Source organism: Salvelinus alpinus, chromosome 30 (assembly GCF_045679555.1).
Source record: "Salvelinus alpinus chromosome 30, SLU_Salpinus.1, whole genome shotgun sequence".
NCBI lineage: Eukaryota > Metazoa > Chordata > Actinopteri > Salmoniformes > Salmonidae > Salvelinus > Salvelinus alpinus.
The window spans coordinates 43,856,757-43,963,144 of record NC_092115.1 but is presented as its reverse complement, the minus strand read 5'-3'; the positions used below and the strand labels follow the sequence as shown (position 1 = coordinate 43,963,144).

At 42.4% G+C, this 106,388-nt stretch overlaps 4 protein-coding genes across 12 annotated transcripts; 1 reads left to right on the top strand and 3 right to left on the bottom strand.

Moving 5' to 3' along the window:
- Positions 1-15,434: 15,434 nt before the first annotated feature.
- On the bottom strand, positions 15,435-45,138 carry LOC139559809 (G-protein-signaling modulator 2-like). 5 transcript variants are annotated; one of them, XM_071376171.1, is made up of 14 exons: positions 44,940-45,138; positions 44,061-44,099; positions 41,264-41,572; positions 29,622-29,843; positions 25,957-26,092; positions 25,689-25,828; positions 24,333-24,456; positions 23,768-23,883; positions 23,190-23,454; positions 22,852-23,064; positions 22,436-22,615; positions 16,944-17,103; positions 16,660-16,868; positions 15,435-16,506 (listed from the first exon to the last, which is right to left on the bottom strand). In XM_071376171.1, exons 3-14 carry the CDS (start codon positions 41,326-41,328, stop codon positions 16,336-16,338), a joined length of 2,001 nt encoding a protein of 666 aa, XP_071232272.1. In that variant the 5' UTR covers positions 41,329-41,572; positions 44,061-44,099; positions 44,940-45,138; the 3' UTR covers positions 15,435-16,335. The 5 variants fall into 5 exon arrangements, with proteins under 5 accessions (XP_071232272.1, XP_071232274.1, XP_071232275.1 ...); XM_071376173.1 differs by having other exon boundaries at positions 16,660-16,865; XM_071376174.1 differs by lacking the exon at positions 41,264-41,572.
- A 1,471-nt stretch (positions 45,139-46,609) lies between these two features.
- LOC139560039 (uro-adherence factor A-like) lies at positions 46,610-62,201 on the top strand. The gene is made up of 17 exons (XM_071376531.1): positions 46,610-46,977; positions 47,187-48,550; positions 48,640-48,714; positions 49,285-49,479; positions 49,572-49,631; positions 49,808-49,941; positions 50,291-50,474; positions 51,120-51,307; positions 52,167-52,346; positions 52,664-52,796; positions 52,929-53,023; positions 53,118-53,217; positions 53,316-53,431; positions 53,815-54,068; positions 57,055-57,172; positions 57,358-57,520; positions 57,827-62,201. The coding sequence occupies exons 1-17, from the start codon at positions 46,758-46,760 to the stop codon at positions 57,995-57,997; spliced, it is 3,750 nt and encodes a 1,249-aa protein (XP_071232632.1). The 5' UTR covers positions 46,610-46,757; the 3' UTR covers positions 57,998-62,201.
- Positions 62,202-64,481: 2,280 nt separating this feature from the next.
- Positions 64,482-82,648, bottom strand: LOC139560652 (pre-mRNA-splicing factor 38B-like). Of its 5 annotated transcripts, none has more exons than XM_071377631.1 (6): positions 82,106-82,648; positions 81,399-81,467; positions 70,906-71,057; positions 68,676-68,736; positions 65,792-66,024; positions 64,482-65,683 (listed from the first exon to the last, which is right to left on the bottom strand). In XM_071377631.1, the coding sequence occupies exons 1-6, from the start codon at positions 82,328-82,330 to the stop codon at positions 64,897-64,899; spliced, it is 1,527 nt and encodes a 508-aa protein (XP_071233732.1). In that variant the 5' UTR covers positions 82,331-82,648; the 3' UTR covers positions 64,482-64,896. The 5 variants fall into 5 exon arrangements, with proteins under 5 accessions (XP_071233732.1, XP_071233733.1, XP_071233735.1 ...); XM_071377632.1 differs by having other exon boundaries at positions 82,252-82,617; XM_071377634.1 differs by having other exon boundaries at positions 68,662-68,736; positions 82,106-82,616.
- Positions 82,649-89,817: 7,169 nt separating this feature from the next.
- LOC139559593 (EEIG family member 2-like) lies at positions 89,818-106,171 on the bottom strand. Its single transcript, XM_071375718.1, has 11 exons — positions 105,760-106,171; positions 102,156-102,276; positions 101,868-101,897; positions 99,073-99,189; positions 98,368-98,414; positions 96,001-96,113; positions 95,759-95,854; positions 95,320-95,563; positions 95,065-95,201; positions 93,447-93,510; positions 89,818-93,207 (listed from the first exon to the last, which is right to left on the bottom strand). Exons 1-11 carry the CDS (start codon positions 105,903-105,905, stop codon positions 93,165-93,167), a joined length of 1,158 nt encoding a protein of 385 aa, XP_071231819.1. The 5' UTR covers positions 105,906-106,171; the 3' UTR covers positions 89,818-93,164.
- Between the last annotated feature and the right edge of the window lie 217 nt (positions 106,172-106,388).

The following is a 106,388-nucleotide window of genomic DNA, read 5'->3' as shown; positions in this document are numbered from 1 at the left end:
GGTAGGCAATTAAGGTCACAGTTATGAAAACGTAGGACATTAAAGGAGCCTTTCTACTGACTGAAAAACACCAAAAGAAAGATGCCCAGCTTCCCTGCTCATCTGCGAGAACGTGCCTTAGGCATTCTGCAAGGATGCATGAGGACTTCTGAGGACTGCAGATGTGGCCAGGGCAATAAATTGCAATGTCCGTACTGCGATACGCCTAAGACAGCGCTACAGGGAGACAGGATGGACAGTTGATCGTCCTCGCAGTGGCAGACCACGTGTAACAACACCTGCACAGGATCGGTACATCCGAACATCACACCTGCGGGACAGGTACAGGATGGTAACAGCTGCCCGAGTTATACCAGGAACACACAATCCCTCCATCAGTGCTCAGACTGTCCGCAATAGGCTGAGAGAGGCTAGACTGAGGGCTTGTAGGCCTGTTGTAAGGCAGGTCCTCACCAGACGTCAATGGCAACAATGTTGCCTATGGGCACAAACCCACCGTTGCTGGACCAGACAGGACTGGAAAAAAGTGCTTTCCACTGATTTTGTCTCACCAGGGGTGATGGTCGGATTTGCGTTTATCGTCGAAAGAATGAGCGTTACACCGAGGCCTGTACTCTGGAGCGGGATCGAGGTGGAGGGTCCGTCATGGTCTGGGGCGGTGTGTCACAGCATCATCGGACTGAGCTTGTTGTCATGTCAGGCAATCTCAACACTGTGTGTTCCAGGGAAGACCTCCTCATCCCATTGTGCATGTCTGGGACGTGTTGTATCGGAGGGGAGGGCTAGGGCCATTCCCCCCAGAAATGTCCGGGAACTTGCAGGTGCCTTGGTGGAAGTGTGGGGTAACATCTCACAGCAAGAACTGGCAAATCTGGGACAGCCCATGAGGAGGAGATGCACTGCAGTACTTAGTATCTGATGTGGCCACCAGCTGCATTGACTGTTACTTTTGATTTTGACCCCCTCCCCCTGTTTGTTCAGGGACACATTATTCAATTTCTGTTAGTCACATGTCTGTGGAACTTGTTCAGTTTGTCTCATTTGTTGAATCTTGTTATGTTCATACAAATATGTACACGTTAAGTTTGCTGAAAATAAACGCAGTTGACAGTGAGAGGACGTTCATTTTTTTGCTGAGTTTAAAAATATGCAATGGCATATTGATGCAAATAAAGCCTTTAAGTCTGGGAAATCTCCAGGGCTGGATGGTATACCAGTTGAGGTATACCAAACCTTTTGTGATGTACTCAGAGGACCGTTATTAGCATGTTTTAACCACTCCTATGAAAATGGTAGATTATAAAATACTCAACAAGAAGGTCTGATTTCATTATTACTGAAACAGGACCCAAGGGGTAAATAAAGATCCAGACCTTTAAAAAAAATTGAGGCCTCTTTACACTTCAGTGGTATGATGCAAAAATACTAGAAAATGCATAGCGCAAAGAATTGAAAAGGTATTGTCGGATATTATTCATCCTAATCGTTTTTTTTTTTTTTACATGGAAGATACATTGGAGGTAATATAAGACAAGTACTGGAACCAATAGAACACTATGGGAAATCAGGCCTGGTAGTCATAGCTGACTTTGAAAAGGCTTTTGATAAAGTATGATTAGAATTTATATATAAATCAAATATGTATTTATATAGCCCTTCTTACATCAGCTGATATCTCAAAGTGCTGTACAGAAACCCAGCCTAAAACCCCAAACAGCAAGCAATGCAGGTGTAGAAGCACAGTGGCCAGGAAAAACTCCCTAGAAAGGCCAAAACCTAGGAAGAAACCTAGAGAGGAACCAGGCTATGAGGGGTGGTCAGTCCTCTTCTGGCTGTGCCGGGTGGAGATTATAACAGAACATGGCCAAGATGTTCAAATGTTAATAAATGACCAGCATGGTCAAATAATAATAATCACAGTAGTTGTCGAGGGTGCAGCAAGTCAGCACCTCAGGAGTAACTGTCAGTTGGCTTTTCATAACGGGATCATTAAGAGTATCTCTACCGCTTCTGTGGTCTCTAGAGAGTTGAAAACAGCAGGTCTGGGACAGGTAGCACGTCCGGTGAACATAAATGTCTGGAATGTTTCAATTTTGGAGAATAGCTTATATAATGTGTTATGTGTAGTAACCCTTGGTGTAAAATATTAAATAATGGCTACTTCTCAGAAAGTATTAAACTGTCAAGAGGAGTAAAACAAAGTTGTCCACTATCGGCATATCTATTTATTATGGCCTTCGAAATGTTAGCTATTAAAATCAGATCCAACAATAATATCAAGGGGCTAGAAATCTAGGACTTAAAAACAAAGGTGTCATTGTACACTGATGATTCATGTTTTCTTTTAAATCTACAATTTGGATCCATAGAGGATCTAGATACTTTTTCTATCCTCTCTTGATTAAAACCAAATAAAGTGTACTATATTATGTATTGGGTCACAAAAAAATAAAACTTTTACATTACCATGTAGTTTACCAATAAAATGGTCTGACGGTGATGTGGACATACTCGATATATACAGTTGAAGTAGGAAGTGTACATACAACCTCAGGAGGTGTAGTAGTAACATAAGACAGCTGAACATTAAAGTAGCGAGCCACATGTTCACGTTGATCATGAGACTGTGGTAATGGAGATATACTAGGGGACGTTCTGGCCCTCTTGTTTTCTCCATTGTGCTGACGGACTGATCAGACACATGGGCACTTGAAACAGTTGGACACACTGGACTTGTGGTTTGCACATTCCACTGGAGGCACACATACCAGAGAGGCGCTTAAAGGCAATTGGACACTAGACATATGGTCTGACCATTCTATTACAAACATACATGTCAGACAGAGAGGCGCTTAAAGGCAATTGGACACTAGACATATGGTCTGACCATTCTATTATAAACATACATGTCAGACAGAGAGGCGCTTAAGAGAATTGGACACACTAAGATAGGGGGTCCAGCCACCATTATAAACGAATTGAAAGCAGATGGCGTTATAGGGCGTGAACAAGTAGGAAGCTTGAACTAAAGGATGATGGTGGGGAATGACTTCAGAAAGTATGTTTATTTGCATATGGGGTGGACTCATATGCTATTTGGGTATAAAGAGCGAACCAGTGCTCTGGGAGGGGGTGTGTTCCGCGGGGTGTGTTCCGCGGGGACATGCCAGTTGGCTGTACAGTTGTAATAAAGAGCATGTTTGAATTTACAAGTTCTGATAAGCGTTGTATTTGAAATGATTTTCCACGACATATTTGGCGAGCTAGCCAGGAGGGACAGGGACTGAGGAATGGCGTTCAGGGCTGGAGATAGTTTCTTTGGACAATCTGGCAAACAAGTTTGGCCGCCCAACTAGACGGTAAGCAAGTTCTTACAATAGTTGAAATGTTTGTGTAAGATTGCTTCAGAGATACTGTCTCAGCGAGAGGAGCGCCACGTAAGTCTCTCTTTCAAATTTCCTAAAACGAAACCAGTAAATACAAAAGAACTTTTAAATTCAATGAATTTGCATGTATGTGTAATTTGGGGAATTGTATTAAATATAAATGTATGCGCATGTATAGAGACTGAGTGAATAGGTGCTGTGAACTTTGCTTGTGTTAGATGTAGAGTGGGCATGCATGCGCTCGTTCAGATCAGACCGTTCGAATGTGTAGCTTAAATGATGCGATTGTTTGCGCATCTGGCTGAGATGGTTGGCTATAATGTGGGACAGCCCATACGGTCAAAACAGAAAATGTAGGTAGAAAATCCTGTGATACCTCTTCAATAAAATTAGTAGAAGGAATGCTTGGACAGGTTACTTATGAATAACGGCTCTAGAGATAACAGAGAACTGCATAAATAAGTAGTTAGGAAGCCACCGCTCTTTAAAAAAAGGAACATTTTTGAAGAGGTCTGCTTGGGGTGGGATATTCACGTCGCGGCAGAAGGGTCTGTTGGTGAATATTTAGTAGTTAAATAAATATTTCATGGTTACCGCTTTGAAAGAAGGGCTGAACGGGTGAAATATTTAGAAGGCAGGAAGAACGTTAGCCCGATTGTGCGGCGTTCAACTGCAAAAGTAGCTTATACGGTCAAAGCATAAATCAGTAGGTTGTAGGAAAACGTTAGCCCGATTGTGCGGCGTTCAACTGCAAAAGTAGCTTATACGGTCAAAGCATAAATCAGTAGGTTGTAGGAAAACGTTGGCCCGATTGTGCGGCGTTCAACTGCAAAAGTAACTTATACGGTCAAAACATAAATCAGTAGTTAAATAAATATTCATAGTTTCCGCTCTGAAAGGAGGACTGTATGGGTGAAGTAGTAGGTGCAGGAAAAACGTTGGCCCGATTGTGCGGCGTTCAAATGCAAAAGAAATCCTGCGAATAAAAAACCGCTCTGTCTAGCTAACAGGGTTTTGTAATTCAGTAGGTCACGCCACAATACTACTCTAATAATAGAAGAAAAGATCAGTATTGGGGGGGTGAATAGGATATGAAGACAAGCTGATCCGATTAGACAGTAGTCTCGTCATATTGTAGAAATCTTAGCAGTCTAGGCTTATGTAGGAGGAAGTGAATTAAGTCAATAAAGAAAGACTAAGTTGTTTTGAGGTAAAAACAAAGGGATTGAATGAACGGATGAAACATAAAAGTATGAATGAAAATGTTGTAAAGAATGAGTAGATCTGTGTAAAAAAAATAATAAAAGGAACATTGGGAAGGAAAGACAAGTTGTGTGTGTGTGTTTAGGCAGAGCGTCCAGAAGAGGAGTGCGCAGTCTTCCTGTGATAGAGTAGAACGTGGAGGAAGGGTGCCTCTAAATACTAAGATAGAGGGAACGAAATTAAGAAACATCGAAGTAAAAATAAGTTGTAATCAAGGATAAAAACACTGATGTGATAAAGTAATAAGCGATCATAGTAGAATTACTAAAAACGGTGTCAAAACAAATAATAAATAAAAATACTTAAAAAGGCGTTAACCGAATAGTATAAATACGGATAGAAAAGTGTGAAACAAAACAGAAAGTAGGAGCGCCAATAAATTGAAATTATACTATAAAGTTAAAAATGAATCTAGGTTGGTTAAGATAAATAGTGGAATCCAGGACACATTAAGAATTCCCGTACGGTGAAACAAAGAAAGAGGAAAAAACAGGCCGTCAGACACTCTGTGTCTACAGAAGCTACGGTCTAAAAAATAGCCTGAAGGGTAGACAGCGGTGCAAAATCGAGTGGCCAGGATAAAAAGGAGAACAGGGGAGGCTTGACTCACTAGTAAATTGACCATAGGATCAAACAATAAGAATATAGAGAAGAGGTAAGAAAGTAGAGACAAAATAAATAAATAAAGGTAAAAGTAAGACGTTAGATAGTGATTTTAATGGAGCGGGCAGTGGTCCCGTGTGGCTCAGTTGGTAGAGCATGGCGCTTGCAACGCCAGGGTTGAGTGTTCAATTCCCACGGGGGGACCAGGGTTCAATTCCCACAGGGGGACCAGGATGAATATGTATGAACTTTCCATTTTGTAGATCGCTCTGGATGGGAGCGTCTGCTAAATGACTTAAATGTAAAGTAAATATAATCTTAAAAATTGATTAGAACTGTAATAATAGAACGAATAAAATGAATAAATAATGATATCTGTAAAGGGAAAAACACAGTGATATTTGAAGTATTGTACTAGAATAAGACATTAAGTCATCTGTAGTATTCAGAAATAATGTCTGTACTATATAGAGGAGGCTTTGATAAGAGAAATTAAGTGATGTGACAAATGAATTATTAATTGGAAAGTAGATTAGCTCTACCTTGAAAAAATAGTAAGTAAAAGGTGTATAACAGAAGTGGAGTATTTAGGAAAAATAAATAAATAAATAGTGGCATGAAAACAAAAATGATTGTTTCTCCCTAGCATAGAGGGATTTTTAAAAAGCCATGGAGTCACTGAAAGACGCGCACATTAGTTCTACCGAATTCGGATTGAATATGAAAAAACTGGATAATGGGGGACGCCATTACCCGGTAACATTCTATCATCAGAAAATACATTACTATAAAAGACAAATGTGGTTCCACTCGTCCTCGCAGACGTGCGGGTGATTAGTGGAACTATTGACAATATCTAAAAACGAATAAGAAAATAGTTCCTGTTTTGAATATGGATATAGCGGAATATGGGGAAAATTAGTGTAAGGTGACACTAGAACTTAGTGCGGTAGCAGGAAATGCCGATATACGAGAGTTTATTTCCTTGTCAAAATAACAAACAACTAATCGGTTTGAGGTTAGTGTGAATGGAATTTTTACTTGGCGGTGTATTGTCTCTGAGCGAACAATGAGTGGTTCATAGAGATTACAGTTTATATGTGGTCAAGAAGAAGTATTAGATCACGTTTGACTTGACATATAGTAGAGTACAGATGGAATTTTAATTGTTAGACATTCTATACCGTCATTCTCTGAAAACTGTTAAGACGTTTATGGAATAAAAAACTATTTGCAGATTAAAAGCTGACGTTGTGAAATTAACGATATGTATACTTTCTTTTCCAGATAAAAAAAAAAAAAAAGGGTTTAATCTTCTCTGGTCAAAATATCATTGGAGACTGTATTACTGTGGAAAGCAGTTAATTAAAGTCAGCTGCTATAACTATATCTGGATAAGGCTACAACATTGGAGTTCTGGATAAGTGAGTCCAGTCCCTGTGTGCTATTGGCTATGGTTTACTAGTAAGTGCACCATGTACTGGGAATGAATATACATTAGTAGATTTATTGGAAGGGCTTTTTCCACTTCAGTTTCAATTTGGGTATGCAGAATGATGGAATTGTTTTTTGAAAAATGTATTTAAGTTGTTCCTAAAGAAAGGGGAGTGGAAACATTTTAATGGTGTCAAAATGCCCTGATTCCTAAGAATTTCCTGTGAAAGACTGATCACCTTTTACTAGAAATTGTTGGAACAGGTGGGATTTAATTTTTAAATGATTAAAAGACACAAGACTCTATTCAAAATGTATAATTACTTTGAAAATCTATTATGTCCCTGGGAAAATTATGAAGAGTTGTAGCCTTAAATTGAATAAGTTATTCAGATAGGTTTATTTTTGTTTTTTGCTATAACATGTGTTCATAGGTAAAATTATCAATTCCTTGGGGTTATGGTCTTTGGGTAATTACACAAATGTGCTTTGTTCATTCTGCATATAAAAAGTGATGTAAGTTACTCCAAAGGGTTTGTTGGAGTGTGGGTTTCTGTGAGGGTTTTGTTGATAAATACATCATCTGTAATTCATCTGAGAGATCACCAGTAGAATAAGGGAGTTGTCATAAAAGGTGATGTCAGAATGCTTTAAGGCATGGGGGAGGATATCACCACAAGTGGGTGTGGAGCTCATACCCACCCTAATCGACTGAATAGTGTGGGACTACTGTGTCTGTTGACCTGTGAACTGTATCAAATAATAGACATGTTGAAATGATATGGGCCAGGGTGAATTATGAATTAAAGGAATTGGGGTATTGAACTTTTATTACCAGGCCACTCATGAGAGACAAACTGAGACAAAAGGGCTATTGGGAAAATAGATAATACTGGTAATAAAAGTGTTTAGTATAAATGTTAATTATTAAAGGGATGATGTGTATTGAATTGATCAGGTCAAATTTGAGTTAAAGTAAACACTAAGGATTGTTATCCTGAATATTGGGTTGGAAAATGTATAAAAGAAAAAAATAACTGTTTAGTTATTTAGATTTAGCACTGTTTAAATTTCATAGGCCTAGGGCCGCTCTGGAATCTACTCCTGGGACAAGGAGGTTGACAAAACTTCCAGAATATTTGATTAAAGGTTTTTTGTTTCTTTTGTTTTATAATATCATTGGACTTGTAATGATAAATTGTATTGTTTGATTGAATATACAGGTAGTCTGTTGTGTGATGATACCCATGAATGAAGAAGAAAGAGTCCAATAATAACATGGGCATAGAATGACATGGATGGACGTTTTCTCCAGGTTTAATTACATTACAAATAGTGGTAATTTATTACAAATGTGTAATTATTATTATTTATTTATTTATTTTTATTTTTATTTTTTCTCTTTTTCTCGTTTGGTCAATTTATTTTTGTTTTGAGGAACATGAGGTTGTGTATATGTTCCTGAGGAGGGACTGATACTGATATAAATGATATATAAATTGACTTAAGGATGTTTTAAGTATGTATCAAACAATGGCAGTTATGGGTTAGGGGACTCATAAAAGAAGGTAATGGTAGTGAAGGGGTGTTATTTCTAGAAACTATGTATAAAAATAGAGATAATTCACAGAAAAGGAAAGACAGCTGGCTGTGTAAAATATAGGGACAATTCTAAAAGTAAATAGAACAATTCACATATCTAAAGATATGGTAAAAAGAATAAGTGGTGGCATTTTGAACATTAGAGCAAAAGTTTAAGAAACTTATGACTTAGTTTTGTTAGGATTGGATATTAATCCAACTAGAAGACGCTTGAATGATTATATATTATTTTACAGCAGTTGCTGTAGGGACAATCATTTGACTATCATTATGAATATTTCTGTGGCAGGAGCCCAGGTATTTGAGGCAGAATGGTTACATAGGGCTGTTATTAAAAATTAAGATTTAGTGATCTTGCTATAAGAAGGAAGTCTGTTGTCAGGGAATAACCCATGTGTTAGTGTGTATGTCCTCAGGAAAAAACAGCCAGAAATGGAAGGGCTTGGGCTGCATTCTGGAGATTGAGTGTACATCGAGATACACCAGGCTGGTGGTATACTTCTTACAACACTGCAGTGGTAAAATTCTTCATGTTTCTCTTTGGTGGGTGCATAAGTCTCACGAGAAGTGAGGTCCAGCTGAATAATGGGTGAGCTTGAAAACACCATGACAGAGGACGTGGAATCAGAGAGAGAGAGAGAGAGAGATTAGATTCCACTATAGACATACTGGGTTGAGTTTGGGGGTTATTTGTTTCATTTTTTAATACATCATGTGAAAAAGAATAGATGATAGGATATTATACTCTAAACAAACATGTTAAAGGGATTGATATGAAAGCATAAACAGTGTTGAATTAATTCAAGAAGAGATAATGTTAATTGTAGGTTATGCACATAATTATCAGTTAAAATGGAGCAGATGGGAAACTAAGTAAAAATTGACATGATTTGGGAACACCTCTCAGAACCTGGGGCCGAAAGGGGAAGACTGGGTGGAAGCATGAGGAAGCTTTTTAGGGCTTTTATTTTTGTGGAGTCCAGCAGAAAAGTATCCTGGAGGCATAGAGTCAGGTAAAGAGAGAGTGGGAATTGTCATGGTCTCAGATTTCAGTTTGCATGAATATATTTATGCATAACACATAACATTGTCAATGCTGTTATGTTTTGTCTGTTGTTTTCCAAGTCTTATGTTTAGGAAAACAGAAGGAGAGGGGTTCGCCAGCTTCAGCTGGAATGTCAGTTTGTTGTGTGATGAGTGATGGAAGTAAGAGGATGTATGGTGTAATCATAGAACAGAGGCCATAAGTCTCTAAGTATGAATGCCTCACAGAAAGAAGGCAGAAACCTGAACCAGGACGAGAGGTTCCGCGTCTGATGATCCAAGGGGACCAGAAGGACCTCTTCCAGTGATACCAGGAGATCTAGTCCACGTTCGAGTGTTCCGGAGGAAGTGGGATCAACCAAGAAGAGAAGGACCCTATGAGGTGGCCAAAGCAACAAGAACGGCCGTCAAAGTGAAAGGAAGCCAGACGTGGTACCATCTGAACCACTGCAGCTGAGTCCCAACAGAGAGAAGGATACAACCACATAGAGATGAGGACACAGAGGATGCTGATTCACCAGGAGGGAGCCCGGAGGGAGCAGGAGCAGCGGAAACGATTGAGACGCCAGGGAGGAGCCAAGAAAACAGCAAATGAAGTGAAAGCCAAAATACGACAAGTGCACTGACTAATGCACCCATAAGAGGAGGAGAGGCCTCACAAGGAACAGAATGAGAAGATCTTTTCCCTAAAAATTGAAACCATCCAGATGGAAGTTAAGTCCGGCCTGAGGAGGGAGCCTCAGGTGAAGAAAGAGGAGGAAAAGTCCCGCAAGCTGAAGAAAATGGGGATTTCCCCACAATTGACTTTCAAACTTTTGAATGGTCTCCTTTACAGACAATTGATGTTGGAACAACAAAAGAATAATGACTGACATAACAGAAGTAACAGTGAATGCTAGTATAGAAACAACAGACTAATGCACAATCAAGATGTATGGTGGAAGCTGGAAGAGTAGAAAGGTGGAAAAAACAAATTGTTGAATGTATTGCCTAATGAATGGATTGGTCTTTGTGTCTTAGTAAGAGCAATTCAACAGGTTACCATTATTAAATCACCCCACGATGACTATGTTAATCCTAGAGTTAAAAGGGAGTATGAGGAAGACCCTGAGGTATGCCTTGATGCAATTGGCCAGCCTAGAGGTGTACCTCGAGAGTTCAAGGCAAGAGATGAAGTTAAATCAGGATTTGAATCTATGTTTTTGTGGATAACACCAAATAAAAATTTAGAGTGGATTAATTATATATATTATAACCAACAGATGTTCATTAACTATACTGATTCGGCTCCAACGGCGTTGGGGGAACAGGTACAGGCTACCAGTAAAATGACTTGGCGAAATAGACAGGCTCTCCATTGGCTCTTAGCGGAGAAGGGTGGAGTTTGTGTCATGTTTGGGGATGACTGTTGCACCTTTATTCCCAATATTGCTATGGACAAACTCAAAGGATTATGAGCAGAAGTAAAGGCTAATACTGGTTTAGACTCCCTTGTATGGGATTGGTTAGTCCTAGCGTTAGGAAAGTGGGGAGCCATGTTTGCTAGGATGGCCATCGTGTTGGAAGGAGGGTTATTGACTCTGGGTATTGTAGTTTGTTGTGTTATACCCCTGGTAAAGTTAATTGTGGTTCAGACAACAGTTAAACAGATGTCTGTAATGAGAGATGACTCTCCTGTGGTGATTAATTTTGTACCGGGAAGCCCAGGCAATTATACCAATAAGTATGGAAAGCCTTGCAATGCGGTTGGAGGACCTCTTGACTGCCCCTTTGGTAATCCTAACTGTCTCTATGAAGTGATTGGGGGGTTGGTCATGCGTGTCACGATTTTCGTAAGGATGATTTCCATGTATATGTTCAATTACCCAGTTCAGATATATGTTTACTTATACATGTCCACAAAAAGTGTCATTTGCGTCACTATTGCAAGTGGTGTACAAAAATTCATGAGGATGGTCATAACCATCACCCAGAACCTTTTTTCTGTGCCAAGTGTTAAAGAGGAGATTGTCTTATTTGTAAGGATGAGGACTGTGCTCCTAGATAATGGGGTTTTAGCATTTTTATTTGGCCTGATGCTTTGTGTTCTTTGTATGCTTCTTTGAATTTTTTGATATATATCGATGAACATATATATATTTTATTTTCCTTTCAATTAGTTTTGCCTTCTGAAATTAGGATCATTTTACAAACACATGTTAGGTAACAGAGGGTATTCCGGTTACAAGTGTCTATGGACCATGTCTTTAATCATTTCACAAAGGTTGGTAGGTGTCTGCAAGGGAGGATATTGTTGAAATGTTTGGTCTAGTTAGGTTTTCTTTAATGTTTCTGATTGGATCTTTTACTCTTATGAATATTGGAGATGTTTGGTCTAGTTGGTTTATATGTTTCACTTTGTTTTTATTTTTTGTATTTTCTTGTTTATCATAGGTCTTTTCATTTACTATCCCATAGTCTTATTTGTATCATTTATGTGGCTTAATAGCCCCAGAGGAGGGATTGTAGTAGTAACATAAGACAGCTGAACATTAAAGTAGCGAGCCACATGTTCACGTTGATCATGAGACTGTGGTAATGGAGATATACTAGGGGACGTTCTGGCCCTCTTGTTTTCTCCATTGTGCTGACGGACTGATCAGACACATGGGCACTTGAAACAGTTGGACACACTGGACTTGTGGTTTGCACATTCCACTGGAGGCACACATACCAGAGAGGCGCTTAAAGGCAATTGGACACTAGACATATGGTCTGACCATTCTATTACAAACATACATGTCAGACAGAGAGGCGCTTAAAGGCAATTGGACACTAGACATATGGTCTGACCATTCTATTATAAACATACATGTCAGACAGAGAGGCGCTTAAGAGAATTGGACACACTAAGATAGGGGGTCCAGCCACCATTATAAACTAATTGAAAGCAGATGGCGTTATAGGGCGTGAACAAGTAGGAAGCTTGAACTAAAGGATGATGGTGGGGAATGACTTCAGAAAGTATGTTTATTTGCATATGGGGTGGACTCATATGCTATTTGGGTATAAAGAGCGAACCAGTGCTCTGGGAGGGGGTGTGTTCCGCGGGGTGTGTTCCGCGGGGACATGCCAGTTGGCTGTACAGTTGTAATAAAGAGCATGTTTGAATTTACAAGTTCTGATAAGCGTTGTATTTGAAATGATTTTCCACGACAGAGGCTGAAGAAATTCGGCTTGTCACCAAAAGCACTCACAAACTTCTACAGATGCACAATCGAGAGCATCCTGTCGGGCTGTATCACCGCCTGGTACGGCAACTGCTCCGCCCACAACCGTAAGGCTCTCCAGAGGGTAGTGAGGTCTGCACAACGCATCACCGGGGGCAAACTACCTGCCCTCCAGGACACCTACACCACCCGATGTCACAGGAAGGCCATAAAGATCATCAAGGACAACAACCACCCGAGCCACTGCCTGTTCACCCCGCTATCATCCAGAAGGCGAGGTCAGTACAGGTGCATCAAAGCAGGGACCGAGAGACTGAAAAACAGCTTCTATCTCAAGGCCATCAGACAGTTAAACAGCCACCACTAACATTTAGTGGCCGCTGCCAACATACTGACTCAACTCCAGCCACTTTAATAATGGGAATTGATGGAAATTATGTAAAAATGTATCACTAGCCACTTTAAACAATGCCACTTAATATAATGTTTACATACCCTACATTACTCATCTCATATGTATATGTATATACTGTACTGTATATCATCCACTGCATCTTGCCATCTTTATATAACACATGTATCACTAGCCACTTTAAACTATGCCACTTTATGTTTACATACCCTACATTACTCATCTCATATGTATAGACTGTACACTATACCATCTACTGCATCTTGCCTATGCCGTTCTGTACCATCACTCATTCATATATCGTTATGTACATATTCTTTATCCCTTTACACTTGTGTGTATAAGGTAGTAGTTGTGGAATTGTTAGGTTAGATTACTTGTTGGTTATTACTGCATTGTCGGAACTAGAAGCACAAGCATTTCGCTACACTCGCATTAACATCTGCTAACCATGTGTATGTGACAAATAAAATTTGATTTGATTTGATTTGACTTGGGTTGGAGTCATTAAGACTGCCTTTAAACAGGTTGGAAAATTCCAGAAAATGTCATGGCTTTAGAATAATGGACCACACAGCTGTCATACCGCTCAGGAAGGAGATGCGTTCTGTCTCCTAGAGATGAACGTACTTTGGTGCGAAAAGTGCAAATCAATCCCAGAACAACAGCAAAGGACCATGTGAAGATGCTGGAGGAAGCAGGTACAAAGTATCTATATCCACAGTAAAACGAGTACTATATTGACATAACCTGAAAGGCCGCTCAGCAAGGAAAAAGCCACTGCTCCAAAACCGCCATAAAAAAGCCAGACTATGGTTTGCAACTGCAAATAGGGACAAAGATCGTACTTTTTGGTGAAATGTCCTCTGGTCTAATGAAACAAAAATAGAACTGTTTGGCCATAATGACCATCATAATGTTTGGAGGAAAAAAGGGAACGCTTGCAAGCCGGAGTACACCATCCCAACCGTGGCAGCATCATGTTGTGGGGGTGCTTTGCTGCAGGAGGGACTGATGCACTTCACAAAATAGGCCAGCATCCCATAGTCGCCTCTTCACTGTTGATGTTGAGACTGGTGTTAAGTAATAAAAAAAATCTGAAACATGGGTCAAATTTATTGCCACCATTTTCAATACTCCAGCACTCTCCCCTTGCGAGGATAACAACACGGGGACTTTTTATAAAATGCTTTGTGTTGGAGAACACAGTGGGAGGTTGCTTGGGCCATTCCTCCATACAGATTCTTACCAGATCCTTGATATCCTTCGTTTTGTCTTATGAACTGCTCTCTACATTTCAAACAGTTATTCAATGGGGTTCATGTCAAGACTGAGATGGCAATTTGCAAAATGTTGATTTTGTGTTAAATTAACAATTTCTTTGTGGATTTTGATTAGCGCTTGGGGTTATTGTCTTGCTGGAAGATCCACTTGCGGTCCTGGGGCCTCATTTATAAAAATGTTCTTAGATTTATACTTGAACTTAGTCGTAAGATCATTTTCGACAGTGTTCTTACATTCGATTCATAAAAGATACCGAGCATAAATAAAATCTTGCTTACGCAGGTTCTAAGACGCCCATTTGTAATTTACGCACTTGTGATCTATAAATCTCAAATGAACTTCAAATTGACGGCACCTGAACGTGCCTTACAATCAGCGATTTCCCCTTATAGAATGCTAGCACAGATGAGGGTTTAGTCAGGAATATCCATGAATAATCATGTGCAAAAGTCATTCCGGTCTCAAACTCTCTCCCTTCTAAAAGCACGGTTTTCAATGTCTTCCAATAAGATCAGCCATGGTTACTTTTTTATAATTTGACACTATTTATAGAACATCGCATCCTGTTTTTAATTCAAAACACCTTGCATCTGGCAATTCATTCCTCACACCCTTAATTGATAATTGCTAACAAATGCAAAGTTTACCAGACTTGGATGCATTTGCATCCCAAACTGAAATAGCCCTACATAACCAACCGGAAAATCACTATGCGTAAAGATAAGATAATTTCCACTTCAAAGTAAGGTTTTATAAATAACTCCTAATGTGGTTTTCTGCATAAGTCATACTTCAGATCAAAATTGATCGTAAATCCGCTTTATAAACGAGGCCCCTAGTACTTGGTAAAGTTCATGATGCTGTTGACCTATTTTGCTTCCAGCGTGGCCAAGAAGCTCTATGTTCATGTCATCTGACCATAGCAAAGCCTGGAGTTTGTTAAACAGCATCTCGTATGGACTAATACGTTTTATTGTCTCACTTAGGCCCATCACTCCATGAGGAGCATAGCCCATCACCAACACCTCACCAGCGAACTCAACTTTGGGCAGTCATTAATTCCAGGAGTAGCCGATCCTTCTGTGCTTTGGTGTGCCATCTCCATGTGTCAAGCTGCACTGAATATAAAGAAAGCACTCTGGCTTCTTGCTGTTTTGCAGATGACAACAGTGGGGGGAAAAAAAACACACACAATACTCTTTGATAACACATTTTAAAATAAAACAAAGACATGATTTCTATACTAAATAAACAAGTGTTCATTCTTTTGATCATTAAAATATATATATATAAAGTACAAAAGAGCATCAGGGACAAAACACACCCATGGGTGAATTCATTATTATCAAAGATGGTTAAGGCTGAAAGAATTTTAAAAAAACATATTTTTTAATTCCTTACCTAAAGGTGAGGTATCCCCACCCTCCATAACCACAACTCCTAACATAGACAATTCAAAAACATGGAAAGATAGTGCTGTACCTGTCTTTGAGTCTAGTCTACATCAGAAAAATATGGTGCAAAAATCAAACCAACCACTTCAAGCCACAAGGGGAAGTAAAACGGCAGTACGTAAGCGCTTAATAAAACAAAATCTTTACAAAAAAAAAAAAAAGTACAATAAATACATGACTGCAGTTTTGTATCTAAAGATACATTTTCAGGTTGTAGTGAGTACATAATCATACAAAATAATTCCCTGGACCTACTCGTTTGATATGTTAGCTCATGTTCGTCTGTAGTTTTACAGGTCCAGTACATTTCCAGATAGAGTACAAGGTAAAATTGAGAACAGTTGATTTCATCATCTATAGTTTTTGAATGTTGCATTGTTCCCTATAGGCTACTACATTAATGCTGGCAGTGCTTTCAACTGGGAAATGAGGCTTCTGAATCCTAACAACAACCATTATTGGTCTATGTTATGGAGAGAAAACACCATTGAAAAGTTCTGGTCTATGTAAAATAGCCCCATCCACTGTTGAGTACAGTATCAACGTCCTCATCTCCACAAGTGGACGAAGATTCCACACTGTTTTCCTCCAGAAGCCCCGTCTCCTGGGTTTTCACCCGTCGGGATACTCTCCATGGGCGAGGCTCAGTTGGAGCAGGGCCTCGCTGCGGAGCCTGCTGCGGAGGGCAGGGTGACACGCTGCTCGTCCATGCGTTTGGCCTGGGACCTCGTGATGAGGCTGAAGAAGTCCTCGTCTGGGACGGTGGGGCCACGGGCCGGGGGAGGGGCGCAGCGCTGGTCATCCAGACGAGAACCCTGAGGGGAAGGAGAGAATAGGAGGTAAAAAGTGGCTGAAAAGGAAGACTTTTACCCCCTTTCAATATAAAGCACTGAGCACAACATTTTTGCTACACTGTGCTCTACTGAACACCACCCAAGTGAAAAGTTGAGTCTATTTAAACCTCACACCTGGCATTTGACGAGCATGTCGAAGAAGTCGTCGTCAGGCTCCGTGTTGCCTGCGTTAGCCATCAGGTGGCTGAGGACAGCCTGGCTGCTGTGCCTGTTGAGCCGAAGGCCGGGCAAACTACCCCCAGCACCTCCACCTTCCTCTAACCGGCGACCCTGGGCACCAGACCCAGAGCCCAGGCCTGCTACTGCTGCCTTCTCATACACTGCTGGAGGAGAGGGAGAGAGGTCAGAACGAGAGATCAAGGCGATCACAGAGAAATGATGAGTGTGTGTCTACTCACATTTCCTCATGGCTCTGGGTGGAGAGTCAGAGGAGCTGGTACTGACTGACAGACGGCTCTTCTCTTGTATGGAACAGCGCTGGTCGTCCATCCGGTTACTCTGGAAACGACTCAGCAGGTCAAAGAAGCCCTCGTCCCCGAGCATGTCTGGACTGACCCTCTGAGTGAGTGAGAGACATATTTGAAATCAGTGGAGGCTCCTCAGAGGAGGAAGGGGAGAACCATCCTACTCTGTGAATTTCATAAAAATGTAAATAGAGAAACAATAAAAAAAAAATATATATATATATAAAACTACAAAATATATTCACACCACCAAAAAATTATAAATATAATAACTAATACATAAATCGATTAAACACTGAATATATTGAAGGTCTACAATAGCCGCAACAGCACCCTCTTGGGTAATACCATTGTGTAGCCGGAGAACAGCTATTTTGCGTCCTCTAGCTACATAGACTTCAATACAAAACCTAGGAGGCTCATGGTTCTCACCCCCTTCCATAGACCTTAGTCATTCTGACGACTTACGGAGGACGTCCTCCAACCTATCAGAGCTCTTGCAGCATGAAGTGACATGTTGTCCATTCAATCAAAGGATCAGAGAATGAATCTAGTACTGAAAGGATAAGCTACAGCTAAAATTGAGAAGCAGCAGAAAGAGCAAGCGACAGTTGAAGTCGGAAGTTACACCTTAGCCAAATACATTGTTTTTCACAATTCCTGACATTTAATCCTAGTAAAAACTCCCTGTCTTAGGTCAGTTAGGATCACCACTTTATTTTAAGAATGTGAAATGTCAGAATAGAGAGAATGATTTATTTAAGCTTTTATTTCTTTCATCACATTCCCAGTGGGTCAGAAGTTTACATACTACCAAATACTAATTGAGTGTATTGCCTTTAAATTGTTTAACTTGGGTCAAGCGTCTTGGGTAGCCTTCTACAAGCTTTCCACAATAAGTTAGGTGAATTTTGGCCCATTCCTCCTGACAGAGCTGGTGTAACTGAGTCCGGTTTGTAGGCCTCCTTGCTCGCACACGCTTTTTCAGTTCTGCCCACACATTTTCTATAGGATTGAGGTCAGGGCTTTGTGATGGCCACTCCAATACCTTGACTTTGTTGTCCTTAAGCCATTTTACCACAACTTTGGAAGTATGCTTGGGGTCATTGTCCATTTGGAAGACCCACTTGCGACCGAGACAGAACGCGTCTCCTTCCTGAGCGGTATGCCGGCTGCGTGGTCCCATGGTGTTTATACTTGCGTACTATTGTTTATACAGATGAACGTGGTACCTTCAGGCATTTGGAAATTGCTCCCAAGGATGAACCAGACTTGTGAAGGTCTACAATTTTTTTTCTGAGGTCTTGGCTGATTTATTTTGATTCTACCATGATGTCAAGCAAGAGTTTGAAGGTAGGCCTTGAAATACATCCACAGGTAAACCTCCAATTGACTCAAATTATGTCAATTATCAGAAGCTTCTAAAACCATGACATCACTTTATGGAATTTTCCAAGCTGTTTAAAGCACTGTCAAACACTTCAGCGAGCAGGCCTTTCTAATTGACCTGGCCGGGGTATCCTGGAAGGATATTGATCTCATCCCGTCAGTAGAGGATGCCTGGTTATTTTTTAAATAAGCATGCCCCATTCAAGAAATGTAGAACCAGGAACAGATATGGCCCTTGGTTCTCTCCAGACCTGACTGCCCTTAACCAACACAAAAGCATCCTATGGCATTTTGTGATATGCAACTTTTAAGGGAAGCTAGAAACCAATATACACAGGCAGTTAGAAAAGCCAAGGCTAGCTTTTTCAAGCAGAAATTTGCTTCCTGCAACACAAACTTAAAAAAGTTCTGGGATACTGTAAAGTCCATGGAGAATAAGAACACCTCCTCCCAGCTGCCCACTGCACTGAAGATAGGAAACACTGTCACCACCAATAAATCCACTATGATTGAGAATTTCAATAAGCATTTTTCTACAGCTGGCCATGCTTTCCACCTGGCTACCCCTACCCTGATCAACAGCACTGCAACCCCTACAGCTACTCGCCCAAGCCTTCCCCATTTCTCCTTCTCCCAAATCCAGATAGCCGATGTTCTGAAAGAGCTGCAAAATCTGGACCCCTACAAAACAGCCGGGCTAGATAATCTGGACTCTTTCTTTCTAAAATTAACTGCTGAAATTGTTGCCACCCCTATTACTAGCCTGTTCAACCTCTTTCGTGTCGTCTGAGATTCCCAAAGATTGGAAAGCAGCTGTGGTCATCCACCTCTTCAAAGGGGGGGACACTCTTGACCCAAACTGCTACAGACCTATATCTATCCTACCCTGCCTTTCTAAGGTCTTTGAAAGCCAAGTCAACAAACAGATTACCGACCACTTCGAATCCCACCATACCTTCTCCGCTATGCAATCTGGTTTCAGAGCTGGTCATGGGTGCACCTCAGCCACACTCAAGGTCCTAAACGATATCTTAACCGCCATCGATAAGAAACAATACTGTGCAGCCGTATTCATTGACCTGGCCAAGGCTTTCGACTCTGTCAATCACCACATCATCATCGGCAGACTCGATAGCCTTGGTTTCTCAAATGATTTCCTCGCCTGGTTCACCAACTACTTCTCTGATAGAGTTCAGTGTGTCAAATCGGAGGGTCGGTTGTCCGGGCCTCTGGCCGTCTATGGGGGTGCCACAGGGTTCAATTCTTGGACCGACTCTCTTCTCTGTGTACATCAATGATGTCACTCTTGCTGCTGGTGAGTCTCTGATCCACCTCTACGCAGACGACACCATTCTGTATACTTCTGGCCCTTCTTTGGACACTGTTAACAACCCTCCAGGCGAGCTTCAATGCCATTCAACTCTCCTTCCGTGGCCTCCAATTGCTCTTAAATACAAGTAAAACTAAATGCATGCTCTTCAACCGATCGCTGCCTGCACCTGCCCGCCTGTCCAACATCACGACTCTGGACGGCTCTGACTTGTGGACAACTACAAATACCTAGGTGTCTGGTTAGACTGTAAACTCTCCTTCCAGACTCACATCAAACATCTCCAATCCAAAATTAAATCTAGAATTGGCTTCCTATTCCGCAACAAAGCATCCTTCACTCATGCTGCCAAACATACCCTTGTAAAACTGACCATCCTACCAATCCTCGACTTCGGCGATGTCTTTTACAAAATAGCCTCCAATACCCTACTCAATAAATTGGATGCAGTCTATCACAGTGCCATCCGTTTTGTCACCAAAGCCCCATATACTACCCACCACTGCGACCTGTACGCTCTTGTTGGCTGGCCCTCGCTTCATACTTGTCGCCAAACCCACTGGCTCCAGGTCATCTACAAGACCCTGCTAGGTAAAGTCCCCCCTTATCTCAGCTCGCTGGTCACCATAGCAGCATGCGCTCCAGCAGGTATATCTCTGGTCACCCCCAAAACCAATTCTTCCTTTGGCCGCCTCTCCTTCCAGTTCTCTGCTGCCAATGACTGGAACGAACTACAAAAATCTCTGAAACTGGAAACACTTATCTCCCTCACTAGCTTTAAGCACCAGCTGTCAGAACAGCTCACAGATTACTGCACATAGCCCATCTATAATTCAGCCCAAACTACTACCTCTTTCCCTACTGTATTTATTTATTTAGCTCCTTTGCACCCCATTATTTATCTCTACTTTGCACATTCTTCCACTGCAAATCAACCATTCCAGTGTTTTACTTGCTATATTTTATTTACTTCTCCACCATGGCCTTTTTTTGCCTTCACCTCCCTTCTCACCTCATTTGCTCACATTGTATATAGACTTATGTTTCTACTGTATGTTTGTTTTACTCCATGTGTAACTCTGTGTTGTTGTATGTGTCGAACTGCTTTGCTTTATCTTGGCCAGGTCGCAGTTGTAAATGAGAACTTGTTCTCAACTTGCCTACCTGGTTAAATAAAGGTGAAATAAAAAAGTCAACTTAGTGTATGTAAACTTCTGACCCACTGGAATTGTGATACAGTGAATTATAAGTGAAATAATCTGTCTGTAAACAATTTTTGGAAAAATTACTTGTCATGCACAAAGTACATGTCCTAAACGACTTGCTAAAACTATAGTTTGTTAACAAGAAATTTGTGGAGTGGTGGAAAAACGAGTTAATGACTCCAACCTAAGTGGATGTAAACTTCTGACTTCAACTGTATATTTCATTGTATTATTTTTTTCTTAGTTTACCTTTCACTTACTTAGCTAATTAGCCTACTCAATAACCTGACTTAAACAAACAGAGAAATTATATTTATGTTGGATAGCCTTAGCCAGCTAGCTAACACAGCAACTCTTCCAAGTCAACGTAAGCTTTCGATTTTATACATTTATTGCCACCAGGGTCCCCCAGTGTAACTACTAAACTGTACACATGGATTGGATTGTGGGTTCAAGAATGTGTTAGTTCTAGTTTGTTGACCATTAATAATGGTGACAACAATGTAGGCTGTGTAGCTGTTAGCGGTTATGGTATGAAGATTTGGCTGGGAGAGGTTATTGCGCCTGGTCACAGACCAGTGGAGGCTGCTGAGGGGAGGACGGCTCGTGATAAAGGCTGGAGCGGAGTAACTGGAATGGTCTCAAACACATGGAAACCATGTGTCTGATATATTTGATACCATTTCACTCATTCCGTTCCAGCCTTTATCACGAGCCCGTCCTCCCCAATTAAGGTGACGCCAACCTCCTGTGTCACAGACATATTTTGTGTTTTACACTGAAGTCCACAAGCGAAGGGAAAAGGTGAGAGGAGAGCGTGTAGATGCGAGAAGGAATTATACAATGAGCACAGTGTTGATGCTGTATGAGGCTGCTATGGAAATTAACTGTGTGCGCGCGGGTGATCAGGGGTGTATTCATTCCACCGAGTCTGTCGCAAAATGTTTCCTCAACAGAAGAACACGGAACTAAATGAGGAGAGACCTACCTCAATTTGTCCAATGGAAACTCTTGTTTTTGGACTAATGATTACACCCCAGATCAGCTAGATGCAGGCAAGAGTGTGCAAGGCAGTATTGAATGTGCCAATGTCGTCACCTTGATTACTCCAATTTGTCTCTCGACCTGTGCACCTACGTTATAAACTTTCAACTGTAGGCTAGGTTGTAGCAACCTCATGATGGGTATAGGGAAAATTTGAGCATCGTGTAGTAGACTAAACCCATTGCTGTTACATTGAGCTGGGTGAAAGGAATATGAATGAGTCGTCCAATATGCTGTAATAGAAATATGGCGCATAAAAAAAAAAAGTGTCCTCCCTGATCTTAAAACGGCATCAACCACCACCGATGTCGATACTTTATTCCAATCCACAACGAGATAAGTACAAGAGGTCACGTCAATCTCACGCTCTCCCTCATGGGCACGCATGCATACAGACACACAAACCCATAGAAAAGCACACGCTAGGTGGATCCCTAAAACGCAGGTTTCCCTCTTACCTTCTGTGGTCCCTGTGCAGGGTTCTGGGGGGTGTTACTGGTGTCCTGCAGGACTTTACTGGAGCTCCCAGCCCTGGTCTTCTTCCCCCGCAGACGGCTGATGAAGAACAGCTTGGAGGAGCTCTTAGCCAGGGTGGGTTTAGACTGCTTGGTCAGGATGTCACTGGTCCACTTCTGAGCCTGGAGACAAGAGGGAGAGGACACCCACGTCAAAAAACAGACTTTATACAAATCACATCAAACTCCGGTGTCAAAATACACAAACAGTTAAAAGAGTTGTTATAAAGACAAAACATTTTAAAAAGGTGCCATGTGTAATTCATTTCACTCACTTCAGGTTAATAGTGCACTTCGAATTGCCACTAGGCCTAGGGAAGAGAAAGTCTCAGATTGCACATTTGAACCCAGTAACTTACATTGATCTTGTCGGGGGTGAGTTTCATGAGCTCCAGGTTTTCCATGCTGTTTCTCCGTCCCATCCGGGGCCCGGCTCCATGCAGGTTGTGGTCCATGTCCTTGATGGGGTTCTCAGACAGGGTGGAGTTGTTGGTGCTGTAGCTCAGCCCCAGCACCATCTGCAGGTCTGACACGTTCATACGGGCCGTCAGTTCCCCGCTCCGGTCACCAGTCTGTAACACACACACACGTGGGATTGGCCATGCTGCATTTTCAGATCAACTCCTCTTTCTTTGATCAGGCTCTTGAAGGCTGTGTCCTGAACTGTATATCTATAGGGGATAAGGGAGGTGGGTACCTCTTTGGAGATCTCCAGGTGTTTCTCAGCAAAGTGCATGGCCTGGTCATGGTTCCCCAGGGCGGTGTGAGCGTTCCCTAAACTCCAGCACGCCCGGCCCTCACCAATCCGGTCATTGAGGTCCTGTGCTATGATCAGGTGTTTGAGGTGGTAGTCTATGGCCCTCTCATAGTCCTGGAGGAGTGTGTAGGTGTTGCCCAGACTGTAACAGGCCTGAGCCTCTACAGCCCGGTCCTTCAGCTGTCTGGCCAGCTGCAGAGTCCTCCTGACAACCACAACACAACCACATTAGATCACTGGCTCTCATTCATAGTGACACACAAAGGCTACTCTGGTCCTGAAATTAAGTTTAGTATATCAATTCACACAAACACTTAGCGGTTTGCTAGCCCTCTTGACATAGTCCTTTGAGGCATAGCAGCTGACATTTCTCTCCTGAAAATCCTACGGCCTCTTAACTGTGTTAAACCCTCCAGGGTCCAGACAGAAGAGTTGTTTTAACAGCTGGACTCCAGACGGAGGGAGTGAACTTCATTAAGAGAAGATGAATGGCTGGGCTGGGGGGGGGTTTGGCTCACTTGTAATGCTCAGCTGCCACTTCAAATTCACCCAGGAATATATACGCATTCCCCAGGTTGCAGTAGGCCCTTCTCTCTGCTGAGCGGTCGCCAAACTCCTTGGCAATCTGGAGGCGCTGAGAAAGGAAAACAAATGGATGAACACACACGGACACCGGACCAGAAATGCACCCACCAACTTCAACACCTTGGTATCGGAACAGCCAGCCAGTGACTCTAGTCTGCCACTATGTGGTGTTTACCTATTGTCTTTCTGTGGACTGTACTGAGCCGTACAGGACATAATTAACTACATAGAACCATTGAAAAAGGAAATCTCTGACAAAAGACTTAACTGGATATAAATCAAACTTGCCTTTTGAAATGTTTATGCAGTTGCTTGTGTACAAGCTATTATTAATCATCCAGTGAAGTGAGTTTAACTGGTATTTCTACTATAGTACACAAAACCACTATTCCATTTGGTCATAGGATAAAAATTGTGTGTTTCATATGCTACAGCAGTGCAGTTTATTGAATCGAGCACCAAATGTCACACTATAAACTTTGATAAGATTTTCATTACCTGTTCATGTGATGCCACTGCATTCTGGAAGTTTCCTAACAGGTAGTGTGTGTTGCCAAGGTTACCATATGTTCGGCCCTGGGCGGCCGGGTCTGCAAGCTCCTTCACTATGAATAAGTTTGCTCTGAATATAGACAAACCATTGAATGAATGGACAACAAAGTCAAGATTTTGGAGTGGCCATCACAAAGCCCTGACCTCAATCCTATAGAAAATTTGTGGGCAGAACTGAAAAAGAGTGTGCGAGCAAGGAGGCCTACAAACCTGACTCAGTTACACCAGCTCTGTCAGGCAGAATGGGCCAAAATTCACCCAACTAATTGTGGGAAGAAATAAGCAATACCCGAAACGTTTGACCTAAGTTAAACAATTTAAAGGCAATGCTACCAAATACTAATTGAGTGTATGTAAACTTCTGACCCACTGGGAATGTGATGAAAGAAATAAAATATAAATAAAACCAGTCAAAAGTTTAAACACACTTACTCATTCAACGGTTTCTTAATTTGTACTATTTTCTACATTGTAGAATAATAGTGAAGACATAAAAACTATGAAATAACAAATATGGAATCATGTAGTGACCAAAAAAGTAAATATTTGAGATTCAAAGCAGCCACACTTTGCCTTGATGACAGCTTTGCACACTTGGAATTCTCTCAAAAAGCTTCATGAGGTAGTCACATGGAATGCATTTCAATTAACAGGTGTGCCTTGTTAATTTTTTGAATTTCTTTCCTTCTTAATGCATTTGAACTAATCAGTTGTGAATAGGTAGGGTTGGTATACAGAAGATAGGGCTACCTGGTAAAAGACCAAGTACCTATTATGGCAAGAACAGCTCAAATAAGCAAAGAGAAATGACAGTCCATCATTACTTTAAGACAAGAAGGTCAGTCAATCTGGCAAATTTCAAGAAGTTTTAAAGTTTCTTCTACATAATCACCTGACCTCAACCCAATTGAGATGGTTTGGGATGAGTTGGACCACAGAGTGAAGGAAAAGCAGCCAACAAGTGTTCAGCATATGTGGGAACTCCTTCAAGACTGTTGGAAAAGCATTCCTCATGAAGCTGTCATCAAGGCAAAGGGAGGCTACTTTAAAGAATATAAAATCTATTTATTTGTTTAACACTTTTTTTGGTTACCACATGATTCCATATGTGTTATTTCATAATTTCGACATCTTCACTATTTTTCTACAACGTAGAAAATAATAAATATAAAGAAAAACCTGAGTGAGTAGGTGTCCAAACTTTTGACTGATACTGGATGTACATTTACTCTATGGTATCTGATTTACAAGGTGCAAAACTTACCGAACACACATGAATGCAATGCTTGCACACAAACTTACTCGTAATATTCCGCTGCTTTTCTAAGTGCAGTAGTGACCTCCTCGGGGAACTCTCCTGGCTCCGCCCCGCTCCAGCAGATGCTCTTTCCTTTTGCATGATACACGTTCCCAAAGTTATACAGCGCCCTCGCCTGTCCCACCTAACAGAGACCAAAAAAAGCAGGGCCAATGTCAACTCCACAACAGGGAAAAAAGCATTTAAACACCAGAATAAACTGCAAATTAGTTTCAGGAGGCCTAATAACCATCATTCATGAATCAATCTCACCTTGTCGTTCATGTCCATGGCAATATCTAAGTGCCTCTGACAGCAGACCACAGCCTCATCAAACCTACCCAACACCTTCAATGTGTTGCCTAGGTTACCACTGGATTTAGCCTCTCCCATCTGGTCCCCGACGGTCCTGAGAATGGGACCATAAAACATAATAAAATGGGATTGAATGCTCACCTGACTTAAACGACAAAATGCTTAAGACCAGACAAAATGTTTTGTCCGGGTACATCGAGTAGCCAGCCAGGCCTCCCCGGGTCGAGAGGGTAATTTTCAGAACAAGCTCCATTTTGGTGGCCTCTGAAATATTCTAGTGCCTTGATTCCATCCGAAACACTGAGCACAATTATTGTTATTGTTGAAGACTTTAGAGTTTAACTCCCAGATTGGTAAATTAGTTTTGTGGTATTGCGTAGAAAGACATGACTTTAAAATATAAATTACTGAAAATGTATGAATTCAGTGTATCGTTAGGCCTAGATCATGTCCAAAAGCGCTATCTGATCAGGACTATTTTCTAAGAGTAGAACATTAAATCTGCCTTCAAGATTAAAGTCTAATTTACAGTTTGACTGCAAAATACGAATTGGCACAATGTTTGTTCTTCAAATTATGTATTTTATTAAAACAGAAAAATGCACACATGATCTTGAACAATAAATTAAAAAGGGTTATATCAGTCTTAACTATGATATATTTCTGATTTGACAAATGTATTTAAATGAATCATTATCATATCTGGACCAGAATGAGTCTCTCTCTCCAACACATATTGTTTCTGCAGTGAGGATTCACCATCTTCATCGTATATTTCAGAATTCATCTACAGATCATCAGCAAAAAGCCTACCAATATGCAAACTAGGGAGCCAAATGAACAGCTCTCACCAATGCGATTCGGTATGCTACACTGACGAGTCACTCACTGAAGCGTCACTGTCTGGCAAGTCACGACGTGGGCTTCGATATCCTAAGGAAATACAAGCGAGATCTATGGTTTACTTGTCCCGGTACGATACCATGGACCTATAACTACGGTGTATGATTTATGAATGGCAAAGGGAAATAGGAGATTAACTTTATTCAGTTAATTTGACACCTTTCAATAACTAATCAACACATGCTGTTTGGTTGTCAATCAAAGCACCGTAAATAGCCTATGCGCCTTGGCTCTGTGGCTGGCTATAGGCAATAATTAGGCTAAGTGGGTTTCGACTCATTGTTACCACTTACATTACATGGGATGTGCAGATTCACAGAGACGATTGAAGGAGCATCATGTGCCCTCCCTCCGCCGTGTAATTTTTTTTGATTGCAACCAACCACAGCGCACATCACACGGGAGACAGCATACTGTCAAACCAGCAGTGTTTTGTTGTCATCGCGCGCCATGTGACTGACATGCGCCTGTCCTATCAATAGATTGCATATTGATCATTCTAGCGGAGGAGGGCTAGACTGACTATTGGGACTACTAAATTGAAACTTTTAAACAAAAAGTAGCCGTTAGATTTTTCAAGTGGTCAAAATACACTGCTCAACAAAATAAGGGAACACTTAAACACAATGTAACTCCAAGTCAATCACACTTCCGTGAAATCAAACTGTCCACTTAGGAAGCAACACTGATTGACAATAAATTTCACATGCTGTTGTGCAAATGGAATAGACAAAAGGTGGAAAATAGGCAATTAGCAAGACACCTCCAATAAAGGAGTGGTTCTGCAGGTGGTGACCACAGACCACTTCTCAGTTCCTATGCTTCCTGGCTGATGTTTTGGTCACTTTTGAATGCTGACTGTGCTTTCACTCTAGTGGTAGCATGAGACGGAGTATACAACCCACACAAGTGGCTCAGGTAGTGCAGCTCATCCAGGATGGCACATCAATGCGAGCTGTGGCAAGAAGGTTTGCTGTGTCTGTCAGCGTAGTGTCCAGAGCATGGAGGCGCTACCAGGAGACAGGCCAGTACATCAGGAGACGCGGAGGAGGCCGTAGGAGGGCAACAACCCAGCAGCAGGACCGCTACCTCCGCCTTTGTACAAGGAGGAGCAGGTGGAGCACTGCCAGAGCCCTGCAAAATGACCTCCAGCAGGCCACAAATGTGCATGTGTCTGCTCAAACGGTCAGAAACAGACTCCATGAGGGTGGTATGAGGGCCCGACGTCCACAGGTGGGGGTTGTGCTTACAGCCCAACACCGTGCAGGACGTTTGGCATTTGCCAGAGAACACCAAGATTGGCAAATTCGCCACTGGCGCCCTGTGCTCGTCACAGATGAAAGCAGGTTCACACTGAGCACATGAGCACATGTGACAGTCTGGAGACGCCGTGGAGAACGTTCTGCTGCCTGCAACATCCTCCAGCATGACCGGTTTGGCGGTGGGTCAGTCATGGTGTGGGGTGGCATTTCTTTGGGGGGCCGCACAGCCCTCCATGTGCTCGCCAGAGGTAGCCTGACTGCCATTAGGTACCGAGATGAGATCCTCAGAACCCTTGTGAGACCATATGCTGGTGCGGTTGGCTCTGGGTTCCTCCTAATGCAAGACAATGCTAGACCTCATGTGGCTGGAGTGTGTCAGCAGTTCCTGCAAGAGGAAGGCATTGATGCTATGGACTGGCCCGCCCGTTCCCCAGACCTGAATCCAATTGAGCACATCTGGGACATCAGGTCTCTCTCCATCCACCAACGCCACGTTGCACCAGACTGTCCAGGAGTTGGCGGATGCTTTAGTCCAGGTCTGGGAGGAGATCCCTCAGGAGACCATCCGCCACCTCATCAGGAGCATGCCCAGGCGTTGTAGGGAGGTCGTGGAGGCCACACACACTACTGAGCCTCATTTTGACTTGTTTTAAGGACATTACATCAAAGTTGGATCAGCCTGTAGTGTGGTTTTCCACTTTAAATTGAGTGTGACTCCAAATCCAGACCTCCATGGGTTGATAAATTTGATTTCCATTGATCATTTTTGTGTGATTTTGTTGTCAGCACATTCAACTATGTAAAGAAAAATGTATTTAATAAGAATATTTCATTCATTCAGATCTAGGATGTGTTATTTTAGTGTTCCCTTTATTTATTTGAGCAGTGTATATTTTGGTGGGACAAAGAGGAAGTAGCAATCAAACATTGATACATAAACAGCTGCTAGTTGACTACAGTTACCGTCAGCAGTAAAGTAGTCTATATCTAAGATGTTTATCTAAGCGTTTCGCAAAAATAGTGGTCGTATTCATAAATATGACAGCCAGCGCATAGGGAAAACACCACAGACATAGGAGTTGTGTGGTGAGGTCATGCTGATAAGCGGGGACAACGGTCCTACTGTGAGAAACATTATGATTACGAGCCCTGGGTCATAGGTGTGTGTTCCTTCCTACCTGGTCATAGGTGTGTGCTCCTTCCTACCTGGTCATAGGTGTGTGTTCCTTCCTACCTGGTCATAGGTGTGTGTTCCTTCCTACCTGGTCATAGGTGTGTGTTCCTTCCTACCTGGTCATAGGTGTGTGTTCCTTCCTACCTGGTCATAGGTGTGTGTTCCTTCCTACCTGGTCATAGGTGTGTGTTCCTTCCTACCTGGTCATAGGTGTGTGTTCCTTCCTACCTGGTCATAGGTGTGTGCTCCTTCCTACCTGGTCATAGGTGTGTGCTCCTTCCTACCTGGTCAAGGTGAGGTCGTGGTGATGGAACTCCAATGCCTTGGCGTAGTCGTGCAGATGGAAGTATGCATTGCCCAGCTGGCTGTAAATGGCACTCAGCACCTGCAGGTCCTCTGTGCCAACCTGGATGGCTGTCTCGAAGAAGGACACCCCAGTGTGGTAGTCGCCCACTTTACAGAGCCGCTCCCCCTCCAGGGCCAGCTCCAGGCAGGATGCATCCATCCTACAAGAGGCAGCAGAAGCGGTTTAGGTAGAAGATAGGAACAGAGGTCTCCTCTTTGTTGATCCAAGATGCTCAGTAGGCACACACAGGAGAAAATGTTCTGGTCCAAAACAACCTCTTGCCCCTTCCACTAACACTCGATACAAGTGTATTTAGTCTTAACATTCCAAAGTGGCCACTAGAAACCAAAAGTTAGATGGGTTTTCCCCGTCTGAAAACCCAGGACTAGTATCCTTCGCACTCCATCAGACTGAATGTGGAGTTTGTTTGGCTACTTCCTTCCACCTCCTGAGAAAAACAGCCTTGGTTTATCAGGGTGTGTTTGTTATGGTAGGACTTATTTCCTATCTACGTGGTCTCTACAGCACAATACACAGATCTCTCCGACTGCTCTTCTGAAGACTAGGCTATTCAGTGGGCTTCAATGTTTCCAGAACATTCAGACAAATGTATCGTCTTCAGACATGATTGTCTGCTGTGTAGAATGGGGATTGTGCAAGCTGTAGACGATGACGTTTCTATTTGAAACGTTCTGGATGTTTGACCCTGAACATAGCCTACTCCTGGTCACTAACCCCAGATCGGGTCAGAGAGGAGTATCCACAAGGGATTAATCACAGGGACGGGTGGATTAACAGATTAGTCACATGCATGCAACCTGGCATCGATTGTTACGCCCTCTTTGACAGCTTTTTGTGTCCTACAGCAAAAACGCCCACCACTTTGTTGAAGAGGAGATTACCTGTGTTCATGCATGCACGTTTTCGACTTCAGGTACTCTATTAAATCAAGTGCCCACCCAGTGTTTTTTTTTTTTAAAGCCCTCAAAAGAATATTGGCATTAGACATAGCCTACTAAAGACATTTTATGCAATATATACAGTGAATAAAAATATAAAATGCGACATGTAAAGTGTTGGTCCCATTTTTCATGAACTAAAATAAAAGATTGGAGTATTTCTGTCCGTAATGAATCCCTTTTGTGGAGAAAAACTCATTCTGACCGGCTGGGCCTGGCTCCCGAGTGGGTGGACCTATTAGGGGGGGGGGGGGGGATTCACATACTGCACTCCAGCCCAGTATGTGAAATTCATATATTATTTAAAACGACCGATTTCCATCTATGAACTGTAACTCAGTAAAATCTGACATTTTCGCATGTTACATTGACATTCAGCAAAATCAATCAACAGCTATGTTAACTGTATAGATTCGTTTTTTTACTTTAATCATCTCCAATTACAGACTATAAACAATGTCACATCTTGCAGACGAAATGACTGTACCCTACATACTGGATTGAGCCTACTTTAACACAGTAAGACCCTACCTGGGTTTCTTTCTCCTTTACAACAGCATCACATGACACATCTGAGAGGCATCTAAAGAAGCTTCCACTGGGTTGGTTTGAAAGAGGATTCCTGTACAGCAACACTGAACAGTCCAGAGCTAGTCTAAACTCATTGCGGATCCGGACACAGGCCTAGGTAGCCTATTCTTTTCAATGTCTCACTGAGATACTTTGAAAGATTGTTTTATTCATTCCCCACAAACTAGAATAACCCGAACCAAATCAAATATTATTGGTCACATACACATGGTTAGCAGATGTTAATGCAAGTGTAGCGAAATGCTTGTGCTTCTCGTTCCGACAGTGCAGTAATATCTAACAATTCCAACAACTACCTAATACACACAAATCCAAAAGGGGTGAATGAGAATATGTACACAAGTATATGGATGGATGAGCGGCAAGGTGGATAGCGATGGATGAGCGGCAAGGTGCAATAGATGGTATTTAAACTCAGCCCCCCCCCCCCCCAAATAATCACTGTCAACTGCATTTATTTTCAGCAAACATGTGTAAATATTTGTATGAACATAAGATTCAACAACTTAGACATAAACTGAACAAGTTACACAGACATGTGGGGGGGGTCAAAATCAAGTAATAGTCAATGCAGCTGTGTGGCCACACCAGATACTAAGTACTGCAGTGTACCTCATGCTGGGGGGGGAGAGAAATAGCCCTCACCCTCAGATCCAACAGGTCCCAGACATGTGCAATGGGATTGAGATCCGGGCTCTTCGCTGGCCATGGCAGAACTCTGACATTCCTGTCTTGCAGGAAATCACGCACAGAACCAGCAGTACGGCATTGTCATGCTGGAGGGTCATGTCAGGATGAGCCTACAGAAAGGGTACCACATGAGGAAGAAGGATGTCTTCCCTGTAACGCACAGCGTTGAGATTGCCTGCAATGACAACAAGCTCAGTCTGATCCCGCTCCAGAGTAAAAGGCCTCGGTGTAACGCTCATTCTTTCAACGATAAACGCAAATCCGACCATCACCCCTGGTGAGACAAAACCGCGACTCGTCAGTGAAGAGCACTTTTTGCCAGTCCTGTCTGGTCCAGCGACGGTGGGTTTGTGCCCAAAGGCGAAGTTGTTGCCGGTGATGTCTGGTGAGGACCTGCCTTACAACAGGCCTACAAGCCCTCAGTCCAGCCTCTCTCAGCACTGATGGAGGGACTGTGTTCCTGGTGTAACTCGGGCAGTTGTTGTTGCCATCCTTTACCTGTCCCGCAGGTGTGATGTTCAGATATCCCGATCCTGTGCAGGTGATATTACACATGGTCTCCCACGTGTCCATCCTGTCTCCCTGTAGCGCTGTCTTAGGCATCTCACAGTACAGACATTGCAATTTATTGCCCTGGCCATATCTGCAGTCCTCATGCCTCCTTGCAGCATGCCTAAGGCAGGTTCTTGCAGATGAGCAGGGGCATCTTTCTTTTGCTGTTTTTCCAGAGTCAGTAGAAAGGGCTCTTTAGTGTCCTAGGTTTTCATAACTGTGACCTTAATTGCCTACCGTCTGTAAGCGTCTTAACGACCGTTCCACAGGTGCATGTTCATTAATTGTTTATGGTTCATTGAACAAGCATGAGAAACAGTGTTTAACCTCTCTTGGGTAGGGGGCAGTATTTTCACATCCGGATGAAAAGCGTGCCCAGAGTAAACTGCCTGCTATTCAGGCCCAGATCCTAGGATATGCATATTATTAGTCGATTTGGATAGAAAACACTCTGAAGTTTCTAAAACTGTTTGAATGATGTCTGTGAGTAACAGAACTCCGGTCCCTGTACCGGCATTTCGCTTGTTTGATTGCCTTGCGTAGGGAACAACTACACCGTTTATATCCAGCCATATTCCCAGACCTCTTTCTATGGTTAAATGTGGTGGTTTGCGCTTTCAGTTTTGCGTGAATGCCACCATCCATCCAGTTTCTGGTTAGGGTAGGTTTAAATAGTCACAATGGGTACATCATCTCCACTGCACTTCTTTATAAACTCACTCACTGAGTCAGCGTATAGGTTTATGTTGATCTCTGTGGCTGACCAGAACATATTCCAGTCTGCGTGATCAAAACAATCTTGAAGTGTGGCTTCCGATTGGTCAGACCAGCGTTGAGTAGTTCTCGTCACTGGTACATCCTGTTTGAGTTTCTGCCTATAAGACGGCAGGAGCGTCTTGGTCGGATTTGCTGAAGGGAGGGCGGGGGAGGTCTTTGTGTGCATTGCGGAAGGTAGAGTAGCAGTGGTCGAGTGTATTACCCCTGTGCGTAGTGCAATCAATATGCTGATAGAATTTAGGTAGCCTTGTTCTCAAATTTGCTTTGTTAAAATCCCCAGCTACAATAAATGCAGCCTCGGGATATATGGTTTCCAGTTTACATAGAGTCTAGTGAAGTTCATTGAGGGCCGTCTTGGTGTCTGTTTGAGGGGGAATATACACAGCTGTGACTATAACTGACGAGAATTATCTTCGTAGGTAAAATGGCCTGTATTTGATTGTAAGGAATTCTAGGTTGGGTGAGCAGAAGGACTTGAGGTCCTGTATGTTGTTATGATTACACCATGATTCGTTAATCATGAAGCATACACCCCCGCCCTTCCTCTTCCCAGAGAGGTGTTTATCTCTGTCAGCGCGATGCATGGAGAAGCCCAGTGGCTGATCTGATTCCGACAACATATCCAGAGAGAGCTATGAAACATGAGCCATTTCCGTGAAACAGAGAATGTTACAACCTCTGAGGTCTCTCGGGAAGGCAACCCTTGCTCGAATTTCGTCTACCTTGTTGTCAAGAGACTATACCACTCGCCAATGTCCACTCGGGAGCGGTGGGCGATGTGCTCTTCTACGGAGCCTGACCAAGAGGCCACTCCGTCTGCGGCGCCGTTGTTTTAGGTTGGCTACTGGGATTAGATCCATTATCCTGGTTGGTGGTCCGAACAGAGGACTCGTTTCGGGAAAGTCGTATTCCTGGTAGTAGTGTTGGTTAGTTGACTTTGCTCTTATATACAATAGTTCTTCCTGGCTGTATGTAATAAGACTTAAGATTTCCTGGGGTAACAATGTAAGAAATACAACAACAAAAAATGTATAAATACTGCATCGTTTCCAAAGAACTCGAAACGAGGCGACCATCTCGGTCGGCGCCATCTTGCAGTAACCATTGTTTTTTGCATGCCACACAATACGGTCAACCAGTAAAGTCCATGATATTGCTACAGTATTAGCCTAACCCTAAACCTAGGACAGAGGTGTTACATCTCAGCGTTATCAGACAAGATCTTTCTCGCCTTGTCACCTGGGATTACTACAGTGAGCCCCGAGTGATTAGAAAGGCCCTGCTTATAGAGCTCCTGGGCAGCATTAGAGAGCTTTGTTAAAGACGTCTAGTCTGAGATTCAGGTGGCCAAGAGGTTTATTCAATTTAAAACATACAAGGTTTGATTAGGAGTGAGATACCTTCTTGCTTAATTCAACACTAAAATGTAAGCCTGCCATAATTGTCAATGCTCAATTGCAGTTTAATGGTTGACCAGGAAAATGCTTATAAATTCTATACGCAGGGATGAACATGGTTGAAAATACAACGATGGTGCCTTCTACCAAACAGACGTCTTCCACTCCTTTCAAAGTTGAATAAACCAATTTTAAAAATACAAATGCAAAGCAAATCATGAATGTTTGAGGGGATTGTTAAATATTAATATATATCACAGTACCATTCAAAAGTTAGGACACACCTACTCATGCAAGTGTTTTTATTATTTCCTACATTGTAGAATAGTGAAGACATAAAAACTATGAAATAACACATATGGAATCATGTAGTAACCAAAAAAGGGTTGAACAAATCAAAAAATATTTTAGAGTCCTCAAAGTAGCAACCCTTTGCCTTGACAGCTCTGCACACTTTTGGCATTCTCTCAAATCAAAATAGATTATATATTTTAGATTCTTCAAAGTAGCCACCCTTTGCCTTGATGACAGCTTTGCACACGCTGGGCATTCTCTCAACCAGCTTCACCTGGAATGCTTTTCCAACAGCCTTGAAGGAGTTCCCACATATGCTGAGCACTTGTTGGCTGCTTTTCCTTCACTCTGTAGTCCAACTCATCCCAAACCTCAATTGGGTTGAGGTCAGGTGATTGTGGAGGCCAGGTCATCTGATGCAGCACTCCATATCTTGGTCAAATAGCCCTTAAACCGCCTAGAGGTGTATTAAGTCATTGTTCTGTTGAAAAACGAATTATAGTGCAAACCCGATGGGATGCTGTGGTAGCCATGCTGGTTAAGTATTCATTGAATTCTAAATAAACCACTGACAGTGTCACCTGCAAAGCACCCCCACACCTCCTCCATGCTTCACGGTGGGAACCACACACGTGGAGATCATCCGTTCACCTACTCTGCATCTCACAAATACACGGCGGTTGGAACCAAAAACCTCAAATTTGGACTCATTAGACCAAAAGGACAGATTTCTACCAGTCTAATGTCCATTGCTCATGTTTCTTGGCCCAAGCAAATCTCTTGTTCCTATTGGTGTTCTTTAGTAGTGGATTCTTAGCAGCAATTCGACAGTGGTGCAAAAAGTACTCAATTGTCATACTGGAGTAAAAGTAAAGATACCTTAATAGAAAATGACTCAAGTAAAAGTCACCTAGTAAAATACTACTTGAGTAAAAGGATTTGGTTTTTTAAGTGCATACAGCGATCAAGTGTAGCTGGGCCTGGCTTAAGCTGGATGCCACAATAGAGGTGAAAGGAACACCACACACTTTCTCACTTTTTCAATACAGTGGATTAAAAGGGGTATGCCGTGTGTACTCTCTGCCTGTAAGAGATCAATTATGCCAACAAAGGGTATAATGCTCTGCTGGCACATTGTAGAAGATGTACACAGGCAGAAAGTGTACAACTGTAGTATGTGCAGTGCAGCCCAAAGATTTTGCTTGTGTTGAACTTGACAGTAACACGTGTGTGTGTGTGTGTGTGTGTGTATGAGGGGGGATTATTACAAATGTTACTCAATTAACATTATTTTTGAACACATGTAGCCGTGTGCACTTGATCGATGTCTACTATAGTGGCCATTATAATAGAGCGAAAATAGAATACCTGTTTGTTTCATTCTATTTCTACTTTAAGATGGGGTTTTTTCTCCAAGTGCAATATTTAGAAGGCTGTCATGGCTAACTGCAATGCAGTGTATTGCTTTTTTCTCAAGACTTGAGTGTCATTTACAGTAAAGTCTAGGCAACAAATATTGCCTAGACTTTACATTGGATTGCTTACTTATTTTATTTTTTTTAGGTGTGGGTTAGGTTCACATGAGCCACTTTTTATTTTATACACAGAGCCTGATAATGTAGATCATATTCTTTGTTTAATTAGTTAAAACCCACATTTCTCACTAGCTGGGATTTTTTTGTTGCATGTTTCAGTGCAAGAAAGTCACATTTTTTGGGCCCTCACCAGTTTGCATCCCTTGCTATCCATCAATAAAAAAAAAAGAGAAAATGATGCTGTCTGGTTTACTTAATAGTATAATAATAATTTTAATAATAGTATAATAAATAATTTTGATACTTAAGTACATTTTAGCGATTCCATTTACTTTTGATACTTAAGTAATTAAATTAAAGGGGATAGGGGTAGTGGCTGTGGTCAATGGCGCGGTTTTAGAGGCCCTCTTGGACGCAGAGACAAAAATGCTATTTCCTGCAATTCTAAACATTTTCCCATGGACATTTCTCAATTTTAAAGCTAATGCTTTATAGCTGGTTTAGTCGTTTAAGTTTACACTGAAAACTTTTAACCCACCCCCAAAAATACCTAAATATACAGAGCCAGTCAAAAGTTGACACCTACTCATTCAAGGGTTTTTCTTTATTTTTCTAATAGTGAAGACATCAAAACCATGAAATAACACATGAAATCATGTTAAACAAATCAATTTAACAAAAATTGTTAAACAAATCTAAATATATTTGAGATTCTTCAAAGTAGCCACCCTTTGCCTTGATGACAGCTTTGCACACTCTTGGCATTCTCAACCAGCTTCATGAGGTAGTCACCTGGAATGCATTTCAATTAACAGATGTGCCTTGTTCATTTGTGGAATTTCTTTCCTTCTTAATGGGTTTGAGCCAATCAGTTGTGTTGTGACAAGGTAGGGGTGGTCTACACCCCTACCTTGTTTCTACCCCTAAGCCATAAGACTCCTGAACATCTAGTCAAATGGCTACCCAGACTATTTACCAAGTCCACATTATGGCTAGAACAGCTCAAATAAGCAAAGAGAAACAACAGGCCATCATTACTTTAAGACAAAGGTCAGTCAATACGGAACATTTCAAGAACTTTGAAAGTTTCTTCAAGTGCAGTCGCAAAAACCCTCAAGCGCTATGATGGAACTGGCTCTCATGAGGACCACCACAGGAAAGGAAGACAGAGTTACCTCTGCTGCAGAGGATAAGTTCATTAGAGTTAACTGCACCTCAGATTGCAGCACAAATAAATGCTTCAGAGGGCAAGTAACAGACACATCTCAACATCAACTGTTCAGAGGAGACTGCGTGAAATCAGACCTTCGTGGTCAAATTGCAGTGGTGTAAAGTACTTAAGTAAAAATACTTTAAAGTACTAAAAACGTTTTATGGGGTATCTGTACTTTTATATTTTTGCCAATTTTTACTTCACTACATTCCTAAAGAAAATAATGTACTTTTTACTCCATACATTTTCCCTGACACCAAAAGTACTTGTTACATTTTGACAGGAAAATGGTCTAATTCACACACTTATCAAGAGAACATCCCTGGTCATCCCAATTGCCTCTGATCTGGCGGATTCACTAAACACATGCTTTGTTTATAAATTATGTCTGAGTGTTGGACAGGGATGCAAACTAGTCACCTTTCGGCAAAATTCACTGTTTTGAATCCAAAATAGGTAACCTACGTGATTCGTGTAGATCCGATGAGAAAAGTATGGGGGGGGCGGGTTGGATCACTACTGTCTGTAAGCGAACGAGTGATGCGCATTTGGAACAACACTGGCTGTATCCGAGGCTCAGCCAGTCGCTCACATAACAATAGAATGCAGCACATGACTGAAGAGAGAAGAGACAACCAATTTGCTAGTTACAGCATTAGCGTGCGCACGCCCTGGAAAGACAGCAGAGAGTAGAAAGGCAGTTTGTCAGTTACAGCAGCACGTCCCCTGGACGATAAAGAAGAGGTAGGTGAGAAGCCTGACCACCGAGACGGGGGTGGTAAGGTGATGAAGCGTACTTCATGAGCTGTAACCGAAAAACAACTGGCATTTGGAAAGTTTGAGGTGAGGGAGAAAGTGTGATGGAACAAGTATTGTTAGCATTGTTAAGTATCTTGCTATCGGATCGAATTCTCCATTAGTTAGCCAGAGAAATGTTGAGCAACATTGGCCAACTTAATTGATCAAATAATTGAGTTCATGGTGTGAAAATTAGCTGGCTAGTAAAGTCAGACAGCTAACGTTAGCTAGCTAATGTTACAACATCAGATGAGTTAACGTTAGTAACCTAACCAATTCGCTATAGTATTAACTGGTATACGACTCCTTGCCGTTCAAGTTATTATACGTTAGTTGCTTACTGGACCCTGGCAATCTGTGTGAAATGTTAACTAGCTAACTACTATCTGTGAACTAATGCTTTCCCTCTACGGTATGTGGTAAATTTTCAGAATGAGAGAATTGGGTGAAAATTAGGTGTTGCTTGTTAATAAGCTTGTTAGGGCTAGGGTCCTTTTTTCAGAATTTCCGCCTGACTGACGTGCCCAAAGTAAACTGCCTGTTACTCAGTCCCAGAAGCCAGGATACGCATATAATTGGTACCATTGGATAGAAAACACTGAAGTTTGTAGAAATGTTAAAATAATATATATGAGACTAACACAATTGATATGGTAGGAGAAAATCCAATGAAAAACTAACCTGAATCTTGTCTTTTTTTTTTAGATCCCATGCTCTTCCAATGGAAAGCTACGGGTCCTATGCAATTCCATCTCCCAGATTGCAATTCCTATGGCTTCAACTAGATGTCAACACTCTTTAAGGTTTCAGGCTTGTTTCTTCCAAAACAAGTAAGAATTTTTAGTTTTGGTACAGGGAGTCGGAAATCAGAGGATGCGCACTTGCTAATTTAACTTTTCTATTGAACATACTTCTTTCCGTCTGAAGTATTATAGATTAATTACATTTTAGGGTACCTGAGGCTTATATAGAAATGTAGTTTGACTTGTTTTAACAAAGTTTAATGGTAGCTTTTTGGATTCCTTTGTCTGCATGTTGAACCCAAAATCGATGGTGCCAACTAAAGACTTTGTGATATAAAGAAGGATTTTATCTAACAAAAAGGACCATGTATGTTGTATCTGGGACGCTTTGGATTGCAAATCAGAGGAAGATTTTCAAAAAGTGATTATTTAAATTGCTATTTGTGATTTTATGAAGCCTGCTGGTTGAAAAATATGTTGATGTGGGGTGCCGTCCTCAAACAATCGCATGGCATGCTTTCTCTGTAAAGCCGATTGTAAATCGGACAATGCAGTTAGATTAACAAGAATTTAAGCTTTTAGCCGATATACACTTGTATGTACCTAGATGTTTAATATCCATAATTTCCCAGATTATTTATTTGAATATTGCGCGCCCTCCAATTTCACTAGAAATTGTCGACAGGTGTCCCGCTGATGGGACGCCTAGCCATAAGACGTTTTAACCTCACTAGGGTAGTGGGCAGCATTCGGAATTCTGGATGAAAAGCATGCCCATAGTAAACTGCCTGCTACTCAGGCTCAGAAGCTAGGATATGCATATAATTGGTAGATTTGGATAGAAAACTCTAAAAAGTTTCCAAAAATGTTAAAATAATGTCTGAGTATAATAGAACTGATATGGCAGGCAAAAACCTGAGAAATCCATCCAGGAAGTGTGATTTTCTTAATTTTGTAGTTTTCTATTGAATGCCATTACAGTATCCGTTGACGTAGGACTCAAATTGCACTTCCTATGGCTTCCACTAGATGTCAACAGTCTTTAGAAATTGTTTCAGGCTTGTATTTCTGAAAAATTAGGGAGTAAGACCACTTTGAATGAGTGGACCATTCAGTGTCCGAGGTTTTTCATGCGCGCGACCAAGCGTGCGCCTTTCTTGTTTTCCTTTTATATTGCCGAAGCTTTTGTCCAGTTGAAATGTTATTGATTATTAGGACTAAAATCAACCTGAGGATTGATTATAAACATCGTTTGACATGTTTCTATGAACTTTACGGATACTTTTCGGGTTTTTCGTCTGTCTGTTGTGACTGCCTTTGAGCCTGTGGATTACTGAACAAAACACGCGAACAGAGGTTTTTGGATATAAAGAGGGACTTTATCGAACAAAACGAATATTTGAGTAAATGGGAGTCTTGTGAGTGTAACCATACGAAGATCAAAGGTAAGTTATTAATTTTATCACTATTTCTGACTTGGGTAACTCCTCTACTTGGCTGGTAACTGTTTGTAATGATTTGTCTGTTAAATCGCATGGTATGCATTTGCCGTAAAGCCTTTTTGAAATCTGACACCGTGGTTGGATTAACAAGAATTTAATCTTTAAACCGATAACACTTGTATGTTTTATTAATTTTTATAATGAGTATTTACATTTTTTAATAAGGCGCTCTGCAATTTCACTGGATGTTGGCCAGGTGGGACGGTAGAGAGGTTAACAACTTCAGTTAAATGGAAGTGGGAAACCTAGCCTAGCAATTCACACCCGGAACCTACATGGGAAAGCTGATCTCATCCCATGTGACAGACCTATGAGACACCAGTATGAAATCTAGGCCACTTGGTCTACTGTGTACATGTATAAAATCCTACACATCAGTTCTGTTCAATTCTTGTTCCAACACTTTTTTTCTCTCTCACTAGTATGAAGGAAAGTTTAAAGCAACCGTTCTAGGCCGTACATGAAACAAAATGTTGACCAAAGATTGAGACAGTATAATGCAAGGGGATATGAGTAGGTTCATGCCTACCTGTAGCGGACATGATAGGACTGGTCCTCATCAACAATGCTAACCAAAGAGCCAACGGAATCCATTGAAGATTTATAAGTGGGACGATCCCAGTTTAAATCCCAAAAATGTTGGTAAAAACAAAAGTGGAAAACATCTGATGGTCCAGGAGAACTGGTCCTAAAATTCCCCTTGTGCTCGCCTTTGATTGACCTCTTAAGCTGACACGTAGCCCCAGGAATGACAGAGAGATCCTCAGAAAGTGTTGTCCGTCAGGCTACAGTTTGAGCTTGGCTTGGCAGTGCCAGCACAGCTCTCCTCAGCAGCCCTCTGTGAAGAGAACACAAGATGCTGTGTGTAAAGCCTCCTGACCACACGACACCATGGCAACACCCACTAAACAGCGTGACAAGAAAGGCAGGTAGGGGGTGTGAGAGAGGAGTGGATAGGCGATGGATGGATGGGTTCAGTGGCAGCCAAACCACACGCAAGCTGTCAATCACTGACTCAACCATGAATGCTCTGAGGTGTGCTAGGCTCTACCGGAGGGTGAGGATACAGCTAGCCTAGGCAAGCAGAGAAGCAGGGAAGGATTTTCACCAATCACAACAGATACATTTAATGCTTTATGCAAATCATTGGTAGTCAAAATAGAACATGTATCCACCACAGCAAAGATAATTGTAGATTGATTGAAATGTTATTATTTAGTGAGAAATAGGGAAAGTAGCCTGGCCGCAGACTCAAAACAAGGCCTATACAGTGAAGACTTGTGGAAATTCCATTGTAAGTACAGTGATAAGCAAGTCTAGTATGTAAGGTACAGCACCAGAGCAAGACCAACTGCCACCTCGTTCCCACATGCGGTCAAGTAGGCCCCCTCTTTACCTACGCACACATTTTAGTAGTAAACAGGTTTTCCCAAACCCAATTTAGGCTACTACTACACATCAAGAGCAAGATCATTACAAATGTAAAGGACAGTATTCAAATGTATGCTGCAGGTGCATATGAATTGAGGAATTTTAAAATTGTGTATTTATTGGTGGATAGAGGAATATTCTGATAGTAGATTAGCAAAAAAATTGTATCACAACAGCTTGTAACCAAATGACATTCACAAAGATTATTGAAAGACTTTCTTAATCCAGGAGTAATCAACTTTCAACCTGGTTGGGGATAGTCCACCATAAACCTCCCCTTTGTTGATCTGCTCGTTGGATACAGCTTAATAAAACCAATGCATCATCACAATTTGAAGCAAAATTGAAAGACTCAGTGGTCACATGAAGATCAGAGGTCAGAGAGCAGCAGAGCATTGAATTCACTCCAGAACACCACCGTCCTCAGTTTAACCCCTCACCACTAAAACCCCGGCAGGCAGCAGAGCAGACATGAGAAAGACTTGCACCCCTCAGCCAAGAAGGATAGGAGGTCATAGCAACAACTGTGATCAGCAAAAACCCCTTACATTAGGCTACTTCTTCTGGAAACAACTGTATGTTAATAAGGCCGGTGCACACAAATCTCATGTAATTATATAGTGCCAATCCTTCCCTTTCATTAGGGATTGAGGCTTGCACAGATGCCTCCTGGTGTATGCAGAATTTACACAAGTGATGTCGGCATGGAAATGGGTTTGGCAGCTTGACTTTAGATCCCTTTTGATTACAGTGAGTAACATAACTTTGGGGTACTTCTGAGCTCTCTCTTTAACTGTGTTAGGGCCTAGCCTACATGATGACCTGCAGAAAGTGTTTGTGAATTCTTTTCGTGGACAACCTAGATTCAGGGACTGGCCGGCGGCCATCCACGCCACAGAGCAGAACTGTAACCAAAAAGCGCTGGTTGTCACATCAGGGGGGAGGCCAGAATCTGACAGCCACACCAAGGTGGAAGTTATTTCAGCACAGTTTTATATTTCACTCCACAATCCCATATCGTAGCCACAATGAGTATACAGAAAACCTCATTTTGGGAACGTTGTAGACAGCTTATCTTTGGAGCAACTATTTGTAGCAAGCTTATCATTGCATCCATTTGGGATCAATGATCCCCAAATCTTGGAGAACAAAGCTATGAGAACTAGGTCAGCTCTGCTGTTTAGTGGCCAGGTTAATGTGAACTACTTTAATCCAAAGTGGAGCCTGCTTGTGTTTCGGGAATCTGTTCCCGAACTACATACAGTACATGCTTGTACATATGCTTACGCATGAGGCCTTTTCCAGTAGTGTGCGCCAAATGGGAAAGGGAGATACCTAGTCAGTCGTCCAACTGAATGTATTCAACGGAAATGTGTCTTCCGCATTTAACCCAACCCCTCTGAATCAGAGAGGTGCGGGGGGCTGCCATAATCGACATCCACGTCTTTGGGGCCCGGAGAACAGTGGGTTAACTGCCTTGCTCGGGGGAAGAACGACAGATTTTTACCTTGTCAGCTCGGGGATTCGATCCAGCAACCTTCCTCTTACTGGCCCAACGCTCTAACCTGCCGCCCCTGGTGACAAAGCTGCACTCTGTATGAAGTAGTGGTTAAAAGGACAAGTGATCTACTAATACAGCGCAGCTGCGGTAACAAAAGCAGTCATTTGAAAGGCCAGCTTCACAGGAAGCTCCCACATCACACACTGGACTGTCACCATGACCTCATCTTTAATGTACTCACAGGGTGATCTATTGTGTCTTTGTGTCCACATCCTCTTATTAGCCAAGCAAACATGGAAACACCAAAGCAGCATAAAGCCTGATAGCAGGGATACAGCCAGCAAATCACCATCAAAACAAAAGGGACAGATCTAGAAAGAGAAACAGTCCTCACCTGAAATTATTCAGTGCTGGGATTGGGACTATGAGAAACCTGGTAAAAAAAAAAAAAAGATTGTGACATAGCTAGATTATTTTCAATGGTTGAATATTCTTCTAGTCCTACTGGTTTCTTTTAGGCATATATCTAGCTAGCCTAGTGTCCTAATTAATTTCCAAAATGAGATTAAGTTATGCCATGATTTCCCAGTAAAAATAATTTCCATTGCACTTTTACAGTAACTAATTTAGTAAACTGTAGGTGTTTTGTACACGAGACAGACAGGCAATTCCACGATAACAGAATGATGCTGAGAACTATTTAAAAAGTAATTTCAAACAAAAACCAATAGTTGCAAACCATACAACTATGCACAAGGACTACTTTTAGCAATTTCCACTGAGAATTTTACAAAAACACATTTACTCGAAGTTTGGTAACATTATTACAGAACAAACCGCACAACCCGGCATTCTGTTACCAAACTTTGCATACGTTAAAAAATATATATAATAATCAGATTAACTGAAATCGGAGCCTTATCACTTTCACTGTTACCGTGGATTTGCAAATAATGACATAGAAAATATTTATTTTGACTAACATAAGGCGCTCCCCAAATGGTGAACTCGGTTCTTTTGAAAACTTCAGTCACCATCTGACAGATTTGATCAGCAAATCAAGTGAGAAAGCCACCTAACTGTTAACGTTAGCAAGTTAACAAGCCAGTTCTAACCATCTTGCAAGCTACAACCAAAACCATATCTATATTTTGTATTTATCTTATAACTAAAAGGGCTACACTATGGGTACACAACCAGAGAACCTCTACAACCTGTTAGCAAGCTAGCGTTACTGTAATTAGCTAACTGGGTAGCCTAGCAGTCCACTTACTTTAGGCGGTCCAGTTCGAACAATGGTTTTACTCCCCTTTTCGATACTTCGACGGCAAATAAAAGTCCAGTTTTATTCTACAACAACAAACCTAAGTTCTTAGCTATAAATTCGGCACTTTGATAACCTAGCTAGCAATAAAGTTTTGGCTAGCTAACTTCGATGAGTGGTTGGGGAATTTAGCTACTGTTACTCTGTGTTGTTAGTTCAGTAGCCAATCAGCGAAGCAGATTCAAAGATAGCCACGCCCCAAATAACCGTCTCTTGGACCGTACAGCCATTGCTCTGGACCAATGACATTTGAATAATGAATGTGTCAACTGTACGATGAGTCATTCATGTCACCTTCATGCAGCTGCAAAGTGTCAAATGGGTCAGCAAAAATGATGCTATCATCAGCAAACTAAAACAAAGATAGTCGTTTTTTACTGTAACGGCATTTCCTAATGCAAACATCTCCGTTTTGGGGTTGGAAATTAGTAAGTAAACTAACCAGCATCGACTGCCTGACAAAACTGCCTCTCTAGCTAACGTTAGTTGCACTGTTGAAGAAAGTTAGCTAAGTTAGCTGATAATGTTGAGGCTAGCCGCTAGCAAACTAACAAGCGACGTTACTATTGTTTAAATAAATTGAGAGGTGGTCAAAACACACAAGTGTTTTCAAAAGCTCTGCGTTTGTCAGCAGCAGGGGGAGAGGAGTGAAGTGAGCTCGCTGCTCCCCCATGATTTTTTTAGAAGTTTTCAGGAGTTACCGAAGCAACCAAACTCCTCCTCTCGCGTCAAGTCCAGACGTTCAGCGATACAATGTACATTATTGATGAATCCACAGGTATTAACCTGCCCTAGAGCTTGAAACAATGTGACATACGAAATAGGAATTGGTGTGTTGTGTCAGAACTTAAAGATCACATACGAATCAATTATGTGTAGGATAGAACACATTCTAAACAGATGAGATTGTCAAAGCTGAAGTTGGACTGCTAAGGGCCAGGTCAGGTGAGTTTCAGTAGGTACAGGACAGACAAATGCTGATAACTTTAACTTAGCAGCACGGGTAGAGGTAACGTTAGCCTTATAAATAGAAGCGTTACTCCACGTTCATGATATTAGCCTAATAAACATTTACATTTGGATATTGTCTTTTTTATTCATTACATAAATAAAAAATGCCAATATCCACATGTAAATGTTTATTATTAACATCATGAATTTGGCATACCATTTATAGGGTTAGTTTAGAGATTATTTTAAGAGGTTGCACAGACTGTATGAGACCTTTGAGAGAGAGGTTAGTTATCCTAATATAATTGTACTTATACTGGCTTAGTAAGTGCTTGTGAACTTATGACATACTTGTTATGTTGAAGAGCAAGTTTATATAGTCTCTCACATTACTCATACATGCACCCACAGACACATATTGTAGGTTAGGCTGCTCTCTCACTCATATGCACAGGTACTCTCATACTCACACACAAACCTACCCTCAAACACACACACACAACACTCACGCCTACACAATGCATACAGATTCTTGAATAATTGAGATGAACACATCTTGATCTATTGTTCTCGGTTCACCTGTCTGCGTTGCTAAGGAATGAACAGGGCCATTGTCCTCCTCTTCCCTTTTCCCTCTATCTGCAGACCGAGGCAGACGGGACCCGGGAGACCAGAGTCAAGGCATCGGTGGAAATCTGGGCCAGAGAAAGGGCTCCTTTTAAGGAGGGGACCGTTTTGAGGGAGGAGGTAAGCATTGGGGAAGTTGTTGAAGCCGTGGGCTAGCACAGCATCAGGATAGTTCTGAGTGAGGAGCACATGGAAGGGGATCCCCAAGATCAAGAGGAGGATTCTGAAGCCCAGAGGAGAGCCTCTTCCCCTCAGTCCTCTGTGCTGTGGGAGAAGTGTATCCGGCAGAGTATCTTTGTGGACCTGAGTGAGGATGAGAGTCTCCACTTCAGTGACCTGGAGGGCTCCTTCACGGTGCATCTCTCCCAGGCAGAGTCGGCTGTCTCAGGGAACAGCATCCATCTCAGTGGTAAGACTTACGCTGTCAACTTGCTCTTATACCTGTCTAGTAACCCTGTAATTACTCTAGAAACACCATTGTTATACTTTAGCAATTGCATTGTAAAAAAATATATAACAGCCGTAAGCTATGTAACAATATCATGCCAATCTATAAAATGACTGTAGCATACTGTTCCTATGAATACTTCACAACTTCTTACTCTCTGTCATTCATAGAGAACTTAGAGCTGTCAGTGTCTGACTCTGGGGAGTCCTCCACAGAGAACAGTAGCTGTGTCAGTGGCCAGAGTGAGAGAGTGGTGGAGGGTAAAACCAAGAGCAGTGGGAAGTGGGTGTCTGCCCAGAGACCCAACACCGAGCAGGAGCAGACCATCTGGGAGTATGAGAACCCAGGAGACACCTCCGATGAAGAACAGGAGGACCTTCCACATGACGGGGACCTGGGAAGCCAGTACATTAACCCCACAACCAATGACAGTGACAAGTCTGAGGAGAATTGCAAAATAGCTGATGTTCTGTCAAAAGACCAAGCTGGAGCATTGCATTCAGGACACAATGTTAGAGATCATTTTGACTTGCCAGCAATGGTTGGAGAGGTCAATATCATACAAGGTCACATGCAAATTGAAGTCAACACTATGAACCATGTATCTATAACTCCACCTGAGGGAGAGGGTAAAGGAGCTTTTTTTGACTCTACAAAACCAGAGGCTGTTCCCACATGCAGTAGTCCTGTCCGTAAAGTCCCACACCCAGACATCACCCAGCTGCTGCTCCGTCACTTTTCCCAGGATGAGCTGTTCTGCTCAGGCAGTCTGATCGAGGCAGAGACCCTGCCGGAGGTGTCCCTTCTGGAGAGCATGGACGAGACAGTGCTGAGCAGGGGCCCTTTGCACAGTAGCACAGGGAGCCCCAATAATAATAATAGTGGAGGAGCCCCACGACACAGCAGCGCAAGGGGACCCAGCAGCGAGAGTGAGAGGAGTCAGAGCCTACAGGAAGAAGATGAGGGGAAGAGTGTTCAAATGAGTCCAAGAAAAAACCTGGAGGAGAAAAATGGAAAAGGGACTACCTCAGAGGGAAAGAACACACGGAGTGCTGAGTCTTACAACAGTGACGTCAACTCTCCTCAAAATAGTGGCATATCAAACAGTAAAAGTGAAGTCCCTGAACAGGACAGTAATGATAGCAGTAATGGTTCAGACCTAACCAAAGAGGAAGATGAGAATGATGAAGATGAGGAGGAAGACCAAGTCTATAGAGGTCCCCTGGTCAGAACCAGGTCTTTCAGCGAATTAAAGTATGGACAGGGCCAAGTACACTACCCACTCCCTGACTTCTCCAAGGTGGCCCCCAAAGTGAAAATCCCGAAGAGTACCAGCGTTCCGGTGAGACCTGTCAGCCATTCTCCCAGCTTCCTCAGAGCTGAGTCCTCGCCAGGCATGCTGGGTAAGTCCTCTGCTTTGGAGGTGATCCACAGAGTGATGGAGGACTCTATTCAGCCCTCAGAGAGACCCTACGTGTTCAGAGACCAGGACAAACAGACAGAAACCTCCCCAGGACTGGTGCGTCATCTACAGGTGGGTCATCATGTTCAGTAGTATAGCTCGCACACCTCTATACAAATGCGTCATACATCCTTCATCCAGAAGACATCTTTCTCTTTTAGGCTGAATACGATAAACTTATGACTAAGTATGCAGAGGCTGAGAACCTCATTGATCAGATGAGACTGGGGACAAAAGTAAGTCTTCAGAATGTTTTCTCTTTTTAAACACTTCTTTCTCTTTGGTCTTTCTGTTCTTTCATCTCATTAAATATAGCCTTAAGACAGCCTTCTTATTCTTGTCAATTTGGACTGAATTTATCTCAAAATGTGTCAACAAATTAGAATCAAGCGCCCTCTGACCTTACCCTGGATTTTGACTGTGGTGACCAACAAGACCTTCCGGGTCCTGGTGGAAGCCATTTTGGATCTATGCTCTTCCCCAACCCCCCATCTCCTACAGGCAAGATGCTGTCTCTGACATCTGATATTATGACGGGTCCTCGCTCTGTTACAAATTACCTGGCCAAGAGCCACCGGTTTCCTTAGTGGCAAATGGGGTCGGATGACATAAGATTCCGGTTACACTCAAAGTCACAACTAGTCTGTCATTAAGAGTGAGGATGACACAAATATATTATACAACCAGTTTACATGAGATGATGCAACCTTATCAATGACATTAGTAATTCCTCATTAAATTAAAACAATTTCACACAAAATCATCATCAATTAGAAATAACATACTTTCCATTTTCAATGCTGTAGAATTTAGGCCATAACATACGTTGGATCTGCATCGTTTCAGCTTTTGTTGTGTTTGCAGGACAATTTACTGATGGTCCAAACCAACAAAACCACTCTAAACAGCCTAGCACTTCTCCGACCCAGACGGACCAACAGAGTGAAGGGGAAAGGATGACCAGGGAGTTGAGGGATATTATCAGTCAGTTTTTGCTGAAGGTAACCTGGAAAACACACCAAAGCTGTATAGTGGTGCATTATCACCCATCATTTAAATGATACTGAATTATAAACACTTATTTTTATTACAGGTGGATGAATTCAAAACGTGTCTGACCACAATGTCAATTGCTATTGAAGAGCAAGAAATGGTAAATGGATCTTCGTTACTTTAAAAGTATTTTTCTGTTCAGGACTGTATTCTGGGTGATGTGATTCTAAAGAAGTTGTAACAATTGTAACTTATAATAAGAGTTGATTCTCATTTCCTTTATTCTATAAGCAGAGTGTGTTGTTATGGAATTCATAACGTTGTGTCGTTTTCCAGGTGTTTAAAAGTATGATGGATTCCCAGGACCAGCTGGAGAGGCAGTACATCAGTAAGAAGGAGGAGCACAGAACTCTGGAGATGCAGAACTACTTTGGCCTGGCCAGGAACACAGGCCAGTTCGACCCCGAAAGGTTAGAGGTCAACTGATATATGTTATTGTGTGTGAGGAGTTTGAGTTAAACAGTATGTCTGCGTGACTCACACTATAGGGCCACCCAGAACTGTACTGTGCTGGCTCGGCTATTTTCTTTTCACATAGACCATTCCTGCGCGGTTTCAGCAACAATGGTAGATGCGTAACTAGGTCAGCTCAGTAGCCTACAGCTTGGCTTGGCACAGTTTAGCCCTAAAGTGTGTGTGAATTAGGCAGTTCTGTCTAAAACCGGAAACAAACTGACAGCCAGGCTAGGTTTGTGTAGAATTCAGCATGATGTGAGGGGTATTTTATGCACTTCATCGGTTCTTTTTGTGTGTGTGAAGGCAGGTGGAGGGGGAGATATTCAGGATAGGGATGCGTCTAGAGGACATTAAAGAGCTGATTGACAGGAACGTGTGTGAGCAGCAGCTCTCCCCACCCCACTCATCCTCCACACTCCTGTCACTGTGTGGGGGTCCCAGTCTTCCTGGTCTGCTCACCCCCTCACTTCCACCACCCATGCATGAGGTAACACACTCATTTACTCATAGCATAGCTGTTCATTTGCTGCTTTGCCCTTTATTTGCTTGCTCACTCTTTCACTCACTCACTCACTCAAATACCTTAATGATTACTGCATAAATGCATGTACGTACAAGCCTTTTACAGAGTAGTTATATCGATTATTGCACTGTTAGTTACACTGGTATAAGCCTCTGTAATGTTAGGCGTGCTCAACTAAGGGAGTAATTAATTGCACCATTTACATTTCCTTCATCTTAAATGCATACATGTGAGACGTGTTTGTGTGAGCAACATGAGCTGTGGATGCACGTGTTCTGTGCAGCAGTAGTCCTGATGAACAGGGCTACATTTCATTCCTAAAAGTTGCGTCCTCGCCTCGCCCCCCTGTTCACTACCCCTCACAGACCTGATAGGACTGAGTAGTTGAAAGCGATATGGTGTAAACTAGGAGGAACAATACCTTATCCCCATCTGTGGAGGGGACAACTTTTTAGAATGAAATGCAGCCCAAGTCCTTGTTTTGTAAGTGGAGGCGTGTCCAGCGCTCTAATTGAGCGACAATAATTTCCGATGTCGCTCATGTTTCACAGTGAGGACACATTAGCTACTCAAAATGTGTTCTCCTCTTATCAACCTCTCTGTGGTCAGGGTCTCACATTACAGATTCCAGGCCCCTGTTTTTCCACTGGGGGTTATGAGACAGTGGAGAGGGAGGAAGAGGAGGACGAGGAAGAGGCCAGAGAGGTCCATGGACATGATGGTTTAGACCAGAGCTGTGATCTCACACCAGCTGACCCCCAACTGAACAGCACAGGACACAGCAGTGTCAGTCTACGGTACTCATCACACATCTCTGAGTTGCTCCATAGGCCTTTAAATTCATGGGTTTCTTCAATGTGTACCATCTACATTCCTGCAATACTACACTGTGTACCATCTACATTCCTGCAATACTACACTGTGTACCATCTACATTCCTGCAATATTACACTGTGTACCATCTACATTCCTGCAATACTACACTGTGTACCATCTACATTCCTGCAATACTACACTGTGTACCATCTACATTCCTTCAATACTACACTGTGTACCATCTACATTCCTTCAATACTACACTGTGTACCATCTACATTCCTGCAATATTACACTGTGTACCATCTACATTCCTGCAATACTACACTGTGTACCATCTACATTCTTGCAATATTACACTGTGTACCATCTACATTCCTGCAATACTACACTGTGTACCATCTACATTCCTGCAATACTACACTGTGTACCGTCTACATTCCTGCAATACTACACTGTGTACCATTTACATACAGTACTTATGTTTTTATGCCTTATGACCCCAAGTAGAAATCCTGTCTTGGGGAGTGATATTATCTGTCATTTCCATGACATTGACATCAATGGCAAGTTATTGTACCTGTGGTACATGAATGGCTTTAGATTCAGATAGTCAGATAGTCATGTAGACTGTTGATGGATGCTGTGAGTGGAGTGTGTGCGCGTGTGTGCATGCTTGTGTGTGTGTGTGTGCATATGTTCATGTGTGCTGATATCAGGCACGCTTCTGGCCCTCCCATGGGGGATAATGTTCCATCCAGGCACAGAGGGGGTGTTGGGTTCCGTTAGAAGTAGGAACAGTTTGTTTTAGTCGCTGTGTTTCTGTCTGTTCCCCCGGAGGCTCTCACAGGGCTCCCTGGAGACACTGGACATCACCAACACAGAGGAAGAGGAGGAGGAAGAAGAGGAGAGGAGCTGGACCTGCTCGGGCCTATCTGAGGGGATAGCTCGTGATAGGGTTCTGCAGTATTTGGCTCTCCAGAACCCGGGATTTCAAGACAGATTGTGGACACCTGAAAGGTTAGTGTTTTGGCATTTGAGTATACTGTACTAGATAAGTAAACAAGCTAACCAATTCAATATTCACCTCAACACAACTCTTTTCTTTATAATGTATGGAGCACACAACTAATCCCCACTCTATAGTGTAATTGATACAGTTGTGGTTATTTGATGTGGCGATTTCAGAAATACCATAGTAAGAGATGGTGTACTGTCTCATATTCCAAAACTGACACGCCAAACATTCCTGAAAGGTCTGTGGGACAAGTATTTACCAATGAAACCTGTCTTCATCTTTTTATTTTGACCGTGTATTGTTGTCGTTGTTACTGTAGCCTGCAGCAGAGTCCCCTGAGCCCAAACTGTGACCTGGGAGGGAGTGTGAGTCTGGCTGTAGAGGTTTCCTGCTCCTCTTATCTGAAGAGCCAGTCCCAGAGCATCACAGACCACACTCTCACCACTTCCCAGGTAACGTCATCTTCTATGACTTATATTAGCTGTCCCATGTTTATTTCTGTATTTACTCTAACTCCCTAGCCAATACCACAGACTATTGTAATATTGTACAGTAGCTACATGGATGTTACATTGTTGTTGCAGAGAATAGTGAGTCCAGAGACAGACAGTGGGTTAGGGAGCTCTGACTTGAGTCTACAAGCCACAGGACTATCTCAACCAAAACTCCATACAGAAAGGTACAGGCACACACATCCATACAACTGCTTACAGGCTAACTGAAAAAGTCAATGTTTCATGTATGTTTATTATGTTGTTACGATCCAACCTCAGGCTCCAGTTCCAGCCTGATGGGAATTCCAGTCCGATCAGTATGAGTGACAGTGAAGGCTCCTGCGCCAACCTGCAGACCACTATGCATCAGCCTGTACAGGTGGGAGAGAGGAGACCCAACCCGCAGATAAATGTCCATTCGGCTGGGCTGACAGGAAAAGGGACACCTAGCCTGCAGTCTACTGTCCATCTGACTAGGGATATTGGAGAGAGGAGACCCAGCCTACAGACACCTGCTCAGCTGCAGCTTTGCACCACTGCGGTGGACCACTGGGTGACCAGCACTACTCAGAGTGTACCTGCCGGACTGCATGGTGAGTGATGAGGAATCACAGAGTGCCTGCTGTGGTCGTAGTGAAAGTATAGACGTTATTCAGTAGACAGTTCAGCAGGGAAAACACTGAACTAAATGCTCTAATGTACACACAGAGGGTGAATCCCACACTACCAGTCAGCTCAATCATCACGGCCCTGACTGCCAATTAAAAACCTCCCGTAGCATCACCATGGATATGCCACAGAGAGACTGCCACTCCCACACCTGTTCCTGTCACGGGTTAGTCTAAATGTACTGAGTATTCAACTCAAGAGTAAACTTTATCATATGAAATTGGTAACCAGGTCAGGCTGCCAGGTAATACCTCATAGAGGCAAAAACCTATTGTTTTTGAGGTGGCCAACCCCTCTCTCTCTCCAGTTTGGCCATCCAGGCCCTGCAGTCGGAGGTGTCCCAGCTGAAGAGAGACCTGGAGGAGGGTCTGGTCCAGCTGCCACACCTCTCCCAGAGGATGGATTACCTGACCTCCAGATGCAGGCAGAACAGAGACAGAAGGCCCAAGACCCGGCCCAGAACACACCACAAACCAGCAGGGAGCAGACAGAGTCTGACCAACACCAACTCCAAGATAGAAGACTGGATCTCCTCAGATATGGACCCTAGCAAGAGCAAAGGTACCTTACTAACAGGGTTAATGTACTGGGAGCGTACTCAAAACCAAGTTGTTAACAACAACGTTATTTTGCATCAGGGTTGATGCCTGCCTATGTCTATGTAACGGTTTTCTTCCAGGGGTGAAGGAGAGGACCAAAGTGCAGCGCGGCTAGTGTTAAACATGTTTAATAACGAACAAGTAAAACACTACAAACAACAATACAAAATAACAAATGTGCAAAAACCGACACAGACCTATCTGGTGCAGACAATCACAGAGACAGGAAACAAACACCCACAAAATCCCAACACAAAACAAGCCTCCTATATATGATTCTCAATCAGGGACAACGATTACCATCTGCCTCTGATTGAGAACCATATTAGGCTGGACATAGAAACAGACAAACTAGACACACAACATAGAATTCCCACCCAGCTCACGTCCTGACCAACTAAACACATACAAAACAACAGAAAACAGGTCAGGAACGTGACAGTCTAATGCAGTAGTACAGGGTTCCCAAATTGGCAGCAGACTTGATTTGCCCCCCCCCAAGTTTTATGAACAAAAATTAAAAATACTAAAATAAAATCACCGGGAAATCAGTTCCAAGTGATTTTAACTTAGGAAATCTGTTCCCAAGTATTCCCACACATACATTTAGAGGCATATGTGATTGTATCCCAATGTAATAAAGGTTTAAATAGAAAAGGTGTATACAGCAGTAGTTACAGTATATACAATGCATTCGGAAAGTATTTAGACCCCTTGACTTTTTGCACATTTTGTTACGTTGCAGCCTTATTCTAAAATGGATTAAATAAAAATTCAATACCGCATAATGACAAAGCCAAAACAGTTTTTTTGAAATTTTTGCAAATATATTAAATATTTAAAAAACGAAATACCTTATTTACATAAGTATTCAGACCCTTTGCTATCAGACTCGAAATTGAGCTCAGGTACACCCTGTTTCCATTGATCATCCTTGAGATGTTTCTACAACTTGATTGGAGTCCACCTGTGATAAATTCAATTGATTGGACATGATTTGGAAAGGCACACACCTGTCTATATAAGGTCCCACAGTTGACAGTGCATGTCAGAGCAAAAACCAAGCCATGAAGTCGAAGGAATTGTCCGTAGAGCTCCGAGACAGGATTGTGTCGAGGCAGAGATCTGGGGAAGGGTACCAAAACATTTCTGCAGCATTTAAGGCCCCCAGAACACAGTGGCCTCCATCATTATTAAATGGAAGAAGTTTGGAACCACCAAGACTTCCTAGAGCTGGCCGCCCAGGCAAACTGAGCAATCGGGGGAGAAAGGCCTTGGTTAAGGAGGTGACCAAGAACCCGATTGTCAGTCTGACAGAGCTCTAGAGTTCCTCTGCAGAAATGGGAGAACCTTCCAGAAGGACAACCATCTCTGCAGCACTCCACCAATCAAGCCTTTATGGTAGAGTGGCCAGACGGAAGCCACTCCTCAGTAAAAGGCACATGACAGCCCGCTTGGAGTTTGCCAAAAGGCACCTAAAGACTCTCTCAGACCATGAGAAACAAGATTCTTAGGTCTGATGAAACCAAGATTGAACTCTTTGGTCTGAATGCCAAGAATCACTTCTGGAGGAAACCTGGCACCATCCCTACGGTGAAGCATGGTGGTGGCAGTATCATGCTGTGGGGATGTTTTTCAGTGGCAGGGACTGGGAGACTATTCAGAAATGAGGCAAAGATGAACGGAGCAAAGTACAGAGAGATCCTTGATGAAAACCTGCTCAAGAGCACTCAGGACGTCAGACTGGGGCAAAGGTTCACCTTCCAACAGGACAATGACCCTAAGCACACAGCCAAGACAATGCAGGAGTGGCTTCGGGACAAGTCTCTGAATGTCCTTGAGTGGCCCAGCCAGAGCCCGGACTTGAACCCGATCGAACATCTCTGGAGAGACCTGAAAATAGCTGTGCAGCGACGCTCCCCATCCAACCTGACAGAGCTTGAGAGGATCTGCAGAGAAGAATGGGAGAATCTCCCCAAATACAGGTGTGCCACGCTTGTAGCGTCATACCCAAGAAGACTCGAGGCTGTAATCGCTGCCAAAGGTGCTTCAACAAAGTACTGAGTAAAGGGTCTAAATACTTATGTAAATGTGATATTTCCATTTTTTATTTGTAATATATTTGCAAACATTTCTAAAATCCAGTTTTTGCTTTGTCATTATGGGGTATTGTATGGAGATTGATGAGGTTTAAAAAACGCTGTATATATAGGTCATTGTATGTGGTCGTCTTCTCTAGGTACAGACAGTGTGGAGTCGGACCGGTCTGGGATCATGTTACCATTCCACAGTACACCACTAGGTGGCAGGAGAGGGAGCAGCAAGCCCTACTCCTGCTCAGATGGACCAGTGAAACCCCAGAGCAAAAAATACTTGAATACAGGTTGGTGGTGCTGGTATTGACTTTCTGCTTATGGGTGTAAAATAAAAAAGAACAATTGCAAAAACAAGAGGGATTCTTACATTATATTTAACAAAATATTAAATCAATTGCTGAGTTAGATTTTGGTCCTTCAGCTTGCAGAATTTGCCTTAAAGTTGTATTTGGTGGTCATAAAGGCAGTTGTGTGTGTGTTTCTACATGTATTTGTCTGTTGGTGTTATGTATTATGTCATGTCTTATGTGGACCCCAGGAAAAGTAGCTGCAGCTTTGGCTGTAGCTAATGGGGATCCTAATAAAATACTAAATACTAAAATCCCTTTTAGCATCAGAGGAGAACCGTTCTCTGGAGACCTCCAATCTCACCCATCCCAGTCCTCCAGCACTCTGGCACTCATACAAGAACTTCAGCTACAGATCTCCACGTAAGGACCAGCCCACTCCTACCCCTGTGACACTGCTATGACTGTGTATCATTCTGACTACTCTACCCAGTTCATTTTAACGTGTAAACATTGAACAGATTCGTCGGGGTTGCGATGTTGATTCTGTCTTTTTTCATTGTAGCACCACCAGGTGACATGGAGAATGTCTACTCTAAGGGCAGGTATCCTCTCTCCTCTCAGCCTCTCCAGAAGCCTCTGTTGCAAGTCAACTATGGCTCCTCCTGCAGTTTACCTGCAGGGTAAGATATGGTTTCATCATTTATTGCCATAATCTATTTGCCTTATTTGAATCCATATTTATCCCCCATATTGCTTGAACCTACATCAGTGAAGGTGAAAGAGAGAAGAACTGAGATGCTTCCTAGGGTTGCCTACTCCTACACTACTGTACTCATGCTCTCGCTCTTCACCGTGGTCTCAACAGTTTCAAAGTGCGAGAGCAGCAGTCTGTCTCCCACCATCGGAGGCGCTCTACCCAGTCAGACTCAGCACTGCTGCCCAGCAATGTGTACTTTCAGCGGACGTTTCCCCCAGCTCTCAGCCCCCCCAGGACTGGGGGCAGAGCCAGCAGGCACAAAGCCAGCAAGGTGAGGCTGGCCACATGGAAAGCATTATTTCATATCAATGGGTGCCAGTAGTGTTTTACTTGTATTTACTGATAAATTATTAGTGGTACTGTTAACTTGTAACAATTTAGCACATCTGGTACTTATACTGGACACTTTGTTTTGTGTTCGATTTTATTTTACAAAGAATTGTAATCCTAAAAGAACCAAGGAGCTTTTTGTAGGTTATTATCATTTCATGTCATAACCGTTTTCTATGCCTTTTGTAAGTAAATAAAAGGTGACTGAGATACAAGCGTAACCTTAAACTGTTGTTGTTTGTCTTAGGATGAGGATATCAACAGGACATTGGACAGGGCTATCGAGGCAGTCCGCATTATGAAGAGGACCACTGATAGGATGGCCAAGAGCCTGTCAGCTGACCTTGCCAAGGTTGAGCTGTATAGGAAGTTACACGGCTTTCACCCATTGACAGGGAGGAACAATACTGGCTCATAACACCCTAATTGACACACTGGAGATACTGCTGCTACTATAGAGCTGGTCCAGGATTAGCTAACCAGTGAATTTAGCAGGGATTGTTTTGTATACAGGTGAAGTCAGGAAGTTTACATACACCTTAGCCAAATACATTTAGACTCTGTTTTTCACAATTCCTGACATTTACTCCTAGTAAAAATTCCCTGTTTTAGGTCAGTTAGGATCACCACTTTATTTTAAGAATGGGAAATGTCAGAATAATAGTAGAGAATGATTTATTTCAGCTTTTATTTCTTTCATCACATTCCCAGTGGGTCAAAAGTTTACATACACTCAATTAGTATTTTGTAGCATCGCCTTTAAAATTGTTTAACTTGGGTCAAACGTGTTGGGTAGTCTTCCACAAGCTTCCCACAATAAGTTGGGTGAATTTTGGCCCATTCCTCCTGACAGAGCTGGTGTAACTGAGTCAGGTTTGTAGGCCTCCTTACTCGCACACACTTTTTCAGTTCTGCCCAGTTATGTCCACTCCAAAACCTTGACTTTGTTGTCCTTAAGCCGTTTTGCCAAAACTTTGGAAGTATGCTTGGGTTTTTGTCCATTTGGTAGACCTATTTGCGACCAAGCTTTAACTTCCTGACTGATGTCTTGAGATGTTGCTTCAATATATCCACATAATTTTACTTCTCATGATGCCATCTATTTTGTGAAGTGCACCAGTCCCTCCTGCAGCAAAGCACCCCCACAGCATGATGCTGCCACCCCCGTGCTTCACAGTTGGGATGGTGTTCTTCGGCTTGCAAGCCTCCCCCTTTTTCCTCCAAACATAACGATGGTCATTATGGCCAAACAGTTCTATTTTTGTTTCATCAGACCAGAGGACATTTCTCCAGAAAGTATGATCTTTGTCCCCATGTGCAGTTTCAAAACGTAGTCTGTCTTTTTTTATGGTGGTTTTGGAGCAATGGCCTCTTTCTTGCTGAGCAACCTTTCAGGTTATGTCAATATACTTTCAGGTTATGTCTACTCATTTTATTGTGGATATAGATACTTTTGTACCTGTTTCCTCCAGCATCTTCACAAGGTCCTTTGCTGTTGTTCTGGGATTGGTTTGCACTTTTTGCACCAAAGTACGTTCATCTCTAGGAGACAGAACGCGTCTCCTTCCTGAGCGGTATGACGGCTGCGTGGTCCCATGGTGTTTATACTTAAGTACTATTGTTTGTACAGATGAACGTGGTACCTGCAGGCGTTTGGAAATTGCTCCCAAGGATGAACCAGACTTAGCTGAGGTCTTAGCTGATTTCTTTTGATTTTCCCATGATGTCAATCAAAGAGGCACTGAGTTTGAAGGCAGGCCTTGAAATACATCCACAGGTACACCTCCAATTGACTCAAATGATGTCCATTAGCCTATCAGAAGCTTCTAAAGCCATGATATTATTTTCGGGAATTTTCCAAGCTGTTTAAAGGCACAGTCAACTTAGTGTATGTAAACTGCTGACACACTGGAATTGTGATACAGTGAATAAGTGAAATAATCTGTCTGTAAACAATTGTTGGAAAAAATTACTTGTGTCATGCACAAAGTAGATGTCCCATCCGACTTGCCAAAACTATAGTTTAACAAGAAATTTTTGGAGTGGTTGAAAAACAAGTTTTAATGACTCCAACCTAAGTGTATGTAAACTTCTGACTTCAACTGTATGTCATCCCCTTCCCTACCAGTTGCCCCTGGCTGCTGCTGTTCTAAGTGCTCCACTGGCCTGCTGTTCTCATCTGTCCTCCTCCTTGGCTCATCTGAAAGGTAGCAAGATAGAGGTACAACTTGTCACTGGTTAGTTTAAGGGAAACTGCAGTTCCTGATTTGGACTCGTTTTAGGTTTGGGTCATTAAGAAATGCTAGTGGCCATGACTGAACTCAAACGTGAGTTGGTTTTCGGGTGTGGTTTGATGTGGATGTCTCGTGTGTGTTCGCAGGTGGTAAGAGTTAGTCAAATTATTTCACCATTTCACCAATACCTAGTCAGTTGTACAACTGAATGTGTCTTACACATTTAAACAGCCCGTCTGAATCAGAGGGGCTGCCATAATTGACATCCATGTCTTCTTCGCCCAGGGAACAGTGGGTTAACTACCTTGCTCAGTGGCAGAATGACAGATTTTTACCTTGTTAGCTCGGGGATTCAATCCACAACCTTTCGGGTTACTGGCCCAACGCTCTAACCACTAGGCTACCTGCCGCCCCAATTAGCTTCAGCTGGCTGGTGTGTGACCTTACTTTGACTAGCCTATCTCCGTGGCTAGTTAGCAACCCTCAATAAATTACACAATGTAAATTAGACTATTTTCATGTTCCACACTGTTACGTACACCTCTTGGAGGGACACCCTGCTACAACTCAACTCCCTGTGGAGTGAAAAAAGGCATGTGATTGTAGGTGTTGCTGGTTTTGCTGGTAAGGATGACAGAGGCAGAGAATATTACCATTTACAGGGAATTTATTCTTCCTTCACACTGAAAGGTGGGGAAAAGGGGCTGGACAGAACCAAAGCAAAGAAACTAAAAGTTAGTTTCCCCTCTCCTACCTTACCTGCCTCTCCTACCTTACCTCACCATTTCACCAATACCTAGTCAGTTGTACAACTGAATGTGTCTTACACATTTAAACAGCCCGTCTGAATCAGAGGGGCTGCCATAATTGACATCCATGTCTTCTTCGCCCAGGGAACAGTGGGTTAACTACCTTGCTCAGTGGCAGAATGACAGATTTTTACCTTGTTAGCTCGGGGATTCTGCCTCTGTCATTCTTAACTCCACCTGGCGCGCTAACCAAAATACAGAGGGTGGTCCGCCCAGGTCTTACCTAGTGTGCATAGTCATAGTAAATACTACAGGTATATGTATGCCTGCAGGACTCTTGCCTAAACACTCCCTAGGTCCCCCCCCCCCTGGGAACAAATGAAACAGAATAATTCACCAAACTTGGTGAACAACTTGAATAAACCAAAAACACTAGGTATTATGGTATACACATACCTCTACAGGAACGGCTACAAAACACTTCACAACACTTTCTAACCAACACAGCACATACATACTCTCTCCTAACAAAGGAACACTCCATTTTCAAGCTGCAGAGGTAGTCGGTAATTGCAGACAGCTGTATCCTCTGACGAGAGGGCGGGGTCAAAACTCCAATTAGTGATGGGCCGACCAATCAGCTGTTTTTTAATCCAGGAAGCCATTTCCTGAAATACACACACACACACATATACACAAACCCACAACAACACAGAAACTGGGGAACGTAACACACACATTTTTGTTTTCTCATTAAATGCTTTCAATATTTGTACATGTACGTCTACAATTTATAGTTTGTTTGAGGGTTTTAAGTCATTTGGAGTTTTTGGTATTTTAACATATTGTCCCATGTACATTGTGTAATTTACAGATGGTACCTAACTACCCCATAGGGATATCCAAAGTCAACCCAAATTTACCACTGGTATTAAGATTGGGTCGCATTCAGCTGAACTGAACTGATGATTACTTGTGTGCTGCCAGCTGTGGGCATGTGGGCATGATTGAAACGAATCCAACCTTAATTTACATTGTGATGCAGTCATGACCACAAGTCTCACAAAACTCTGTTTTGGACGAGACTGTTTCTATGACCAAAATTATCCTATTTAAACTTTGTAGTCAATTTTGACAGTGGAATAAATGTTTCTGACTAACACCGATCCCACATAGGCTTTTCTAAATGAGAAGGTGATTTTTAGGGGCAGTTGCTCTGTAAAGTTAATGCATACTGACACGACCAGGGAATCACATTTTTCTTAACAGTTGAAAGTGTCTGCATAACAGTGCAACACAACTCCAAACATGACAGATGAGAAGCTACATAGCCCCTAGGCTATATGAATATATGAACAACAAAAAATACCTGTTGAATTGAGTAAGTTATAAGACGTCTATGATTCATTTCATCCATTCTACCAGCTAATGTGAGATTTTTTGATTACATAACATTATATAACTTAAGGGCCTATGTATTTTCAATGTTTTGTTCTCCCACAATCTAACCACAAAGCTTGTCATCTTTTCCCCTGTCTTTCTGGCTGACCCGTTCCCTTCATATATACATGGAGTAAGTACACAGTGAAATGAAATGCTTACTTGCATGTTAACCTCTAGAAAATTCCCCCCCAAAATTACAATTAAATAGCTAAGTGAATAAAAGAGTAATACAAATAAAAACTCTAATATTTTACCAATTTAATAATGGGCATTTTTTTTAAACAAATAGTTACATAGCCTATATGGAAATAACAAACATGAGCCAAGCATTTTTACCTGTAGAAAGGAATAGGTTATAAGACCTCTATGAATAATATAATTTAGTCAATTCTACCACATCAACATTTCTAACGTTAAACAGGGTTAACTATAATGTTGTAGTGAAGTTCAGCTTCAGTCCACAGGGGGGCACTCTGGGACTGTCAGAAGATATGTGCTTCAGTCAGAAAAACGTTTTCTCATCTCTTTGGTCTCAGCTAGCTAGCCAATAGCTACCCTAGTGGATAGCCAGCCAAGATAGCTACAGATGTTGTATTTTTTATTTAACCTTTATTTAACTAGGCATGTCAGAAACAAAACCTATCAAATTCACTCTCTAGAAATAAACACTAATATATACACTAAATATCATGATCCTCTCCACCTCATTCAAATATCCTCTCCACCTCATTCACTGCTGCCTCAACCTGCTAGTTTTTTTGCAACTCTTTTGGAAGTTCAGAATATCCAGACTCTGACTGAGTGAAAGGCATTTTGCTGAGTGATGACAGACATCTAACCGGTGCTGTATGACTAAGTCACACAAGACAAGTTTGTATCAGTAAAAAAAACACTAATAAATAACAATAGACAATTCTCTCATTTGTAATTTTCCCCCACAGATGCATGTTTTAAAATATTTGTATTCTGTAGAGGGCTCCTTTTCACTCTGTCATAGATGAGATTGGGTGAGTTCTGAGGACCAAGACCTTACCAAGCACTGGGATCCGGCCAACGGAGCAGCGTGTAATTACAATTATACAACGGGTGGGTCTAATCGTGATTGGTTAAAACCGTATTCCAGCCGGTGTCTATTCCACAAGTTACCACCGGCTAAATCAATGACGTAAAATGTTAATATTTGTTGGTGTGTATGTAAACTTCACACTACAACTGTATGTGCTCCAGAGAAGAGAGTAGTGTTCCAGAGTAGAGATATCAACTCTAATTGAGTACTGGCAGTGTCTGCTGTGGCAGTTGGGAAAGGGCAAGTTACCTGAAAAAGATCTCAAAGTTCATCTGAAGGTGCACTAAATTCATGTTGAAATTAATTTATCTTTGCTGGGGGAGAATGCCCCCAGACACCCTACTGGTGTTGGGCTAAGCCCCCATTGTCTTCAAATCCTAGAAACGCCCGATTCACACAATTACACTATTTATAAGCATTATAAAAAGCACTATTTTAGGACAAACAAGCAACAAAAACATATTTGGAGTTTCTGATCTAGCTAATGAATAGCCCATTGGGGTAAATAATGCAGAGACGCAACCCTATGCTTTAGCCATGATGCTGCATCAGACTGGTGTTGATGCGTATTGCTAAAATAGCACACCAATATGTTATTGGGCTCATTACATCGAGAGGGGGGGGGGGGTGGTTACATTGTTTTCCGATCAGATTTTAGTGTTGGCTATAGAAGGTATTTTCCCAAAATCACCCATGATTGAAATACTGCGTGCATAACTTGCTTTCCTGTCATCTTGACCCGCGCCACTAATTCTCTCATTCAGGCCAGCAGTTTTCACTTGGGACTGGTCCGGTGTGCCACTGGCAAATTTACTTGAATGTCAAGCCCTGGGGACTGGTACGCAGGCTAACTGCCTTCCACTTTAAGACATTTTCATTATTGACCAGATATGGCAGCTCTAACATAATGGATAATCTGTGGTCACACACCTGAAACTTGTTAGTCACGTGATCGCAATTGGCACAAAGGGGAGCGCCGTATCCTTCGCCGGGGACGACATGTTCCCTGGTTTCAAACATTCTGTTCAAATAAAGAAATATACGACTGATGTTACTCGGATAATCCCCGTTCATTGATATAGTACTTCAAGTTTATTTCTGACTGGGATGATGCACAATGGGTCATGACGCTCTTCATAACGTGTAGTCAGGGTAATTACTACATTTGGATGTACTGAGTAATTGCTTAACTGAGATCGTGCCAGAAACTCACCCACTGATTAAAATGGTGCCAATGGTGCCGATTGAATCAGAACTTTTTCAATAGCTCAACGGGTTTGTATGTTGTAACGTTTGAGCAGTGGTACAAAACAGGGAGAGCAGAGGAAGTGATGTTTGCTGCACAGTGAAGATTTGTACTGGTTTGCGTTAGGGATTACAGTATCAACAAAACTACAATCAGAATTCTCCTTCCATAAAAGTTGTTTTATTAGAAAACAAAATGCAACAGAGCAATTGACCAAATACAGCACGGCTCAGTGCGTAGTACAAATTCCCCTTTGGAGGTTTCTCTGTAGGATTTAAAACATTCTCAGATCCATATGTACAAAGCAATTTGGAACTTTCCAGACACAAAAACAAAGTACCATAAAGATTGAAATGACTACAGTAGAGAGAAGAGTAACGCTGGTCTAGAAAGGGATGAAAAGGCAGAGAGAAAGATCTACACAGTTACGTTGGCCAAAGACAAGTTCAGGTGATTTTGTGCTAACGTTTTTTTAAATTTTAAACAAGCGACATGATCAAGTAAAAAAAAATGTAAGGAAGAAAAAGGATGGAGGGAGAGTTGTGAATTGAGCTACGGGGGCTCAGCACTAGTTCGCAATCATCGCTCTGTGCTCTGGCTCATTTTGCGCTCTCCGTGTTTCCCGTGGTCTTTCCCGTTGCTGGGCTCATGTGGCCGATGGCGCCGCTCTTTACTGCGGCTGTGTTTGTGCGAGCGCTGCTCCCCCTCCCGGCTGCACTGCTTCTTCCTACTCTTCTCCTTGTCCTCCCCTACCTCAGCCTTGCCTCTGCTCTCTTTGACTTTCTGCTTTATGGACTTCTCCTTGACTTGCTGCTTTATGGACTTCTCCTTGTCCTCCCCTACCTCAGCCTTGCCTCTGCGCTCCTCTTTGACTTGCCGCTTTATGGACTTCTTTTGTCTCCTTTCCCTGCTTGCACTCCGACTGGAGCGCTTGGCCTTCCTCTCCTCCCTGTGACCCCTCTCATCTCGCTCTTCTTTTTGTCTCCTGTCCTCCGCCTCTCCCTTGCTCCTCTTGTCCTTGGACCTCTCCCTCTCGCTGCCCCCATCTTTATGGTACTCCCTGTCCTTCCTCCTGTCATTCTCCACACCCCCCTGCGCATCTTTCTCCCTGTCTTTTAGCTCTCCCTTGCGTTCCCGGCTCCCGCGACGTTCCCGGCGTTCCTGGGTACGGTCTGCGCTCCGGGACCGACGCCTCTCCCGCTCTTCTCCTTTCCCATCCCCAGAGTCCCGCTCTTTCCTCTGGCGGTCGCGTTCCCTCTCCAGCTCGCGGTCGAAGCTGGGGCCGTGGCGCTCTCGTTCACGGTGGTGGCTCCGGCTCCTCGACCGTTTGGGAGTCCTCCTGGGGCTCGGGGTACGCCTGGGGCTCCTGACCAGAAACAAACCAACATTTCAGCTGCATTAACGTCACAATCCCTCCGACAGATGTGATCAACATAATAAATATTATCTGTAATGGCTGCGCTCCATTTCCTACCTGGAGCGTCTACGGCCCTCTGTTGCCCGCCCCTCTGTTGGTGGTTCCTCCGGCTCCTCTACCTTCTCGGGAACCTTCCGGGGCCTTGCCTTCATCTGCGTGTCGATCATCTTCTGCACTGGAACCGGGATGCGTGGAAAGAGAGTGGAGAACCACTCTAGCTTGGTGAGGAACGACCGGACCATCTCTCCGATCGTCATAACGCAGCCACCTCCAGCCTTCACATCCAGCTCCTGAGAACATGGGGGGGGGGGGTATTCAGAACCTTATTAACACAGATGCAAACAGAAGTACAAAAGGCATTGATTTTATTTAGAATCTTATTCATTCATTTAAATGTTTGGCATTTAGCAGACACTTATCCAGCGCGATTTACAGGATTATCTTCCTAGTACCTGGTTTTTAACACTTGCCTCCATCACTCAATTAGAAATCAAATATAATTTGTGATGACCATGTACTGAAACTTCACCTCTGTTTTCATCTAGTTTAATATGCACACATATGAATCATTATCATGTGTTTGCATAAAAATGTAGCTTAGTGCCTGATATAGGAAATAATAATAGGGAAATGGAAAAATAGTTGCTGGCATCTAATCTGTCTGGCTGTCCTCAAGAGTCTGTACTTAGACTGAGCTCTCTTACAAAGATACAGTACATCACCAAAAGTATGTGGACACCTGCTCATCAAACATCTCATTCCAAAGTCATTAATATGGAGTCGGTCCCTCCTTAGCTGCTATAACAGCCTCCATTCTTCTGGGAAGGCTTCCACTAGATGTTAGAACATTGCTTCCATTCAGTCACAAAAGCATTAGTGATGTTGGGCGATTAGACCTGGCACGCAGTCGGTGTTCCAATTAATCACAAAGGTGTTCGATGGGGTTGAGGTCAGGGCTCTGAGCAGGCCAGTCAAGTTCTTCCACACCGATTTCGACAAACCATCTCTGTATGGACCTCACTTTGTGCACATGGACATTGTCCTGCTGAAACAGGAAAGGGACTTCCCCAAACTGTCGCCAAAGTTGGAAGCACAGAATCGTCTAGAATGTCATTGTATGCTGTAGCGTTAATATTCCCTTCAATTAGGGGCCTAGCCCGAACCATGAAAAACAGCACAACAAAAACTTGACAGTTGGCACTACGCAGTTGGGTAGGTAGCGTTCTGCTGGCATCGGCAAAAAACAGATTCTTCCGTCGTACTGCCAGACGGTGGATTGTGATTCATCACCCCAGAGAACCCGTTTCCACTGCTCCAGAGTCCAATGGCGGTGAGCTTTACACCACTCCAGCTGACGCTTGGCATTGAGCAGTGATCTAAGGCTTGCGGCTGCTCGGCCATGGAAACCCATTTCATGAAAACCCATAAAGCTCCCGACGAACAGTTATTGTGCTGATGTTGCTTCCAGAGGCAGTTTGGAACTCGGTAGTGAGTGTTGCAACTGAGGACAGACGATTTTTACACGCAGCAGCACTCAGCGGTCCTGTTCTGTGAGCTTGTGTGGCCTACCACTTTGCCATTGAACCGTTGTTGCGCCTAGATGTTTCCACTTCAAAATAACAGCCCTTACAGTTGACCGGGGCAGCTCTAGCAGGGCAGAAATGTGAGGAACTGACTTGTTGGAAAGGTGGTATCCTATGACGGCACCATGTTGAAAGTCACTCAGCTCTTTAGTACGGGCCATTCTACTGCCAATGTTTGTCTATGGAGATTGCATGGCTGTGTGCTCGATTTTATACCATCGGCAACGGGTGTGGCTGAAATAGCCGATTCGACTATTTTGAAGGCGTGTCCACATACTTTTGTATATATTGTGTATGTTGTCAAAATAACAGAAAACCTGGGGTGCATCTCAATAGTCTAAAGTGGCTTCCTCTTCTCTTATCCACCATCTGCACTAGCATTAAAATGAGTAGTAAAGGTGGAGGTGAAACAAGGAGAGAAAACGACTTTAAACAATGGAGATGGATCCGTGGACAGTGAAGAAAGGTTTCAAGAGAAGAGTTGTGCTTCCTCCTTCCTCGACAGTCCAGGGAGACATTGGCCACAGTGCAAGTACAGAGTGGAGGAGGTAGATAAGTAGGTAGGTGCACACCAGCTACAGAGAGACCAGGTTTGAATGGGTAGAGAACTGAACAGCCGTTTTGCACTCACACACGCAAACCAACAGTGCTGAGAGATACATTATCCAATTCACCTGCTGCACAAGGGGCATCTAAAGAAGAGAACATGGGAATTAGCCAGTTAGGTAGGTTGTCAGAGGATGTAAGGTTAAAATATTGCATCAGAACAAGAAAGTAGGCCTGGTTGCACAGTCTGCCAAACACTATCCAGCCAATTGAAGGTGCACAGAGAAGTTAAATCTATAACAAGATTCTCCCCAGGAAATTATTAAATTGTGCTAAGTAGACGCGCGTGTGTGTGTGTGTGTGTGTGTGTGTGTCAGAGAAAAGCAAACAAAGCAAAGGATTGATGTGTTAAAGGTATATTTTCTAATAAAATTGTAATTTCAATTTTTTACAAAACAAAAACTGATCTGTGAGGTGGTGGGGCCAGGGAGGAACCATGTTATACATTTCGGAGTAGTGGACAAGTTTTGTAAATTTGTTTTGTGCAATAAGTCCGGATTACATCTGGGCATGCCTTTAGTTAACAGAATTTGACTATGGTCGAATATACTTACCCTGACAAAAACAGGTAGCACAGCAGAATGAATTACCTAGTTACCCAACTGGGGGGGCAATTAAGCCAAATGAAGGCAAAGGTGAATAATCAGCTCTGAGCATCACAACGAGGAGAGAACTGAGACAACAGTTTGGATCATGCCAGACTAGTTAGTGAAAGGTAGAGAAACATGAAAGTATTACCCGTGTGGACATACCTCCTCATCATCCAGGAAAACATCATACCAGTCCACCAGGTCTGCAGGGGGCTGGGTGTATCTAGATGAACAAACACACTATGAGCATCTAATTATGAACATCCCATTGAATAACACATGTAGAAGTCTTGGACTACCGCCTGTTACACATCTAAAACGAGATAGAAAAAAGGGAGGGAGGGAATTACTGCTAAGGTACACAATAGGTTTTGGTAGACAGAAGGTGCTCTTTGGTCATCAAAAAGATGTACATGCCATACAAATAAAGGCATTTTAATAACATGAATAGTGCCTTGGTCCTCCTTTTTGATAACTATATAGTGTTGTATGTGAATCAGATTTTCTTCTGGGAAGACGTGTAATAACACTCAAAAGCAACTCACCATTCCAGGAAAGGACAGGTAAGACAAAGGGGGACGTCAGTTGTACAACAATGCATTCAACTGAAATGTGTCTTCCGCATTTAACCCAACCCCTCTGAATCAGAGGTGAGGGGGCTGCCTTAATCAATATCCATGTCATCTGCGCCCGGGGAACATTGTGTTAACGGCCTTGCCCAGGGTCAGATTTTATCCATCTTCTGTATACCACCCCTACCTTGTCACAACACAACTGATTGGCTCAAACGCATTAAGGAAATAAATTCCAATACTTAACTTTTAACAAGGCACACCTGTTACTTGAAATCCATTCCAGATGACTACCTCAAAGCTGGTTGAGAGAATGCCAAGAGTGTGCAAAGCTGTCAAGGCAAAGGATGGCTATATGAAGAATCTCAAATATAAAATCTATTTTGATTTGTTTAACACTTTTTGGGGTACTACATGATTCCATGTGTTATTTCATAGTTTTGATGTCTTCACTATTATTCTACAATGTAGAAAATAGTAAAAAGAAAAACCCATGAATGAGTAGGTGTCCAAACCTGACTTACTGTATACATATTTTATTTTTAAACATGTATTTATCCTCTTCAGGCACTAAACTTCCTTCCCCCCTGGTACCGGTGACCTTCAGACGAAGGCTTGCTAAGGTTTGTGGGCATCCTAGAGCAAAACGGTGAACACCATCGTGTTTGTGAAAGTCTCAGCTGTCCACATAGGGGTCATATTAGTGTGCATCCCAAACCGTTCGGACGCTGAAGACAGAAGTTGGCAAAAGAGGCTGTACCGACTTCAGACGAGTCTTGTGAGCATCCTAGAGGAAAACGGTCTCTTCTTTCAATTGGGTGGTCATAATACTGTGTAGGCCAAACCGTTCGGAAGGTTTAGGTTTTTGTGAGAAGACCGATTGGTCTGACAAACACTGCTCTAGCTTTGCCACCTTTCACCGCAGATGTGGAAGGGCGATATTGGCGGATTGAGACGATATCACTCGCTTAAGCAGACCATGATGAGGATTTTTTAAATTATGTTAATTAGAATTTCGGCAGGGTACGGAAATTGTATGCTCAGGGTTAAACGTCATGAACAGTCAAAATCACGTTTTTCATGTAATTTGATGACATTTGGATAAACCCAGATCAAAGTATGAGAAATGACTACTGCTTCTACATTCATTGATAAAATATTATCATAAAGATACTGGTCCCCTCCCCCATGTCAAACATGTGGCTTCAGGAGGCAGGATTATTAAAGGAATATCACCGCCAACTCATTTTGAGTGTGATATCTATACACCTTATTCTTATTTAAATAAGTACTTGGAACAATCATCGAAAAAGGTATGTTTAAAGAGGGGCGTGGTTAATACAGCTACTCAACTGGTGCCATAGTGTTACTGTAGGGTGTCAGAAAATGCTATAAAAAGTTTGCCCTATTCATCTATGGCAAAGACACATATTTCCCATTTCAGGGGCAGTAAATAACCAACCTTGGCATTATACCTGTTCAAATACTACACTCTAGGTGGCAGTGGGCACCCTTTCAGTTTGTTTGCCAACTCATAGAAGTAGAAGACAATTGACTTCATCAAAGTGGGGATGGCCTCAATGGCGCTGCATCTCACAGAAGCCATAACGGGACAGATACAATGACGCGATGTTTAAGTCTATGCATGCAACTAAACACCACAAAATGACTGCTGAGCATTTCAAAAAGAGGTTGCAACACTAAGGTCGAGTGATTGAAATGTATTTGCAGCCATAAATAAATATAAAATAGGTCCAATGGGTCCTATCCTCCTGTGCAAACATACTTTCCCATAAACCAACATTAAAACAGAGTTGTACCTTATGTACATAAAGCCAAGTGCTCTGATGTAGGGTGAGTCGTTGTGAGTGATCAGTCCCATCACCTGTTTACGGGTCATCTTGATGGTAAACAGTTTATACAGCAGGCAGAAGGCTGTGGACACAATGCCGCCAGTCCCGACTCCCCGCACCTGAGGACAACAGAGGTTCATGAGTCAGACATGTTATTTTTGGACCAGTGTTCCTTAACATCTCAAGTTGACCACTAAGTTTTGGGGTGAACCATTATCAGTTTTCAACACGGCCCTACTCTACAACTAAGTTAAGTGTGTTGCTTGCGTTCAACTGTCAACTACAGACTTGTTTCCATATACAAACAACTTACACGCACGCCAACAATGACTACATCTCATATGCTCACACCCCCATCCCCAGTGCCAGCATTATTGTTTGCCGCTTGGCCTTAAATTCAGTTTGTTTTTCCCCAGTCACCCATGCTATTTAAATTATTTATCATTTGATATTTTTACATCGTTTTTAGTATCCATTTTCTTCCAGATGAGTGATAAGAGAACTGTCCAGCCCATTGGGTCTCTCACTACACCTCCATGTGCCATGTCTTGAACTATGCAGATTCAAAGTATGTTTTCATTGTAATATTTCTAACAGCCAACTTTCAAATTCTGACTTTTCACGTCTATTATGTAGCCAGGTCAAATTATTGACCCCGTTGATAAAGATGAGCAAAAAAAGAGCTATTTTATATGCACCCAAAACATTGGGAGATTATATTTTATACTAATACCATTAAATAGAAAAAGATTGGTATTGAAACAGGGGTGCCATTCAAAAGCTCACCTTGCCAGGATAACCGCACAGCTTTTTTGAAATGTTTTCCAAGATTGGAGAACACATTGGGAGGGATCTTAGATCATTCTTCCATACAGGATCCTTCCAGATCCTTGATACCCTTCATCTTTGCTTATGGACTGCCTTCAATTCAAACCACAGGTTTTCAATAGGAGGCCGATTTGTGGTCAATTCATTTCTTGATGGATTCTGATGTGTGCTTGGGGTTATTGTCTTTCTGGATGATCCGTGCAGAGGCAACCAGGTTTTTGGCAAAAAATGTTAATGTCAACGGCATCATTACAAAGGCACTAGGACCAGTGCAAACAAAATAGCCCCATATGATCAAAGATCCACCACAATATTTACAGAAGGCATGGGGTTATTTTCTGCATATGCATGGGGTTATTTTCTGCATATGCATGGGGTTATTTTCTGCATATGCATGGGGTTATTTTCTGCATATGCATGGGGTTATTTTCTGCATATGCATGGGGTTATTTTCTGCACATGCATCTTCCTTTCGCTGCCAAACCCACTACTGGTGTGCGTGGCCAAAGAGCTCAATTTTCATGTCATCTGGCCATAGCACCAGATCCAATCCAAGTCCCAATGCAGTTTAGTAAACTCTAGTTAACATTTGTTGCATGACATGAAAAGAGAGCTCTTTGGCCACGCACATCAGTGTTGGGGTTTTGGCATCGAAAGAAAGATGCCTGTGCAGAAAAGACCCCAAAACCTACTGTAAAATATGGTGGTGGAGCTTTGATCGTATGGGGATATTTTAAATCAAAAACCTGGTTGCCTCTGCCAGGAGGCTGAACCTTGGTCACAAGTGAATCTTCCAACAAAACAACAAGCCCAAGCACACATGAAAATCTACTACGTGGTTAATTGATAGGGATGTGCATCTCTCCTTTTATGAATGATTCAATAGCCATCTACATACATGGGCTCCGATATGATACGGTTTGATTAGGGCACATATGTCAGAGTCAAGGCCCGCGGGCCACATCCGGCCCGCGAGAAGGTTTTTTACGGCCCCTGGGATGATCTTGATTTATTATTAGAACCGGCCCGCAGACCGCAGCAAGCCGGCAGCCCGCAGATCTTTTACACGCACCAATACTACATTTCCCACAATGCAACGGTGACGTACCGAGCAGTAGGCTGCTTCATTTCAATATTTATTGGCACAGCAGTCGTCAGCATCACAGTAAAATTTACTTTCAGATACCCATCAAAAATGGCAAAACGGAAGGTGGACACTGAGAACCGGGGGTTTCAAACAAGGTGGGAGTCGGAGTATATGTTCACGGAGGTAGCTGGAAAACCTGTGTGTCTTCTGTGTGGAGAAAGTGTGGCGGTACTGAAAGAGTATAATCTGAGACGACATTATGAAACGAAACACGCGGACAAAAACAAGAATATGGACATGGAACAAAGGCTACAAAAGGCAGAGGAATTAAAACGAGGCCTCAAATCTCGACAGGCTCTGTTCAAAAAAGCCAAATCACAAGGCCAGGCTGCTGTCAAGGCCAGTTTTATTTTGGCAGAAGAGATCGCTAAATCAGCCCGGCCATTTACGGAGGGGGATTTCATCAAAAACTGCATGATTAAAGTTTGTGACGAAGTTTGCCCAGAAAAAAGGCAACTCTTTTTAAATGTGAGTCTGAGCAGAAACACCATTGCCGAGAGAGTAGACCAGTTGTCCATCAATCTAAAAGAGCAGCTTGTGAAAAAGGGAAAAGATTTCATTGCATATTCCTTGGCTGTGGATGAGAGCACCGACATTTCTGACATTGCCCAGTTGTCAATTTTCATCCGCGGAGTGGACTCCAGCCTAAGCGTGACAGAGGAGTTTTTGGCTTTACGTCCTATGCATGGCACAACTACGGGGCATGATTTGTATGAAGAGGTGTCAAGATGTGTAAATGAGATGGAGCTGCCTTGGGAAAAACTCGTGGGTTTGACAACCGACGGAGCACCTGCGATGTGTGGACACAGGAGCGGACTGGTGGCGAAGATACGGGAAAAGATGCAAGAGGAAAACGCGACAGGTGAGCTGACAGCTTATCATTGTATCATACACCAGGAAGCGTTGTGCGGTAAAGCCTTGAAAATGGAGCATGTAATGAGCATCATCACGCGCACAGTTAACTTTATCAGAGCCAAAGGTTTGAATCACCGCCAGTTCAAGGCATTTCTGACGGAGTTAGAAACGGAGCATGGTGATTTGCCTTATCACACAGAGGTGCGATGGCTAAGCCAGGGAAAGGTGCTTCAAAGATGTTTCGAGCTTCGTGAGGAGATTTGTCTGTTCTTGGACAGCAAAGGGAAAGACACAACACAACTCCGAGACGAAATGTTTCTGTGTGAAATGGCTTTTCTGTGTGACATTACGAGTCATCTGAATGCAATGAACTTGCAGCTGCAGGGTCGGGATCATGTCATCTCTGATATGTACAGTACAGTGAAGGCATTTAAAACCAAACTGACTCTGTGGGAGACGCAGATGCGGAAAGAAAATTTGAGCCACTTTCCCAGCTGCCAGACCATGAAAGAGAAGCTCTCTACCAGTGCGTTCCCGAGCGCACAGTTGGCTGATAAAATAGGTATGCTTGCCGCTGACTTTCGACGCCGATTTGCTGACTTTGAAGCACAAAAAAGCAGGTTGGAACTGCTCGGTAACCCATTTGCTGTTGACGTGGAAAGCTCACCACCAAACCTCCAAATGGAGTTGATTGACCTCCAATGCAATGATGCACTGAGGGCAAAATATGCGGCAGTGGGTGCTGCGGAGTTCGCCCGTTTCCTCCCCGACACAATGCCCCAGCTGCGCATCCAGGCTGCTCAAACGTTGTCTATGTTTGGCAGCACATACCTGTGTGAACAACTGTTTTCTTTGATGAACCTGAACAAAACATCACACAGAAGTCGACTTACTGCTGAACACCTCCACTCAATTCTGAGGATTTCCTCAGCTCAGAGCCTTACCCCGAACATTGATGAACTTGTGGAAAAGATGGGACACCACCAAGTATCACCCTCAACCTCAAACAAGTGAACATTACTGTGCAATCACATATTTAGAGTTTTTACTCAGTTCAAGTTTAAAAGTTAAAGTTTAATATTTGTTTTCACTGCATGTTACTTCTCCTTAAACAAAGTGTTGTTTTTGATTAATAGATTTTTGCACTTTATTTTATTGTATTTCAATCCAATTATATTTTAAAAATATTTCAGTTGAGTGGATGATAGAAAATTGCTATTATTGTTTTTTTCTTTGAAGTAAATTTAGCCCACTTTTGCTAAAATAGAAAATATAGGCTACTGATGGTGCCTTGAATACCGGTTTCTTTCATTTAATGTTCATGTTATGGGGATTTTTATATAAAGGAAATTTGTCTTTTGTGTCTGTTGAAAATTAAAGATTACTGACAGAGCCATAAGAAAATATTGCTTTATTTATCTGATCATATTGGAATATATTTGTTAGGTTTTCAGTAGGTTCAATTAGGTTCACTAGACTATATGCGTCATTTAAAAAATTTTCAATGAACATTCGAACAGTCCGGCCCTCGGCTTGTAGCTAAATTTTTTATTTGGCCCTCCGTCCATTTGACTTTGACACCCCTGGATTAGGGGAACGAATTGATGCAATTCGGTTTGATGTGTATTTTTTAACAAACACATTCATGGCCCACCTGCAACGAACTTGAAACATTGTATCAACTACTAATTTGGGGCTGGTCAGAAGCTGCAGCTATCGAAATTGTATAAAATATTCTGGGCACTCATTTTCCAGCGCCAGTGAGCTCAGGACAGACAGCTGTAGGCTATTTGTGCAAGGGATAAAAAGCAGTGCTTGACTTGGGCAGGAGCTCACTGGAGCAGAGTACCCGACACCTCACATGTTCTACTGCTTGAGCTCCTGTTCCTCTTACAGAATATAGTGGAGCTCCTGCACCTAAAAATAAACAGTACCAGCACCGAAACCTATTTCAGTCCAAGTCAAGCACTGAATAAGTAGTAATCAGGTAGGCCTATTTTAATGAAGTTTCCACTGGACCAGAGCATGACATTTTTCCCTTTAACACAGTTCTCTCAAAAGGGAGAGAACTGGAAAGATGTATCTAATACATTGAGGAACTATTGTCATACATCTCAGTTGATGTAAAAATAGATTTCGTTTGATAGCTCTTTAAGGTGAAGAAAACATTACTTTGAGAAGCTCCACAGCTCATTAGCCAATCAGAGCCCCAAATGGGCACATTTATATGCCTATATTTATTTGTGCTCAGGCCAGGAAGCCTATGGGCCTACTTCTAAGCGTAATCAGGTGCACGTCCTTACTCAACATTGACAGGAGCTCTCCAGACAGGAGACATTGATTAAATTGACAAAACTCATTAATGGAATGAAATAAATCAAAACTTGTTTCTCACAAGTGTTGCATAAGTTGTGCGCTCTGCTAACAATGTGTACACTCAGACAATGAAAACGGTAAGAGGGAATTATATATTGAATGCATTAACAGAAATTAACATAACCAAACACTGTAGATTAGAAATGAAGGGTAAATGTACTACTGGTGATATATGTAAAGGGGAATTGATATACACTAACAATCAAACGCAAACAATTCACACAAATAAATGATGAAACAATGAATGTGCACAAATTGGCGGGAGTGCATTCTGGAGAAAGAAGTGCATTGTGCCATGCAGCATTTACGGTGACACGGCCCCTGCAGAGGTTAGGGCATTTATACTTGATGCGCATCGGGCGAATAGTTACATCCGTATTAATTGACAACAACAATCAACATGTTGCAGTGGCCATCTCAGTCTCCAGACTTCAACCCTGTTGAAAACCTGTGGTTTTAATTGAAGAGTTCATAGGCACAGACAAATGATATCAATGAAAGACTATGTATGAAGAAATGGTTTAAGATCCCCCTTAATGTGTTCTCCAAACTCATAAAACATTTTAGAAAAAAGCTCAGTGCCATTATCCTCACAAGGTGAGTTATTCAAAATAGGGGTGCCAATAATTTTTTCTACCCTTTAAGGAGAAAATGCCAACAATAGGCCCATTCAAAACTGTTGGGGCAATTTTGTTTCCACTAGTGCTGAGGGATTTTAGGTTACTTAACTAATTGACCGGCGTTGGTTCAATTTAGGGCTGACCCCAATTAGTCAACTGGTCGATTGTTTGGTCGTTAGGCTGTTGGATGACAGATCTCTTTTGTCGAGCAGTAGAAAATGTATATATTTATGGCACTCGAGACAGCAGTCTTATTCACACCCATCTCAGTGAACTAATCCATTGCGTAGGCTGAGACTAATCCATTGCGGAGGACGCAGGGACGGCACAGCCCGAGAATAAGGGAAATGTCGCGACAACGCAAGTCTCTCTCCAGAATGCGCTCTCCTGCCAATTTGCGCACATTAATTGTTCCGTAACTTCATTCTGTGAACTGTTTGCGCTTGATTGTCAGTCAATTCCATTCCATATACCACCAGTAGTACATTTACCATTAATTCCTATCATTTCTAATCTACAATGTTTGTTTACAGTAATCTCTGCTAATGCATTCAATATATTATTACAGTCTTTTACCAGTCTCATTGTTGGAGAGTGTTTGCAGAGCACACAACCTATGCTACACTTGTGAGAAACAAGTTTGTTCATTTCATTACATTTATGAGTTAATTAGGTCAGTGCCTTTTGTTTGGCACACTCCTGTCAATGTTGAGTAAACACTTGATTACGCATAGAAGTAGGCCTATAGGCTACCTGGCCTGCGTGCAAATGTAAGCAAATAAATGTGCCCATTTGGGAATCTAATAGTATTTCTGATTGGCTTAATTAACTCACCACCACTAATGAGCTGTGGCGCTTCTCAAAGTAATGTTTTCTTCACCTCAAATAGCAAGCAAACAAAATCTGTTTTACATCCATTGAAAATGACAATAGTTCCTCAATGTATTTGGAAAACCTCTCCAGCTCGCTCTCCTTTGATTAAAAAAAATGTCATGCTCTCATCCAGTGGAAATGTCATAAAATAGGCCTACATGATAGCCTACAGCTGCGTCTGTCCCGAGCTTACTGGCGTGGGAAACGTAGGGCTCAGAAGTTAGTTTGCTAGTGAGCTTTGGCAAGACCCAAGTTAATAGTTGATACAATGTTTCAAGTTGGTGGCAGACAGGCCATGCCTATGTGATATGTATGTTTACCCAGATATTTTCTACCTACAGGCTGCAAAGTTTATTTGTTGGCTTTATGTAGGCCATTTTTACATAGTTGGCAATAGAAGTTTCTTTTTTAGGTTTGTATCATTTTAATATTGATTGGAATAGAATTTTGATTAACCACATCACAATGATTGAGATACAAAGACAAATTAAATGAAGCTGTTCCACAAAAGTGTGCATATAAAAACCATAACTGGCACGCAGATCGGTAGAAATAATAAATTGTTATGCCACATGAGAAAAGTTGCAGATTCCAAGTTTTACATATTACCGGCAACTTAATGGCAGAATCTGCAGCCAGCAGGAGAATGGTTGGGATCAGGCTAGTTTAGCGTAGAAATGTGGCAAATAACTACAATAACCACAATCCATTGCTCCTGTTCTTTTCTGGCTGGGCCCGAGTTGGATACACTGTGTGGGGCCAGTAACCATAAGTTTGCTGGTTAAAATCCCAGAGCCGGCAAGGTGGAAAAACTTGAGCAAGGCAGTTAACCAGCAACAACTGCTCACCGGGCGCCGATGACGTCAATTAAGACCCCGCACCTCCCTGATTCAGAGGGGTTGGATTAAATGCGTAACACATTTTGGTTGAATGCATTCAGTAATGCAACTGCCTAGGTATCCCCTTTCACTCCTGTTAGGTTAGATAGAGGGCATACGTTGCCGCATGAGGGGGAAATGTACACAACGACATGTGAGAAGGATAAGGCATACTTTCATGAACTGTCGACTTTCAAAAACTAGTCAAATGATTGTCAGACAGCTCTGCAGCATAGTTGGGCAGTCTAGCTAAATGGGATGACTAAAGACAGTACAGTATGGGAGGAACAGATAACATTGGATTGTCGTCTGGCTGTTACTGCCTGAGCACAGATGACTTTAAGGAATTAAAAAGTCAAATAAAACAAAGTAATTAATTTTATTATTTCATAGTAAATTCTTATTTTTCTATGTGGACCTGACAGACAATGGAATTCTTTTTCCCTTTTGGCAATTTACTATTTTTGGCTTTGGAATTTCCATTAAAAGCTTGAATCATTTTAAGGTCAAATAATCAAAACCCATGACTGGTATTTATTTAAACTTTTTCTCCCCAATTTTGTGATCCAACTGGTAGTTACAGTCTTGTCCCATCGCTGCAACGCCCGGGATCGAACCCAGATCTGTAGCGACTCCTCTAACACCAATGCGCCACTAGGGAAGCCCTGACCCATGATTATTTTTAATAATAGTAGCGAAACCTACCGCAACTCAGCACTAGCTGGTCCTGGGACCCTTGTTAAGGGCAACGGCATCATTAACTCTGCCCAGTAGCAGTATATTTTAGCCAACAAATGGTTGCCCCTGCCAGGAGCCTGAAACTTGGCCTCAAGTGGATTGTCCAGCAATACAATAAGCACACACATCCACAAAGAAATTATTAATTGACCACAAAAACCGACAAGTTGCAATGGCCATCTATAGGTCTCCAGACTTCAACCCTGTTGAAAACCTGTGGTTTGAATTGAAGAGGGAAGTCCAAGCACAGAAAGCATATTAAGGATCTGGAAATATTCTGTTTTTAGGAATTGTCCAAGATCCCTCCTAATGTGTTCTTCAATCTCAGAAAACATTTTAGAAAAAGGCTGTGCCGTTATCCTGGCAAGGTGAGTTATTGAAAGGTTTGAAAACAGGGGTCTCAATTTTTACTCTCATCTTCTTTTTTTTTTGAAAAGGGATTACTTGTTAAACAAAATCTCTTTCTCTGAGCAATTGTATTAATAATGTGTTTATCTTATAATATTTTTTTGCTCATCTTTATCAAGGGGACCAATGTGTTTTTTATTTCACCTTTATTTAACCAGGTAGGCCAAGATGAAGAAAAGCTATAAAAACCACAGATGTACACATTGGATTAACAAATGTACAATCAAAAACAATAGAAAAAACATTATACAGTGGGTGCAAATGAAGTAAGGAGGTAAGGCAATAAATAGGCCATAGTGGTGAAGTAATTACAATTTAACAATTAACACTGGAGTGATAGATGTGCAGATGAGGATGTGCAAGTAGAAATACTGGTGTGCAAAAGAGAAGGAAAACAAAAACAAATATGGGGATGAGGTAGGTAGTTGGAAGGGCTATTTACAGATGGGCTGTGTACAGCTGCAACGATTGGTAAGCTGCTCTGACAGCCGATGCTTAAAGTTAATGAGGGAGATATAAAGCAGACAAATGGGTGTTGGCTTTGGGGATGACCAGTGAGATATACCTGCTGGAGCGCGTGCTACGGGTGGGTGTTATGGTGACCAGTGACCTGAGATAAGGCGGGGCTTTACCTAGCAGAGACTTAGATGACTTGGAACCAGTGGGTTTGGCGACGAATATGTAGCAAGGACCAGCCGACGAGAGCATACAGGCCGCAGTGGTGGGTAGCATATGGGGCTTGGTGACAAAACGGGTGGCACTGTGATAGACTACATCCAGTGTGCTGAGTAGTGTTGGGGGCTATTTTGTAAATGACATCGCCGAAGTAAAGGATCGCTAGGATAGGCAGTTTTACGAGGGTATGTTTGGCAGCATGAGTGAATGAGGCTTTGTTGCGAAATAGGACGCAGATTCTAGATTTAATTTGGGATTGGAGATGCTTGATGTGTGTCTGGAAAGAGAGTTTACAGTCTAGCCAGGCACCTAGGTATTTATAGTTGTCCACATATTCTAAGTCAGATCCGTCCAGAGTAGTGATGCTAATCGGGCGGGGGCAGAGATCTGTTGAAGAGCATGAATTTAGTTTTACAAGCATTTAAGAGCAGTTGGAGGCCACGGAAGGAGTGTTGTATGGCATTGTAGCTCGTTTGGAGGTTTGTTAACACAGTGTTCAAAGAAGGGCCAGATGTATACAGAAGAGGTGCGTAGAGGTGGATCAGAGAATCACCCACAGCAAGAGCGACATCATTGATATAAACAGAGAAAAGAGTCGGCCCGAGAATTGAACCCTGTGTCACCCCCATAGACACTGCCAGAGGTCCGGACAACAGGCCCTCTGATGTGACACAATGAACACTATCTGAGAAGCAGTTAGTGAACAAGGCGAGGCAGTCAGAGAAACCAAGGCTGTTGAATCTGCCGATAAGAATGCGGTGATTGACAGAGTCGAAAGCCTTGGCCAGGTCAATGAAGACGGCTGTCTTTTATCAATGGCGGTTATGATATCGTTTAGGACTTTGAGCGTGGCTGAGGTGCACCCGTGACCAGCTCGGAAACTGGATAAGTTTGGACCTGACTATTTGTGATGCACTTATAAACATGAGTTGGCAGAGACTAGCTTCTCTGGCCAGGATGGAACTTGCATGGATTTTACTCTCAGCTGCAGACACTGAAATAACCCAGCAGCATCGGGGAGATAAACACAGGAAGGCAAAAGGCACGTACTTTCTAACTTACCCCTCCGCACATTCCAGTCTGTCCGGCAGTCTTCCTACTGCCTTTCTCCCAGGGCTCAACATGAGTAACCTAGGGAGAAAATAACATGGTGACCCAATGATGCAAAAATCAAATTGTGGCGTTGGCTACGTCATTTGTTGGCTGCCTCAAAGTTAATATTAAGCCATAAGTGACAAATCTCACATGCAAATATGTTGATGACGTTGCGTTGTATGGTCATGCAATTACCGCTCACTAGTCAACATAACTAGCTAGTGTTATGTAATCTAACGTTAGATATTTGGCTAGTCAGTCTCGCTAACTTAAGCTAGGTTTGTCTAGAAAGTTTAGATAACTACTTTAAAGTAACTTCCAACACAATATTCCCAATTATCAGCAGTCGACTTAACTACAGGAAACCACCACAACTGGGGATTGTTAACTAGCTAAATATAGCTATTACTAACTAACGTTAGTTAACCGCTCAAATGTGTAAACAGAATAGAAACGAGTGTCCGTTTAGCCGTGGAATTAACATTGAGATAGCCACATTAAAACAAGTTATGGCAAAAATTTGTTACCGTTACCTGCCAATAAATAATTTAGCTAGCCATTTCCCAAGTTTTTTATTCAAACAGCTAGCTAAGGTTATGAAGCTAACCAACGTTAGCTACATTATCAAAGCTAGCTAACGTTAGCTAGCCTTGTAGCATGGGTCTCGACGTTACCTTGAAATAGATCTCATCCACCACCTCATGGTAGGTTTTCAATTCGTAAAGCTGAACTTTGAAATATGGAGATGAGAGCACGTTGGTGAGAACCATAGGATTCAAGTTCATAGTCTTTTCGTTGCCCCAGAGAGGCAAGTTGTTACCATGTTTTCCAGCGTTAGGGCCAATCTTGCTCACGGCCTGTGGTTGTTGCTGGTTCCCGACGACAGTGTTGTTGGCCATAATGCGAGGATCCCACGCTGTCGATTCAACAATGCGGGAAATTAGCCGCTAACGTTAGCTTTCTTACACAATAGATGCTTCTGACTATAACGCCATTAAAACGCGATATGAAACCTTCAATAGTCACGGTAAATAAATTATTTTCTACAATAACCTAGCGCCCGATTTTAGACCGCCAAAACCCTACTTTCTATAACTATATGTCTGGCTAGCCGAGATTCTTCGACAAAAAAATGTGCACGTAACAGCCACTGCCAGTAAAAGACCGTAAAATGTAATGACAAACTAACGCCGTGTTTCTTGTTCTTTACGCTTTTATTGCCGGATTGCAACCAACTGACAGCTGCTTACATCGCCACCTACTGTACTGGAGTGTGAGACCGGTCACGACCCACTGTATCCATACCACAGGAAGTTGTGACACCTTTAATTGGTGAGGACGGGCTCGTGGTAATGGCTGGAGCAGAATCAGTGGAATGGTACACATGGTTTGATGCCATTCCATATACTCCGTTCCAGCCCCCCTCAGCAGCCTCCACTGATTTATACCACTATATTATTCTCTTAACTAACCCTGAATTTCTAATCAAATCAAATCATTCCCTACAAACCTCACTACTCCCATCACCCCCACACAAAATACCACCCACTCCCCATTCCCCTCCAACCTCTCTGACCCTGTCAAACAAACTCTCCCTTTCTACGTCACACATTTCACAAAATAATCATACATGTTCAATTGTTTCCTCTACCATACAGCCATTACAGGGAAATGTGTCTTCCGCATTTAACCCAACCCCTCTGAATCAGAGAGGTGCGGGGGGCTGCCATAATCGACATCCACGTCTTTGGAGCCCGGGGTACAACTGCCTTGCTCAGGGGCAGAACAACAGAGTTTTACCTTGTCAGCTCGGGGATTCGATCCAGCAACCTTTCGGTTACCGGCCCAAAGTTCTAACCACTAGGATACTTGCTGCCCACATTCCAGTACCATGTTTCCCTATACATTTCAAAGAGGAATTCCATCCCGTATGCTCTAATCTCAACCTACACAACATAACTTCCTCCCTTCTTCCTCCCTTCCTTCCTCCCTTCTTTTCCCATTATATGACATTAACTCCAGTACTATAAAACACATCTGCCCTTACTACTTTCCTCCTATTGTCACTGCCAGCAATCTAACCCATTTTTCCAAATCAATGTTTTAATTTCCCCTCTACCCAACTGCAGCTGTATATCCACAATATTATTTTTCACTGCTCGTTTTGCTATTATATCTACTATATCATTTCCATTAACTCCTGTATGAGCCGGAATGCATCAGAACTGCATTTCAATACCATTTCTTTCTTTGCAACCCCAACAACAGCGTCATTCTTTCTATCCATAATTCCTCACGTTCTGACTTTCCAGATTTTAAACTACACAAAAGTGATGCAGAGTCCCAACATATTACTACTCTTTTTGGTTGCACCCCCTCTATCATTGCAATGCAAAAATGATCCAACCATTTCTGTTGAATATACAGATCAATCATTTGTTAGTCTCTTGCATAGATTAACACTGAACTCATGAATAAATACACCTGCTCCTGTCCTCCAGTTCATGGGATCCTCTGAACCATATGTATACATTGGAAGGCAAGAATAAAACTAATTACTATATTGATCTACTTTTGTTCCTACATTATCTTCTTCACGCCACTGTTTCTTTTCTTCAATCAAAATCCATCAACCACGGTGGCACATTTCCTATTGCCACAGATGGCCCAATAACAAGGTCCCTGAGTCCATAGTCATCAACCCTTTTCCCAATATCTGAGCCAAAACCCCTCTTGATATCGTTCATATTCCCAGCAGTCATCCAATATTGTCAGTGTAGGATGATCTACTGTACTACCCTTCAGTCTTGCCCAGTATGCCAGGGCTATCTTAACTCTTCTTAGGGATAGTGGCATTTCCCAAGTATCTACTTGTAAAGCCTCAACCGGTGTAGTTTTAAATGCACCATTGCACCATTGCACATCCTGAGTGCCCTCGCTTGCATCCTATCAAGGCGCAACAGCGATGTAAAAGCCGCAGAACCGTATACAAAGCACCCGTAATCTATGGACGATCTCATCAAAGTACAATAAATATTCGGTAAAGATTGCCTATTTGCCTCCCAATCATGCCCAACTACTCTCCTCATAAGATTTTATACTTTCTTACATTTAGTGTCAATACATGTAATATGACGTCTCCATTTAAGCTTTTCATCAAACCATAGCCCCAAATACGTAAATTCTGTTACCCTTTCCATTCGTTCTTCATATAATTGAATACTGACATCTTCCTTTTCCTTTATCTTCTTGTTAGCGAACAACATGTGACAAGAGCACCTTGCATTTTCTCTATTACTATTATTAGAATATTTCTTCCTCTTTTCCAAATGGCACCATCATCTGCATATAAGGCCGCCCCTATACCCTGTCCGATATTCCCGAAGATATCATCGATCATCAACGTGAATAAAATAGGACCAATAGCACTACCCTGTGGGGTTCCATTTCCACCTCGTATTCTCTTGATAACTCCGATCCCACCCTGACCTGGAAGGTTCGGTCAAACAAGAAATCCATAATCCAGTTGTACATTGTCCCACTAATACCCATTCCATTCAATTTAATCTGTAGACCTTCCCGCCACATTGTATCATTTACTTTTCAATGTCAAAATATACTATTGACATCACTTCCTTCATTGCCAAATCTTTGGTCACCTAAGTAGTAACTTTAACTAATGCATCAAGGGTGGTCCTTCCTTTTCTGAATCCACTCTGGTATGGACTTAATAGACCCCTATGTTCCAGATAATACATAAATCTACCTACAATCAACTTTTCCATTAACGTACAGAGATTTGATGTAAGTGCAATAGGTCTATAACTAGTAGGACTGGATGGATCTTTACCATGCTTCACAAAAGGCAACACCACAGCACATTTCCATCCTGATGGTAGCACTCTTGTCCGCCATATTTTGTTACATAAACTCAAAATCTTTCCCAAAACTTCTATAGGCAGATGTTTAAACATAATGTAGCATAATGGATCCTCACCTGGAGCAGTGCAACCACACTCCTCCAAAGCCCTCGTTATTTCAAACATGGTGAATTCTGCAATCCAGTGATTCTCCTGAATCACACGCCTTACGGTATACATCTTCATGCATTCTTAGCTTTTCTTACTTACGTCTTCTACATTCATCACTTAGATTGTCAACTTTATGAACTGCTGCAAAAAACAGCCATAACATTTCCTCAGGTATCTGTACTGTCTTTCCTTCCCCATCATCCTCTTTAACAATTTCCACACATCCCCCAATTGTTTCCCTTCCTATAGAAGAACAGAATCCCCGCCATGCACCTTTCTTTGCATTCTTAATGACTTTCCAAGACTATCATGCTATCAAATGTAAAATTATTCTAGAAAGTTTTAAAAGCATTATCACGATCAGGGAAACCAGTTCCCTTTTCTGAAAACATTCGTCAACGTCTATGCTGCACATAACTGGGAAATGATCAATGCCAATTGTGGATTCTATCTTCACATCCCACTCACATATACCAGAAATGGAGGAGGACGCCAATGTATGATCTAAACATGACGATGTACCTCTAGTCATATTTACCCATGTCCCCCGACCATCATTTAGACAAACTAGTCCCCTCCGCTCCATAAAATCTTCAACCATTAAACCATTGGCATCCGTGGCAGTGCTACCTCACAAGCTGATACCCGCATTGAAATCTACACACCATATCTCCTCATAACCTGAACTGGATTTCACAACTATGTCTAATTCACACACAGAATTGGGTTTACAAGGATTACAGTAATTAAACAACGTGATAATACCCCCTTCTCTACACATCTCCACCGCCACACAATCATGTTCTTTGAAACCATTAATCACTCTATGTGCTACACCTTCTTTGATAAATGTAGCACACCCACCACCCGAGCACTATCACTTCTCAGAGATAAACCCAGGTATAATATAATCGAACTGAGGTTTAAGCCATGTTTCTTGTATACACATCACGTCTGGTAAAACATTTAAATCATGTATATGAACAAAAATATTACTGAGTTACAGTTCACATAAGGAAATACGTAAATTTTTATAAATTCATTAGGCCCTAATCTATGGATTTCACATGACTGGGCAGGGGCACAACCATGGGTGGGCCAGCATTTGTTTTTCCCACAAAAGGGCTTTATTACATACCGAAATACTCATCAGCACCCCTTCAGACGATCCTGCAGGTGAAGAAGCCAGATGTGGATGTCCTGGGCTGGCGTGGTTACACGTGGACTGTGGTTGTGAGACCGGTTTGACATACTACCAAATTCTCTAAAAGGACGTTGGAGGTGGCTTATGGTAGAGAAATTAACATTAAATTCTCTGCCAACAGCTCTGGTGGACATTCCTGCAGTCAGCATGCCAATTGCACGCTCCCTCAAAACTTGAGCCATCTGTGGTATTGTGTTGTGTGACAAAACTTCACATTTTAGAGTGGCCTTTTATTGTCTCCAGCACAAGGTGCACCTGTGTAATGATCCTGCTATTTAATCAGCTTCTTGATATGCCACACCTGTCAGGTGGATAGATTAACTTGGAAAATGAGAAATGCTCACTAACAAGGATGTAAACAAATGTGTGCACAACATTTTAGATAAATAAGCTTTTTGTGCGTATGGAACATTTCTGGGATATTTTATTTCAGCTCATGAAACATGGGACCAACATTTTACATGTTGGGTTTATATCTTTGTTCAGTATATACATGTCTTAAATGCTTGTTCATTGGCTATCAAACTCCTGGCATTCCATTGGACAACAAGGAACACCATGATACTACTTATTATCCTGATCATCCTTTGAATTTTGATTCAGCATTCGATGTATCATTTCTATAGTAACTTCAGAAATCCCCAGAATGTCTTTGGCTGCCTTCACTACTTCTTGTATTTGTGCAGTCTTGCTCGTATGTGGAGCAGTCATATTGATGCCCTACACATGAAGGCCAAGGAGTCCACAATATCTACTACCCTGGTTTTTCACATCTCATTTTACCTTTGCACAGTGCACAAATTAGCAACATGCCCAATCTGTTGGCATTTAAAGCACCGAAGTGGAGGCCGCTGTTCGTCAAACGGGGACACTCTTTTCAAGCCACTTCGATAAAGTGATTTTCGTAGCAGATTAGGTTATTTCCCCCTAACCTTTTCCCCAGTCTCTTAACCCGCTACGATAAAGCAACTTCCGTATTGAAGTGGCGTGAAAAGTGTGTTTCTCTCGTCCAATGAGTGAGTCTCCTAAATGGGTACCAAAGTAGGCTCTACATGTACACTAACTGCTGCAGTGAGGAATTCTAAATCTTTGACTCAATGTATACACCGATGAGATGCACAATCATGTTGTTCTGAAAAATGTATTCTAAGTGATCATAATACTACTACATGTAATAACACGTTTTCTCCCATCCATTATTAAGTGTGTTAGGCTAGCCTATTGTGTCTTGAAGCATTTGCATAGGATCAGTCCTAGGTGTGTGTACACAAGTAAACGGTCAAGCTTTGATTTATTTATGCCTACTGCTCTTGCCATTATTTACATTTGAGTCATTTAGCAGACGCTCTTATCCAGAGTGACTTACAGTTAGTGCAACTGTACATTATTGCCATGAAGTCTGAGCCCTTATGACACAGGAGATAGTGTTGGTGGTTCAAGCCCTGCTCCAACTATTCCCCCTCCATCACTGCAGTATACGCTGACAATCAAGAACATACAAATCCCTTCTCTCATATATTCAAAAGCTAGAGTCAAAGACAGTTCTTCACTACATGTGTTCATTCTTCCCCTCGCTGTAATACATGGGCCTTTTTATGCAGCAGAAATTGGGCTCAGCTTCCCAATCCAGTGCAGCAGCTCTGTAAATTAAATATATTATTCCTGGAACGTTCCCTCCTTGCCAGTGATAGTATAAAGATCCATTGCAGCAAGCCATCTGCCCTGCAATGCAGAGCCAGGGCTGCCAGACTGGCGGTGACAAGTAGCCCTGAGGGCTATCTCAACCCCCACACGACCCTGCGTTGAGTACTAATGATAGGAGTAATATAACCGCTTTTTGAGCCTGAATGGATCCACTGTTTCAAAATCTATCAAGGGGCCCTGGGTCTGAACTCCTCCCTGTGCAACTATACTTCCTGATGGGCCGACCCCAGGTGATGAGGGTAGGCAACAACACGTCCGCCACACTGATCCTCAACATGGGGACCCCACAGGGGTGTGTGCTCAGCCCCCTCCTGTACTCCCTGTTCACCCATGACTGCATGGCCACGCACGACTCCAACTCAATCATCAAGTTTGCTGATGTCACGACAGTGGTATGCCTGATTACCAACAAGGACGACGACAACCTACAGTGAGGAGGTTAGAGCCCTGGCAGAGTGGTGACAGGAAAATAACCTCTCCCTCAATGTAAAAACAGAGGAACTGATCGTGGACTACAGGAGTCAGAAGAGGGTGCCCGCCACCATCCACATCGATGGGGCCACAGCAGGGGGTCAAAAGCTTTACGTTTTTTGGCGGACACATCAGTGAGGACCTGAAATGGTCCCACCCCACCAACAGTGTGGGGAAGAAGGCGCAATAGCGCCTCTATCCTCAGGTGGCTGAAGAAATTCAGCATGGCCCCTAAGACCCTCACAAACTTCTACAGATGTACCATTGAGTGCATTCTGTCGGAATGCACCGCCCTCAACAGAATGGCTCTGCGGTCAGCCCAGCGCATCACAGGGGGCATGCTACCTGCCCTCCAGGACTCTTTACTCTGTGCATTTATAAACTGTATTCTCAACGTAGCTCATCCTAATCTACCTACTACTGTGCATACAAATTTTCTTTACCAAATTATATGTCTATAAACACCACATATTTATATTCTGTATTCTCACTGTAATATATGTACTTTGGATTGTTATATTTTTTTTTATTATTTGTGTATTAGTATTCGCTAGACATTCTTCCGCACTGTCGGAGCTAGCAACATAAGCATTCTACTACCCTGTCGGAGCTAGCAACATAAGCATTCTTCCGCACTGTCGGAGCTAGCAACATAAGCATTCTACTACCCTGTCGGAGCTAGCAACATAAGCATTCTACTACCCTGTCGGAGCTAGCAACATAAGCATTCTACTACCCTGTCGGAGCTAGCAACATAAGAATTCTACTACCCTGTCGGAGCGAGCAACATAAGCATTCTGCCGCACTGTCGGAGCTAGTAACATAATCACTTCACTTCACCTGCTAGAACATCTGCAGATCTGTGTATGCAATCAATAAACTTTAATTCCATTTTTTGTAGCTGGGAAGGAGGGAAAAGTAGGCTACAGTTTAGCAGAGAAAAGACAACAACCGCTATAGAGCAAAAGCACCATCGTTTACTAAATAAATTGAATTGTTTTATTGTCACATACACCGGATACGTGCAAGGAATACATTTTTTTTTTTACAGGGTACTTTACAGTACAACACAGCATGTGTTTGTGAATTGGGATACAGTATTGAAATAACCATCTTCCAACATTTAGAAAATTAAACAATGTGGCACCAGCACTTGCAACATCAACCTACAGAAATAACCAGAAAAGCAACTAACAAAGAGGTAGACCAACATCATAAAGACATGCTATAAAAGGTATCATTGTGGTAAAGTGGACAAATAAGAAAGTCATTAAAAATGTAACATGAAAATCCTAATTTCTCTTCTCTAATCTGTATTCATACCGATAAATGCAGACAGTATCAACATACACAAATACAAGAACTGGTCTGCTAATTGAATGTGAGGTTGAATGAGGCAACACTTATCATACTGCATCATGGACATAATCTCCACAAACAATATTTCAACAAGGCACTAAACAAAAAGGTCACATTTGGCCTCGCAGATGCTTGTCAGAACTGGTCCTGGTTTGATCACTGTACTTGACTGACTCCACCTTTTCTTGAATGAACCTGCCCTTGACCCACTTTCCACTCGCAAAATGTCAACAAAATGTTCACTGTCCCTAAATCAGTTTTCCTTCCTACTTACTACTACAGTATCAAAATAAGCTTTCTGAAAAGAATAAACATCTGGTTTGATGTCTGCACAAGGAGGCCTCTCCAAATATTTACAAATACAATTTTGTAAATCAAAGCAAGTGTGAACTGAACTGTTGTCAATATTGGGATCATAGACCATAGCGAAGCTACTATATAACCGTTTTGCTGAGGATTCAACACCTAAACACCAACCCACAGGTCTGTCTAGTAACTAATCCAGTTACAAGGACATCGTCAACTCCATCTGATGTGAACACTCCTCCTCCTCCCTAGCTCTCTCTTCACTCCATCATAAAGGAGCCAAGCAGCAACGCCATCTGGTACCATATATAAATCCGCTGCTTATAGAATCCCGGCTTGAGCGTTCATGTATAGCTAAACATACTGTCAGTTCCTCTTTGTTCATACGACAGAATCAGGCACCTGTAGGTCGATGACGTCACACAACCTGTGTGTGTATAGTTCTTTAGTCAGTTTTAAGGTCATTGTGGGAAATTAAAATGAGCTCATGGCCACATTTTGTCAGTTAAAACACCTGTGTGCAGGTTTAATTTTTTTTATTCGTAGATAAACTGATCACTCCCTATACTTTCAATGCATTTTTCCAAAAAAGGTAGGTAAACTGTTGCACCAAAAAAATAGCTGAGTCAACTTTGTTTACTTGCATTTGTCCTCCACTACACACCCTGCACATTTTACACAGTGAACATGTCAAGCAGCAACATACAACTGTAAATTACAACATACCTCCCAGAGTAATAACCTAGAACCATTTGACTTCCATAAACAAATTTCACAAGCCATTTTTGTTGTAAGAGCACAGTATTCTCCTACTTATCTAAAAATGTTACATAAGGCCTGCAGAATTGAAACACTACCCCCTCTGGGTAGAGAGAACATTATACTGCTCCACTCAGGTCCATACAGTGCATTCGGAAATGATTCAGACCCCTTGACTTTTTCCACATTTTGTTACATTACAGCCTTATTCTAAAATAGATTACATCGTTTTTCCCCCTCATCAATCTACACACAATATCCCATAATGACAAATATCATATTTACATAAGTATTCAGACCCTTTGTTGAAGTACCTTTCTCAGCGATTACAGCCTCGAGTCTTCTTGGGTATGACACAACAAGCTTGGCACACCTGTATTTGGGGAGTTTCTCCCATTCTTCTCAGCAGATCCTCTCAAGCTCTGTCAGGTTGGATGGGGAGCATTGCTGCACAGCTATTTTCAGGACTCTCCAGAGATGTTCGATTGGGTTCAAGTCCAGGCTCTGGCTGGGCCACTCAAGGACATTCAGAGACTTGTCCCGAAGCCACTCCTGGGTTGTCTTGGCTGTGTGCTTAGGGTTGTTGTGCTGTTAGAAGGTGAACCATCGCACCAGTCTGAGGTCCTGAGCGCTTTGGAGCAGGTTTTCATCAATGATCTCTCTGTACTTTGATCCGTTCATCTTTCCCTCAATCCTGACTAGACTCCCAGTCCCTGCCACTAAAAAACATCCCCACAGCATGATGTTGCCACCATCATGCTTCACCGTAGGGATGGTGCCAGGTTTCCTCAAGACGGGATGCTTGGCATTAAGGCCAAAGAGTTCAATCAGACCAGAGAATCTTGTTTCTCATTGTCTGAGAGTCCTTTAGGTGCATTTTGGCAAACGCCAAGCGGGCTGTTACATGCCTTTTACTGAGAAGTGGCTTCCGTCTGGCCACTCCACCACAAAGGCGGAGTCTGGCCCTTCTCCCCCGATTGCTCAGTTTGGCGGACAGCTCTAGGAAGAGTCTTGACACAATCCTGTCTCGGAGCTCTACGGACAATTCCTTCGAACTCATGGCTTGGTTTTTGCTCTGACATCCACTGTCAACTGTGGGACCTTATATAAACAGGTGTGTGCCTTTCCAAATCATGTCCAATTGACTTTACCACAGGTGGACCAACCAAGTTCTAGAAATATCTCAAGGATGATCAATGGAAACAGGATGCACCTGAGCTTAAGTTCGGGTCTCATAGCAAAGGGCATGACTTTTTTCTCCCCAATTTCTTGGTATCCAATTGGTAGTCGCTGCAACTCCCGTAAGGACTCGGGAGAGGCGAAGTTCGAGAACCGTGCGCCCTCTGAAACACAACCCAACCAAGCCGCACTGCTTCTTGACACAATGCCCACTTATACCGGAAGCCAGCCGCACCAATGTGTCAGAGTGCGCGATGGGACAAAGACATCCCTGCCGGCCAACTCTCCCCTAACGCGGACGACGCTGGGCCAAGTGTGCGCCGCCCCATGGGTCTCCCGGTCGCGGTCGGCTGCGACAGAGCCTGGACTCGAACCCAGAATCTCTAGTGGCACAGCTAGCACTGCGATGCAGTGCCTTAGACCACTGGACCACTCGGGAGGCCAGGGTATGAATACTTATGTAATAAGGTATTTCTGTTTTTTAAAAACCTGTTTTCACTTTGTCATTGTGGGGTATTGTTTGTAGATTGATGAGAAAAAACTGTAATTGAATAAATGTTATAATAAGGCTGTAACATGTGGGAAAAGGAAGGGGTCTGAACACTTTCCAAATGCACTGTATATCCTCCTCTTCTCAAAAACATGTTGACATGAGCCTCAGGTCACCTCCTTCCTTTAACACTAGGGGGAGCAGTCTCACATGTCCGCTCCCCCTGGAGGCTAGCGTTTGATCACCACCTGCTCATAGGGCCCAGCCCCAACCCTGAAAGAGAACACCAGACATAACACATGTTATCTCACCAGCCAAAACTCACACAAACAAGTGAAAGGGCATTACTGAACAACTCTTCACGACCAACAAAAAGTCTATCAATCACATATTCTTTAACTATCGATTGGCCCTCGTGCAGTTAAAAAAAAGTGAAATATCAGTGTCTGTTGTGTCATTCTATTTCTATGGTGTCACCCACTTCTGATGCATTAGGTAATGATGTCACAAACCTGGTGTGCTGGCTGCCCAGCGCCGTGCTTCCACCAGGACCAACAAACAGCTTGAGCCCCTCCTCTGTAACATGCACAAACAAGTAAGTTACTGTCAATCAACGCAAGGTCGCAGCGCTGCGAAAACTGCTTAGGAACCAACAATGAGCCATCTAAAAATAAGTGGTTATTGACAAGAGTATTATTCACAATGAGAAAGAGGCATGGCATAGAGGGACTTTGCTTTAGCAGCAAAGAACTAGAAATGTGTTACTTGAAATGTCAAATATAGTAATCTGTTAACCCATTAGTCTAATCCAGGGGAGGGGGTTTCTACTAAACTATAATGAATTGTTTTAATAAGGTCATACCAAGGATCATTTTTCTATTTGATTTGGAATTTTAAGACCCCTTGATGTATCGAGAAAAAAAAAGACAATTATTTTATGGAAAATCTGATTTGGCCTTACTGCCATTAGCCCATACAAACGCATTGAATAACAGATTCACTACATAGAACAGAGAGTCCCCCCGAAGAAAAATCTAAAGGAAGTTTGTTCTGAAGTGTCTGTCCTATATGACAGAATCCTGACTTAATGAATTGGTGATTAAAGAGCTCAGCCATGTGCTTCTTGTTGGTAACAACCACATCATCAATTTAAAGGGACATGTGCAGCTGTGAGGAGGGTTTATTCTCCAGGTCTTTAACTGTTTTCCTGAACTTCTTGGGGTTAGACCCACAGAGAGAACTGCTCCTTAAAGTAACTAACTTTGGCCTTCCGGATAGCCTGAGTGCACTTGTTTCTCATTTGCCTGAACAGAGCCAGTCAGCCCGAGTATGGGTGTCCCGAGCCATTCGGCAAATGGAATTCTTGAGGTGGAGTAACTCTGCAAGATCACGGTCGAACCAGGGGCTGAACCTGATTTTAATTCTCATTTTCTTTATGGGGGCGTGTTTGTTAACAATAACATTGAAAATATCAAAAAAGGAAGGTCCAAGTGTCTTCGACAGAGGGGATCGAGCTGATTCTGTACCAATTTACAGAGGCCAGGGCATGAAGGACGGCTTGCTCATTAAAAAAAAAAAATTCTCCAAGAGTCTATGACAAATCAGGACAGGTCGTTTCACCGAGCAGTCATTACTAATACAGGCTGTAAAGCAGTGATCACTAAGGTCATTACAGAAAACACCAAACTGATACCTATCAGGATTATTTGTGAGGATAACATCGAGGAGAGTAGCCTTTTCTGGGTGTTTGGAGTCATACCTTGTGGGATTGGTAATAATCTGAGAAATTTAGGGAGTCCCATTGCTTAAGGACTTGGTCAGGTGGTGTAAGCATGTCCCAGTTTAGGTCACCTAGCAGGACAACTTCAGACTTGGTGTAGGGGGCCAGGAGAGAGCTTAGGGCAGGTAGGGTACAGGCCGGTGCTGATGGAGTACGATAGCACCCAGCAACAGTCAACAAAGAGCTATTTGAAAGTTTAATGCTTAAAACCAGCAAATCAAATTGTTTGGGGACAGACTTGGTGGAGACAACCGAGCACTGAAGGTGATCCTTGGTAAAGATTGCCACTCCCCCACTGAGCTAAGCCTAACCCTATCCCCCTGAACTAAAGCCAGGGCTTGTGAGCTTACCCTCAGTGCTGGAGTCCAGTAGGCCGTGGCTGAAGTCCTGGCTCTGGAGGATCTTATCCACGATGTCGTCCGCATCCACCCGGGTAGCATCCACTCTCTTCAGCTGAGACTCCACTGAGTTCTGCTTCATCAGATGCCTAAGGCACACACGTAAGAAGAAAAAAAAGCACTGGTGGATGAGATGGAAAGAAAGACTCCTGTTGATTACATTGCGATACTCATCTGTGACCTTTCAACAAAGTATGTGAATATTACCTGCTCAGTCTCTCTGAGGCAGAGCTCTTTGCGGGGGTGGGGGGATGTTCATGCATGGGGGAGTAGGCACAGGTGACAGAGACCGGGGGTGTAGAGCGAGCCTCCTTCTCCCCCCTCTCAGTCCCCCGGTCCTCGCTGGGTTCAGGAATGCTTGCAATGCCCGTCGAGGCGGAGCCTGCTGAGGGATTCCTCTTGTGCGTGAGCTCTGATAGGCTGGAAGAGCGCGAGTGACCTGTGCTGTAGCCTATGGGGAACGAGTTGGTAATGTTACCCTCCACACAACAGAGACAGCCACAGATTTCACAACAAGAACCATAACTTTGACAGCAAGCTATAGCTTTTCAGACATTCATGCCTACTGTTCATAATTTATTTAGTTCATGACACAAGTCATAGCCTTTTCGCATCCATATTTGGTTCAGACGAGGCGTGTAGCTACCTGAGACTTTGGACTGTTGGCTGGCGTAGCTGGACGTTCTAGAATGGCCACATGCTCCCAGTTCATCAGGAACAGATGCACACTTCCCTGGGGGCTCTGACCAGGAGGGAACAGCAGTACAATAATTTGACAATGTCAATACACAACCTCAGCACTAATGATTACTGATTAACCGGGTTTAATCCTGCAATCAAAGTGTTATATGTACAGAGCCGGCGGGAGGTATGTGTGTGTGTGTTTACCTGGGACGGGGAGGCAGGGTATTGGTGTGTGTGTGTGTCCTCCCTTCCTGTCTTCGTGGAGACACTCTGCCTCAGCCTGCTGAAGGCCCAGTTTCATGGCCGTGGACGGTGGCCTGCAGGGACATTGTCAGTCACATCAACTGCTTTCACTGACCCGATCAGCTGCTTTACAAACACCACCATCTGTTCCAAACCTACTACTCCCTACCGTGCATGGTTGTTGGTTGGTTTGAGTCTTTAAATTTGTTTGTTCAAATGGTTATTTCAAAGTCAGTGGCTGAATTGAATACATGTTAACGTAACATCTAAAGCCATAATGTGACCCGTGCCTTTAGAATTGTATTTTTTTTGTGAAAGCAAAGTTCTTCTGTGGAACTGGAACACGTGAATCATATCCTATCAGAAGTGCTGATCTATTAGCAAGAGGTTCTTATGAGCCGTATATCCGGTGAGCTGAGCTTCACGTTCATCTTTAATAACCCCACTTTCACAACACAGGAAACCACCAGGTCTCACTTCTTTTATTTTTCTTAGATGAACGGGTCTAACTCAAGATTGGAGAGGGGGTGGACTCAAATGACATACAAGAGACCGAGAGACAGTGAAAGTGAGGGAGAAGAAGAGAGTGGGAGAGAGACATTTAAAAAGAGAGACACTGGGAGGAGAGAAAGTTAGTCAAAGGCCCAGCGCAGTCAAAATTCTGTTCTTGCTGATGAAACTAACAATGTAAAAGTGTGATTTTTATTTATTTATCAGTGTTATTTCCTGATTGTGTTTTCAACCAGCAACTATCTACACAGGACCTTCTAATTCAGCCTGTTTGCATAGGCGGAAGTTTCGGCTTGCCCGGTGACGTCACCACGTCAAATCTGTGCCGAATACAACAGGTGTAGACCTTACAGTGAAATGCTTACTTACAAGCCCTTAAACAACAACGCAGTTTTAAGAAAAATACGTGTCAAGTAAAAAAAAGAACACAGCAGTGAAATAACAATAGCGAGGCTATATACAGGAGGTACCGGTACAGAGTCAATGTGCAGGGGCACTGGGTGGTAAATTGGTTTTTAATAGACCAATAAAGATTTTTTATTTTATTTATTAGGATCCCCATTAGCGACAGCTAGTCTTAGTCTTACTGGTGTCCGACATATAACAAAAAATACATTACAGGCAAAATACTTTAAAACTAGCTGTTATTGGCAAATTTGTACATTTCCCCCTCCCTTCCACAGAGCTCTTACAATACTGCCAACACAAACATTGTGTGTGAGTCACATTCTGTAGGAGGAAAGCTCAGTAAAAGACACAGACACACTCTGTGGGGGACACCGGGGAGCACTGAGACACACCAGCACTTCATGATTGCATGAAAGCTTTCTCCCAGAATCTCTCCACTGTGTCAGAGGCATTAGCCAAGGCAACCCTCCCACACTCCAACATTCACTGCATTAGTAAGGACTGACTCTAAGCCCAATTTCACCCCCTCCTCCATAGTAAAATTATACCTCAATACCACTGAGTACAATGTCCGGAGTCTGCTTGTTTGCCATTCTGGCTTGTCCTCCTCTGTGACTCGCACTCAAGTTACCCCACTCTCAGACACAATATGTGTTTATTGTCTACTCTGAATGCTCAATAAAGGCTCTGTAAACGTTATATTCCATTCGGTTTCCTCCACTGTGGGATTCAGACAATAGAGCGTCGTGTTCCGAGAGAGAGAGTACAGGGGTGGTGCAGTAGAGTGTGAGTCAGTGGGTGTGTTTGTTTACGTGTGTGTCCATAGTAAAGGCGCTGCCGGGAGTGTGTGGGCACGTCACGCTCAAATCAGTCATTTCTAACAGAAGGCAGACAGAATCTGTGGGGAAGTTCTCTTATCATCAGCTTAGCATATCTAAACAACAGAACTGTTGCTATTCATTTTTCAACGGCAGAAGTTGGTTTGATTTGAGTCCACAAGTATAACTTAACTTGAAATTGTTTATGTGGTGCTGAGGAAACTGTGCCAACGCTTGAACTTTTACAAACACAGGACAGCAACTAACCCCGTGTTTCTGTGACACCGTTTCATAAAGCCACAGAGATAGCAGCAGTGTCTGGGTGTACTCAGAGACAGGATGCTGAATGCATATGTAGGTTGGTGGTTTGCTCTGTGTGTCTGTGGTCTGGCCAGATGCAGACTTCTGTCTGTCTGTCTGATCAATGTTTCCCACTTACCTTTACTGAATAATGGGCCAAAACTGCATTCATTTCCGATATGCTAATCCTGCAGTTGTACCACTGATCTAAAATCAGTGAAGTCCTCAAAACGTTTTGTGATCTAACCCACCAGAAGGGTTGATAATAAACAGTAATGAAAGGTGCACTTACGTTTTAAAGCAGGGGTCCCCAGACATGAGCTGTGTACTAATGACAACCTGTGACAGAGGTGACAAAAACATGTCAGCCAAAAAGAAATGGCAGCACGGCTCATACACATCCACAGGCCCTATGAAATAGGATTAAGTGATCCTAGACCTGTGTCGAAGTACAAATTCTACCCGAAGCATGTACAATATACATTCATGACACAGGTACTTCTCCAATATCACAGGCTCAGAGGTGCCTGTCTGCACGTACATGTTAGAGCAGTCGCATCATTAGAATACCTAATCCTGAACCCTATGGAGTGGTATTACATACCCGTTAGGAACAGTTTACCCATACACATTAGTAAACATATGGTGACTAGGGGGGAGGACGGTGATAGCTAACCATGTGCTTACTTCCAAAGTGTGCCAATACTTGGGTATGTTGGCTATGACCCAATACTCTCACATGGTTCCCTTCCTGGTCTCCTCTCCCTCATGAACACTCATTAGTAACAGACTGGATAGCTGAAGTTGTGTAGGCTAATCAGTGTATTTCTTTCATCTATCCAGTCCTTCAAGAGCAGTGATCCCGGTGTAGACAAGTAAGGCTCCTCATTGTAGAGTGATAGGACAGAGCCAAGTAGACTAGGGCAGAGAAGGACAGACTCCAGTGTCATACACACGTCCTATACAGTAGATGTTTTGGAGGCCTGTCTAACTGTACCTTGAGTATAGAGTTGTCCTGTCTGGAGTTCTTGGTGTCGTAACCCTCTAGTAAGCATCGGCGCGTTGTTCTGCCAGAGCCAGCAAACTCTGACAGGTTCAGGTCAGCAAAACCCAGCTACAGAAGAGAGAGAACAGATCTATTTCAGGTTTACGGTAACCGCTTGGCAACAGAGCCTCAGTTCCATAGAGTTCTAATACAGAGCACTCTATTTCTAACAATCACATCTGTAAGTAGCTATTGTGGTGGTCTTTAACCATTACATTTGTCAGCGGGTGACTGCAAGCAAACAAGCAAATAACTCATGGTAATTGACCATTAACACATTTAGCACCTCCTGGCTTCCACGCATAGCCTATTGATGTAGACCTTTGGAACATCTAAAAAAATTTTTTTAAGTCTAGTACATCCATATAATATAGCCTACACCTTCACAATAAATCCATTATATATATTTTAGACAGGTCTAAAGAAGCATGATTTAAAAAAACGTACAGAATAGTATACTCGTGAGTTGTCCTTATGTTAGGTTCTGATGTGGCTATGCCAAATCTGTGGGCTATACTGGTTCATTTAGCAGGCAAGATTTGCTTAAAATTCCGTGGCATTATTTTATGTCATTTTATAGTTTGAAGAATACAATTGAACAAATCTGAATAAAATATAAATATTTTCTCCAAACGATTTGAGGGAGTACGCACATGCGGCTATTCTGTGTTGAGGGGTTAACAAAGAAATATATAATTAATAACTCTAAATGAAGCATATAGGAGCAACTTTCGTTGTTCTACAAACGTTAGGCTATATGTTTTGATTTTTAATAGATTGTAAGGCTGCATGACACGACTAATAAAGATTTGAAAAAAGTTGCTTGAAAGGCATGAGCTCTGCTTTGTTTTTTGTGCGCAGGCTGTACACACTTCATTAGTCTCTCATTCACAATTTGACAAGCACTTGATAATGCCTCGAATTTTACGGTGGCATCCCCTTTGTGGCCATAACGCAACCTAGTTGCCCCCGGAGTGCTGCATTGTGCTCTTCACCCCGAGTGCTGTGCGCTCCAAATAGCCTCTCACTCACATCTCCATCACCTGATCGGGTCTTTCTCACAGGCTACAAGTGAAGACAGACATCGGGAAGGTAACTGCGCACGTCCTTATCCAATTCTGAGGTGCATATTGAAGATATTGGAAAAACTGTCCACATTTACTTTATCAGCCAACAAGATGAGTAGGCCTAATGAACAGCAAAAGCCCTAGCCTGTTAATCTACTATCCGCCATAGTACCAAAGTTGACCTATTCTGTGAGAGAAATAAATATTCCAAACATAGTCTGGGGACAGTTGTGGGATGCAATAAATCCCAAATTAATACAACCACTAGCATTAAAAACAACTTTTTTACACAATGCACAATTTTACACAATGCTAATGCAACAGATCAGAATATTAGCTTAAAATGTTGATAAATTAGGCTATTTCTTCATATAATAAGCGCAGCAATACGCACATGGCAGTACACTATAAGCGTGAATGTTCCATTAGCGGGAAAACACCATTATCAAAAGTGACCGCAAATGTGATTATGCATGTAATGGCAATTTATTATGCTGGGTATCATTCACAAGTAATGATATATAATTCACATGTGATAGGCTAATATTGTCACTCAGACTATTCTTGATTTAATCTTGTACTAAATAATATATGTGTGAAATTTGTTTTGATTTAGAATGGACCATTATCATGTACCTGTCTCGAAACAAGGGCAGCGTGAAAAAATGCATGTCATCTATGCACTTAAATAGCAAATGGAGGATGCTTTCCCTCTGGTTAATTTTCATGACAGCCAGGTAGGCTATACTCCTGTTTTAAAGACAAACAATGCGCTTAATATTAGGAAAGTTGAGAAATAAATATAGTAGGCCTAGTCTATAGAAAGCTGATGGGATCCTCCTCTTTTTAGTAGAGGCCATCACTCTGTTTTCTCACGCAATTGCATAGCCTATTGAAATGTTGCACAACATGTGCTCATGGACTATCATGGACTATCATGAGGTGTTTGATTAGATTTGCATTGATGTCAGAGTGATTAGAGGGACAAGAGTGCAGAGTACCAGGCAGTTAGCAAGTTTGGTAGGCTACTAATGACCATCAGCAGCATCAGAGTCTAGGACCAAGGGGCTCCTTAACAGCTTCTACCCCCAAGCCATAAGACTGCTGAACAATTAATCAAATGGTCACCTAGACTGTACACTGACACCCCCCCTCACTTTTTTTTTTTTACACTGCTGCTACTCGCTGTTTGTTATCTATAGTATGCATAGTCACTTTACAAATGACCTCAACTAACCTGTAACCCTGCACATTGACTCGGTACCGGTACCCCCTGTAATAGCCTCACTATCGTTATGTCATTTTCTTGTGTTACTGACAAGTGATCGCCGGTGTGGCAGTAATACGGTCACCGCACCACTCTACTTTCAATGCACTTCCCTTTTAAGAATGAGTCATGCGGTAGTGACGTCATTCTTTAGTTACTGCCACATAAGGATTAATGACCGCTTAAGGACAGATAAGTGTTAAACAGCAATCAGTAACCAAAGACGGAAGTTCGCAGTAACAGGCTAACTATCCTCTTTAACCTCGCCTTTACAGACAACGGACAAATGACTTTCAGGCGGTGAATGACTAACTAGAATTTGCATTATGATAAGAATGTTCTGTTATGTATTTACTTTAAAATGTCCGCATGCCAAGATGGTCATTGACTGAATTCAAAAGCAAAATGATTACCTTGGCAAAGGTCTTTCCACCCTTCATTTCCTAAAAAGATGAAAATAAATAGTTATCCATCAAACAAACAATCCTTGTACATCGCCACTTTCGATCTCGAAACACAGATTTTGTAGCAATAGTCTTAACAGCGATTGACATCTTGACAGCCTGTAGTTGACCAAGTAGACATATTTTAGCAGTAGACCTATTAGTATACCTACCAGTAGCATACCTATTCTTGTCATCAATTGAACTTGACATAGCATTCACATAACTTTGACAGCACTGTTGTAGTGAGTCCTGTACCTTGCGCACAGACACCCGGCACACACAGGGGTCCAGTACTCCTGTCCTGGCATTGGCACTCATCTTACACAGGAAGGAGAACCTCTTCCTCCAGCGCACACAGTTAGCCTGGACCTGCTCCCTGGAGAAGACACAGTTAGTAGCAGTACAATCAAAAAACACAACTGTCTGATTAATGGCTAAGATAAATCTAGGCTGTCAAAGAAAACGGTCAATGAGAAGATCCTGTGTGCGACAGATGAGACGTGGAACATAAAAGCCTTCAAGTAAAAAAAAATAACAAACTTCCCCGTGCTCTTTCCCTTCCTATGGATTAGTCTCACATAAATAGATGTAGGGTAGGCTAAATGAATTATAGATTTTGAAAGGTGATGGCAGTGGTCTGCGCTTCTGGCCCCTCACAGTGACAGATGTAGGCTCCAGGAATGAAGAACACTATGCATTGGCTCTTTAGAGCAAGTGATATGTAAGGTGCTTCAGCATTAATGCAGGTGAAAAAAAACGTAGTTGTATTCACGCATGACTAAGTCGCTTTGGATAAAAGCATCTGCTGAATGGCATATATATGTACCATTCAAAAGTTCGGACACCTACTCATTCAAGGGTTTTTCTTGATTTTTTAAAAACTATTTTCTACATTGTAGAATAATAGTGAAGACATAAAATCTATGAAATAACACATATGGAATCATGTAGTAACCCCGAAAAAAGTGTTAAACAAATCAAATATATATTTTATATTCTTCAAAGTAGCCACTCTTTCCCTTGATTACAGCTTTGCACACTCTTGGCACTCTCTCAAACAGCTTCACCTGGAATGCTTTTCCAACAGCCTTGAAGGAGTTCCCACATATGCTGAGCACTTGTTGGCTGCTTTTCCTTCACTCTGCAGTCCAACTCATCCCAAACCATCTCAATTGGGTTGAGGTCAGGTGACAGTGGATGCCGGGTCATCTGATGCAGCACTCCATCACTCCCCATCTTGGTCAAATAGCCCTTACACAGCCTCGAGGTGTGTTATGGGTCATTGTCCTGTTGAAAAATATTGATAGTCCCACTAAGTGCAAACCAGATGGGATGGCGTATCACTGCAAAATGCTGTGGTAGCAATGCTGGTTAAGTGTGCCTTGAATTCTAAATAAATCACAGACAGTGTTACCAGCAAAGCAGCCCCACACCTCCTCCTCCATGCATCACGGTGGGAACCACATATGCGAAGATCATCCGTTCACCTACTCTGCGTCTCACAAACACACGGCGGTTGGAACCAATAATCTCACATTTGGACTCATGAGACCAAAGGACAGATTTCCACCAGTCTAATGTCCTTTGCTTGTGGTTCTTGTTCCAAGCAAGTCTTTTCTTCTTATTGGTGTCCTTTAGTAGTGGTTTCTTTGCAGCAATTCAACCACGAAGGCCTGATTCATGCAGTCTCCTCTGAACAGTTGATGTTGAGATGTGTCTGTTACTTGAACTCTGTGAAGCATTTATTTCTTAAAGTAATGATGGACTGTCAATTCTCTCATCTCTACAGAGGAACTCTGAAGCTCTGTCAGAGCGACCATCGGGTTCTTGGTCACCTCCCTGACCTTCTCCCCCGATTGCTCAGTTTGGCCGGGCAGCCAGCTCTAGGAAGAGTTTTGGGGGTTCCAAACTTCCATTTAAGAACGATGGAGGCCACTTTGCTCTTGGGGACCTTCAATGGGGCATACATTTTTTGGTACTCTTCTCCAGATCTGTGCCTCGACACAATCCTGTCTTGGAGCTCTATGGACAATTCCTTCGACCTCATGGCTTGGTTTTTGCTCTGACATGCACTGTGAACTGTGGGACCTTATATAGACAGGTGTGTGGCTTTCCTAATTATATGCAATCAATTGAATTTACCACAGGTATACTCCAATCAAGTTGCAAAAACATCTCAAGGATGATCAATGGAAACAGGATGCAGCAGAGATCAATTTCAAGTGTCATAGCAAAGGGTCTGAATACTTATGTAAATAAGGTTTGAATTTCTAAAAACCTGTTTTCGCTGTCATTATGGGGTAAGAATATTATTTTTTAATCCATTTTAGAATAAGGCTGTAACGTAACAACATGTGGAAAAAGTCAATGGGTCTAAATACTTTCTGAATTCACACACACACAATTCTCAACTGGGTAAAGGTTAGACTTCCCTCATAGAACATTAGAGTTCAAGGAGAGGTCGAACAGACATCGGCTGTCGACCAAAGCAGACAGGTATTCTAGTAAAAAGGCTTTTAAATAATCACATCACTCAGTGCTGCCTTTTCCATTCTTTCAACTCAATCACACATTCAGTGACTCTGAGGCTAATGGCCTGTCTGTGTGTGTGTTCGAATGAGCCTAAGGAAATGTATAATATTAATAGAACAGCAAAAACATATTTTTCTAAATAACAAGATACTCATTCAAAACCTCTTCACAGGTTAAAAATAACACGACAATGGCTTGAGTAATGGCTAGGTACAGTATGGTACATAATTGGACAAATGCAGGCAGTTACTCTGGGAATGCCCACCGAGTCGAACATTAGGAGCTAGCACGTGCTCCAGTTGTGTCCACTACTTTCCAGAGACTGACTCATTTAAGTGCAGTCCTCCTCGTGCGGTTGAGTCGGTTGACATGTGAATCTCTTAAAATACCACAAGGAACCGTTAGAGCTGTTAGATCGGTTCTCTCTAGGGAAAACAATAGTCTGTGTATTCAAATGCCACGGACAAAGTCCTATCCTGAGTTCTGAGGAGGGGATGTTACAGGGTCTAAACAGGAAGGAATGGTGAATGGGTAACATGAGAGGAATGGATAACATGAGAGAACTGAGTTAGACGCTGTTAACGTGACTGATCCAATCTTTAACTGATTCAAAACGAGTTTTTAGCCAAATCTCCAAATGTAAAATCTCCAAATTTACCATGAAAACAGGGTTGGATTGGGGATGAATGATTTCCAAGTGTTTGCAACTAGTCTGATCAATAAGACCCTAGCCAGTCTAAACTAGGAGATATTGGAAAATCGGTTTTGACAAAATGATAAGCAAATACATTACTTTTGCTTGGCATTTCAGAGTGGAAAATGGAATCTAGCGAACGTTAAAACGTCTGCCAATTGAAGGTCAATATTAACGTTTTAAGGTAAGCTACATAAAATGTCAGATATCACAGATCAAGCAAGTCTCACACGTCTAGCCATGTTTGACAGTGGGCCTCGTGACTGGTGGTGTGTTGCTGTGTCAGTCACTCAGAACAATCAATCAGAAGCAGTCAAAACAAGATGTCAGACGAATTACCATGGAAACTACATCAAAATAACAAAGAGGTAAAAATAACATACAATTTGGAATACTAGGCCACATATTGTATAACGTTAATAAATGAAAAGAGACATTGTTAGCTATTAACTTACACACAGCACATTATTCACATGCACCGCACTGTATTCATGACTAAGGTAGTTAGCTAGAGGGTGAAGTTAGTTAGCTAACTATAGCTGCTAGCTGTGTCTGGCTAACGATGCCACTATTGCCAGCAGTAATCGCTCTCACCTCTGTATGTTGCTTAAAATAGGAAAGGCGTTCTCTTACCGAGAGGACTCTTTTGTAAAGCCACGGTCTAGCAGTCGTACTTTGCAGAACAAGACCCCGTTAACAAAGGGAACAGAAGATAGTTCGTCCAACTCGAAATCTACCTTAAATTTGAATTTCTTTTTCTTCATCATAATGAACGACATTATGCTAAAGTAACTCTGTCGGTCGCTAGCCAGACAGACGGCGCCTAATTATAATAGTATCTGTAGCTAGCCAAAGGTCGAGCTTCTTGACTGTCACTGCTCCCACTTGCCACTGACTGTCTGAGTTCATTTAGCGTTTGACGTTGAGTTCAAATACTTCACGCCCCCTTACCGATAGCTAGGGTTGATGAGTAACAGAGCGACTCCTAACTAGTTCACGGCGCAGTGAGTGTTAACACTACCGGCAAGCGACAATTTGAGAGGAGGCGTTCTAGTGCATGTTCAAAGAATGCAAGCAACAAGAGGTGGAGTTAGGGTAGATAGCCCGTCTATTCTGTTACACTTCAAGGACCGGGTACTGCCAAATAAAGTAACCATAGGACACCAAATCAAATTTTATTGGTCACATACACATGGTTAGCAGATGTTATTGCGAGTGTAGCGAAATGCTTGTGCTTTTAGTTCCCAACAGTGCAGCAATAT

Bases quoted from the DNA above. Each gene is read 5' to 3' on its own strand.
- LOC139559809 (XM_071376171.1), bottom strand. From the start codon at position 41,328: ATGGATTCCGTTGGCTCTTTGGTTAGCATTGTTGATGAGGACCAGTCC. The intron at 23,884-24,332 runs GTAATGAAAATC...TTCCTTTCTCAG, and splicing joins CAGTGGCATCACATGAACAG to CGCCTCCAGATTGCCAAGGA. The intron at 23,455-23,767 runs GTGAGCCAAACC...TGTGGTTGTCAG, and splicing joins GTGGCAGCTGAGCATTACAA to GAGGACTCTGCAGCTGGCCA.
- LOC139560039 (XM_071376531.1), top strand. From the start codon at position 46,758: ATGGAAGGGGATCCCCAAGATCAAGAGGAGGATTCTGAAGCCCAGAGG. The intron at 49,632-49,807 runs GTAAATGGATCT...GTCGTTTTCCAG, and splicing joins CTATTGAAGAGCAAGAAATG to GTGTTTAAAAGTATGATGGA. The intron at 52,347-52,663 runs GTTAGTGTTTTG...TTGTTACTGTAG, and splicing joins AGATTGTGGACACCTGAAAG to CCTGCAGCAGAGTCCCCTGA.
- LOC139560652 (XM_071377631.1), bottom strand. From the start codon at position 82,330: ATGGCCAACAACACTGTCGTCGGGAACCAGCAACAACCACAGGCCGTG. The intron at 71,058-81,398 runs GTAAGTTAGAAA...TGTTGTCCTCAG, and splicing joins AGACTGGAATGTGCGGAGGG to GTGCGGGGAGTCGGGACTGG. The intron at 65,684-65,791 runs GTAGGAAATGGA...GTTTCTGGTCAG, and splicing joins GAGGGCCGTAGACGCTCCAG to GAGCCCCAGGCGTACCCCGA.
- LOC139559593 (XM_071375718.1), bottom strand. From the start codon at position 105,905: ATGTCGTTCATTATGATGAAGAAAAAGAAATTCAAATTTAAGGTAGAT. The intron at 101,898-102,155 runs GTACAGGACTCA...TCATCTTTTTAG, and splicing joins GCCGGGTGTCTGTGCGCAAG to GAAATGAAGGGTGGAAAGAC. The intron at 95,564-95,758 runs GTAGCTACACGC...CGTTCCCCATAG, and splicing joins CCAACAGTCCAAAGTCTCAG to GCTACAGCACAGGTCACTCG.